This window comes from Leopardus geoffroyi, chromosome B3, assembly GCF_018350155.1.
Source record: "Leopardus geoffroyi isolate Oge1 chromosome B3, O.geoffroyi_Oge1_pat1.0, whole genome shotgun sequence".
NCBI classification, from domain to species: domain Eukaryota; kingdom Metazoa; phylum Chordata; class Mammalia; order Carnivora; family Felidae; genus Leopardus; species Leopardus geoffroyi.
This window is the reverse complement of record NC_059337.1, coordinates 112,346,061-112,490,239: the sequence shown is the minus strand read 5'-3', so window position 1 is coordinate 112,490,239 and position 144,179 is coordinate 112,346,061.

Sequence of the window (144,179 nt, the reverse complement as noted above, 5' to 3'; positions counted from 1 at the left end):
ATTGCTCCCACAATGGCCCCTCCCCCACTTCACTGGTCCCATCTCCTCTGGAGTTGCCACCCTTCCCAGGATCACACAGCACAGCAACAAACTTTAAACTTGGTATCAGGCATTGTAGTCCTAAAGGCCACTGATTGTCTTCATACAGAGGATTTCTCTTGGCCAATTTTCTCTGACTATGTCCCCACCACATGGACATTTTTGGGGGCTTCCTTCTCTCTTTAGGTGTTTTTTATATTTACTTTTTATACTTCTTCCATTTTCATATATCCCAAGCTTCCTATCTTCTTTCTTTGGGGTGCCCTTAAAATTTTCTTCACTTAGGGGTGCCTGGGTGGCTCAGTTGGTTAAACATCTGACTCTTGATATCCACTGAGGTCATGGTCTCTCAGTCTGTGAGATCAAGCCCCATGCCAGGCTCTGTGCTATTAGCTATTAGCACAGAGACCACTTGGGATCCTCCCTCCCTCTGTCTATCTCTTTCTTTCTCTCTCTTTCTCTCTCTCTCTCTCTCTCTCTCTCTCTCTCTCCCTCCCTCTCACTGCCCTTCCCTGGCTTGGGGTCTCTCTTCTCTCAAAATAAATAATAAATAAATAAGCTTAAACATTTTTTTCTCCACTTGATTATGTAAAGCAGTTCAACTCTCTTTGTTGTCACAAACTTCTCTCCATCTGTGCTCAGGGGCTTTTTACAATAACTGCAAAAATTAAAAAATAAACCCAAACCAAGTTCCAAATAAAAGTACACTATTAAGATAGAGCAAAATATTTTTCCTAAAGTAAAGAATTGTCTCCCCTGAAGAGGAATTTGCCTCTCCCTGGTAGTCAGAAATAGCTGCCTTCAGTTTTGCTATAAGATGATAGTTTCTCCCCTCCCATTACAGGGGAGTTAAAATCACCTTTTTTCTTTTTTGAAAGGCTCTAGTCTGATAAGATAATCATTATCTGAGAAATGGGGTGTCCCCAGATGGCTGGGAGTATGAATGTGCCAGCACCCACCTATCTCCCCACAGAGTGAAGCAGGTTGATTCTGGGGAGTGAGTATGTATCTGCACAGTGCAACTCAGATCCACTGCATGTTATGTGACAGGGAATTCAGGGATGTCCCATGTGCAAGCAGTGTCTTTTCTCAGGTCACAGAAAGGAAAGACAAAAGCTAGTATTGACAAATTGGTAAGAGTTTTGATTCTGGAGCCAAACTGCTTGGGTTCAAATCCCAGGTTTGCTAAATTGTTAAAAAATATTTATTTATTTTATTTTGAGAGAGAGAGAGAGAGAGAGAGAGAGAGAGAGAGAGAGAGAGAAAGTGCGCATGTGCAAGCGGGGGAGGGGCAGAGAGAGAGGGAGAGAGAGAATCCCAAGAAGGCTCCATGCTGTCAACACAGAGCCCGATGTGGGGCTCAATCCCACTAACCATGAGATCATGACCTGAGCCCCAATCAAGAGTCTGATGCTCAACCAACTGACCCACCCAGGAGCCCTCCAGCTTTGCTACTAAATGTGTAAATTTGCTAATAAATGTGTGACCTTAGTCACGAAACTTTTGCTATGATCCTAACTTATGTCTATTCCTTTATTCATGCCTGAGTTTTTTTTCTTAATCTTTAAAATGATAGTAATAGCATCTTCCTCATAGGATTATTGTGAAGATTAAATGAGTTAATATATGTAAAGCCCTTAACACAGTTCTTGGCATGTAAACTAAGAAAGTGTTAAAATAAACAACAATTCCAAGTGTAGTGTATGAGGGCTTTCCTGTATGAGGAAAGTGTATGAGGGCTTTCCTGCCAGACTGTGAGTTCCTAGGTAGGTCAAGGCTGTGTTTTATTTATGGAATCAGTGCCTTATTATCAGCATCAATGCCTGATGCATAGCAAGGACCTTCATCAAATGTCTACTACTTGCAAGAACGAATCATCTTTTTAGATCCACTTAGAGGGTGATTCCTTATCAGGCTACAGATCAAGAGGAGAAATTGTCATGCATCTTTGAGCAACAGTTCCTTGGGGGAACTGTTATCAAAATCACTGGGGAGTAGGTGGATGAAGTGTCACAGAGAGTTAAATTTTGGAAGTTGAAAAAGATGTTATCATTTAGAAGAATAATCCAGAAAAAAGAAAAGTGAAACATCAAGCAAGGTAAGAACAAAGATCACCATTTGTAAGGAAGGAGATTCTGTAACAGACAATGAAAAAACCCCAGTAGAACAGGGATTGGCAATTTTTCTGTAAAGTTTCAGATAGTAAATATTTTAGGTTTTGTGAGTCATGCAACCTCTGTTGCAACTATTCAACTCTGATGTCGAGTGAAAGGGACTGAGACAATATGTAAACAAACGGGCATGGTTATGTTTCAGTAAAACTTCATTTGCAAAAACAGAAGGTGGGCTGGATTCGCCTGCCACTGTAGTTTGATGACCTCTGCACCAGAACAATGTATGGAATGAATAAAGGGATGTCAGTGGGACTCTGACATCTGGAGAAGCACTTGGACAGAATCCTTTTTGGGAGAAGGCAGTGGCTTCCACAATATCTTGAAGAATCCTGCTATATGTAGCTCCAGGGAGCACTTAATGCGGCTACTGCAGTCTCAAATGTGGCAAATACAGAAAAGAGTGGACAAAAAGACATGCGACAGTAGAACTTATTTTTCTCGTAACTTTTTTGATAAGAAAGATTGACACTTGAACTGAGTTGAAGCTCAATTATTTATATTAAAAGTTAGGACAGATAATCCAAAATTGAGACTCCTTAAATGATTTCTATTTATCTGCAGAATGGATTTTTGTATCTGTTTATGATACAGGCTTATGATGTGGGAATTGACAGGATTGCAAGCACAATAATGTAACCAAACCCTGAAAACATAGTCTCGAGACTATCACTTGACCCCCCCGGCCTCCTTCTCTGTGCTGCAGAGATGCTTAAACGTCTCCTCAGACAAGATGAGACTTTCCAAGATGAAAAATCTTCCCTTGTGGCCTAGAAATGCAACCTGTCCTGAACCACATGCCCACTCAAGAGCACATGGCCTATAAACCAAACTGAAAAGCGCCTTCTTGTTCCTGAACAAGGTTTTCTTTCTCCTTGACTCATATTTTCCTTTGGGAAATAATGGAGAAAAAGGGAATAGACCATTTTACTGAGGCAAGCTCTTCCTTACCACACCATTCCATGGAATGAACAGCCCTATGGCACTTTGAAGGAAGTGACTGAGAAAGTTTGGTTTTACCTCTTACAGTCAGTTCTGGTATGTTAATTTCCTAACCTTTGGAGCCTTCAATATGGCAGCAGAGTTTGCTGAGTCAGAGAAGAAATATATCTTCAGCCTGTTGTATAATTATCTCAGGAATTATAAAGGCAGTAAATGAATGATTGCCTTTTTTATTAATACATTAAAGCAGAGATGCATAATTGACACTTTAATGATCTAGTGGCAGCAAATTAGATAATAATGTGATTACAAAATGACAATTACTTTTGGCAATTAACTGGTATCACCTTTCAGTAGCCCTTTTCAATATATTGTTGGGGACCCTCATTACCAATGAGAAACGGGATCATTCTAAGGCTGAATGGGAGCTATGGGGAAGAGTTAAGTTAATTACTTAACAAAACAAGTGGCTGATCTTTATATTCTTGATCAATGAGTCTTTGGGGTTTAATAATGGCAGTAACATACTATACCTTTTTCCCTGAATGATGCCCAAACGATGTATAAACTTTTTGTAATGTAATTACTACCCATAAATCACTTCATTTCTGAAATATGGTGGCTTCTGAGAGGTTTAGATTGCTTTTTCACAGTCTCATTAGTTTAAAAAGGAAAGAGAAGAAAAATCTTGCCTCTACCAGAAAGGCAGGTAAGGATGGAAAGTGACTTCATTACACATTACATGATAAGGGGCTGAGCAAGAAACAATGTCACCATACATACACCAAATATTTATAAAGCACTTCTACATACACAATTAAATTTAATCCTCACAGCTCTGTGTTATGGTAGCAGTAGGTTCCTATGAATTGTTTTAGAAAATGTCTCAAAACATAAATCTAGTGGTTCATATCAACCAGGTGAAATTTATGTAGCCTTTATATATTTGATGGGGGCATTTGACTCATTTTTAATAGAATAAGAAATGTTAATACGCAATATACCAAAAAATATTCTTATGTTTTGATTAAATAGGTGTAATTATTGACAGATAAACTTATGTTGAAATTGGTAATTGCAACATTACCTTATCTGTTGCTAACTTGAAGCTATATATTTTGTCTGTATTGAATTTCACTATATGCCTCCTGTTCTCTCCCGAAACTGAATAATGAGATTAAGCATCTCTCGGTAATAAGAGCAGACACTGTATTGACTGATTTCTAACTGCTCAGCTCTATCTTTGATTTTTTTGTGTGTGTACAACCTAGAGTCTCTAAACAGTTCTTTCTGAATTTTAATATCTAGCGCCAGAAATTGTAATATAAGGCAACTGAGAACACTGGCAGAGTGAGAGCTGAAATTGAGGCCACCCTGCAAGATCCTCGAATCTTTATTTGAAAAGGCCATTCTGCAGGGCCAGAGAGATGGTTAAGAAACAACTACTAGGTACAAACCTGGGGACACCTATATCTGGAATTCCATTTCCAAATACCTAGAGTCAATGCATAAAATCAGTCCTTTGTGTTTTCAAGTTCTTGGTTGCAGGATGAATGACTCCAGGGACATATGCAGCACTCATTCATTTATTCATTTGCACATTCTACAATTATTTATTAAATATCTATGATGTTCCAGGCACTGTGCTAGCTACTGGGTATATAGAAGTGAACAGAGTGGCTGTGGTCTTTGCCTTCATGAGGAATATAGCAGAGGGAAGAAGAGAGTCTCATATCCTTCTGCTAATAAGCAAACTTGAATCCGGATGGAGCTGGTTGGTTTCTTTCTGTCTTTCTTCTCTTTCTGTGTCTTCCCTTCCCTTTCCTTTTTCTCCCATTTTCTTCCTCTCCTCCCTTCCTTACTATCTCTCACCCACGGGATTCCAAAAATTATTCTCAATGTAATACAAATTTGGTGTCAGTTTATTAGAGAATGTTAATTTGGGGACATGAGATAACAAAGTCCTGGAGACCAATTATGTTTCTATCTAGTTCACATTCCTTTTTTGATGGGTTTTAGGTTTCCTTGCAATATTAAACATCCCCAGGAGGAATGTTAGTATTTAAGAAAATTTTTTTTGCTAGTTCCCATTCTCCTTTTCTTCATCTATTTTTAACAAAGGAGGAATAGAAAAAAAAAAAAAAGGCCAATGTCTATTCCACTAAATACCATTTATTGAACTCCTACTGTGTGCCAAGTACTTTCTGTGGATAATCTTTAATTTCTCACAGGAAACTTTTGAGGGGGCATTGTTATCCTCTTTCTATAATTGGATAAATAGAAGCTTTGTGATGTTTGGTAACTTGCCTAGGGTCACACAACTTGTATGTGAAAGAGCTGGAGTTTGAACTCACCACCAACAAAGCCCTTGTTGCCCTTACCAGTAGCCCTTAAATGATCTTGGGTCCACAGCTTGATAATTACTTAGACTCTTTTTAATTACTTAGACTCTTTCTTTAAGTAAGGGTTTAGACAGTGGGTGTTTCTCTTCCCCTTTGTGAGTTAACTACCTTTTGGTATCAGATTATCAGCTGGTGATTTTGATTTCAGTTTAATCCCAGAAAGAACTGGTTCTAATCATGGCACAAAGTCTGGCCATGTCTTTCAACTATGAATAAAAATGAAAATCTTATTTCTTCTCTTTCTGGGATATTAAGGGAGTTGATCCCATCATTAAAGTTTATTAGCAACGTAGGGCTTCTACAGATTCTATTTTCGCATAGCATAGCAACCACTTTTCGCAGGTAGAACAAATGAAATACAAAGGCATAACCAAATTAATCTTGCATCACTCTGGAGTTAGAGATGAGTTGCAACACTAATAAAGATTGTTTTGCTGGGGTTATCACCTTAAGGTGATAGTATTTTTAACAAAAAGATTGCGTTGGTTGTGCTGCTGCCTTTTGAAATTTTACCATCATTTAGCATTTCTAGAAGGTGGTCAAAGGGCATTTGTAAATAAATATTACTGGCTGGGCAATTTGTTTTATTTTAGGAACATTATTTGCTTACCACGAAAATGAAGGTTTTTAACTTGACTTTGAAGTCTGCTCAGCCAGAAAACTATTTGTAGCTGAATAAAAACGTTTAACTCTTAATATGTTGCCTTTAGTTGCTTTTATGCCCGTTTGCAATAACTTCCCATAAGATCCATGTGTAGCAAACCTTAGTGACAGGAGATAAGAGTTTTTAGGAGCTAGAATTAATTGCATGGGTCTAAGAGAAACACAGTGCTCATTTGCTTCAAGGTTTGTCTAAAAGCTCAAGGTTATATGCCTGAAACTGCTTATAGTCACACCTACTAACAATGGTGGCTCAAAATGTGCATGCTGGAAGGAATCTAAAACAGCTGTATACACTTTTAATATATTTGGAATATATGAAGTATTCATTCATTTGTTATCTCAACAATGATTTGTTGAATGTTTATTATTACTAGACATCAGGACAGATAAAGATGAAACAGAAGACAACAAAATAGTCATGACTCTTGCCTTTATGGAGTATACAGCGTAGTGAAGAAGACAGGAGTTTAAAAAGTAAAAGTATAAGATAATGTAGATTTCTGATGGGAATTCTGAAGGAAAAGTATAGAGTTCTGAGAAAGGGAAGGATAGGGCAGTGAGAAAGTGTGCAGAGGTATCATTTAAGTTAAATCCTGTAGATCGAGTAAGAGTTGGCCATTGCGAAGGGGGAAAAAGAAACTTGCACATACAGAAGCAGTGCTGGGGAGAGGACTAGCTTGGCAGATTCAAAGAACTGAAAGAGGCCACTATGATGTAGTGGGCGAAGGGAAAATAGCATTAGAATTTGGGACTTTTTCCCCCCCAAGGACATTGGGGAGTTGTTAAACAGGCAGTGATATTATATGATTAATGTCTTAAGATTATCACTTGGTCTGCTAAGTGGTTTTGGATAATGCTTTGAAGAGGGTAAGCATAGAAATTGGGAGATCTATTATAAGTCTATGGTAGTAATGCGGGTGAGAGATGGCGGTAGCCCAGAGTAGTAATGAAAGAGATGGAAGACAGTGGATGAACTCTGGAAATATTTGGAAGTAGAATGAAAACATTGCAAATGGATTGAGTGTGAGGCTGGTTGGAGACAGAGAGACTGAACTGTAATAACTTTCAGGTATTCAGCTTTAGCAAATGGATGGATAAAGGTGTCATTTTACTGAGGTGGGGAAGACCAGGAGAAGAGTAGATTTGGAGCAGATAATTAAGAACTTCAGTTTTATTTTAGGTGTTTTGTAAACACCCTTTATCAAACGAAGGATGTTACTTTCTATTTTCAGTGTGCTACAAGATTTTTTTTTAATGTATTTTGCATTTTATGAATTGCTTTTTCTGCATCTACTGAGATGATCATAGAATTCATCTCCTTTATTTTATTAATGAAGCAGATTGCATTGAATGATTTTTTTTTTTACTGTTAAGCCAATTGCATTTTTGAAGTAACTTTGGTTTGATTGTGCTGTATAATTTTTTTTTTCACACTGCTAAGTTGTATTTCCTAGAATTTGTTTAGAATTTAAAAAGATCAATGTCATAAGAGAGATGGGCCTCTAATGTTCCTTTCTTGTAATGTCCTTGTAATTCCAGTTTTTATATCAGGATTATGCTGGTCTTAAACAATGAGTTAAAGAGATCTTTCTTTTTGTCTCCTGTGGAAGAACATATGGGAAAATTGGCATTAGTTTTTCTTGAAATATTTTGTAGAATTCACAGTGAAGCCATTTAGGCCTATAATTTTCTGTGTTGGAAAGTTTTTAAGTATGAATTAATTTAAAAATTGGGGGCGCCTGGGTGGCGCAGTCGGTTAAGCGTCCGACTTCAGCCAGGTCACGATCTCGCGGTCCGTGAGTTCGAGCCCCGCGTCGGGCTCTGGGCTGATGATGGCTCAGAGCCTGGAGCCTGTTTCCGATTCTGTGTCTCCTCTCTCTGCCCCTCCCCCGTTCATGCTCTGTCTCTCTCTGTCCCAAAAATAAATAAACATTGAAAAAAAAATTTAAAAATTAAATTTGGTTTTGCTCAATTGTATGCACGTTTTATGGATTATGTCTAATTCATTTAAATTTTCAAATTTATTGGCATGTAGTTTTTAAAAAAATAATATTTTTTTATTATCTGTTCAATGTTTGTGGAATGTATAGTGATATCCCTTTCCTTTTTTTCATTTCTGACATTGATTATTTGTGCCTTTTTGGGGAGAGTTTATCACTATATTAATCTTTTAAACAAAACTACTATTTTCTTTGATTATCCTTTTATCATATATGTTTTCTTTTTCATTAATGTAAGCTCCTATCTTTATTATTTCCTTCCTTCTTGTTTCTTTGGGATGAACTTTCTATTCTTTTTCTAACTTCTTAAAGGGGACACTTAGTGCATTGATTTTCAGCTTCCTTCTTTTCTGCTTTTTTAAAGATCTTAATTTTAAGTAATCTCTGCATCCAACATGGGGCTTGAACTCACAACCCTGAGATCAAGAGTTGCGTGCTCTACCAACTGAGCCAGCCAGGTCCCCTAGCCTCTTTCTTTTCTGCTATATTCTTTTAAGGCTATAAATTTCATTTAATCATGGTTTAAATATGTATTTTTTAAATTATTGGGTTAATATTGGTTATATAATTTCCTTTGTGATTTTTTTCTTTGGGCCATAGGTATTTAGCAGTTTACTTCTTAGTTTTCTTGATATGGATTTTCCAATTATTCAGCTTAATCCCATTAAAAGTGAAGAACATACTCCGACGTGATTCTGATTTTTTGAAATATGTTCAGATTTGCCATAGGGCTCTGAATATGGCAGTTTTGGTAAATGTGCTGTGTGTTCTTGGAAAGAATATATATTCTGTAGTCACTAGGTGTATTGTTCTATATATATGTCCACCAGGAAACGTTTATTATATTTGTGTTGTTTAGATCATCTGTATCCTTACTGATTTTTTAAATGTCTATTTATTTATTTTGAGAGAGAGAGAGCACATTTGCACACAAGCAGGAGAGGGACAGAGAGAGAAAGAGAAAGAGAGAATCCCAAGCAGGTTCTATACTCAACACGGAGCCCCATGAGGGGCTGGATCTCATGACCATGAGATCATGACCTGAGCTAAAACCAAGAGGTGGATCCTTAACCTTAATCGACTGAGACAACCAGGCACCCCTTACTGATTTCTAGTTATGAGAAATCAGTTAAAATCTTCCACTAGAATAGTGGATTTGAACATTTCTCTTGGTATATTTTTTGCTGTATATGTTTTGAAGCTATGTTGTAAGGTATAAGCAAATGTGGGATTGTTGTATCTTCTTGGTATATTGACATTTTTATTATGCAATGGTCTTCTTTAAATCTGATAATGTTTCTTGTCCTGAAGTATTATTTAATTGATAGCAGTATAGCTACCATAGATTTTTTTTTTGGTTAGTGGTTTCATGGTATATATATATATATATATTTATCATCTGGCTTTTAGCCATTCTGTATTATATTCAAATGTATTTCTTTAAGCAGTGTATAGTTTTTTTTTTCAAATACATCCTTTAATTATTAATTGAAATATTAGTTCATTTACATAGGAGATAATTTCTGATATACCTGGGCCTATATCTATCATTTTACCATCTAATTTTTATTTGTTTATCTCTCCTTTTTTTTTTTTTTGGATTACTTTCTATTATCTCAAGTTAAACATTGTTTTATTCTTTTTTATATTGGTTATCTTAGAGATTATATTATACATCTTGGTTTTCCAAAGTCTAATATAAATTAGTACTTTGTCCTTATACCAAATAATGTGAAAATCTGAAGACTACTGTTAATCAATGTGTGGTTTTTGGATCAACAGTGGTATGTAATCTATGATGGTTAACTTTATGTGTCAAGTTGGCTAGGCCATAGTATGTGGTCGAACACCAGTCTAGAAGTCAATGTAAAGGCATTTTTTTTTAAGAGATTGGTTTTTATTTATTTATTTTTTTCAATATATGAAATTTATTGTCAAATTGGTTTCCATACAACACCCAGTGCTCATCCCAAAAGGTGCCCTCCTCAATACCTATCCCCCACCCTCCTCTCCCTCCCACCCCCCATCAACCCTCAGTTTGTTCTCAGTTTTTAAGAGGCTCTTATGCTTTGGCTCTCTCCCACTCTAACCTCTTTTTTTCCTTCCCCTCCCCCATGGGTTTCTGTTAAGTTTCTCAGGATCCACATAAGAGTGAAACCATATGGTATCTGTCTTTCTCTGTATGGCTTATTTCACTTAGCATCACACTCTCCAGTTCCATCCAAGTTGCTACAAAGGGCCATATTTCGTTCTTTCTCATTGCCATGTAGTACTCCATTGTGTATATAAACCACAATTTCTTTATCCATTCATCCGTTGATGGACATTTCGGCTCTTTCCACAATTTGGCTATTGTTGAGAGTGCTGCTATAAACATTGGGGTACAAGTGCCCCTATGCATCAGTACTCCTGTATCCCTTGGATAAACTCCTAGCAGTGCTATTGCTGGGTCATAGGGTAGGTCTATTTTTAATTTTCTGAGGAACCTCCACACTGCTTTCCAGAGTGGCTGCACCAGTTTGCATTCCCACCAACAGTGCAAGAGGGTTCCCGTTTCTCCACATCCTCTCCAGCATCTATAGTCTCCTGATTTGTTCATTTTGGCCACTCTGACTGGCGTGAGGTGATATCTGAGTGTGGTTTTGATTTGTATTTCCCTGATGAGGAGCGACGTTGAGCATCTTTTCATGTGCCTGTTGGCCATCTGGATGTCTTCTTTAGAGAAGTGTCTATTCATGTTTTCTGCCCATTTCTTCACTGGGTTATTTGTTTCTCGGGTGTGGAGTTTGGTGAGCTCTTTATAGATTTTGGATACTAGCCCTTTGTCCGATATGTCATTTGCAAATATCTTTTCCCATTCCGTTGGTTGCCTTTTAGTTTTGTTGGTTGTTTCCTTTGCTGTGCAGAAGCTTTTTATCTTCATAAGGTCCCAGTAATTCACTTTTGCTTTTAATTCCCTTGCCTTTGGGGATGTGTCGAGTAAGAGATTGCTACGGCTGAGGTCAGAGAGGTCTTTTCCTGCTTTCTCCTCTAAGGTTTTGATAGTTTCCTGTCTCACATTCAGGTCCTTTATCCATTTTGAGTTTATTTTTGTGAATGGTGTGAGAAAGCGGTCTAGTTTCAACCTTCTGCATGTTGCTGTCCAGTTCTCCCAGCACCATTTGTTAAAGAGACTGTCTTTTTTCCATTGGATGTTCTTTCCTGCTTTGTCAAAGATTAGTTGGCCATACGTTAGTGGGTCTAGTTCTGGGGTTTCTATTCTATTCCATTGGTCTATGTGTCTGTTTTTGTGCCAATACCATGCTGTCTTGATGATTACAGCTTTGTAGTAGAGGCTAAAGTCTGGGATTGTGATGCCTCCTGCTTTGGTCTTCTTCTTCAAAATTACTTTGGCTATTCGGGGCCTTTTGTAGTTCCATATGAATTTTAGAATTGCTTGTTCTAGTTTCGAGAAGAATGCTGGTGCAATTTTGATTGGGATTGCATTGAATGTGTAGATAGCTTTGGGTAGTATTGACATTTTGACAATATTTATTCTTCTGATCCATGAGCAGGGAATGTCTTTCCATTTCTTTATATCTTCTTCAATTAAAAGGTATTTTTGTTTTTTTTTTTTTTGTTTTTTTAGATGAGATCAACTGTAGACATTTATAAAGCCATTTTTTAAAAAATCAGTAGACTGGATAAAGCAGATTATCTTCCACAATGTGGGTGGTACTCACTCAATCAGTTGAAGGCCTTAAAAACAAAACAAAACAAAAGACTGGAGTCCTCTGAGGAAGAAGGAAGTCTGCCTCCAGATTGCCTTTGGACTCAAACTGCAACATCAACCGTTCCCTGAATCTCTAGCCAGCCAGCTCGCAGTGCAGATTTTGGACTTGCCAGCCTCCACAATCACATGAGCCAATTCCTTAAAATAAATTTCTCTCTCTCCCTCTCAAGCTATCTCTCACATGTACATATACACATATACACACACCCTATTTTCTGTTTCTCTGGAGAACCCTGGAACCCTGATGAATGCAGGGTCCCAAACCAAACCCTGGGGAGATTACAGGTGTTCTTTCCTTGAAAGGCCCCAAATTCTCTTTTTTCTCCTTGCCTTAGAAGTTTGTTGAAAGCTTTATTCAGTTTCTCTGCCTCTTTGCCACCTCTACATGCCTTGGAAGATCTCTCTAGGGGAAAAATGGTCCCTAAAGCTGTGCTTATTTCTCTGGCTTTCCACCTTTTCTCGGGTCTTGGCCTCATAATTTTCATTGCCATGTTCATTCTCTGGTGCCCTCAAACAGATGTGGAACTATGTTCCCAGATTTTCTAGTTGTTCTCAGTGGGAGAGCTGGACTGACTTAGCTGGCCTGTTATTACCAAAAGTGATTCTCCTGTCACTGGTGACTGTCCTTTTTGATCAAAATCTGTACGAGAAGTGTCAGACCTTTCTTTTTCTTTTTTTAAAAATATATTGTCAAATTGGCTAACATACAGTGTGTAAAGTGTGCTCTTGGTTTTTGGGGTCGATTCCCACTGTTCATTGCTTACATACAACACCCAGTGCTCATCCCAGCAATTGCCCTCCTCAATGCCCACCACCCATTTTCTCCTCTCCCCCAGTCCCCCATCAACCCTCAGATTATTCTCTGTATTTAAGAATCTCTCTCTCTCTCTCTCTCTCTCTTAAATTTACATCCAAGTTAGCATATAGTGCAACAATGATTTCAAGAGTAGATTCCTTAATGCCCCTTACCCATTTAGTCCATCCCCCCTTCCACAACCTCTCCAGTAATCCTCTGTTTGTTCTCCTTATTTAAGAGTCTCTTTTCTTTTGTCCCCCTCCCTGTTTTTATATTGTTTTTTCTTCCCTTCCCTTTGTTCATCTGTTCTGTGTCTTAAAGTCCTCATATGAGTGAAGTCATGATATTTGTCTTTCTCTGACTAATTTTGCTTAGCATAATACTCTTTAGTTCCATCCAGGTAGTTGCAAATGGCAAGATTTCATTCCTTTATAGCTGAGTATTACTCCATTGTACACATATATCACATCTTCTTTATCCATCCATCCATCAATGGACATTTGGGCTCTTTCCATACTTTGGCTATTGTTGACAGCCAAACAAACCAAAAACCAAGCCAACAAATGTTGGGGTGCCCTTTCAAAACAGTATACCTGTATCCCTTGGATAAATACCTAGTAGTACAATTGCTGGCTTATAGGGTAGTTCTATTTTTAATTTTTTGAGGAACCTCCATACTGTTTTCCAGAGTGGCTGCACCAGTTTGCATTCTCACCAGAAGTGCAAAAGAGATCCTCTCTCTCTCTCCACATCCTTGCCAACATCTATTGTTGCCTGAGTTGTTAATGTTAGCCATTCGGACAGGTGTGAGGTAGTATCTCATTGTGGTTTTGATTTGTATTTCCCTGATGATGAGTGATGTTGAGCATTTTTTCATGTGTCGGTTGGCCATCTGGATGTCTTCTTTGGAAAAGTGCCTGGTCATGTCTTTTGCCCATTTCATCACTGGATTATTTGTTTTTGGGTGTAGAGTTTGATAAGTTCTTTATAGATTTTGGATACTAACCCTTTATCTGATATATAATTTGCAAATATCTTCTCCTATTCTGTAGGTTGCCTTTTAGTTTTGTTGATTGTTTCCTTCTCTGTGCATAAGTTTGTTTTTTTGTTTTTTTTTTTGTTTTGTTTTTTTTTTTTGATGAGGTCCCAGTAGTTCATTTTTGCTTTTGTTTCCCTTGCCTCTGGAGACGTGTTGAGTAAGAAGTTGCTGTGGACAAGGTCAAAGAGGTTTTTGCCTGCTTTCTCCTTGAGGATTTTGGTGGCTTCCTGTCTTACATTTAGGTCTCATCCATTTAGAGTTTATATTTGTGTATGTTGTAAGAAAGTGGTCCAGGTTCATTCTTCTGCATATTGCTGTCCAGTTTTCCCAGCACCACTTGCTGAAGAGAGCCTTTATTCCATTGGATATTCTTTCCTGCTTTGTCAAAGATTAGTTGGCCATCCATTTCTGGGTTCTCTATTCTGTTAAATTAATCAAAGTGTCTGTTCTTGTACCAGTACCATACTGTCTTGATGATTACAGCTTTGTAGTATAGCTTGAAGTCCGGGATTGTGATGCCTCCTGCTTTGGTTTTCTTTTTCAAGATTGCTTTGGCTATTTGGGGTCTTTTCTGGTTCCATACAAATTTTAGGATTGTTTGTTCTAGTTCTGTGAAGAATGCTGGTGTTATTTTGATAGGGATTGCATTGAATATGTAGATTGCTTTGGGTAGTACCAACATTTTAACAATATTTGTTCTTCCTATCCAGAAGCATGGAATCTTTTTCCATTTTTTGGTGTCTTCTTCAATTTCTTTCATAAGCTTTCTATAGTTTTCAGTATATAGATTTTTCACCTTTTTGGTTAGATTTATTCCTCGGTATTTTATGGTTTTTGGTACAATTGTAAATGGGATCAATTCCTTGATTTCTCTTTCTGTTGCTTCATTGTTGGTGTATACGAATGCAACCGATTTCTGTGCATTGATTTTGTATCCTGCAATTTTGCTGAATTCATAAATCAGTTCTAGCAGTTTTTTGGTGGAATCTTTTGGGTCTCCCATATAAAGTATCATGTCATCTGTGAAGAGTGAAAGTTTGACCTCCTCCTGGCAGACTTGGATGCCTTTTATTTCTTTGTGTTGTCTGATTGCTGAGGCTAAGACTTCCAATACTATGTTGAATAACAGTGGCAAGAATGGACATCCCTGTCTTGTTCCTGACCTTAGGGGGAAAGCTCTCAGTTTTTCCCCATTGAGGATGATATTAACGTTGGGTCTTTCATATATGGCTTTTATGATCTTGAGGTATGCTCCTTCTATCCTTAGTTTCTTGAGGGTTTTTATCAAGAAAGGATGCTGTATTTTGTCAAATGCTTTCTCTGCATCTATTGAGAGGATCATATGGTTCTTGTCCTTGCTTTTATTGATGTGATGAATCATGTTAATTGTCTTGCAGATATTCAACCAGCCCTGCATCCCAGGTATAAATCCCACTTGGTCATGGTGAATAATTTTTTAAATGTATTGTTGGATCTGTTGCCCATTTTGTCACTGGATTATTTGTTTTTGGGTGTATCTTGAGGATATCTTTGAGGATATCTTGTTGAGGGTTTTTGCTAATATCTTGTTGAGGATTTTTGCATCCATGTTCATCAGGGAAATTGGTCTATAGTTCTCCTTTTTAGTCGGGTCTCTGTCTGGTTTTGGAATCAAGGTAATGCTGGCTTCATATAAAGAGTTTGGAAGTTTTCCTTCCATTTCTATTTTTTTGGAACAGCTTCAAGAGAATAGGTGTTAACTCTTCCTTAAATGTTGGCAGAATTCCCCTGGAAATCCATTTGGCCCTGGACTCTTGTTTTTTGGGAGATTTTTGATTACTAATTTGATTTCCTTACTGCTTATGGGTCTGTTCAAATTTTCTATTTCTTCCTGTTTCAGTTTTGGTAGTGTATATGTTTCTAGGAATTTGTCCATTTCTTCCAGATTACCTATTTTATTGGCATATAATTGCTCATAATATTCTCTTATTATTGTTTGTATTTCTGCTGTGTTGGTTGTGATCTCTCCTCTTTCATGATTGATTTTATTTATTTGGGTCCTTTCCTTTTTCTTTTTGATCAAACTGGCTTGTGGTTTATCAATTTTGTTAATTCTTTCAAAGAACCAGCTTCTGGTTTCATTGATCTGTTCTACTGTTTTTTTGGTTTTGATAGCATTAATTTCTGCTCTAATCTTTATTATGTCTTGTCTTCTGCTGGTTTTCTGCTGTATTTGCTGCTCTTTTTCCAGCTCTTTAAGGCGTAAGGTTAGGTTGTGTATCTGAGATCTTTCTTCCTTCTTTAGGAAGGCCTGGATTGCTATATACTTTCCTCTTATGACTGCTTTTGCTGGGTCCCAGAGGTTTTGGGTTGTGGTGTTATTATTTTCATTGACTTCCATGAACTCTTTAATTTCCTCTTTAACTTCTTGGTTAGCCCATTCATTCTTTAGTAGGATGTTCTTTAGTCTCCAAGTATTTGTTACCTTTCCAAATTTTTTCTTGTGGTTGATTTTGAGTTTCATAGCATTGTGGTCTGAAAATATGCATGGTATGATCTTGACTTTTTGTAGTTGCTGAGGGCTTATTTGTGTCCCAATATATGGTCTATTCTGGAGAATATTCCATGTGCATTGGAGAAGAATGTATATTTTTTGCTTTCGGATGAAATGTTATGAATATATCTGTTAAGTCCATCTGGTCCAGTGTGTCATTCAAAGCCATTGTTTCCTTGTTAATATTTTGATTAGATGATCTGTTCATTGCTGTGAGTGGGGTGTTGAAGTCTCCTATTATTATGGTATTACTATCAATGAGTTTCTTTGTGATTATTTGATTTATATATTTGGGTGCCTTCACATTTGGTGCATAAATGTTTACAATTGTTAGGTCTTCTTGGTGGTTAGACCCCTTGATTATGATATAATGCCCTTCTGCATCTCTTGATACAGTCTTTATTTTAAAGCCTAGATTGTCTGATATAAGTATGGCTATTCTGGCTTTCTTTTGTTGACTATTATCATGATAGATGGTTCTTCATCCCCTTACTTTCAATCTGAAGGTGTCTTTAGGTCTAAAGTGGGTCTCTTGTAAACAGCATATAGATTGATCTTGTTTTGTTACCCATTCTGTTACCCTATGTCTTTTAATTGGAGCATTGAGTCCATTGACATTTACAGTGAGTACTAAAAGATATGAATTTATTGCCATTATGATGCTTGTAGAGTTAGAGTTTCTGGTGGTGTTCTCTGGTCCTTTCTAATCTTTGTTGCTTTTGGTATGTATGTATTTATATTTTCATCTTTTCTCCCCTCAGAGAGTCCCCCTTAAAATTTCTTGCAGGGCTGGTTTAGTGGTCACAAACTCCTTTAATTTTTGTTTGTCTGGGAAACTTTTAATCTCTCCTTCTATTTTGAATGACAGACTTGCTGGATAAAGAATTCTTGGCTGCATATTTTTCTGATTCAGCACATTTAATATATTCTGCCACTCCTTTCTGGCCTGTCAAGTTTCTGTGGATAGGTCTGCTGCAAACCTGATTCAGCACATTGAATACATCCTGCCACTCCTTTTTGGCCTGCCAAGTTTCTGTGGATAGGTCTGCTGCAAACCTGATCTGTCTTCCCTTGTAGGTTAGGGACTTTTTTTCCCTTGCTGCTTTCATGATTCTCTCCTTGCCTGAGTATTTTCTGAATTTGACTATGTTGTGCCTTATTGATGGTTGGTTTTTGTTGAATCTAATGGGGGTCCTCTGTGCTTCCTGGATTTTGATGTCTGTGTCTTTCCCCAGGTTAGGAAAATTTTCTTCTATGATTTGCTCACATAACCCTTCTACCCCTATTTCTCTCTCTTCCTCTTCTGGGACCCCTATGATTCTGATGTCATTCCTTTTTAATGAGTCACTGATTTCTCTAATTCTTAAAAATGCTCTTTTGCCTTAATCTCCCCCTTTTTTTCTGCTCCAATATCTCCTTAAGTTTGTCTCTATATTGCTGATTCTGTGTTCTGCCTCATCCATCCTTGTCTCCATGGCATCCATCCATGATTGCAGCTCAGTTATAGCATTTTTTATTTCATCCTGACTAGTTTTTACTTCTTTTATCTCCACAGAAAGGGATTCTGTCTATTTTCGACTTCAGCTAGTGTTCTTATTATCGTTATTCTAAATTCTGGTTCAAACACTTGCTTGTATCTGTGTTGATTAAATCCCTGGCTGTCATTTCTCTGCGTTCTTTCTTTTGGGGTGAATCCCTTCATTTCATCATTTTGAAGGGAGAAAAGGAATTAATGAGGTTGAAAAATTAAAATTAAAAAAATTAAAATTAATAAAATGTTAAAATTAAAAAATTAAACACACACACACACACCCAAAACTGAATAAATGATGCTAGATCCTAGGTGTGTTTTCATCTGGGTATTGAAAGTGGTTTGATAGATTAGGGAAAAAAGGGGGGGGGGGAAGGAAATCATTTGAGAATTTGAAAAAAATGAATACACTGAAGTAGACTAAAATGAAATGATGGAAGTAAAATAGAACTTGAAAAAATTTACACAAAGGTAAAGAATATAGTAGAAAACAATTAAAGAAAAATATTTTTAATAAAAATTAAAAATAAAAATGAATTTTTCTCTTTCTGTATTCAAGAAAAAGAAAAGAAACAAAAGAGAGAAAAAAGAAGAAAAAAGAAAAAGAAATCACTTGAAAATTTGAAAAAGTGAATACACTGAAGTAGACTAAAATAAAATGATGAAAGTAAAATAGAATTTGAAAAAAATTACATAAAAGTAAAAAATATCGGAAAAAAATAAAAATTTTAATAGAAATTGAAAGTAAAAATGAAGTTTTTCTCTTTCTGTATTCAAGAAAAAGAAAAGAAATGAAAAAGAGAAAAAAGAAAAAGAAAAAAAGGAAATCGTTCAAAAATTTGAAAAAGTGCATACACTGAAGTAGACTAAAATAAAATGATATAAGTAAAATAGAATTTGAAAAAATTAACATAAAAGAAAAAAATAAAGTAAAAAAAATTAAAGAAAAATATTTTTAATAAAAAGTGAAAATAAAACTGATTTTTTTCTCTTTCTGTATTCAAGAAAAAGAAAAGAAGTGAAAAAGAAAAAAAAAAGAAAATTGAATAGGTGGACCAGCTAACAGATTGAAATACAACTGATATTACTTTGTTTTCCCCTAGAAGTCAGACTGTGAAGTGCTTTCTAGTCCAGAAACTAAGCAGGCGGTGAGACTTGTATTCTTGAAGAGCGAGGTTGGCCCAGTTGGGCGGGGCTTAATGTAACGACTTGGTTCTCCACTAGATAGCGCTGCTAGCCTACTGGGGTGGATTGTTGTGGTGCTGGTAGGTGCGTATGCGCATGCATGGGAGTGGTAAAAATGGCGTCACCCAGCTACCTAGTCTGTAGTACTGGAACTCTGTTCTCCCCGATCAGCAATCGCACACCTGTCCTTTGTCTTTGGCTTCTGTCCATTCCCCACTTTTACACTGTCTGTGACCAAGCTTCAGGCAGCACCTCCCTCCTGAGTTTTATCTCAGATACCGCTGTTTTTCCTGACCTCTTATTTCTGAGGGACTGCATCTTTGACCTGCTCTGCCCCTCTGCAGGATGGTCTCACCAAGCAGTGGCTGGGTGCCAGCTGCACCCAGGAACGTTAGTGTGACTGTGTTGCTGCCGATGCCCAGAGACTGCAGCTGGGTACCAGCCCACCCCAGAAAAAGTTCATGTGATCATGTAGCAGCAACATTTCAGGGATTATGGAAAATCACAACACACATCTGGCACCAGGCTTCACCCTCAACGACCTTGTTCCAGCACCAGTGAATGTGGTTGTTCTCCTGGGTCCACTGGGACCTTTGCCTGTGGGGGGAGCCACACAGCCTCTACCAGATGTCCTCCCAGCAGGGGAACCGCCTCTTCCTGTGTGGCTGAAGATGCCCAGATTTCACTCTGCTCCTGGGGATTCGCCCTTCTCACCAGAGCACCACCAGGTATCATGCTGTGGAGTTTCAGACTCTGTGTTCTCCCTGTTTATAGAGTCTTAATGGAATTTAAACCCTCTCCTTTCTCCTCTATCCCTTTTTAGTTCAGTTCCTGTGGCTGTTTCCACTTTTCTACTTTCTCTCCAGGTGTTTTTTTTTTGGGGGGGGGGTGCTTTTCCTGTACTTCCCTTCCAACCACCCCCCGCCCCGTCTCCGTCCTCTCTCCACAAGCAAAAACAGCTCTCTGCCCTCCACAGCTTCTCTCTTCCCAGTTCACCTCTCCACGCTGCGTACCTGCTGAATTCTGTGGTTCAGGTTGTACAGATTGTTGTGTTAATCCTCAAATCAGTTTTCTAGTGTGCAGGATGGTTTAGTATTGATCTGGCTGTATTTCATGGATGAGAGACACACAAAAAAATTCCATGCTCTTCTGCCATCTTGGCTGTTACTTCTGTATTTAAGAGTTTCTTATTGTCTGCCTCCCTCCCTCTGTTTGTAACTATTTTCCCCTTTCCCTTCCCCATGGTCTTCTGTTAAGTTTCTCAAGATCCACATGAGTGAAAATATATGATATCTGTCTTTCTCTGACTGACTTATTTCATTTAGAGTAATACCTTCCAGTTCCATCCATGTTACTGCAAATGGCATGATTTCATTCTTTCTCATTGCCAAGTAGTATTCCATTATATACATAAATCACATCTTCTTTATCCATTCATCAGTTGATGGACATTTAGGCTCTTTCCATAATTTGGCTATTTCCATAATTTGAAAGTGCTGCTATAAACTAGACCACTTTCTTTGTTTTTTTTTAAAATTTTTTAAATGTTTATTCTTTTTTTTTTTAATATATGAAATTTATTGTCAAATTGGTTTCCATACAACACCCAGTGCTCATCCCAAAAGGTGCCCTCCTCAATACCCATCCCCCACCCTCCTCTCGCTCCCACCCCCCATCAACCTTCAGTTTGTTCTCAGTTTTTAAGGGTCTCTTATGCTTTGGCTCTCTCCCACTCTAACCTCTTTTTTTCTTTTCCTTCCCCTCCCCCATGGGTTTCTGTTAAGTTTCTCAGGATCCACATAAGAGTGAAACCATATGGTATCTGTCTTTCTCTGTATGGCTTATTTCACTTAGCATCACACTCTCCAGTTCCATCCATGTTGCTACAAAAGGCCATATTTCATTTTTTCTCATTGCCACGTAGTATTCCATTGTGTATATAAACCACAATTTCTTTATCCATTCATCCGTTGATGGACATTTCGGCTCTTTCCATAATTTGGCTATTGTTGAGAGTGCTGCTATAAACATTGGGGTACAAGTGCCCCTATGCATCAGTACTCCTGTATCCCTTGGATAAATTCCTAGCAGTGCTATTGCTGGGTCATAGGGTAGGTCTATTTTTAATTTTCTGAGGAACCTCCACACTGCTTTCCAGAGCGGCTGCACCAATTTGCATTCCCACCAACAGTGCAAGAGGGTTCCCGTTTCTCCACATCCTCTCCAGCATCTATAGTCTCCTGATTTGTTCATTTTGGCCACTCTGACTGGCATGAGGTGATATCTGAGTGTGGTTTTGATTTGTATTTCCCTGATGAGGAGCGACGTTGAGCATCTTTTCATGTGCCTGTTGGCCATCTGGATGTCTTCTTTAGAGAAGTGTCTATTCATGTTTTCTGCCCATTTCTTCACTGGGTTATTTGTTTCTCGGGTGTGGAGTTTGGTGAGCTCTTTATAGATTTTGGATACTAGCCCTTTGTCTGATATGTCATTTGCAAATATCTTTTCCCATTCCGTTGGTTGCCTTTTAGTTTTGTTGGTTGTTTCCTTTGCTGTGCAGAAGCTTTTTATCTTCATAAGGTCCCAGTAATTCACTTTTGCTTTTAATTCCCTTGCCTTTGGGGATGTGTCGAGTAAGAGATTGCTACGGCTGAGGTCAGAGAGGTCTTTTCCTGCTTTCTCCTCTAAGGTTTTGATGGTTTCCTGTCTCACATTCAGGTCCTTTATCCATTTTGAGTTTATTTTTGTGAATGGTGTGAGAAAGTGGTCTAGTTTCAACCTTCTGCATGTTGCTGTCCAGTTCTCCCAGCACCATTTGTTAAAGAGACTGTCTTTTTTCCATTGGATGTTCTTTCCTGCTTTGTCAAAGATTAGTTGGCCATACATTAGTGGGTCTAGTTCTGGGGTTTCTATTCTATTCCATTGGTCTATGTGTCTGTTTTTGTGCCATAAACTAGACCACTTTCTTACACCATACACAAAAATAAACTCAAAATGGAGGAAAGACCTAAATGTGAGACAGGAAACCATCAAAACTAGAGGAGAAATCAGGTAACAACCTCTCTGACCTCAGCCGCAGCAATTTCTTGCTCAACACATCTCCAAAGGCAAGAGAATTAAAAGCAAAAATGAACTATTGGGGCTTCATCAAGATAAAAAGCTTCCGCACTGCAAAGGAGACAATCAACAAAACTAAAAGCCAACGAATGGAATGGGAGAAGATATTTGCAAATGACATATCAGATAAAGGGTTAGTATTTAAGATCTACAAAGAACTTACCAAACTCAACACCCAAAAAGCAAATAATCCAGTGAATAAATGGGCAGAAGACATGAATAGACACTTTTCCAAAGAAAACATCCAGATGGCCACATGAAAAGATATTCAACTTCACTCATCACCAGGGAAATACAAACAAAAACCACAATGAGATAGTACCTCATACCAGTCAGAGTGGCTAAAATTAACAACTTAGGAAACAGCAGATGCTGGTGAGGATGTGGAGAAAAGGGAACCCTCTTGCACTGTTGGTGGGAATGCAAACTGGTGCAGCCACTCTGGTAAACAGTGTGGAGGTTCCTCAAAAAATTAAAAATAGAACTACCCTATGACCCAGCTATAGTGCTACTAGGAATTTATCCAAAAGGTACAGGAGTGCTGATTCATAGGGGCACATGTGAGACCTTTTTTGAATCAAGGCTTCAGTTATGCTTTTGAAACATCCACAGAAAGATAACAGAAAAGCAGCTGGGTAAACAAATCCAGAAGTCTGGAAGAGGAATGTCTGGAGAAAAGTTTTGGTAACAGTCATATGCAGATACCACTAAATAGGGTGAAATGGATATGACACCTAAAAGGAAGTCTGGATAGAGAAAAGAATAAAGAATAGGGACTGGGAATGCACTTTGGGAACGCCAACATTTGGAAGTGAGAGCAGGAGATATGAGGGAAGCACTACGGGGAGGTTGCCAGAGGGATTGGAGAAAACCTATGACAGTGTAGTGTCAGAGAAGCAGGAAAAGGAAGATTTAAAGAGGTAGAGAATAATCACATATCTGTTGAAAAGTCTGATAAAATAAGGCCTAAAAATTACCTGAGTATTTGAACTTTGCAGATATACCAGAGATACTTGACAGATGACCATATTCCTGAAGCAGTGTGGGTCGACAGCCCTGGGAAGAGTGATTCAGGACTTTGGGAGGCCCACCCCACAGCCATCACCCTGGTGGCTTTCAATCTCTAATCTGGTAATGAGCTCCATGCTATCTCAACCTGAAAGACTTATTTGAAACCTGTGTTCTGTCCTTTTGGCAAATAACTTGGGTAATACCTGTGAAGAGTAAAGAAGGATAGTTGTGTTCCTACTTCTTTCCAATACTTACTAGCTCTTCAGGGAGCAAACCTTTAGTTCTTGCTCTAAACCTAGACACAGCTGCACCTCCTGAGGTGAGTTTTCATTGCTCGCCCCCACAGAACTCCTCTAACACTGGATGCCACACCAGTACCAGGAGGCAGAGGAGATGCTGATTTCTCCTCCTAGAGATATGTGCTTTTTCACAGCAAGCCTTTTCTTTTTTGAGCTCTCAGTATAACGTTCTTTAGACTCTGGTTCAGAGGAAAATTTAAGCTAAAGGGGAACCTGTTGCTTCTATTTGCCAGTATTTCAGGAAAGTCCAGGTTCAGGGATTGGAAAAAGTGGCAGTAATATAGAACATACGATACACTAGAATTTCCTCACTTTCCTAGAAAACATTAAAGCTTGGTTGCTTCTCTGTGGAAACATTTGGGCATGTGTTCGTATACTTATGGTGAGTCTGACTACTAGACACACTGATGGCATCTAGACTATAGTGAAAGGAGCGTTCATAGTAAGGAACGCAGTGACCCCAAAGCCCATTACTCTTGTGGGATAAATGTGGAGTAAAATACTGGCCCTCACTCTGAGCCTATTAACTTGGAACCATGTGCAAAATGAATTTAGATATTTCTTTAATTTATCTGATTCACACCTGATGAGGCAATCAGAGCTTTGAGTGAGGCATGAAATTATATAGCAAACTGGTTCATTCAAAAGGGAGAATACATCAGAGAGAAGCCATTCTGCTGCTTTGGGGAAAAGCTGTTTGGACATAGTTTAAAGCCTCATTAAATGTGGTTTTTAATCAGTGCAATCTCAGCCAAATTTAACCCTATTTATTTGGTGGATCTTGATGGTTATTAAAGAGGATCTACTCATATATGATAATATCCCTATGAGTGAGATTAAATAATTTGTTGCGTGATTGGTGAGATGACACAACCTGAAATGTTTTAATTCTATGCAATTAAGTCACTGAGTCTGATTTTGAGCCCTAAATGTAATGTGGGAATAACAGAGTTTTTGCCCTGCCTGCATCACAAGATTGTGAAGATCAAACAGGATGATGTATGGAAAGCTATAGGTAAAGATAAGGCTTCGTTTGCTGTAATGCAATAGCTTCCTCTTCAGAAATTGTGGCTGTGACTTTGTCTTGTCAATTATTGAGTGTTCGAAGGCTTTCTGTCATATCACAACACTGCTCCAGTTTATTAGCATCCAGCACTCATAACCTCCAGGACTACCATAAACCCTTAGGAGACTTAAAAAAAAAAGACTACTATAAGCATTGAGGTAAAATAGCCAAGAGCTTAAGTTGAAAATGTCATACACAATGTCTTGTCTTTGGTCTTGTGATTGGTCATTTTATCCAGCTAGAAGGAAATGTACATTTTCATTGGCTGGTAATGATTATAATAGATAATTCTGTCACCACCAATGCTGTAAAGCACAAGAGAAGAGAGCAGAAAAAGGTTGGTGTATCATAGGGTTCTCCAGAGAAACAAAATCAATTGGATATATACATATGTCCTCATATCTATCTATCCACCTACCTACCTATCTATCATCTATCTACCTATCTTCTATTTATTATAGAAAGTGACTTACATGATTACAGAAGTCAAGAGATCCCATGATCTGCCTTCTGCAAGCTGAAGAACCAAGAATTCTGGTGGTGTAATTCATTTAGAGCCAAAAGCCCTGAGAACCAGGAAAGCCAATGGTGTAAGTCCTGGTTGGAATCCAAAGGCCTGAGAACAATAAGCACCAATGTCCAAGGACAGGAGAAGATGGATGTCTTGGCTCAACCAGAGAGCAAATTTATTTTTCCTCTGTTTTTTGTTCTACTCATGCCCTCTATATGATGATGCCCACCTGCACTGATGAAGACAATCTACTTTATTCAGTTTACCTATTCAAATGGTACCCTCTTCCAGAAACACTCTCACAGACACACCCAGAAATAATGTTTTGCTAGCTATCTGGGCATTCCCTTAGAATCAGTCAAGTTGACACACAAAATTAACCATCACAATTGGCAAAGAGATATGAGAGAAAAAAGAGAAAAAACAGATGGTTCAAGAGAGTAGCATAAAATAGCAGCAACAACTAAAAGTGATGATGAGGGATAATAAGAAGCCCTAGATCAGTGGAGAAAGAAATTTTAAGGTTTTTAAATTTGGAAGGTCTCAGAGACCATGTAGTCCAAGAATGGCAAGTACATGAGGGAGGGGCAAGTTCCCCATCTCATGTTTGCAGCAGACATTGCTGATCATTCATTGTACTCTTTCTACTTAGGGCATCTGCATGGCAAGGCAAGGAGTGATTCCCAAAGCTGAAGTACTTGCTCTACAGGATTGTGAAGAGTCTTACCTAGAGCCATTGGAACAGTATATGAAAGGGGTGGCTATAACTTGCTAAATTACCTGATTCTCATCTGATGAGATGAGCAGAGCTGGTGGGTCAGGCTCAGGGATGCCGAGAATTGATCCACATCAAGTGGTCAAGACAATACTCTAGGTTGCTGCCACAAGTCACTTAGAATAGACACAGGAGATGAAATCTATTTGCCGCCAGAATTTTATTTAACCTCCTCATATGACAATCAGCTAATTGTGACATAGGGATTGAAAATAACTTGTTCAGTGTCATGCAAATAGTGAACCAAGACTAAAACCAGTTCCCCACCTACCTCCACCCCCATACCCAATTGGAAACTCAAGACCCATCTCAGTTTAGAGCTATTTTACTGAAGACTGATTCCTGGATATTAGGCAAAGTAGAGAAAGGGACATTTTTAGCTATTAGCATTAAGCCAAGGGATCTTGAGCCATGGCTTTGAAGTTTACTGTAATTACTGAAGTTTGCTTGGGCTGCTATAACAAAGTACAACAGAGTGGGTAGTTTAAACAGTTCTGGTGGTTAGAAGTCTGACATTAAGATGTTGGCAGAGTTGGCTTCTTCTGAGAGCTCTGAGGGATAATCTGTTCCATGTCTCTCCCTGAGCTTCTGATGGCTTGCTGGTAATTTTTGTTGTTTCTTGGCTTGCAGACATATCACCCTGATCTCTACCTTCATGTTCATGTGGCATTCTTCCTGTGTGCATGTGTGTGTGTTTATGTCCAAATTTGTCCTTTTTATAAGGAGACTGTCATATTGGCTTAGGGCCCACCCTAATGACTTTATTTTAACTTGATCATCTGCAAATAGTGTTTCTAAATGCAGCCACATTCTAGTACTAGGGTTAAGACTTCAATATGTGAATTGTGGGGGACACAATTTAACCCCCAACAGTGAGGTTCAGTTTTCCCTATGTGTTAGGTCTCTGGCTATGGGAACCACCTAGAATCTAGTCAAATAACTTTCTTAATAAAGCCATGTTTAAAATTTCTCAAGTTTTCAATACTAGACCACACAGATGAATTCATAAACCATTATGAGTTCTATGTTTATTGTACAATGATGGTATTCAAGGTGCATAAGGCTGTGGTTAAGAAGGAGATGGAATGGCTAGGCAGAGGTGATACCCTCTAAGCAGAGAATGGTTCCTATGAAACTTCAGAATAAGGTTTTGCTATTCTGCTGCTTGTTACAGGAATGGTCCAAGAACAACCATAGCTCGGGCAGCTGACAGATACCCTTGGATGAGGCTCCTCTATACAAAACATATGAATCAGGAGATTTCAGGAAACCACCATGTTCTCTGCCACTGGACACATCATGGAGGCACTTGAGGTGACAAAGCTCTCTTGTGCTTGAGCTCTGCTCCTTAAGAAAAGTACTGAAATTTGTCTTTGGTGCTGATTCTGTCCTCCCCATCTTTTTCTTCCAGTTACTCCATTTGATACTGGTATCCTTTCCAACTCCTTCAAACACTTGGGACCATGTTCTGTTCCTCTTCCTCCTGTTGAAAATTATTCTTAAGGGGAGATATAAAATAGATTAATTCACATTTAGGTGTGAATGACTGATAAGGGTTTAAAATCGGCTCTGTCTTCAGTGATTTGTAAGTGGTTGTCAAGGCCTTAAATTAGACAAGTGAAACTCTAAGGCTAGAAATATGGATCATCCAGTTCTAAATGGCTCTTCTTTTATTAGCTAATCAGCCCCTAAATTAAAATGCCACTATGTTCATTTATCCTCTACAATTGTCAGTGATCTAGGAATTTGCTGATCACATTAGCAATTTTTCTTTAATTCCAGGAAAATGCAAAACAGAAAGTTATGAATATATGAACCTAGGGTTCTTTGCTATGCTTATATCATCTTCATTTGCACTGGAAATATCATCTGACTTACCCAGGATTTGATAGTGCGGGGCTTGCTCTTCAACCCTTGCCACAGCCCCTCTCTTTAGCTGACTTGAAAGTATAAAATCCAATCCTGTTTGTTCCTTGATAATCAAAAAGGAACTGCTCTTTCTACCATGATCTCCTTGATGGTACCAAAAAGTACAGAATCACTAAGAGAAGGGTTTCCCCTTCTTCTTTCAAGAATGAAATTCACCAGCTTTCCCTTTCCTTATCTATGCTCGGTCTCACTCAGTCTTTGTCTAACTCAGCCAAAGAGAAAGGGTATAGATATCTTGGTACAGGTGAGGTATATGTATAAGCATGGGTATAGGTGTTGGTACTGGCATAAACATAGACATAGGATTGGAAGAATCCATGGGAGGTGAAGATCGCCTAGACTAAATGTTTCTTAGATCCTGACTTAAGTCCCTACTGTCTCTCAGTGGCTCTGGAGCATGGTTTGTTCAGCCACTAAATGTGGTCATGAACTGCCATGGGTTCTCCCTGGCAAAGAGCTGATACCCTCACCCCTTAAGAGAGTTTACAGTACCCTCCAAAGGGCAGGTAGGATTTCTCTCATGGGGTTCACACACACACACAAAAAAAACCCAGAAAATCCTTGCTCTTGTTTTCTCTCTTACTCCAACAATTGAACTATATAGGACATATTAGACCTATATAGGACAATTGACCTGTATAGGACATATTAGCAAGTGGTGGATACAGACAAAAAGACCAGCAGATAATAAATAATTCAGTGAGGAATACATTCCAGAAAGCCAAGCTGAGGTGATTGGAAAGTTTGTTTTTTTTTTTTTTTTTTATAAATACAACATGTTTCTAAACACTCATATGTTCTATTGTTATCACAAAGCTAATTTATTCTGATTTAAAAAATTATTTTCCATGGAAAGAATGGCTGAGGGAGCTAAAAGTTCTGGGTAGACCAATCCCATAGTTATACTTAAATAGCATCTCTGAAGCAAATGCATATAAGTTGTCAGTTCAATGAGTTTCTTTGGCCTTGGGATCCAACAGGTGCATTATGTACGTTAAGACTTCATTCTTGCAGAGAATGGAAGAGTGAAGATTCAAGTCTATGTTCTCAGCAGACATCCCCAGAGCATGATATTCCTATTTGGTTGGGCGAATTCTTTCAGGGGCATGATGAAATTGATTGATGGTCTCTTTGGCCACATAACCAAGTAACAGTGGCTTAAAAAAATGGCATAGACTTAAAAAATTTTTCTAAACAAATTTTAGCAAACTAAATCCAGGAATGTATAAAGAAGACAACATATTATAACCAAGCTGAAAGGTTTTTTCTTTGTATCCCCTGAATATAGTTCATTTCAATAATCAAGAGTGTACTCTTTCTTTCCTTTAGTTTATAATTATGTTTATTTGATGTACATAAAAAATTAAAACACTCCAAAAGAAAAAACACAAAAAGCAATACTCCAAAAACTAAAACTTAAAACAGTACCAAAAAAACCCTTAAAAAAGTCTCCTTCCACATAATTTCTTAGTTCTGTTCCAGACTAAAACCATTGGCTTTTTTTGTCTTTCCAAAGATCTATTAAGTCAATATTAATATATATGTATTTCTCTCTCTCTTTCACATATATAATCGTACTATACATGTGGCCCAATGTCTTGCTTTTTTCATTAAATAATATTTCTTAGTTATTATTTGTTCTATTTATCTATCTATCTGTCTGTCTATCATTGGCCAAACTCTTTGTAATGGCTGCATAGTATCCTGTTTTATGAATGTACCATAATTTATTTAGTCAGTTCTCTCTTGATGGTTGGATTATTTTGTCTTTAGATGAACTGATTTCTGAGATGGAGGTGGGGAGCATGCATACAAACTCTGGGCTTTGTTTTGATGGCAGGTATCTCCTAGATTGTTGGGACAGTTGAGGGGCATTTGTGGAGGCTGGGTAGGTAAAGTTAATCAGAAGAAAGATGTCCAGTAGGCAACTGGGTAAAGTCTTGCTACATGGGATGGGGTTTCATTCTTTCCTCTGCCTCCCCAGGAAATCTTCAGTAAAATTGACATTACTGGCAAATGCTTCTGGTACTCATTCATCCATTTAGCTAATATTATTGCATTTCTCCTATGTTCTCGGCACTGTTCTAGGCTCCATCTCCCCAAAACAAAGTCTCTACTATCATGGTGTTTACATTCAGTGGAGAGAAATAAAATTAAAAGCAACTAAACATAGAACTTTTTAAAAGACAGATAACATAGGTGCTGGAGAATGACACAGGCTGTTGCAATTGTCTTCCTTGGACAGGCAAGATGGGTTCAGGATGGGCAGAACAGAGACTTCTGGGTAGTACCACCCCATCTGGGTTGCCAGGAATGCCTGGTAGCCCCCCATACCCTCCCATCCACATTCCCACACAGGAGGCCTGGCAGGTGCTGCCTCAGCAGCCATCTTCTCTCAAGGTCTGGGATAGGATTTGTCGGGGAGGGAGAGGGGAAAAGCGAGAGACAGAATAAGGGGATGGTGGCCTAGGGAAAGATGTGGATATTCTACCATCAGATTTATTCAATATCATTGAATTACCAAAGCGCTTCTCATCGTTCACTGTCTAGCAGGGGGCAGGGAAAATTATTCATTATTCAACATGAGCTGAAATGAAAACGCCACACTTTGTAAAACATGCAAGGTTACCTACTATGGTAACTGCTCCCAGAGTTTTAATGTGTCTGCAGCACGGCTAATTAACTTGCTCTGAGCTTCATTGGAATTCCTATTTGAGATGATTGTCTTGGTAACTGAATGTACCACAGAGGGCAAGAACACAGAAATGCCATTTGGGGCTGCTTTAGCAATCAGCTTTTCTCAGAGCTCTCTCAGCCTCCACCCGGAAGGACTATCCCATGACCCTGTTTGGTCCCTCTCAGACTCCTTCCTAGGTTGGGCAGCTTCTCTAGAAGTCACGTAGCCCATTGTGATACATGTGTTGTGGTTTAGCATCTGGGCTCTGACGTCAACCCAATCTGGGATTTCACATTCATTAGCAGCCACTTACTGCACAACCTCAGAGGTTTAATGCCACTGTTTCCTCACCTGTCGAGTTAGAATACTTTTAGTCACTACCTTGGAGAGACGCTGTAAAGGTTACAATAGATGTGTTTGTAAAGCACGTAGTCCATCTTAAGCTCTCACTAAATTGCTGTCTTATCCTCATCTCCTTCCTCTCATTCATCATCACCACTGCTTTTACCACTACCATCAAGCAACACTATCACCATATTTCTTTCCTTTCTGCCTGTGTGTCTAATTTGTGTGCTGAGATTTGAGATGATATGTCCAAACTGGGCAAACTGTGAAGGGCAGAACTGGCACAGCTGAGACCATTTTTTAAGGCCTCAGGGAATGAGCAATTGGGTGACCTGAGTCCTGGTTGGTCCAGGCTTTGCTGCCACCACATTATCTGGGCCAATCCCTTCATCTCTTTGGGCTCTGCCCTCCTCTTTGGTAGGATAGAGAGATCAAAATTAATTATCTCTCAGTTTCTTTCCTGCTTAGAGGAGAGTGGAATCTAAGCAGCACACATAGGTAAGTTAGGATGTGTTTGGCAGTGAGTAGCAAAGTAACCAGATAACAGTGGCTTAAACAAATGGCACAGACTTAAAAATTTTTATAAACAAATTTTAGCACACCAAAATCCGGCAATGTATAAAAAGATTATATATTATAGACAAGCTGAACTAGTTTTCTCTTTGTATACTCTGACTATAGCTCATTTGAATAATGGACTTATCATGTGTATAGTTTCTTCCTCGACCACATCAAACATTTCTTGAGAACATTGGTGGTTTCTTATATTTCTTTGTACCTCCCAGAGTTTGCAGCTCAGTATTTTGCTAGATAAATATTTGTTGATTTAAACAAAAATTTAGAATAAATGAAAAATCCTGGGTGATCGTGATAATACCCAGTACTTTACCACCAGGTATGTCTCAAGTCTATCAACAACTTGAAAATTAGTAGATTGTTAAGACTTCTTTTTTTAGCTAAGTGGTTTACATACATAATTCTTTGGGAGCTCTTAACACATCACGGGAATATTATTAAACAACAATTAACCTTGTGAACAAAGGAGAAGTCACAAACATTATTTATTACTTTGCCAGTCTTAATAAAGACCTAATGTGCTAATAGCTTCTCATGGAGACAGCTGCCATCAGTTAAGTAAAAACATCATTAAGTTGCAATCACAAGTATCAATAGAGGCAGAAACTACTAGTCATCTGATTGCTGGCAGGCATTTACTGGTTTATGGGTATCCATTCCAATAACTGTTGTATTGTGTTATTTTATGACTGCCTATTAAGCACATCCACATCTACACACATTTATTGAATGTTATAGCTGAGAGACACTTTAAGAGCATCTCACCCAACATTTTTCAAACTGTGGCACAAAGACCTCTTAGCAGTTTCTGGAAATCTCTTACAGGACTTTCTGGGTGTTGTAAGGACAGGGAGAATATATAGTTCAATGCGAGAAGCAGGGCACTTTGATAAGGCTGTCTTGATACAAGATTCATCTTGGCTCAATCATTTTGATGTAGATATTATGGCATGGCATGGCTGCACAAAATGACCCTATAAACCATAAAATCATGGGTTGTTATCATCAATAATGTGTGCAATTGCTACTCTTGGTTTTTGTTCTACCCTAACCCCTATTCCTGTTATAGTGATTTTCATTTTCTATTTTATTCACTGACCTATTGTTTGAGTTTTTATGCATATTTATTATTTTTACTCAGAAAAATATTGAAGATATTTCTTAGAAGTCTGATTAAACTGGGATAGGTTCTAAGGACCATGAGGCTTATCTCCACAAACCAGCATTACATAGAAATACTATGAAATGAAAACGTATATTATCAAAAGTTCTGAGAGAACTGCTAGAAATATAATTGGCAATTTCCTGTGCTGTCTGCAGCTGAGAATAAAGGGCTAAATAGCTGAACACAAAGTGTCTTTAACTCTGATGGAAGAATGAATTCAAGACACAGGCCAGCCAAGGTGTAAGAAATACTCAGAGAATTCTTGAGCCTCACTCTGTCTCTGAACCTCATCCGCCCTCACTATATCCTTCAACTTGATCTCATCTCTACTTTTCCACCATGGAATGGTGTTGGCAGTATGGTAAAGCTCAGGTATAGTATGGACTTACTAGTTTTCCACATTACTTGATGTATTAGTTTCCTGGCCTGCTGTAACAAATTCCCACATACTTGGCAGCTTAAAATAACAGAAATTTATTCTCTCATGGTTCTGGAGGCCATAAATCCAAAATCAAGTGTCAGCAGGGCTGTGCTTCTTCTGAAGTCTCTAGGGGAGAATCTTTCCCTGAATCTTTCCTTTCCGGAAGATGGGTCTGGGTATTTCTTGGTGTGTGACTGCAGAACTCCAATCTCTGCCTATGTTTTCATATGGTCTTTTCTTCTGTGTCTGTGTCTGTGTCTTCTGTTTCTTATAAAGATACTTGTCATGGGATTTAGGGTCCACCCAGATAATCCAGAATCACATCCTCATCTCAAGCTCCATAATTTAAGTAACTTAATTATATCTGCAAAGATCCTTTTTCCAAATAAGGCAACATTCAGTCTTTTACCATATAAGGTAATATTCATAAGTTCTGGGATTAGGATGTGGATATATCTTTTTGATGTGGATATATCTACTACATTTGGTAATTAAAAGAGAAAACTGGCAATTATTTTTTTAAAGTCAGAAGTTTAATTGATTGTATTTTCTCCTGAGTTAAAATGTTTCTTGGTCAAAACATATGCTGGTCTCAACATGTCACTTATCTGACTTGGGAGTTCACCTCTAGGTCAGCCAGAGCCACTTACCTACTTGTGGCTGCTCCATGTCGAGCTTTGACTAGAATAAAACTTCTACAACTAAACTTAAATTTGGAAACTCCTACTTCTTGTCTAATAACTTCACTTTTCTGTGAGGAAATGGAGACCCAGAGGTTCGAAAGAACACAGCTTTTCAGTCTTAGGGACTGCAAATTCTGTCTTCACCGATCTCCCATTCTGGGACAGTGGGTATATCACCTAATTTGTTACTCTTAAGTTTCTTCATTGATAAACAGATGATAATATGCCTCTACATTAAAAGTGAACAGGCAAATAGGTAATTATGAACTCTGAGCTAGAAGGGACTTACTCCACCAATATAGCCTGTAGCTATCTATGGAGCTACTGAGAACACACACACAAATTATAATTTAAAAGTTCAGAAAGGGAAATAAGGAGACAGCCATGAACAAGAGGACCAGTGCGGAGTAGACTTGGTGGATTCACAAGCTTAAAGAGGCTAGGCAGGTAATATAATCATATAAAGCATGGAGATTAAGGAAAACAAGAACACACATGGAAGGGAAAGTGGCTGAGGGGTGATGATAGGGAGGAGTGGGGGTTGTAGTGAACTGAGGCCTGGGAAGCAGTATTTGGTTCAATCTGAGGGAAACTGCTACTCTTCAGTTGCCTGCTGGTGGTTGCCACTGAGGTATAAATCTAGAAGGCTAGATCTTCCAGGGAAGAAACCTGGATTTTTACATGAAATATTCCTGCATCATTAGGTGGTTAGGCTAGCCTATGCTGTGATAGCAAACAACCCCCAAATTCCAGTGGCTTAACAAAAATTTATTTCTTCCTCGTGTGAAGTCCTCTCAGAGTCTGGGAGCCAGCAATCCAGGCTCTGCTATGTCAACACCAGGTCTCCATGTTCCTAGTGGGTTGAATTGTGTTGTATTATGGGCTGAACCTAATCCCCTTAAAAAGATATGTTGGAGGTTTAACCTGAGAATGTTACCTTATTTAGAGACAGGGTCTTTACAGAAGTAATCATGTTGAAGTGAGGTCATCAGGTAGGCCCCAATCCGTTATGGCTGTTGTGTTTCTAAAAATGGGAAATTTTGGACACAGAGACACAGACACAGGGAGAATGCCATGTAAGGATGTGGAGTTGTGTGGTCTCAAGCCAAGGCACTGGCAGAGGCAAAGATGGAGTCCTGGAACAGATCCTTCCCTAGGGCCTTTGGAGAGAGTATGGCCTGGCCAATCCCTTGATCTCAAGCTTCTAGACCTCCAGAACTCTGAGACAGTAATTTCTGTTGTTTAACCCACTTGGTTTTTGGTATGTTGTTATAGCAGCCCTAGGAAACTAACACACAGAGAAACAGAAAGACTGAGACACACACAGGAGCTTTTCCCTGCCTCAGCCTCAAAGACGCATGCACTTTTTGCTTATAGTCCGTTGGCCTGAGGCAGTCATGTGGCCCTGCCAACTACAAAGGGGCTGGGAAGTGTGCTCAGAAGAAGATAAGTGGATATTGGTGAGTGTTAGTTGTATCTGTTCTCTACTCTTGATTTTAGAATATTAGTACTTAATGTAGTTTGAAAAAAAAAAGAAAACAAGACTCAGCAAGCCTATACTGAATGAGCCAAACAAACCTTCCTTTGGTCTTGGTATCACCAGTGGGTTCCTGAGGACAAGTGCTTGGGCAGGGCTGATCTGTTCATGGGGTAAGATTTGTGCTTCTGAGGGAATACAGATTTTGGTGATGGGCAGGGATAAGCACAGTTGGTACATGGAGACTTAGACATCAAGTGAAGGTCTGAGCTTGGGAAAAGGATTCCAGAACATAAGACTTAGTGCAGCATGCAGGGGTGGGGGGGGGGGGCACTTGGAGAGGGGAGAATGCAAAATTTTAGCTGGAGCTGATTTTCTTTTCCTATCCAATGGTCCCCTGACCTCTTTTTTCTTCCCTATTGAACACATAGGCACTTCACTGTTCCCAAGAATCAGACCAGTCCTACCTAGTTCATCTAATTATAAGTAAAGTTGGTTTTTAGAGATAACCCTGGGAAGCTGCCCAGCATTCATGGCATTTTCTGTGGAAATGTACAATCTAAATTTCAAACAACCAGCTTAGAAAATAATTTTTACAAAACAGCTCAGGGGTGAGTTTGAGACTGTGTGTGTGTGCGTGCACATGCGTACCCCTGAATGTACACATTTACAACCTTAATTTATATTCAACCTAGCAACAGCATTTTAAAATTATTTGTGTGAAATATACTTTACTCATGTGCATATAATTTAAAAATAATATATCTAGATGCTTTCAACTGAATTTCTCTCAGAATATATATCATATTAACTTGGCTTATGGATCGTGCTCAAAATTATTCTTAAAGAACATGCTTGGTTGGGTTCAGTGAGCCAAATTTTCCTGAATATTCTAAAAAGTGGGAGAAAGAAATAAGACAAATTGTACTGTTAATATACTGTGGCACAAGCTAGAGAAATATAATTGGGCTTCAGGCCAAATTCTGAAGGCAATTGGGAGTTGCTTATGTCAATTGGACATAATTATTCCTCAGCTCCTGTTGACAGAAAGAAAAATTGATAGTGATCTGCTTCTCAACGCCGGGGATTCAGAGAGAATATTTAGGCTCCAGTTTGTGGCAGATGGGTGCGTGTAGACGCCACTGAGTTGTCATTTGTGGGGAGAAGGGAATCCTCCAGTTTGGAGGAGTCCTTATGAATCAGCTGCCTTGGGCCATCTGTTCGGTGGCTAAAGGCAGTACCATGCGCTCAGTTAATGTTTGTAGAATGAATAATGAATCTTTCCCAGAGACCTTCCCTGAAAGTAGGTCTGCCTTTTCTTTATGGTCCATTCTCTGGTGACCATGGGAAGGTACAAGGTCTGCATTGAACAAGCTAAGGCCCCACCCCTAGGTTTTTATTCAACAAATATTTATTGAAACTACTAGGCCCCTGGGACTGTGTTAAGTCCCAGATGGCTAGCTTATGATAGCCCAACTGGAAAAATGTGTTTGTCCTGAAAAATAAGGAGATGTCTGAACAGGGCAAAGGCTCTAGTAAAGCAGAAGTGGTAACATGAAGATGGGAGAGGGAGAAGTAAGAGCCTTGGCATGTTGAGTTTTTTGACTTCAGGGCTATAATCTATCCATTCAAAAGGTTCTTATGCCCGATGTGTTCCTTCCATCTGGACCCTGAATTGCACTCCCTGCTTCCTTGGAATCCTTATGCCCTCAGTGTTCTACGCTTGGTTGTATTTCCAATCTACTGTTTACTGGCACATCCCCTTCAGCACATAAATGTGTTTAAGCCTCTTATGTGAACAACAGGTCCTTAATTTGCTTCTACATTCCCCTTTGTTTGCATTCTTCCCTTGTCATTTCCTTCACACGGTAATTTGACAGGATTAGTTTACTCAATGTCACCCCTTCCTTGTGCCCCCATTCCAACCCCCAAGTGTGGCTCCTGCCTCTTGTGCAGTGCTAGATCTCTTCCCATGGGGGGCCCTCCTATCTGCCTGCTGCATCCATTTTTAAGTCACACTGTTCATGTTTGGGTGGCATTTGGCCCTGCTGACCAGGCCTTTCCTGAACTCTCCTCCCTGGCTTCAGTGACCTCAAATGCTCTTGATTTTTCAATTACTTTCCTAGTTCTTTTTTCTCCGGCACCTTCACAAGCAACGTTTATTCCACCCACTCTTTAAATGGTTTCTTTCTGAGGTTTGGATTTTGGCCACCTTTTCTTTTCACTCTACTTACTTTTCTTAGGTGATTTCATCCATTCTCATGTTCTCAGCCAGCCTCTACCCATGCCGGCAATTCCCAAATCTTATTTTTCAGCCTAGATTTCTTTCCTGATCCAGGCCTGATTAGGCTGGATCCTAATCCAGGTAGGATTAAACATCCTACCACATGTTTAATCTTTCCATTGGTATATCCCCCAGAAACCTCAGCACCAAGAGTGAAGAAGTGAGCTCTTCATTTTTTCCCCACATTCTGCTTTTCCTCCACCTCAGCACATGATTATCTCATACTCAGTTACTGAAGTCATTCCACAATTAACCAGTTACTATGTCTCATAGACCAGTTACTATGTCTACTGATGAGATACTTCCCCTTTTCTTCATCCCTATGCCCACTAACTCAGTGCAGGCCTCATCATTTTCTTCTTGGATTTCTGCTGTACCTTTCACCTCTCTGACTGTCCTGCCACCAAACTTGCCCACTGTTATAGACTGAATCGTGTGCCTCCTCATTCACACATTGAAGCCCTGACCCCCAATGTGACTGTGTTTGGAGATGGGGCCTTTAAGGAAGTAATTAAAGTTAAATGAAATCATAAGGGTGGGGCCCTGATCTGACATAACTGGTGTCCTCATGAAAGGAGGGTGACAGCAGTGATGTATTTTTGTCACTATAACGTGTTCACTCCTATCTTGAATATTAAAGATCCTTGTCTGCCTCTACACAGGGCAGCCCTGGGTTCCACTGCAGTGGTCCCTTACCTAGAGAGAATATGCAAAGCAAAAGGGAAACCTGGTACTTTTCAACAATCTAATCTTCTCTTCCAACACAGGACAAGGTTGCTGGATGCCAGCCGCTCAGGTCTTGCTGTGTTACTACGTGCACCAAGTATATTAAAGTATCATCTATTTCGAGGCCCGAAACATCTAAGTTGGAGAGACAAGAAGGAGGAGAGTGCCATCAACAAAAATACATACAAATATAGCTAGTAATTATGTGAATGCATTGTGGAGGTGGTTAGCCACTGAATGATATTAATTATAGCAAATTAATGATATTAGTCTGGGATAGGGGGTATAGACCTTGAATTGTCACTTCAAAGTTGGAGAAGTTTATTGTAGGGTTTTTCAATCTCAGTATTATTAACATTTTGGGCCAAATAATTCTTTGTTGTGGGGGTTGTTCTGTGCATTGGAGGATGTTCAGGATGTTAGCAGCATCCTCAGCTTCTAGCTGCTGGTACCATCACCTGCCAACTACAGCGTGACAACCAACAATGTCTTCAGACATTGCTGTAAATCTCCTGGGAGCCAAAATAATCCCCACCCCCAGTTGAGAACCACGGGTTTATTGAACACAGCTGTGAATGACCTTCTCTCATATATTTCTTCTAGAAGCTAGATATGTACAATTTGGGAAAAATAGTGGTTGCTTATGTGCAGGTTAAAGGAGTCCCAGCAATGTGGTGCCCACAGTGTCTTCCCACCATGAAAGATCTGGAAACCGTGATTGGAATTCCTTGTTGTTGGTTAAAGCAGAGAGGCCTTGCTTTCTCTTTTAATGTCTAATATCTTTGTGAAGGACTATAGAGTGGGCTCTAGCCAGGTATTTATACAGCAACAAAGTGGAGAGGATATGAGCATAAATCTGAGCTAAAATAGAGAAAAAGAAACAAGACACTCACACTGAAAAAGCAGCAGGGCAATTCAGGCAGCGCTAATAGCAGGAAGGGACAGGATCTCTACAATTGTGTTATTGCAGGCTGGCCCAGGGTGAAAGCCTGGGTGTTTTCATGGGGAAGAAAACAGGTGAGAGAGGATATTGAAATGCATGAAGAGAGTGTGCAAAGCAGAGTCAGATCCCAGCTTGAGAAAACTCTGAGGACACAGGGCTCTGGGGTGAGGGGATTAGAAAAAGTCTAAGGAGAGAAAATCTTCAGAGCTGTGGCATGTGTGAGGGCCTGCTGGTCTGGCTGTGGCCTCCTTCTGTGGTCTCATCTCACTGCAGTAGGGGCTTGGGGCTCAGCCATTATAGCCCTCTTCTAGTTCTTGAAATGCTCTGTGTTTCTTCCTGCTTTTCCACTTGCCTGGAGATATTCCTTCTACCCGGTCTACTCCTCTCTTCTGAGTCAACGCTTCCTCATGTTTCACAACTTACTCCCTCTGTTACTTTCTCTGCGATTAAGTGTAGCACACTTAATAGTTTAAAATTAGGTATTGATTTGTGGAGTTACTTTATTACTGGCCATATCCCTCCCAAACTTAAAGCCCTAATGATGGCAGAAAGTATGCTGATTTTTTTCGTCATGGTCTTCTCAGAATATAACTTTAGGACTGAAATACAGTATGTTCTCAATAAGTAATTTTTTTTTTAATTTTTTTTTTTTAACATTTATTTTTGAGACAGAGAGAGACACAGCACGAACGGGGGAGGGGCAGAGAGAGAGGGAGACACAGAATCGGAAGCAGGCTCCAGGCTCTGAGCCATCAGCCCAGAGCCCGACGCGGGGCTTGAACTCACGGACCGCGAGATCATGACCTGAGCCGAAGTCGGACGCTCAACCGACTGAGCCACCCAGGCGCCCCAATAAGTAATTTTTTAATGAATTCATGAGGGTCAAAATTTTCCTACTTCATAGTTGTGCCTGGTTGGCTAAGGGTAGAATCCAGAGTGGTAGGAAAAACGGTGGGAGAGACAAAAAAAAAAAAAATCACAACAAAAGAAACAAACTCATCATATCAAGGTTTATCTTTGTTCTTCAAAAATATTTGTTCTTTTTCAAAATCTAGGCCACTGAAAAATGGTATTCTCAGCCTATAGATCATCAAGGTTATGTTGGAAAGGTATTAATAATTAGGTCATGGGATCATTTTGGCCAGACTCCAAGTTCTTGTTTCATTTAGAGTTGAACCCTATTGGCCAAGGGAACCCTGGGTATGTAAACTCAATGAATCTGAATGTCAGTTGGGTAGCAAGCAATTTCTGCTTCCAGGTTTATCTTCTGGAGCCAAAACAATGGTGCAGGAGCAATCCCAGAACCTCTCAGACTGCTCAGAGAGTGTTGGGTATCCTTGAACATTTCACATTTTAATGATCTCCAAGGGTGGTTGCAAAGGACTTTGAATCACTGTATTTGGATGGACTTTACTTGGGGTTAACCAGTAACTAACTGAAGTTCTCATGTGGGCATTTGACAATCCCTTTCCATACTTCACATGATCTGGATTGTGCCAGTCAGCTTTAAATTCAGTCCTTCTAGATATGCCTTGTTTAAGGGGTTAGCAAATGCTGGGAAAGAAATGCAAAGAGAATCTTTTGGGAGTTGTCTGTATGAAATCAGCCTTCATGAGGATCAAGGTTAAGACTTTATCAACAAAACTTTTTCAAGTGCTGTCTATATGCTCAGCATTATGAGAGGGTCTAATGTTACAGTCTTGAATTATACTGATGTGAAGATTACAGACTAGATTTCTAAAATTGCGAGGTCTATCTATCTATCTATACATCTACCTATCATCTATTATCTATTCTAACAAAGAGTACACTAGAAATGAAATAATCAAGGAAAACTTTGATTCAATTACAGTTTAAACAAAAGAACTGAACTCTTAAGAATAAAAACTCATCAAAAGGAAAGAAAATTTTGCCTGAATACAGGCAGGAGAAGAAAGCTTTAAAACATTTTAATTATTTTATCTATTCAAGAATGGAGATTGGTTTTTTTTTACAAAGATGAACAATGCAAAATGTCCTTCTTTAAATGTTGCTGCTCCTAAATAAACACACACACACGTACACACACACGTGTATATATGTATACATGATATTTAGGAACTGGGGTGAATTCTATTCTTCCGTTTCTGATGTGAACATGTTTTACATGCTCAAAGACAGGGTCTGGTGGTGGTCCAGAATATTTGAATTAGAACACTCTTGCGAACTTAAAATCTAGAGTAGTCATGTATATCTCTTAGTCCTTCCTGGTTCTTCTGGGACTTCCTCCTCTCTCATGACTGCAATCTCATTAGACTGTGTACATATATATGTATATATATATATGTATATGTGTGTGTGTGTGTGTATATATATATATATATATATATATATATATATGATATGGTTCCATTGCTTATGTAAGAAGACTGCTCTGGATGGTCTTGTAATGATCCTCTTGTCCCTACCTCTTTCGTGTCTCCCTCCCTGTTCATTGACATGCTTAGGATGACTCATGTGACAGTTCAGGTCCTCCAGAAAGGAGATGCCAAGACAGGATTTTATTAAGGGAATGTCTAGGAAAATGTCAGAGAAAGTGAGAGGGAGGCAAGAGTCTGCCAGAGCCATCAGATCAGGGTGCAAGTCTGGCCTTGAGTGAAGGAGAGAGGAAATAAATGTTGGGTGGAAGCACCCCAGACTGCTGAGAGGGTTAAGGTAAGTTCTAAAGGGAAGTCCTTGGGCCAAAGTCACTCATGTCTCCCAGGAGAGACAGCCTTAGACTCCTTGCTGTGCTGAGTCATTGCCTGGGAGCAGCCAGTGGGAAGAGTGGCCTTGGCACCATAGCATGACAAATTTTAATGGGTGTCAGAGCCAGCAGAAGCTTGGGGCCCTTGGTCAGTTACATTTCTTGCAGTTGGAAGTTTGGGAGGCCCATTCTCACAGCTGCTGCAGCTTATGATTCATTCAGAAGTCGGTTTGGAAAACATGCCTCCTCTATGCAACAGATGGGAATGTTTTCAAGATTCTAAGGAAACATTTGCCAGTCTCAATTACTATAATTTCTTTCCAGAATGCTGGCTGTCTTCTAGATGGATGAAATCATAGAAGAAATGATATTTGGGGAATTGGGTGAATTCTGTTTTTCTGTATATGATGTGAGATAGTTTTATAAACCCAAAAATGTTCATGAAGTCTGATTATGGACCCATATATTTCAACTGGAACAATGCTAGAACATCAATGCCATAGAATAGTTATGTTTATCTCTTATCCCTGCCTGTTTCTTCTCTTGCTTCTATTGGATTTGTGCCAATACTGTGAAAGATGCTGAGGTTTCTCTGGTGAACCAGACACAGGTTCTGCCCTTAAAGAATTTAAACAGTCAAATGCCAGATCCACAGGGTGGGGTGGGGAGGCAGTGCATTATTAATGATAAAAATAGACTAGTATAGAATGCCTAATATGGGGAAAGAGGGAAAACTAACACTCATTAGGCATCCATTATGAATCATATATTGTGGTGGGATTTTATATACTTTATTTAATCTTCATAACAATCCAGTGAAGCAGGTTATTACCCCCGTTGTGCAGATGCACAAACTAAAACTCAAAAAGTTAAGTGTCAGGTTCAAAGATCTGGATCAAGACTGGCCTGACCCCCATGTCAGTGCTCTTGGAGAGCAAACATTAATCACTGTGGACTATGCTTTGCAATTGTTAAGTCCCCCAAAGAAATGCATAAAGAACACAGCTTCAGTGTCTTATCCAGTTCTCAGGGTCTCTGCAGCCCACCCTGCATTCATTACTCTGCTTCCCTTTCCCTTTCATTTTGATTCCCATTATTTCTTGCCCATCGAATGCCTTTTCTCTAACTTTCATCCTGCTATTGATTTCATTTCCTTTTGCCACTTTTCTTTCCCCCTCAGTTGGGGCCTCCTGCATTTCTCTCTCCCCCTCACTTTTTCTCCTTCGCCTTCCTTGAATCATATCTTCTTTGTCTCATTTCTCCATATCTGCTCCCTCAGCCTGTCTCTCTGTATCATTCATTCTTTGCCTGCCTGTTATATCTCCTAAAGAGAGATCCTGGCCTAGAGTACTTGGACCTCTGCATTTCTGGTTCCACGTACAGGTCGAGGGGACAGATGATTTTACTTTCTTTCTTGGTTTGATCTCTTCATGCAAGAGTTAAGGAACTCTTGTTTTCCTCTTACTTGTCAGTGAAAATGCCCCTTTGTTAGTGTATGAGAGTTTTGACTTCCCATCCTTGTCATCATAAGGCTCTGTTTCTGCCACAGGTTACTATTGTTCTCAGCCTGGTGAACTACAAAACTCAACCTGGTGAAGCCACTCTTCCTTCTTTTTTCTCTGCCTGGCTCTGGAGGGAAGTAATGGCTTTGCAGATGTGCCAGATACATTTGGATGGCATGGGACATGGAATCCCTGCCAGATTAAAAAAAAAAAAAAATCATTATTGACCTGGCTACAAATTGAATGAGGAAAAAAAAAATTCTAAATGGATCTTGCTTCCAGTTAATTTCTTGTGCTTTGATCACATGATAATTGCAGGCCTTCTTGCTGGAATGTCCCTTCTCTGCTGATGGGCAATGTGCCCTGGCTGGCCATCTTCTGGGAGGAGGAGTGCTGGTTTCAAGGGTAAAAGGGCCGTGTTTAAAAATATTGGCTTAAAAAAAGAAAGAAGTCTATCATACTTGGTTTTTAAAGGTAGTTTTAGCTTTTGAAAAGGCCTACATTTTCTTTTGAACTGGATAGGAGAAACTGTGAAATTGTGGATCAATTTTACTCTTTATCTTCATTTTCCTTGATTGTCAGACTCCATCCCAAATATCCTTTTTGTCTCCCAAGACTCTAGTGGAATGTTTGCCTTCCAAAATTTCCAAATCTCCTTCTTGAAATATCAGCAGTAAAGATGCAGATTACTGTTTTATATTTTGTGGTAAGCACCTTAACCTTTTCAAAGAATGTAATAATCACAAATGAATTATATAACTCAAGATCTCATTTCTTCTCCATTTAATAAGGACTTAAATGGGTGGAGTTAGGTGGTTCCCTCCAAGTAAATCACCTTTTCTTGGCCCTTGGGCTACAAAGGCCCTTTCCCATCCTCGTGTGGAAAGGCTGCCAAAAAGTTAATGGGACTTAAGACTGAATTAGCAAGCAAGTTACCCAGTTCAAGGGAAATAAAAGTTCCATTCCATTGTACTTTGTAATAGTGAGCTTGGGGTTCAGACTTGAGAACCATACTTTTTTTTTGTTTATTCATTTTTGAAAGATAGAGACAGAGCACAAACAGGGGTGGGGCGGAGAGAGAGGGGGACACAGAATCTGAAGCAGGCTCCAGGCTCCGAGCTGCCAGCTCAGAGACCGTCTTGGGGCTCCAACTCACGAACCGTGAGATCATGACCTGAGTGGAAGTCGGACGCTCAACCGACTGAGCCACCCAGGCACCCCGAGAGCCATTCTTTTTGAAAATTACCTACAAACTGGATTTATAGAGGAGGCCAATGCAGGTGTTGAGGTGGCTGAAACCTACATTATATAAGGACTGGTGAAGTGACTGGGTTGGAAAAGAGAAGGGTCTGGAGTGGAAATAGTGGAGAGGAACATAGAGACAATGCAGTGTAGAGTTCATCTTTTTTTTTTTTTTAAACGTTTATTTATTATTGAGAGACAGAGAGAGATAGACCATGAGCAGGGGAGGGGCAGAGAGAGAGGGAGACACAGAATCTGAAGCAGACCTCTGGCTCTGAGCTGTCAGCACAGAGCCCGACGCGGGGCTCTAACCCACAAACCGAGAGATCATGACCTGAGCTGAAGTCGGACACTTAACCGACTGAGCCACCCAGGCACCCCGAGTTCATCTTTTAATTTAGAACACAGGGCACTGAGATGTACCAGTAAGAAGAAGTATCTTTGATTAAATATTTAGTTCTTGTGCTTAGTGGTTTATATTCATTTTTGTTTGTTTGTTTGTTTTAATCATTATAACAACTTCAGAGTTGTTAATAGCATAATTATTCCCATTTGACAGTTAGGAAAACTGAGCCTCAGGGAAATGAAGAATCTAGCCCAAGGTCAGGTGGTTCATAAAGTCCAGAGCAGAAATCAAAACTCAGGTCCCAGTGACTCTAAAGGCAATATCCTTAAAGACAGCACACACATGTCTCCTAAAGAAGAGATGTTGAGCAAACAACTCAGGGCAAAAAAACAGACGTTCTCTGTTTTGTGAATGGCTGTGTCTTTGTACCTTCCCACATGATCTGGTGAGAAGCTGCATTGCCTCTTATTTCTATGCATCCGCAAGGTGAATGCATCCCACTCGTCTCAATTTACAGAGCAAATGCTGTGGCACGGGTTCAATGGAAATGTTCTCCCTTGTGTTCCAATCTATTGCTGATGTGACAAGGACGGAATTGTCAGAGCAGCTCCTAATTAAATAGCTCATAGCTTCGCTCGGAAGATGTGGCTGGATGTGGGACTCACCAGGCAAGTGTTGACATCACAGTTGGCACTAATTTGTCCTTTGGCTGGCAGCCTTGGCACAACAGAGGGACTGGACACTGAGGGGAGGGCAGGGATACCAGGCTTGCTGAAAACACTTTTGAGGCTGACTCAAAGACCATCATTATTGGTCAGGAATGGAATCGTCTTAGGCACTAGGAGTGAGCTTGTCACTTTGGCTTTTCTCCTTCAGAGAGTCAGTATCCTTCTAGACCCAAGGTACTTCTACTGCGGTTGACTTGCATGCATACATACACACTGGCTCATGCGTGTGTGAACTCAGCGACTGTGGCAGAACATAACATAGTACCCTTCTGAGGGTGTTTCTGTTACAGAAGCAGGATTAAGCTATTGAGTTAATCTTCCTCCTTTTGGAATGTGAAAAACATTCAGAGGACCAGGCCATGGAGTTTTCTGTATAAGAATAAAAATGAATTCTTGCACATGTACCTTACTAGCCAAAGACATGAGTACCCATGTATTCAGCCCCAGTTTCCATGGCAGAAGTTCTATGTTGGTTTTTCACTGTACTGTGGGTCCTTCCTGGCTCAGCAGGGATTCAAGGTACTGGCCCAGTACCATGCGGGCCACCTTGAGACCACAAAATACTGACACAAACGACAAGTCTTCAAAACAGATTCATAAATCTGTTCAATGTCAGGATTATGGGTCTGTCACTGATTTGTCTTCATACTTTGCTCCTTGAGGTCCTGAAAGAAAAAAAAAACTAAATATTTTGATTTCACAAGGGTCATTTACTGTTTTCTCAATTTTTTAGATGATGAAACTGAGGCTGACAGAACATGAAGGACTTATGTGAGATCTTACAGCTGGTAAGAGGAAGGGCAATGACATGTTTCCATTATTTTGGCCCTAATTTTAATCCTTTTATGCTATGGGACTTCCCTTACAACATTTTTTTCTCCTTCTCACTTGTTTTCCTGCAGACTTCACCTTGATAGGCTGCATATACTTCCAGCATTATCTTCCTTGTCACTACATAATTTTGGTCAAATTCCCAAATGTTCTTTATATGTTTGATATCATACACATACCCTACAATAACACATGGTAATTAAAAAAACCCCAGTTGAACAGTGGTTAACCTGATCCCCAGGTACCATACCATCTGATTTCTGGCAGAGACTGCAAGAATCTTGTGTCTGTTCCTCCTTCCCTGTGAGCCAGAGTAAATGAAGGAAGGCATTGTGGCTGCCATTTCAACCATCCACCTACAGAAGGTCTGAAACGGATTAGACTTCAGGATTGATGTGTGTCCTATGGAATGAGGGGGTACATACTGAGCATTTGTAAGATTATAGAAATAGTGTGACAGTTCATTTACGTATTGGTTTTGACTAGTTGTTCATCTATAATCTGGTTACTAAGTAATGCATTTTTGAAAATGTTCATTTCTTTTTCAATCTCCCTGTACATCTTACATTCAAACCTGCCTTCTGGCCCCAGTGAAATTCCATCAAAGGAAAGGAAGCATATTAGTTTTTTCTTTTTTCTTTTTCTTTTCTTTCTTTCTTTCTTTCTTTCTTTCTTTCTTTCTTTTTTTTTTTTTTTTTTTGTAGCCCTTGAAGCAATACTTTAAAATTTGGAAACTTAGGCAGTTGTAAAAATGTTTTTATTGTGTGAAGCTCTTTTATCTATGGACTTAATAAGTTGTTATATTTCCTAGAAGGGCGTTATCACACTCTTTAAATATTGTCTGGATTGCTTGAATTCTGGAATGCGTGTATTCTGGCTTCCTAATCTGCTCCAGGCAGCCTAACTCCATTTCCCTGAGTATTTTATGGCAGAACTATCTTGCCTTTTAGTCACTGGGGGCTCTGGCGTTGTCATGGTTCTTCCTGAGACCCTCCAATTGGCTGAGCTGAGACTCTCCCTCCCAGGTGGCTAGCTCAGGGTGTGATCATTCATTCTCAGGGGTCTGTCTGAGACCTCTGCTTTGGATTTGTCTGTCTGAGCACCACGTGGGTGAGATTTCTCTACCTTCTGACTCAGAGAGAAACATCATCAAGTGGATCTGCTCTGAGAATGAACAAGATTCATTCAATGAGCTCACTGACCTTTAACACTCTATCAGCCAGGGACTAAGGGCTTCTGAATTGCAGCCTCTCCTCATTTTATTCTCGAGGACTATCATCTTCATGTCTCAGGTTAGAGTGACTGTAGCTTCTCTAAAAGGAACATTTGGTCCACCTGCTTCCTTTCTATTCAGGAGGGGCAGGCTCTTTGTCTTTCAGGAGTGCCATTGTGGGTAGGCAAGGACATTTCCATGGCCTACCTGGGACACACTGTGTAGCACAGTGGGCTGCAGAAACAGCTTTGAGCTTCTGATTTCTACACAAATGCAGAAGGGCAGTTATACACGGGATTTCTAGCTCAGGGAAAGGAAAGGAAAATACTTTCTGTTTTAAAAGGAAAGATAACATGCTTTATTATTTGAAGAGCATTAAATGTTATGTGTGTGTGTGTGTGTGTGTGTGTGAGTGTGTGTGTGTGTGTGTGTGTGCCTCAAACAATAGTTGTTCTTTTTAAAAGGTTCTTTTTATTCGTCTATTCAACAGATATTTAATGTGCTCCTTGTATTTCTTTAATAATAATAACAAAATATATAAAACCCTTCTTGGTGCAGGTATCTTACTTGATCCCCTCAAAGATTCTGTGAAGAAGGTATTATCAATCCCATTTAACAAATGAGGCAAGAGAATCTTAAGAGGTTAAAGAAAATGAAAAGCAAAGAGCTAATAAGTGTTATGGTGGATATCAAAAAAGAGATAATCCATGCCTTAGAATTCTAGAATGTTAGAATGAGGAGACTTAGACATCTCCCATACAACCATCTCATGTTATAGAAAAGCTGGAGAGGTTTGATCACTTGCCCAAGGCCCTTCATGACTAGAGGCACCAACCCCCAGCTCTCATCCCACTGTGCCTTCCACTCTTTGCTGCCTTCCTCCAGGAGTTAGAATATTGTAGGGATGACACAGCTCACCCCCAACCCCCAGCATTGTAACAGTGAAAGCAGGCATGTGCTTAATGTAGAAATGAGGGCACATCTTCAGATGGAAAGTTCCATGGGTGCTGAGTGAAGGAGGAGATCTTTGGGAGCTGCTGGTGTTCCAGGAAGGCCTGATAGAGCCAGAGACACTGTCTCAACCCAAAGTGGGTGGAAGATCTGAATATTTAGGGAGAGAAGAGAACAGGTCTTCTCAAGACCAGTCTGAACAAAAGCTTCGAGTTTCAGGGAGGGATAAAGAGGAAACATGCTTGGTTGGCACAGGATTCATATAAGGGAAAAATAGGAGACAGGTTATTTTGAGGTTTGCATGCCAGGTGTACCAGGGACAGGATGAAGGCAGCGGGAGCAGGTTCTGGAAATAATCTGGATGTGAAATGTTGAGGTCCGAGGCAAGAGTGATGGACATGGGAGGATGGAGAAAGGGCCTTTTCATGTGGTGACAAAATTTAGGGCATTTCAGGGAGAAATATACATTTGGATAAATAGGCAGATGCTGGGAGGAGGAGGTTGAGGCAGGAGTAAAGAGCTGTCTTAGGGAAGCAGAAATGATTTGGTTCAACTTTGGGGTCGGAGCCAGGTGCAAGGCCACAGGGCTGAATGCAGCTGATTTGCACCTTATTGATTTTCCTGAGCAGACCATTTTCACCTCATCGATTTTCTCCATTTTTTGGTCTGTGTTTTCTTGTTGGTTAGAGGTCACTTTGTTCCCTTTAGATTTCATTTTTGGCCTCTTGTGACTTCCTCTTGTTAGTGTGTACAGCTCCAATCATGACAGCCAACTATTGACCAAATGTGACATTTCCACTTTTGACAGTTTCAATGTGGGGAGAAAAGTTGAGGGTGTAATCAAGAAGTTGAACTTACAGAAGAGCTTGGGCTTAGCTCAGCCCTCCTGATAGAGGTGTCACCATGGGTAGTAGCATAGAGACACGGATTACAGGAAGACAATGCTGTCCACATGTTGAATGCTTGGGTGGACCGTTATGGGCAGGCAGGACAGTGACTAGCATTGTCTGCTCACATTGCTTTCTCATTCCCAAAGTTAGAACTGAGCCAAGCTTATTGAAGACAGCTATGAAATGACCCTGGACAAGCTTACTGCATTATCCTAGGTTCAAGTTTCATCCTCTGTAAAGTAAAAAGTTGGTATTGATGCATGATTCCTATATCTGGCTCTTCCCACTTGTTAAAATCCTATCATCCTGCCCCAACCGGTTCAGATTCAGTAGGTCTAGGGTGGAGCTTAGGAGTCAGTATGTCTAACAAATGCTTTAAGTGATTCTAACAAATGGATCTAAGGCCTGATGTTTGTAGATTTCTGGTCTCTGTGTCCCCTGAGATCCTTCTGGTTTTATTTGTTTGCCTTTTTTCTTTGGGTTCAGGAGGGTCTTTAGAATGCACCATCTTCCCTTTCAGTGAGGACCTCCTAATTCCCCATTCTTCATGTAAACAAAGGCTTCTTTCCTCTTATATAAAACATGCTTTTCTACCCTAATAAGAATATAATACAATGTATCACCCATCCTGGCGCTATATATATTTGAGTCATATTTCTGTGAAACGACAGTGTTTGGTTCCAGTTAAAGGAATTCCAAGCACCAACAATCAGGTAGGGAAAACAACTTACAGAGTTTGGGATGAGACAGGGTCTTCCTAAGAGAGACTCTATATAAGGGCAGCCCAAAATTTTGGCTCCATTTTATCTCCCTGACCTTCCCAGGAAGAAGACAGGAGAGCACAGCCGATTTAATTTCTTCATACCTATAGATTTTATGCCTCTTGCCAGTTCCTAAGTTTAAATAATCTCTAAACAGTACAAATGCTTTGGCCCTATGGAAAGCTTCCCTGGAGAATTTCTTCCCTAGGAATAATGATAATGGATGATAATGGCATTAGCTATCCTTATTGAGAGCTTACTATGGTCTATATACCCTGTGCTAAGTACTTTCATATATCATCTCCATTTAATTTTCACAAAAACTGAGATAGACACAGTTGCTATTCTCCACTTGACAGATGAGCAGATGAAGTTCAGAGAGATTAAGTAATATACCCACAATTACATAGCTAGTGAGCAGTGGAGTAAGTATTGAGTCTTGCTCTCTAGGTCCTTACGCCTGAGGGCTAAATTGTCACACTGTGTTGCTTACACCTTGTGATCTGATAGAGAAAGGGAAAGAGCAGGGCATGAGGAGCAGTAGGCCCTAGATTTGGATTCCCAGATATCAGCCTATATTTCGCGGCCTTTCTTTGTATATACATCTCAAGTCAAAGCAAATATAGGTATTTCCCATTAGGTGGGAAGGAATGTGACAACCAAAAATAGTTTTCCTACTATGTGTGTTAACTTCAGGTGAATTGTAAAGCTTTTGCCTGTATTTGCATGTGCAATGGATGCATAGAAGCTCACTGACTCTCCTCCCAACCTGGTGTCCCAAGTTTCTAGTTAAACTCTGTTGGGGACCCTTATTTCACAAATTTTAGTCTAATACCACTATGGTTACAGAACATATTTTGTATGACTTATCTTCCTTAAAATTTGTTAAGGTTTGTTTTGGGGTCCAGAACATGGTCCGTCTTAGTGAATAGTCTATGTTAATTTGAAAAGAATGTTTTCTACTTTTGTTAAGTGAAGCATTCTAGAAATGCCAATTAACTTAAGCTGGTTGACAGTGCTGCTTCTTACTGATTTTTCTATCTTCTTATTTTATTAATCACTGATAGAGGAGTGTTGAAGCCTCCAATTATAATTGTGAGTTTATCTATTTCTTCCTTCAGTTTGACTATTTTTTGCTTAGAGTTGGTCTTGCTTTTTTGTACAATTGGCCAATGTCTGCATTTTAATTGGCGAATTTAGACCATTTCTAATTAGTGTGGCTACTGATACGGTTGCTTTAAAATCTACCATCTAGTGCTTGCTTCGGCAGCACATATACTACAATCTACCATCTAGATAGTTAGTTGTTTTCAATTTTTTCCATCTGTTTAAAAAACTTGTCCTCTCTGGGGCATCTGGGTAGCTCAGTCAGTTGAGCATCTGACTCTTGATTTTGGCTCAGGTCACTATCCCAAGGTCATGGGATCAAGCCCTATATCGGGTTCTGCACTGAGCATGGAGTCTGCTTAAGAGTCTCTCTCTCTCTCTCTCTCTCTCTCTCTCTCTCTCTCTCTGCCCTTCTCCCCTGCTGGTGCTCTCTCTCTCTCTCTCTCTCTCTAAAATGAAAAAAAAATTCCTCTTTTTTTACCTTGGGAATTAAATATATTCTATGATTCCATTTTATCACTACCATTGGCTTATTCTCTATACATTTCCTTTTTAATTTTTTTAGTGACTGCCAATATATTTGCAACGTATAGCTTAATACACCTGTATTTACTTAGAGCCCTTCTTCAAATAACATTATAACTTAAACAGTATATTCCCAATATACTATTTTCTTTCATTCTCTAGGTGCTATTTTTGTTGTATATTTTGTTTTGCACATGATATAAACACAATGCATTGGTACTCTTTTTATGTTAGACAATCCACTGCTTTTAGAGCCATTAAAAATAAGAAAAAATGAATTTTATCTTTACCTTCATTTATTCCATTTCAAGTACTTGTCATTTCTTTGTGTGGATCTGTGTTTCTGTCTAGTACCATATTGCCTGAAAATTTTCCATTGATGTTTCTGATAGTGCAGTCCTACTGGCAATGAATTCTCGTAGTTTTTATTTGTTTGCGAAAGTATTTCTTCTTCATTTTTGAAAGATGTTTTTGCTGTTATTTTGCTGTTTTTTTTTCCTTTTAGCACTTTAAATATGTCACTCCATTGTCTTCTAGTTTGCTTGGTTTCTGACAAGAAGTCTCCTGTAAACCTTATCTTTGTTCCCTTGTATATAATGTATCTTTTTCCCCTGGCTCTCTTAAAGATTTTAAAAATTTGTCTTGTGTTTTAAGCATTTTTAATATGATATATCTAGTTGTTCTCTCTCTCTCTTTTTTTTTAGAAGGTGACCATCTTAGATAGCAGACAACATAGTATGATCTGTAAATTTTTTTTGTGCCTGGAATGAGCACATCTTTCCTTCTGCTAATTAATTGGGTTGGGTTTTGTTGTTGCCATGGTTAGCCGCAGTGCACTATGGGTTTAAAATGCCTGTGGCATTGCCTGGTGTTTAGAATGGGGGCTAGTTTGTCAGAAGGTTTTTCTTAACGTTTTCTCCATCCTCAGGTTTTAATATTCTCTTTGAGATGTGCCCCTCTCCACATTTGTATAAGTCTCTCATCAATATTCGGTTGTTATTTGTCATTTGCTGCTTGTTAGCCTAGTCATGGGAAGTGGTGGGGAGTGGAGAGGTGTTCCTTGTCCACTTAATTGGACAGTCTCACACAGGTCTTATATTCCTGGGCCCCAGGACCAGGGTGCTTTCAGTGCTTCTGCCCCTCCCAGAGGTAGTTCTGGCTCAGCAGGTATTCCCACCTCACCCTGGAATAGAGGGTTCTTTTCTGTTTTCCTCCTTCAGCTGTAGTTGGTTTTCTTCCATGCCCTAAGGGTGACAGTGTGTGTAGCTCACCCACTAACCCACTAATGGTTTAAAGCTTTTGTTCTGTTGGGGAGAGAGAGAGCAGTAGGATCTGGGTTAGGTTTCTTGTATTTCCTGAGAAGCTGCCATTTCCTTCCTATATGCCTGTAGCACAAGGGTCCCTTTCTTAGGACGCATGCTGGACTTTTCTGTGAATGCCCAGTGAGATCTATGAAGAAGAAACTGCAAGTGGGCATGGATTTCCTGTAGATCCACTTCCTTCAATGGGTTCTAAATACTTTTGCTAGCTCATCCTCGGCCTCTGCCAGCTTGCTGACAGTTTTACTAAGTTCTTCAATCTCCAGCAGCCCGAAGTAAGCAAGAGCTCATGACTCATCTCTCCTTGCAGGTGCCTGTTCCTCAAGTTTTAGGTTAGTTGGTAGTCCTATCACCTGAACTCCCTAATGGTCTCAAGAAAAGTGTTGCATGTGCTATTTGTCTGGCCTTGTAAAATGATTTTTTGTAAGTGTAGGAGGGTTTCTCTTTCTGGCTTTCCCCATCTGAGGCAGAGACTGGAAGTCTCACCCAGCCCTCTCTGCTTTTGCACATGTTGCCACTCTGTCTGAGGTCCCCTCCCTTTGCCTGCACGACCTCCTGCCTGTCTCTGTGACCTCATGTCCTCATCTTCTCAGGAGACAGGAGAAGGTTTACATAGAGATTAAACCATTAAATTACTTCGTGGATTCATAAACAAAAATCAGGATTTATTGTCAAAAGACCTAGAATTTGATTCTCACCTTCATCCTCAGCAAATCCCTTGTATTTGAGCCTCAGTTTCCTTATTTGTAAAGTAGGGATGCCAATATCTGCCTAATCTCCTTTGCCAGGTGAGATAGGGTGTGTGGCAATACCCAAAACAATTTTATTTATTTTTTTAAAGTTTATTTTGAAAGAGAGAAAGAGAGAGAAAGTGGGGGACAGGCAGAGAGAGAGAAAGGGAGAGAGAGAGAGAGAGAGTCCCAAGCATGGATCATGTGAAATCATGACCTGACCTAAAATCAAGAGTCAGACACTCAGCTGACTGAGCCACCCAGGCACCGCTGACACACTTTTAAAGGTCACTTCCTGCCCATCAACCCAGCAGTGGGCCTGTCCTGAAGAAGTGCTCACTCTTCCAGGCAACTGAAGAGGTTTGTGGCTCCAGGGGAGTGGGCTTGGTCTTGGGTCAGAGCGATATCTCTAGGGGGAAAAACTCTGCCCTCAACCAGCAGCCACAAAATAGAAAAGGTTGAAACAAAATGCTGGCCTGGTCCCAGAAACCCCCTTATTTTCTTATTTTATTTACAAAACTTGTTGTCAAATACTAAGGAAAATAAATTGATTTCCATCTTTACTGATGTGTTAAAATTGCTGCAACACCTCATATTACCAAATAGATTTACTGTATAAATTGGAACATAGTTGGTACTTCAGGCAGATCACAAATCTACTTTGGCAAGAGAATATCACTCACAGTCCATTGGTTACAAAAATTAGTTAATTCAAGACAAACATTACATTCTCTGATTCCTGGCACAAATCCCTCCAAATCCTCCATGCATTTCTGCTATTGAGCTAAAAGATATATATCCATCAGGTCACTTGATTCTCTGCAGAACTGATTTAGATGGTACTTATGCTAGTGCATCCACCAAGAAGAGATAGATCTCATTTATTAAATCTGCCAGGCGGGAACTTAAATGATGGGATTTAGTAATATTGCACTAATCTGTTGCCTTTATTTACTGCTCCCTGTCTTACTGATGTAAATCTTCTCATGGAGAATGTCTTCTAATTCATTCAGTTTGACTCTCCTCCTGAGGAGCAGGGGTGGCTCCTCATGAGGAGCAGGCATATCCTCATGAGAACTAGTACTTTTGAATACTTATGTGCAGTGGACAATGTAAGCGTTCCACCTGACCCCCTAGAATAACTTTGTAACAATGGTGTGTGTGTGTGTGTGTGTGTGTGTGTGTGTGCGTGCTTGTGCATGCACTGGGGAGGGAGGAACGTGATATATTGAACCAGATACTGTTAAATGTTTTATAGGTGTATTTCATTTCATCTTCACACCAATATGAGGTAGATCCTATTATCATTTCTTTTTAAAAATTTTTTTCTTAGCATTTATTCATTTTTGAGAGACAGAGACAGAGCATGAAGGGGAGAGAGGCAGAGAGAGAAAGAGACACAGAATCCTAAGCAGGCTCCGGGTTCTGAACTGTCAGCACAGAGCCCAAGGCAGGGCTTGAACCCACAAACCATGAGATCATGACCTGAGCTGAGGTTGGACACTTAACCAACTGAGCCACCCAGGTGCCCCAGTACTATTATCAGTTCTGAGGAAGCTTGCTTAAGGAACTTGCCAAAGATCATGGCGTGGCTCCAGAGCCCCTGCTTTTGACACTTCTGCCATTGTCTCTTCTGCGTTTCTGTGGCTGGGAGGATATTGACCACAGCAGATGGCCGGTGGCTGGTGGATAGTCAGCCTTGGTACATGTGGTCTTCTCACTCTTCTTTGCCATTGTTTTTGAGTCCTGTCTGACCTGAAGCATTACCTTCCAACCCTCTTTAAAAAATTATCACATGATAGTCTTTGTTGCAACTTATCTGAAGATCCTGTTCAAGTTCCATTTTAGATCTGCCAGGATCTGATCTTTACTATTTGGCATACACCAACACAGGTTTTCTTTTATTCCGCAGAGTTATTACAGCTAAAGTTTTTGCTATTGGTCAGGACATACCATACCTCCCAATAAAGAGGAAAGTTAAAAGACAACTGGGAGCTGCCAGTACAAGTTTTTCCTCTGGATAGTATGTTCAGAGAAAATAGCATGTAGTATCTCTAGTGAGCTAAAAGGGTGACTTCCTGAACAAGTAAAAGGAGACTGTGCTAGGTGCAAAAGAGAAGGAAAAAAATGAACTTGGTAATGATTGAAACAGGAAAAGAGGACAGCCAAGCACAAAAATGAAAGCCAGATACCAAATTTCCCAGCACTGCTTATAGCTGGAGGTGATCACGTGAACTATTCCTGGCCAGTAAGATGCAAGGGAAAGTCTGCTTTGGTATCTGAAAATGCTCTGCTTTCCTGATAAGAGGTACAGGCAGGAGAGGAGAGCTTACCTATGGCTTTCTTCTCTCCTTGAACTTGCCTACGATGCCTGGAGTATGGCTGTCACCTTGTGACCAGGAGGCACATGAGGAGGAAAAGCTAACAATGCTACCATTGGTGGAACAGAAACAGAGGAATCCAGATCCTCAATAGCACTGTTGAGCCACTGAAATAAGATCAGCAACAGCCCATCTCAAACCTTCTTGTCCGATGAGAAAAATAAAACCCCATTTGTTTACCAAAAAAGTACTGTGATATTTCTTATGTCAAAAAGTGAAGAAATTAGCAAAAAAATCACTTACAGAAACTAATAACTGATTCAAAGGGCTGTGGTTAGCTAGTGGGAGAATCTGAAGAATCCTGTCAGTTAGTTATACAACTAGGTTTCTTTCTTTTCCTTCCCTTCTTCCTTCCCTCCTTCCTCCTTCCCTCCTTTCTTCCTTCCTTGCTTCCTTCTTTCCTTCCTTCTTTCCTTTATTCCTTCCTCTTTCTTTCTCTCTTTCTTTCTTTCTTTTTTTCTTTCTTTCTTTCTTTCTCATTATTTTTTCATTTGAGTACTGTTGGCACACAACATCACATTAGTTTTGGGTGTACAACATAGTTATTTAATTTCTCTATACCTTATGCTATGCTCACAAATGTAGCTACCATCTGTCACCATACAACGCTTTTACAATATCATTGACTATATTCCCTGTGTTGTGCTTTTAACTCCCATGACTTATTCATTCCATAACTGGAAGTCTTTTCACCTATTCTGCCCATCCCCCCACTGGCAGCCATCAATTTGTTCTCTGTATTTATAGATTTGATTGAATAGCAAGATTCCATGTTAAACTTTGCTTTTGTTTCTGCAACTACAAATTGAAAGTCTCAAACAAGTCATTCCTTACTCTTCCAGGGATCAGTAAAAAACCGACAAGATGAGCTCTTGGAAGCATTATCTCTGGATTTTCTGCAGTACACAGTGGGAGCTCTCCACTGCTTTGCTGAGAGGCAGATCTCAGCTTAATTTTCAGAAATTGGCTTGGAAAGCACTACCCTGTGCATAGCTCCCTCATTGCACACTGGAGTCTGCATTAGAATTTGCTGTTATGCGTCTGTTGCCTACTGCATCACTAACTCCTGGAGGAGCTGTGTCTAATCCATACTTGTATCCCAGGAGATTCGCACAGTGCCTGGCACATAGGTGGCGCTTGTATCAGTCAGGGAACTGGCAGAAAGCAATTGTTGCTCCCAGATAGAAATAACTCCAAGTTTACTAAAATGATTATTTACAAAGGTGTGAGTAGGAGGTAGGAAACCAGAAGATATAGTGTAGCACCCTGAGTTAAGAAGCTGTGGGGAGTCATTACTACCCCAAGTCTGAAGGTGAGAGAGGGACAGTTGACACCGGGGACACCAAAACCTGTGTGAACAGCCAGTTTAATCTAGGGCTGCAGCCTGCCCATGGCAACCCCTTAGAGAGGGAGCCAGGAAATCAGTTCTCTGATCTTACTCTCCTCCCTCCTTCATCTCCTGTAGGTGCTCCCCAGTGACTGAAACCACCTGCACGCAAGGGCGCACTGTTGGTGCAGCCTATATACATTTGGCCTCCTGGAGTTCACAGCAGGTGGACAAAGGTAGAGAGTCCATCTGTGGAGGTTAAAGGAAGATTTCCAGCATAGCACTCAATAAATGTGTGTTGACTGAGTGACTGTCATGTTCATACAGCATGTTCCCTGAGGGAGTGAGCCTTAGGGTACGCATGTTTCTCCTTCTCCCCTGCCCCCTCTCCTTTGCTCACTCCCATTCTCTTTCTATTTGCCTCTTTTTCACTCACTCACTCACTCACTCACTCACTCACTCAATAAATGTGTGTTACTTGCTGTATGCTAAACACCAGGTCTCGAGAGCAACAGACACCATTGTTAGAAATAACACATTGGGGTAAGGTTGTGATAGTATTTTGATGATACTTGGTCAGGGAACCCAGGAGTGTCCATACTCTGCTGACTGAGCTACCCTTCCCTGAAAAGTTTCTGAAGGAAATAAACATTTGGGGAATGGATGCAAAGCAAGATGCCATTGTTGGCCAAGACCAGGAAACTGTGCTGGACCATGTGGAGGGCACTCTCTTGCCTCACTGGGAAGCCCTAAGTAGCTTAAGCCAGAGCAGGTAAAGGCCTTTGCTCTCTTCTCACATCTCCAACTTCAAATCTTAGACCTAATCATCCTGATTAGAACAAAAGCTGCTTTTGCCTTAATTCTCCCTATTCTCATATTCAGTTTGTTTTCTGCTTAGGGATTTTTCTTTCTTTATCTCTCAGAAGTTTTAGTGCTGCTTCTAGGTTATCGTGCTTCTTCCTATACAAGATCATCTGCTGGAAGAATAGAGGATTTTCTGTGTTTACAGTGTGGAGATAGCAAGACCTTCTGATTCTAGTTATCACAACCTCCCTCATCTCTTGGCTGATACCTGAAATTCCATCATCATTGCTCATTTCTTTGACTTGACTTTGCTATGAAGGCAGTGCCAGCCAGAAGAAAGACAAGGAGGTATTGAGGGATAAAAACATAAGGCTAAGAGCATGGGGACAGCCTATGCCAAGACAATTTTACTGAGAGTTGGCTCGCCTTCTGATCTGGCTGAGTTTCTGTTTAGTGACTGAGTTTCTGTTAGTTTACTCAAGAGACACCCTCCCTTTCTGCCTGCCTGCCTTCGTTCGTTCGTTCGTTCGTTCGTTCCTTCCTTCTTTCCTTCTTTCCTTCTATCTTCATTCATTTCTTCCTTTTTCCTTTTCTTTTTATAGTTCTCTGTTTTAAAACTCAAGTATAGATTTGTGTAGTCACTGCCACAATTAGAATATGGACCAGCTTTGTCAGCCCCAAAACTCCTTTATGCTATCCCTTTATAGTCACACTCTCCCCTCCCACTGCCCCTGGGAACCACTGACCTGTTCTCCATCACTACCATTTTGTCTTGTCAGGAGTGACATCTAAATGGAGTCATATAGTGTGTGACCTTTTGCGACTGGCTTTTTTTCACCCAGCGTAATGCCTTTGGAATCATCCAAGTTTCTGTGTGTTATACCACCTGCTCTTGATCTCCTATGTATTGGATCAACACCACTGTGCCTGCAATCTAGAGACTGGAATGTTATACTGTCTGTGGTTCAGCTCTTACTATAAGCCTGTGTTCTTTTTAGGCTCACTTATTTTCTCTCACTTATTTGCAAGGAACAAAGACCCATTCAACCTCACCCAAGAAAAATAGAGTTTATTATAAGAATTGAGGGCTCTCCCAGGAATTCAAAAATAAGATTCTCATCATGGCCAGGTCTGGAAATGGGAGGTGGTTTTGGATCCAGGGCAGCCTTTGGGGAAAGTCCATGATCACAGTCCCTCTTTCAGGAGCTGCATGGTCTCTCTGTGTAGATGTGCTTTGTCCTTACTCTTTACCAGCTAGCTTTCCCTGAATACATATGCTATCTACTTCCTTCCTGCTTAGCCTTAGTACTTAGCCATCACGTTCTCTCCCACTCCTGCCCTCAGAACATTCCTGATTCCAAATGGGACTTTGGATCCAAATTCCTGGGGAACAATCTGCTTGGTTCTGCTTATCTTTTAAGCCAGGTCTCACAAGTGTCTAGCCATCTGATGAAATGCCTGCCCTGTTCTAACCACCTGTGTTTAGTGCAGTGAGGTGCAGCAGATTCTTTAGAAGAGGGAGAGTTGGAGAGTGAGACAGATCATGAGTGAGCCCTCTAGTATTTCCCATTAAGAAAGTAGTCTTTATGAAGGAATGTTGACAAGTCCATTAATTTCTTCAGATGTTCTGTTCGTCATTCTTTGATCAGAACAGACCATAGGAAAGATGCAGTCAGACCATCTTGCTTGACGTTCAGCAGGCTGCTTTCCCTGAGGTGTGCTTTGTTACCCTGCTGGCTTTGACTAAGAGAAATTACAAGAGCCACCATGAAGTTGTGCCTGCATTTTAGGTTGGTGAGGACATTATCCATGCGGTGCTTCTAATATGATGCTTCATGTGAGAAATAGATTTTAGTGAAAAACTTAAGGACACACTTTATTTCCTCTAAGGAATTGGCATACTTCCTTCCTCCTGAACAAAAAAACAGGGGTAACTCATCACATCTCCCTCTGCGTTGGTGCCCAGAAAACTCAGTTCTCAGTAAATCAAGGTTTGGCTACAGTGGCTGCCCAGCTCCTGATGGTCTCCATCTTTGTGTTCCTGGCCTGGGTCCTATTCTTATTTTTCTTGATCCTGAATGTTAAATATGCATCTGTTTCCTGTGAGCCACTTCATAATATTTCAAAGATTAGTATAAACAAACAGACAAAAAAAAAAAAAAAACATGCTGGAGAGAGCAATGGGGCTTAGTTCCGAGACCCAGGCTCCTGTCTTGACTGTTCCATTAGGTCTCTGGGTCTCTGGGGCTTAGTTTCAAGACCCAGGCTCTGTCTTGACCATCCCATTAGGTCTCTTCCTAAGAGCTAATGATAATAGTCACAGACTTCTCAAGCTATGAAAAACCTAGGCACTCACAAAATAGCATATACTGAGCATTATATCAAGAGTTATAAGAACATACCTGCATAATCTCATTTAATCTTCACATACCAAAGGAAATTGATATTGAAGAAAGTTACTTAAAACTCACTAATACCAGACACAAAAAGAAAATGGTAACTATGTGAGGTGATGGGTATGCTAATTAGTTGGATTGTGGTATTTCACAATGCATACATATAACAAATCGTCAAGTTGTACACATTGAATGTATACAGTTTTTAATTGTCAATTATACCTTAATAAAGCTGGGAAAACAAAAACCAAAAAAAAGCCAAACCAGACCAAAACTAAAGCTCACTAAGCATCAATTCTCTCATTTGTTAAAAGGAGAAATAATACCTTCCCTCTAAGGGTCTGATAAAGGTTAAATGGGATGAAAGATATATAATACCTAACACATGTGTGATACATAGTAGGCACTTAAAAATATTAGCAACCTTTCCTACCTTGTCCAAATGTACACCAGCAGGGACCTCTCCTATCATCTTTGATGAACTTCCTATCCTACATGTGATGTTAGATGTTGATTTAATCCAATCTAAGTGTCTCTTTAGAGCTTTGGTTCTCTTGTCTACAAGTGCTTAACTTATTTGACTATGTCCAGGGCAGCAGTGATGCTTAACCTCCCTTGCCCAGTTGCAAGCATAGAATGATTAAAAAAAAAAAAAAAAAAAGAATGATAATTCCTGGCAAGTCATTTTGGATGATAAAAATGAGGTTTTACCTGTGGAAATTTGTAACAGCCACCTTTGGGTCTGGGAATTAATTAAGGAAAGCTTTGTTTTCTGAAAAAATGTAGAGTTGGCCCTGATGGACCATTTGTTTTTCTTTGGAGGGCTAGGAGTTGGGAAGGGGTTGTCATGGAGCAACTTTGGAGTCATTGTTGCTGACCTGGTCTCCCTGAAGGAGCTCACCCACGCTCCTCTAACAGGAACTGCTCCTTGTACTGTGGGCCAGTTGGGAGCCATTAAGCTTGGCTGTGCCTTTATAATCTTTATTATAATCTATCATGGGGCCCATAAGTATTTAACCAAAGAGACTGCTCTTGAGCTCCAGTGACACAGAACAGGTCAATAGCAGGTCAACTGTTTTATAAAGCCACAGGGGCTGCTTAACACAGTGGCACTTGACAAGGCATCATTGCCAGACAGATGTGAAATGGACACTGTGATCCTCTGCTCAGAGCTCAGCACAGGGAGCCAATTAGATACTAGGGCCACCCTCATCTCACCTCCGTCTGCAACCCCTTGAAGGAAACACTGATGTTGTCATTAAAAGACCAAAAGAGAATATTTGTGCAGAACCTATGAGATCTCACTTACCTTTTGCATCCCTTTAATAGACTGTGGCTTCTAGGAATGATGTTTTCTCATTATTAATAATTTCCTGGACATTATTGCAAACCAAATTGTCCTTGAGACAAGACTGATAGGAAGAATTAGGATATCACATCTTGAGTTTCCAACCAGATGATTTAGAATTAAAGGTCTCTTTCAAATGTTTTTTCTGACCTTCATCTCAGACATTGGATGAGTAAGAATCTGCTAGCACAGGGGGTTTTATTCTCTAGCTCCTGACCTTGACTTCAAATTTCGAATTACACAGGAAACCAGAATTTTTATACCTGAGAGGCTCCAGGAAAGGATAATGATTGGAAATATCCTGTGGAAGGCTCCAGGGTCATAGAACTCCAATCCAGCCCCATGGAGCTCCTGTCTCACCTGCTTAAACTTGAACTAGAGGGGGAAATCCTTTTTGGGGGAGAATGTTTTTGAGCAATAGACTAGAAGCCCTTGTCTTCAATTCCCTCCCCAAATTTTCATTTCTTATATAAATTTAGACAATTTCTCTTGGGCAGCCAGCCTTGGGAAAGCAGATACAACTTCTGCCTCCCTTCACATAAGCCCTTTCTGAAACACCTTTATGTGAAGACTTGGGACACATTTGTATTAATTGCCTCCCTGCAAAGAAAGGGCAGAGGAGCCAGAGATGTAGTTAATTGTAGCCTCGTCCCTCCCAGACAATGACACTATTGTCCAGAATCTCCAGGGCCTTCAGTATCTTCCCAACGAGACTGTCTTCATCCTTTGTGTTTCCCCCTTTCAGGAAACCAGATGTCCTGAGATTAGCAGAACCTGCAATTCTATCTGACACCTTGATGCCTTCCTTTCCTTTGGAACTTTCCTTTCCAGCAGCAGCTAGAAGCCTCCCCAAGGAGGGTGGGTGCTGAGCAAGTGAGAAAGGGAGAGAGGGGATGAGAAGTCCTGGTCCAGGGGAAAAGATGCCAAAGGGGAAAGAGAAAGTCAAACCAGAGCCAAAATGAACCACAAAAAAACAAGTGTGTACATATTTGGGGAATATAGTAAAGCTGTTTTTATAATTATGTGAATTTATAATTTAAATCTAAGTTTTAATCATTTTTGACTGTGTCATATAGTAAGAAATAAATTTTGTTGTGACTTAGTTTACATACCCAGTTTTACAAACAACATTCACCATCGGTTCAATGCCTGCTGACATTTTTTTCTGTCCTGTCCCACTCCATTTTTTCCTACCAAACCCCACCTTACTCCATTCAAACCTTTTCCATTCCATTTCATTTTTTTAGAAAAAGAGGGAATGTTGGCTACCCACTAAATTAATTTCATGATCCATTAATAAGTCATAACTGGCAATTAAAAAATAGTGATTTGTTAAAATTCATGGATGTACAGACTTCTGTGTTCCTAGACTTTCAGAACTGTAGATCATCCATTTCTAGTGTAACTTCATTTTCCAAGTGAAGACACTGAGCCATAAAGAAGTTGTAATTCATCCTTGATTACACAGCTGGTTGATTGTAGAACCTGTATTCTTTCAGAATTCACATTGTGATGCAAGAGGGAGCACAGGGTGGGACAAAGAGGCCAGGGCTGGAATTTGTAGACATGTTTTGTTCAGAACTCTGTGACCTTGAGAAAATTACTTAAAACAAATTGGCCACAGTTCTCATAAAATGTGCTGCTGTGAGGACCAAATAGGTAAAACATGGGAGAGGGTTTGTAAGTGGATGACATCCAAAGGTATGGAATAACTATTTTCCAGCCTTTTTGCATCTGAAAGGGCAGGTATATCTGAATTTCGAGAGCGCTGGCTTTGGGACTGGAAAGAAAAAGTCTATGTGGGAATAGGCCTCTCTCTTTTCATCATCTACAGACTCCCAGCCCCCCCTTCTCTTTTTTAATGATTTTTTTGCCTTCTCTTTTTTAATGATTTTTCTTCTTGGTTTTATCTTCTCATTTCCTGATGTTTCTCCTTGGTTTTATCATGTCATGTGATGATGCTCACAACTAAGATCTTTGTCAATGTGTCTTGGTTTTGGGGTCTTCCTAAATAATTCAAGGTCAATGCATGGTTAGAAATAAACAGTCCATATGGGGTGATAAACATACTCACAAGTGTGTTTGCAGTTCTGTAGCAGCCACCAGACTGGTGTCTCTCTAAGTGTGGGAAATGGAAAGGGGCAGATTAGCCATCTGGAAATTCATCTAAGATGTTCCATCTGTGTCTTAAGAGAATGTGACATTCCATAAAGAGAATTAGTAGGAATGAGTAAGACATGTGGATCAGCTGGTCCCAAGGTAGATGCATATTGCCCCTGGGGCTTTCAGATATTTGAGATTTTCTCTGATATGGAGGTAAGCAGGTGTGAATGGTCTCACACCAGGAGAAGCCCTTCTTTCTTCTGGAGACTTCAGATGGCATCTTGTTCACAGGTGACTTTGTCCGGAAAGAGTTTCAGTTGGCATCAACCCCTGTGAGGCATTTGGCTTGGATGTTCAGGTTCTTCAGGGGTGAGCTATCTCAGGAGACCCAAGGAGGGTTGTGATGTGTTGTGGGCTATCCTGGCAGCTCCCCAGATTTGGACTACCCTACGTGCTCTCAGAAGCACAGTTGAGCTTGGTCTGGCCTCATGGTCACCTTGGGGCCATTTCTCTGCACTGCTTTGGAAGAGGTTCAAGGGATTGGGGTTCACTCCTCTAGGGACCTTGATATGTCTTAGAACCATAAGAGAACTTTGTCTGCAGAACATTTGCATAAATCCATCTGCTTATTCTTCCTGTTCCATATTTGAAAGATATGGCAAGGATAAGGCTCATTTTGTTTTTTTCTCCTATCAACATAAATTCTACTCAAATATCTGGTTCAGTTTCTTTAGTAATTTATGCATTCTCAGCTCAGTGATTTTCTGCAGAAGCAGCCTTTTATGAGAAACTAGAATTTTCCTGGGGAGAAAATTGCCTTCTCTGTCACAGTAGTCTATATTTGGTGCATAACCACCTGTGTGACATGACCTGAGTTTTCACACTTAAAATGAAGAAGCTGTACCTAGAGAGGACATCTTGTGGTGGTTAAGAGCACAGATTTTGAGAGCCAGGCTGCTTGAGTTTTGATCTCTACTTAACCACTTACCGGGGGTATGACCATGGGAAAATTACTTAACCTGTCTGTGTTTCAAATTTTTTCATCTATAAATTGGTGATGGTAATAACAGTATCTATGTCATGAAAATGGTGTAAGTTAATGCAGTGCCCAGTTATAGTAACCGCTATCTGAGATTTAGTGGTTTTCTCAGACAATCTCTAAGGTTCTTTGTACTTTTAAAAGGGGGTGATAAGAGTATAATAGTGCCATTTTACATGGCATTAACTCTTGTCTATAAGACCTCTCTCCATATATTAGACTCTGCATGAGGAAATTGAGGCAGAAAAGAGGACTTAAGGACATACTTAAAAAAATTTTTTTTAATTTTATATTTTTCTTAAAGTTTATTTATTTATTTTGGGGGAGAGAGAGAGAGAGAGAGAGAGAGAGGGAGAGAGAGAGAGAGAATGCACACACACACACACACACACAAGCAAGGGAGGAGCAGAAAGAGAAAGAGAATCCCAAGCACTGACAGTGCAGAGCCCAATGCAGGGCTCGATCTCATGAACCTTGAGATCATGACCTGAGCTGAAACCAAGAGTCAGACAGATGCTTAACCAACTGAGCCTCCCAGGGCATACTTTTTAAGGGAAACAGATGAGTCTAAAGCTGAGCCTTCTGACTTTGCTTTGGCACTTTCCTTACATGACGTCATTCAACTGGGTGTTGATGTTTCCCTCTTAAATGGTTCTCCTCTTGATACCTCTTATTGTATTAAGACAGTGCCACCATTTTCCAAAGTACTGGATACCACCAGAGATCTCAAAGCATCCAAAACTTTTCCTGCCCCTTTCTATTTTAATTAAGATAACACTAGCTGCTATAAGAGATAAACTAAAAACTCAGTGGCTTAACACAATAGCAATTTATGTCTCACTCATGTAAAGTACACTATCAGTGTTTTCAGTTCTCAGTTGGTAGATGATGTCCCATGTGGTTATTCAAGGACACAGGCTTCTTCAAGAATATCTCCTTCCTCTTCCAGGACCTTGGAATTCTCCTTCTGGGTGGTAGATGAGGCAAAAGATCATGAAGGTTTTTCACCTGCTTTGAGACCTAAGCAACATGCCATCATTTCCTTTTACATTTGAATGGCAAAAACTACTTGTGTGGCCCCATCTAGGCATAAGGTGTGTAGAGAAATATAGTACCTGGCTGGGCAGTTGCTTCTTGACAATACCTTAGGGAAACATAAATTTTTGGCCCTCAGCTAATCATTTGGCCACACTTATTCATCCCACTTTCAATCACTTGTCAGATAATGCCTATTCTCTAAGTTTTCTCTTGTATTGGTTCTCTACTTCCATTTCCATTGCCACCACCCTAATTCAGGCCCTTCTAATCTCATCCTAAGATACTATCACCCTTAAGTGATTTCCTTGCTTCTATTTTCCACATTTCCCCATGTCTCCCACATGCCACAGCCAGATTAGTTGTCCTGAACTACTTTTTCAGAATGTCATTTTCTTTTTCTAAAAAATTTCTTAATGTTTGTTTATTTTTGAGAGAGAGACAGAGTGTGAGTGGGGGAGGGGAAGAGAGAGAGGGAGACACAGAATCCAAAGCAGGCTCCAGGCTCTGAGCTGTCAGCACAGAGCCCGATGCAGGGCTCAAACTCACAAAATGTTAAATCATGACCTGAGCTGAAGTCGGACGCTCAACCAACTGAGCGACCCATGTGCCCCCAGAATGTCATTTTCATAGGCTCCATTCAGCAACAACTCAACACTGATGGGGCTCCTATTCATACTGTGATAGGCACTGAAGGGACCCAGAAATGAATAATATCTTGTCCCTGCATTTAAGCTGCTTATAATGAGCTATGGACTAGGACAGGGAATAAGTTCTGGGATGGAAGTACCAATAAACTGTTCTATGTGTATAGAGGAGGGAAATATTAATTTCTTAGAAAGGAAAAACAATTCTAGTTGGGAATTATTAAGGAAAGTGATGAAGCACAAGACTTGGGAGAATATAACGAGAGTATATGTAGTTTCTGAAAGAGCTCAAATCTTTGGGCCACGGTGAATTTCATTCCAGGAAGCTGAGAAGATGTAGCTATAACTGCTGAGTAATTGGCTGACTTTTTAAGGCATGGTAGTGATTTGGAAAGGTGCTGAGGGATTAAAGATAGGTAGACTTCTGAATTAAAAAAAAAGAAGGTAGGAAGTTCTATATTCTGTAGTCTAGTGAGTTTGATATCTATATCTTAAAAAATTTTTAAACTTATTAGTAAGTAGATGAGATGAACCTGGGTTTGCTCTGAACAAATCATCTTAGATTGGTCTTGTTTTTTCCTCTTTTAACAGTCATTAGATGGGGCATCTGGGTGGCTCAGTCGGCTGAGCGACCGACTTCAGCTCACGTCATGATCTCATAGTTTGTGAGTTTGAGCCCTGCGTCGGGCTCTGTGCTGACAGCTCAGAGCCTGGAGTCTGCTTCAGATTCTGTGTCTCCCTCTCTCTCTGCCCCTCCCACGCTCATGCTCTGTCTCTCTCTGTCTCAGAAATAAATAAACGTTAAAAAAATTAAAAAAAAAAAAACCCAGTCATTAGAGATGAAGATCAATGGTAGATAGAGGTTCAGTTTATCTGTATTTCAGCTAGCATTTTGATCAGTTTGAACAAAATTCTTACGGAGAAGTTGGAACAGTGTGGTCTGGATGATGGTATGGTTTAATGTATTAAGTTATTAAATGAATTCACTTAAACTTGAAAAAAGGCTTATAAAGATGTTCCAGGAACCTGTTACTGCTCTCACCTCTCCTTTAAAAAATCACTGATTTTGGTGGAAGACTTGACGCTCAAATTTGTGGTTGATATGAATTTGGGCACTAAGCTGGTATCTTTGAAGTAGTGAATTTTTTTAAATTCCCTGGCTACTTTTCTAAACTTGAGTGTGGAATGAAAAAAGACAAATGTGGGGCGCCTGGGTGGCGCAGTCGGTTAAGCGTCCGACTTCAGCCAGGTCACGATCTCGCGGTCCGTGAGTTCGAGCCCCGCGTCGGGCTCTGGGCTGATGGCTCAGAGCCTGGAGCCTGTTTCCGATTCTGTGTCTCCCTCTCTCTCTGCCCCTCCCCCGTTCATGCTCTGTCTCTCTCTCTGTCCCAAAAATAAATAAACGTTGAAAAAAAAAAAATTAAAAAAAAAAAAAAAAAAAGACAAATGAGACATGGTCCTCCGTATGATAAATTTCCTCTGTATATGTTTATCCCCTCGAGAAAAGATAGAAGCTAAGAGTTTCTAATTATATTTCGGCTCAGAATTGTTCATGTATTAAAAGTTAACTTTGTACCAGTCAGTACCACTCAGCCAGAAGGATGTTCTTACTTATTACATTTAAAAAAGAAGTGACCAAATAGAAACTAGATCCTAAATCCTCTGCCTGAATTTTAGAGGAAATAAGTTAATGAATTATACTGTCCTGCATACTTCCCCAGTCCCTACTCTGCTCCTACTTCTGAAGAAATAGTCTTGGGGAAAAGGATCAGTGAGAGGTTGGCTGTGCTCTGATGAACAGAAGTTTGGAAATTCTGCATAAACGTGTGAGCCCTGAGCTGTAACTGGAAGTGTTGTGGTTGTGTCTGAAGGCCCAACTCTACTCCCATGGGTACTCCAGAATGAAAGTCAAGGGGCCTGCTAAGTTGAACCATGGTTTAGATGGAATGATTAAAGTCATAACACCATAGCCCACTGCATAGCAAGGAGAAGGGCACTGGAGCATCTTCTACTCTTGGGACACAGGTGAAGGAATATGTGGGGTGGGTCCATGCTCCTAATAAGTGGGCTTTTTTTTTTTTTTTTTATAAATGTCCAGTGCTAAAGAGTGCTTACTTCTGTTGAGTCATGAAAGGGGCTATCTTCTGAGTCAGCAAGACCTGTATCTGAAAATGTTGAAACAGAAGCTACATGGCCCCTTGCTAGTCATGTTGTAGAGGGCATTCCTAAGCAGGGCAGAGAGCAGGGAGGCTTTAGGAGGAGAATCCTTTGAACATTTCTTTGAGTACTGAAAATATCCAAACTCCCAAGTTACCAGTTATAGCCTCCACTGTCTGGTTAGGAGCTAACTTCAGCATCAGAAATATCTGTGTTTTACTCCAGCTCTGCCACTTAATTTTGAAACACTGAACAAGTTAGTTCACCTTTCTGTGCCTCAGCTTTTTACCTATAAAATGGGGGATATAACATTAGTCTATCAATAGTTAACTCCTCAAAAGACAGCTAAAAACTCCATTGATCAAGCACAGCTCAGTTTACTAACTTCAGTAAAGGTGGGATCACCATTTTCCAAAGTCTGTAGTGTCTCAGATGGAATAAGTCAGAAGAAGATATGTACAGGGTTTTAGAGCCTGGACTGTAGGACTGTAAGTGGGTCTTGAAGAGCAGAAGAGGTTGGAATTTCACAGTTTACAACAACAGCTCTGGATTAGTGGGCACTGTGAGGCAGAGGTCCCAAAGTGAGCTCTTTTAGGGACTTCACAGTCTTATCTTCCAGGAGTAAGTATTTCAGGAACAAGTAGCTCAACTATTTTTGCCTGGTCCTACTATTGTTTCTAGGGATAGGAAAGTTTCCATTAATATTTACCTCATAAGGTTGTTATGAAGATTCAATAAAATAATGGACAAAAGTACATAAAGTGCAAAAATAAAATCCAGCAACGGCTCAGCAAATTTGGTCAATATTAATGATTGTTGTCCATTCCTTTATACTTCCGATGTTACTGTGGCCAAAGGAAACCCCGCCTTTATATGTCAATATCTTTATAAATATCATCTTGTCATCCTGGAATTTCCTCTCTCAACTTCCGCTGTTCTAGAGAAATACAAAACTTCAAAACTTCTCAACATCCTTTTCTCCACGCTGCCTTCCCAGACCTCGCCTAATAGGAAGGATTTTGTCTTCTGAACTGCATGTGTTCATTTGGAGCTCTTTCTGATACTCACTGCATTCTGCTTTCTACCTGTGATAGTTATGTGCATTTAGATATAATGTCTCCTGTTAGACCCTAAAATCATGCTTTTGCCCCCAGATAGGCACCTCTTCCACCCCGAGTGCTCAGCCCGGAGTCTTGTCTGTTCTCCAGATGCTTGCTGAGTTAATAAACGTAATTTAGGGGTGCCTCAGTGGCTCAGTTAAGTGTCTGACTTCAGCTCAGGCCATGATCTCACTTTGAGCCATGTGTTGGACTCTGTGCTGCCAGCTCAGAGCCGGGAGCCGGCTTTGGATTCTGTCTCCCTCTCTCCCTACCCTTCCCATGCTTGCACTCTTCCTCTATCTCAAAAATAAATAAACATTGGGGTGCCTGGGTGGCTCAGTCGGTTGGGCTGTTGACTACAGATCATGTCATGATCTCGTGGTCTGTGAGTTTGAGCCCCGCGTCAGGCTCTATGCTGACAGCTCAGAGCCTGGAGCCTGCTTCAGATTCTGTGTCTCCATCTCTCTCTTCCCCTTCCCTGCTTGCTGTCTCTCTTTCTCAAAAATAATAAACATTTAAATAAATAAATAAATAAATAAATAAATAAATAAATATTAAAAATTTTAAAAAAGTAAATAAACATAACTTATTATTGACCAAGCCTAAAATAGGAGAACTTAGATAAGCACTGCAGCTTAAGCAAAGCCTGGGTCTTTTTTGCCTACTTTGCACACAGTAGGTGAATTCATTGCCTTGAGCAATCTGCAAGTGTGACTGGATGATGCCAGGAAGATAATAGAGAAGAGGAATGTGTGCAGAAATAGCAAATAGGCAGTGGCAGGTCATGCAGAAAATGATGGTAAGGGAATACAAAGAACTAGTAGTTAAGGTCAGAGATATGGGCAAAAAAGAGTCTTTCAAACATGGAATGTTGGCTATAATTCAGAGCTACAAATCTAACTAGGAAAGACCAACTAGCGAATTCATTAAATGATTCTGTTTCCCTTAGGACATGGTTACTGCTTGCTAGGTTACCACATTGATCAACGTCTCTCCTCTTGGCATGTATCTGGCAGGTTCCACAGTATTTTTGAAGTTAACCTTGGAAATAGAGACCTAATTTTAAAGTTAAAAACTGATTATGTTAATTTAATATTCATTAAAGCTCCCATACATAATTTATTAAACATTTTAATGAAAAAACATGTCACATTGTTTTATAAGACTAGCTAACATTTTATACATGTGGCGCTTTATTATGCATTAACTCATAGAATCCTCATATAACCCTATGAGGCATTTATTTCCTCCATTTTCCTTGTAGGTTAAGTTACTTGCCCAACACATCTTAGCCACCAAATGGTGGAGCCCAAATTCAAACTTAGGGTGGCTTTACTCCAAAGTCATATTATTAACCACAGAAGTAATTGAATATACACATATTGATATATATTAATTATTAAATAAGGCTCTCATCTAAAAGCAAGATTGTTTTGCTAAATGCAACTAATTTTTTGGGATGGGGGAGACATTGTGGAAGAGATAGTATATAAATATTATATGTTAAATTATATAAATTTTTCCAGAACACTTACATAGGTTAAATTATATATATATATATATATATATATATATATATATATATATAATGCATATATAAAAATTCAACTAATTGTTAATATGAATAAAAATGCTATTTCCATGAAATTTGCTTAGTAGTCCTTAGCTATATCAGTTTTACACACTGTATGTACATGTTAGGGTTGCAAGAGATATATATTTATTCATAAATGTAGGGGGAATAGACCAGAGTAGTCAAGGAATATCGAAGACTCAAAGTTTATTGCTTTATTTACTTACATAAACTAACAAGTATGAAATGAACACAGGGCTCTTAGACCCTTGAGTGAGCTCTGGAGTTTAGTGTAATTTTTTTTTTAGTTGTTTTATTTTTCCTACCAAAAGCTAGTATGTTCATATAGAAACATAGGAAAGTGGTCAAGGGTGACAAAGCCTGACAATTGACTTTGCCTTTAAAACAGGGTAATGCATATCTTTTCAAATAGTTCTCTTGTCCTTGGAATCCCAAAATAGAATATCTTTCCTTAGTCACTTGTGGCTGTCCCTTCAAAAATTGACTGGACTCGGGGCGCCTGGGTGGCGCAGTCGGTTAAGCGTCCGACTTCAGCCAGGTCACGATCTCGTGGTCCGTGAGTTGAAAACGTTGAAATAAACGTTGAAAAAAAAATTTTTTTAAAAATTGACTGGACTCTTACTAAAGTTGCATCATTTTAATGAGGTATTTCTGGTGTTTCTTGTGCTACTCACTTTTTCCATTTTCTAGCAGGTGGGGAGAAAGCATTTGCTGCTGCAGCCTCGGGATGCGTAGCTCCCAGCCCTGCCCTGTTGGAGGGTCTACAGTCAATCAGTGTCTGCGGTCAGTCAGCTTCTGTGTGGTTCCTCGGGCAGCACATCTGTGTGTCCTATCCCGGGAGTCCACACCAGCGCGTAAGCCGTTCTCAGTTGTGTAGAGTAATTCTCTTACCACCACCCTGCCTTCTCATGTTGTTCATCTCACAAATTTTAGACCAGGCCTTAGAGATCACCTGGTTTCCTGTTTCATTTTATTGACTGGGAAACTGAGGTCCAGGTAGGCCTAGTGGGTCTGGAAGTGTGACCCTCAGACCAGCAGCATCAGCCTCCCCAGGAACTTTCTGGAAATGCAGGTTCTCAGTCAGGTCTCACCTGACCCCTAGGGACTATGAAACTCTGGGGGTGGGGCCCAGCAATCTGCACATTAAGCAGCCATTCGGAGGATTCTGATTCATGCTCTTGAGCCATTTGTGCAAGGTCAGGCAGCAGCCAGAGGGACACAGACCCGGGTTTCCTGACCCCCAGTGTAGACCTGGAACACTCTGCATCTGCCTCTTCCTGAGCTTCACTCCCTACATGGGGGTTTTTTTCCCCCCTTGGCTTTTTTTTTTTTTTTTTTTTTTGGAAGCTGGCGTTTGTTCATTTAGTTTTTAATGAGGTCGGGTCTAGCTGCCTTTCCCCTCTCGCAGCTTGCTGAAAGATCTAAGTTCAGGAGCTATTACCTAATTATATTAATTTCATGTCTGGGGATTTTAACAATTTCTTCAAATTGAAGTTTTAATATTACCACAAATCCTTGCCCTGAGCAGAGGCATTGTTAGTTCCCCTCGTTCATACAGGTTTTTCTGTGCCTTTCAAGCCAAGTTCAGCAGCTGAGCAGATGCATTTTCTTTCAGTCTTCTGAGTAGACAAGAAAGGCTCCTGTCCTTTCATGAGCAATATTCTTTCTCTAGTGACGGTTTTGATCCTATTCTGACAAAACCGCACACCGGGATTGCCCCTTTCAAGTCCGCCTCTCAAAGCACCAGCTGCAGCACCACTCCTCGACCTCCCATGTTGAGAGAACGGGGCTCTCCGGAACTTCTGAGGTTCACCCTCTGCCTCAGTGGGCCACAGGCAGGACAGACACCCTTGTATGACCCTCTTCCACTGTTCTTCAGGGACATCCTCCCTGTGGCTGAGCTTCCAAGGGGCTACACTCCCTTTAATCTCCCTTGTCTCAGCCTGTATTTCCTCTGGGCTTCCATCCTGAGGCTGGAAACCTGTTGTGGTCACAAGGCCCTGGCAGGAAGCTGTGTGTTTTATGGCTTTTTTTCTTCCAGGACAGAAGTTTGCAGGGCTGCTGAAAGGCACTTTTAAGCTCCACTAGGCTTCTGCTTGGTGCAAGGTTTACTAATCTGGGCCTGGGAAACTCTGAGGGCCATGGAATATTTTCTTTTTTTCATCTGCCTCTTCCTCCACCCCAGGGGAGCTCTTTCATTCTGGACCTTCTCCAAGTGGCTAGTCTAGGCCACACCCAAACTGGAGAGCTCTTGGGAGCCTGGAGGGCTTCTGGGACTGAACTCTGGAACGAAGTATACTCCAGGGGGACCCCTGAACCAACACTCTGAGTGGGCCTTCTGGTCCAGAGGGCCTGGACTTGACCTGGCTGCCCAAGGACTCCTCAGGCTGAGACCAGCCCTGGGGACTGATCAGAGCCCAAAGAGCCACAGGGAGAGAAAGGATATTTCAGGAAATTTCTGCTAGGTATTTAGATCTATGACATTTGTTTACTTGAGGTCAGATTTTCAATACCGAAAACTGTTCAGTGTCTCTGGGCTTGGGTTTAATGAGTACACTTTTACATGATGATTCTGTTTACATAAGGAACTATTGTGGAGTCCCTGCTGATGTATCAAGAATGACAAAGATGGGGCGCCTGGGTGGCGCAGTCGGTTGGGCGTCCGACTTCAGCCAGGTCGCGATCTCGCGGTCCGTGAGTTCGAGCCCCGCGTCAGGGTCTGGGCTGATGGCTCAGGGCCTGGAGCCTGTTTCCGATTCTGTGTCTCCCTCTCTCTGCCCCTCCCCCGTTCATGCTCTGTCTCTCTCTGTCCCAAAAAAATAAATAAACGTTGAGAAAAAAAAAAAAATTAAAAAAAAAAAAAAAAAAAAAGAATGACAAAGATAATAGCTACTGTTATGGAGTACACACTGTGGCTTTCTGTCATAGGAGCTTTATAGCCATTGCCATGAATCCTGTCCAACTGGCAAGGTGGATAGATACTATTAGCCTCATAAAACACTAAGTGAGGAAATTTAGTGACAGTTTTCTTTTTTCTGTGAAGTTTTGGTATGGAGTTTAGGGCATATTGACTCTGAAGTCAAACAACCAAGTTCAAATCCTAGCTCTGCCATTTAGTATTGTAAGACCTGGCTACACTCAAGATCCCACTGCCTCAGTTTCCCCATCTGTAAAATGGACATAATAATGGCATCTACTTTAGGACGCTTATGTAAAGATTTAAGAATTAGTATACATTAACTACTTAAAAAACACCTGGCATAAAGTCATCACTATAGCTGGCTAAGAGAATGGAAACCTGAACAAAGTACTGTTTCATATTATTTGCCAAATGAACTAATCCTTTAAAGTAGGTTTTTCTACATGTCTAGTACTTATTTCATGGCTCTTTTCAGTGCTAGGTAATAAAACAATTCAGGGCATAGTAGGAAAGTCCAGGAGGGGATATGCAATTTTTACTTAGAACAAATAGCCCATTTATCACTCCCCTCACCCCCTCCCCTGCTCTCCCACCTCTTCCAGAGTGCTCTCTGGGCACCCTGCACCTTTGTAACTCTTGTGGCTGCAAATCACACAGCAGCCAGTGCTGAATCCCATTTGCAGTACAAAGAGACTGCCAGGAAGGAATGGGCTTAATTAGTAAGAGATGTTCAAGGTAAAGCCTTTACAAAAGAGCTAACTGTGCTGTGTTAAAGGAGAGAAATATGATGAAAGCCACCATTACCGGAGCCAGGATGATGCATATATTTCCTTAGCCTTTGCCTGCCATATCACATCTGCTTCGATGTCCCAGCTCCAATTTCAGGGTAGTTCAAAGCTTAGATTTCTGACTAGAAACCATGGAACAGTGTAAGATACCATCAGATCTGTAACAATTTTGGCCAATTAACATGCCAGCTTGGGGAAAGTGTAAGTGAAAGAAACAGGGACCTATCTCCCAGAGCTATAGGTGAGAAACAGACATAGAAGTAGCCTTTCCCAAATGCAAGTAGAAATTTCTAAGCCTGAGTCTGAATATAAGCACTGTGGGGGCAAAACATTAACTGAGTGATGAATTTGGATGATGAGACAGAAACAACTGACATGAGGTGGCAACAGCTTTGCAGAGCTGGGACTTGACCAGATTACTGGGGGTGGGGGAAGGGTGGGAGGGTGTTGGTAAAAGGGAAGGAGAGGGAAGGTTAGCATAAACAATAGAATCAGAAATCTCAGTTCTAATGTTGGCCTTGTCACTTGCCAGTTTTGTGATATTGAATGAGTACCCCTGTGGGCTGTAGGTTTTTAAGGTCTTACATACTATTCTTAGTGACCTCCATATATGCATTAAGTTTTGTCCAAGGTCTTTAAGGAAGAGACAGAGAATCTTCTCTAACAACTTGCTAAAGGCGTCAGAGAGATCTCATTTGGAGATGGGGCCAACACTTATATGACTTAAATGGAATATTTGCTTCTCTTTAATTTATATATCCTCTCCAGCAGGAGGTGCTGTATCTTAGAATTTGTGGCTATTGAAGAAACAATTTCTAAATCACAATTAAGTAGCTATTAACTACTTCCTGGCTTTATTTATGATCACTAGTAAGGCTTGTATTTTGTTTCTAGAACTGACCTGGGAATTTAGGGAAAATTCTTTGACCACACTCAATGTGTAGATTCTATTCTGAGCTTTCTAAAGTTGTTATGGTTCTTGAGGGTGAATGAAATTTGTGTTGTTTTTTTTAAAATATGAAATTTATTGTCAAATTGGCTTCCATACAACACCCAACAGGTGCTCGTCCCAACAGGTGCCTCCTCAATGCCCAGAGGGTGATTGAAATTTGAAACGATATGTAAACTGAGCAAAGGTGGGCATTCATTCATTCAACACATATTTAACAAGCCCTGACTATGTTCCAGGCATTAACTAGGTACTGGGGAGATGGCAGTGACAAAGGCAAACTCTGCTATGACATAGTCAAAAATCTGTGTGTGATAACTAGTTCCATGTGCATTTACAATGGGACAGGATAAGTTTCATGATAGCAGAAGTGTAGGAAGCCTGGCAGAGACTGTTAGCCCTCACTCATCTATCTACATTTCTACATTTCTCAGCCCCTTGCATTTGATAGCATTGTGTGATTGTCACCAAAGCCATGTGAGTGGAAGTGATGTGTCACTTTCATCCAGGGTACACTCTCTCCATGCTCACTCTTACCTTGATAACTTTGGAGGCCTCATATTCCAGAGAACATAGCTATAAGATGGAGGAGTGTAGGCCAGTCTGCTTCAGACATGTGATGTGAATGAGAAATAGACTTTTAATGTCAGTGTCATAAAACACAAAGAAAGACTCTGGAAATATTCTAAATTAAAGGAGGCAACTAACAAATGCAGCATCTACCTCTAGAATGAATGGGGAAAGGGGAAAATGCTACAAAGAATATTATTAGATCAACTGACAAAATTAAAATGCAAATATTAGATTAGATTTTTAAAAGTTTTGTATTAGTCTAAACCTGTGAAGATGGCGGTTGTACTATAGTTATGTAAGAGACCTCTCTATTGTTAGGAAATACACACTGAAGTATTTCGGGACAAGAGCCATATGTTATGTAACCTACCCTTAACTACAGATGTAAATGGGGGTAAAATGTTAACAACAGGCAAATTTGGGTAAAAGGTATATGGATGTCCCTTGTACTGTTTTTAGTTTTGCAACTTTTTGTAAGTTTGAAATTACTTCCAAATTAAGTGCTACAAAATAAAATGTTACTAAGTCACTAAGCTGTTAGAGTCTATTGTTGCCAAAGTGTAGCCCATATTTTCTTGTCTAGTACAGATGGAATTGGGAATATTATTGCAGGGCTAACCAGTTAATTTAGAGGTCGAGGAAAGAGTTCCTGGAGGAAGATTGTTTGAAAAATAAGTAGGAATTAGCCAAGTAAAGAAGGAGGAGTATTCCAAGCAGAGGAACTATATATGAAAGCTGGTAGTGAGAAAGGGCACAGTACATTTACAGAACAGAAAGAATTCAGCATGCCTGGGACATAGAGAGTGAACAGAGAGAAGGTGAGAAACGAAGCTGGAGATATAGGCAGAGCCAGGTTCCAAAGCACCATATAAACCATGGTAAGGTGTTTGGATTGTATACTAAAGGCAGTAGAAAACCATGAAAGATTTTAAGGAAGAGAATGCCATGATAATGTTTCATTTTAAAATGGATTGGAAGGGAAGAACACTATTTCAGGAAAGCTCAGTGGGGTAGTGGCCATAGGGATGGAGAGATGTGGGAGATTTGAGGTTTGAGAGCTGGTTAGCAGATGAAGTCTATTGTCCTGGGTGATTGATGGATGAGAAATGGGAAGTGTGAATAACTCCCTAATTCTGGCTGAGGGAATCTGGTAGATAGTCTAAGAAACCCAAGAAGAGGGTCAGGTTTATCAAGGGAAAATAATATGTTCAGATTGGACATTTCAGTTGGGACATCCAATGGCGCAATGGTCAGGAGGCAGTTGTATACATAGGCAGGGAGCTCATAAAGGAGGTCAAGGTTACAGGTAGAGATATGGGAGCTCTCAGAACCTTCATGGGAGTGGTGAGGTCACCAGGAAGAGGGTAGAGTAGAGAAGAGGGCCTAAGGCAGAACCCATGGGGCAGTAGCAGTATGGATGGGTAGAGGACTTGATACTAAGACAGGCTTCAGCAGTTCCAAAGGAGGTAGATAGGCTCTTGCCACTCTGGTGTCTCAGTTTCTGCACTTGAAAATTAGTCCTAGCTCACTGGAGTAGTTAAAACTCTGCTAATTGATACTTAGACAAGGAATGAGATTAGATCTGGAAGCTTCACAATAGCATGTTTTTACATTTACAAGGGATTTCTGCATGTTTAATGATTAAAGTATTTTCTACAGTTAGTAAGTGATCTGTTGCCACTTCATTTTATAGATGGGATCATGGAGTTCAAGAAGCTGTAAATGCTCTGCTTTCTGTTCCTCAGGGATTTGGCTGGCAAGGTAGGAATGGGATGCCAAGCTTTTGGCTTTTAGATTTAGTGTAATTCCAAATTAATTATTCATAGGTCAAGACATGTTACAAATGCCTTTTTGTATTCTTTTTAGGTTTTAATCCTCATTTTTTCTGGTTCCATTAACCAGTGCTCCCCTTTACCCTATGTGTTTTTTGGAAGGCTACATGGAAACAAATTTGTAGTCATTCAATTGATCACCGTCCTTGAATCCCTGATTCCTCCTCATGCTTCACGACCAGGTTTAGGTGTGCTCCTGGAGGCATTGCTCTCTCTTCGTTGCTAGGCTGCGCTAAGTGCCCAAGGGCAAACTTCCAACATTTTGCTGACACGGTCTGTTTCTTGTGGTTTTCTCCCACTAGCCTGTGAGCACTGTGAGTGCCAGGATTGGGTCTGGCTGGTTCATCCTTGAATGAACACTCCTTACTGAAGGGGCTGAAGGCTCAGATGGTTAGAACATATCTGAATTTACGTGTGTGTAATTACATTTGCATTTATATATGTTGGGGCTTCATGTTCAAAATTTGAATTTTGAATGTAAAGATAGGTGGTGGGTGTGATTCTTTTGTGGGTCTGTCACTGACTATTTCAAGGCAGCAGAATGATCCAGCCATCCCACTTTTGGGTACATATCCAAAGGAAATGAAATCGCCATCTTTTTTTTTAAAGATTTTTTTTTTTCAACGTTTATTTATTTTTGGGACAGAGAGAGACAGAGCATGAACGGGGGAGGGGCAGAGAGAGAGGGAGACACAGAATCGGAAACAGGCTCCAGGCTCTGAGCCATCAGCCCAGAGCCTGACGTGGGGCTCGAACTCCCGGACTGCGAGATCGTGACCTGGCTGAAGTCGGACGCTTAACCGACTGCGCCACCCAGGGGCCCCTGAAATCGCCATCTTGAAGAGATACTTGTGTTCCCATGTTTATTGCAGCATTATTTACAATAGTGAAGGCATGGAAACTGACTATGTGCCCACTGATGGATGAATGAACAAAGAAATTTATATATATATATATATATATATATATATATATATATATATATAATATAAGAAAATTATATATACATTTTATATAATATAATATAAATATAATATAATATATAATATATAATATATTGAATATATATTCAATATATATTCAATATATAATATATATAATATATAATTTATAATATATACATATAATCTCCTTCTTGTAGAATCTAAAAAGAACTAAACTCATAGAGTAGATTCATGGTTTCCAGGTTGTGGTCATGGAGGGTGGAGGAAATGAGTCAAAGGATACAAACTTTGAGTTATAAGATGAAGCAGTTCTGGGGATCTAATGAACAGCATAGTGATAATGGTTAACAATACTGTATTGTGTACTTGAAAGTTGCTGAGAGAGTAGGTCTTAATTCTCACTACTCACCCCACCTCCCACAAAAGTGAGATGATAGATGTGTTAACTAACCTTATTGTAGTAATCATTTTCACATTCAATATATGTGTGTATCACACCATCACCTTGTACACCTTAAACTTACACAATGTTATATGTCAGTTACATCTCAAAAAAAAAGGAAAACTCTGCAGGCTTAACCACGTATTCTGGGTTAGCTTCCTTTCATACAATTGTCAACTTTCAGAGTTGGCCCTTGAGCCGAAATCCCTCTCCTCTGTGGGTTTCTCCCTTGTACATTCTCCCTACCCTGTGTATTATTTGGCTTTTGACATAGAGTAATTTGGCCTTGCCAGCAATTTATTGGTCTTATCCTATAGGACACAGGTGGCTAGTCATCTTTTATAAAACTAGCACACAGCAGACTCCTAATTAATGATGATGATGGTAATAATATAGTGATGATTGAACTAGACACCTTCTGTTAGTATTGTATCCTGTAGGGACTGCTGTCTTCATTTGTTTGGATCAATGTCCTTGTACTACAACTTGAAAGATGATTGTGTGTGTCATAGAGGTGAGTATCCAGGTAAGCCAGCAGCAGACCTGAGCCCAGAAAGGTTAAGTAACTTGCCCTATATCACATACTTAATAAAGTGACAGAGATAATGATTCAAACCCCGGCCTGAGTGACTGAAACCCATGCTTGGAGTCCCCCAATCCCACCCCGCAGGATGCTGCAATTCTGAAGAGTTGGCTTGATCACATAGTCAGGAAGTCCTGGAGACATACCCGAGGGCCTTTCCTCCCACCTGAAATCAGAAAAACTAGAACATGGTGTCCCATGTGACTATGTTGTGACCACTGAGGAGTTAAAGGCAGATCTTGGGATCTGCCTGGAGCAGGCAGAGCCTTTGGTAATAATCACTTCACAGCTGTTCTCAAGACAGTGTGAGCCTGGGCATTTCTCTCTTCCGTCTCCTTTCAGAACATTCTTTCTGGCTCGGAAATATTTAGTGTGGCTGTATTGGAATTGTTGAAGTTACAGCATCTGGTATTTTGTGTGCATTTTCTCTGAAATTAAAAAAAAGGTGGGGAGTCTTATTGTCCTCCCTGGGGTAAAATCTCTGTCTCTCTCCGTGCCCACCCTCCCCACCCGCTTTTTAATTTTAAAGCATTTCTTTGGCACATTCTCCTCTCTTCAGGCTATATCTGCCTTGATGAAATTCAGGTTTCAAGAGTGTCTGCTCTGGTTCCAGCAGGATTTTGAGGACTTTTAAATTTGTCAGCCAGTTCCTTTAAGCAATGGGCTACCCTTTCAATAATTAAAGGAGAAACCCCAAAGCTATTAACAACCTGCCCTTCCTCTCTTTTTTTTCTCCCACACTCGTTCCAGCATTTTTGGTTAATACCACTGCAGTTAAATTAGAAAACAAAATCTCTGTGGGTGACCAGGCAAAATTTATTAATCATACAACCCTAGCAGACGGCATAGCCCTAATACAAATATTTGTGCTTCTGTCACTGGTACTCATCTGATCACTGCCAAGCAGTGACAGATTTTAAAGACAATCACATTAAGTATTAATCAAGCTTGAAAGATGCAGCCACGCAGAGGCATACTAACGAGTAGGCATTTCCTGCCTGCTTTCTGCACTAACAGCATCCCATGCCAGTGTATTATTGAAAATGTTCTTCTCCTTAATAAAACATCACTTTCAGCATGCCTAAAAATCTAAAGTGGCCATTGGCTCGTAGGTGGCCTCAAATGACACAGCTCCTACTAGATTATGTCCTGGGCTCTAGGCTTCCCTGACTGTGCTCACTTTCTTTATTCTAGCTTCTTTCTTGATGCTGGGGTGTCAGCAGGTGCTAGATGTTTGGTTTGATGATTAGAGAACTCTTGGAGGTTAGAAAAGTGAACCAGTGGGGCGCCTGGGTGGCGCAGTCCGTTAAGCGTCCGACTTCAGCCAGGTCACGATCTCGCGGTCCGTGAGTTCGAGCCCCGCGTCAGGCTCTGGGCTGATGGCTCAGAGCCTGGAGCCTGTTTCTGATTCTGTGTCTCCCTCTCTCTCTGCCCCTCCCCTGTTCATGCTCTGTCTCTCTCTGTCCCAAAAATAAATAAACGTTGAAAAAAAAAATTAAAAAAAAAAAAAGAAAAGTGAACCAGTTTATGAAAAAGGCTGGGTCTGGAAGGAAGGGAGAAAATACTGTAGGAGAAGGACCTGAGTACTGGTGAGAACAGGGGGTGGCCACATCTGCCTGGCTGGGGTTGGAGAATAGCTAAGTCAGGTGGGTTGGCAAAGACAAGAAATTAAGAAAGAAGTTCATACTGCTTTGATGAAAACTTCTATTGGCCTGAGGAGGCTCTTCAAGGATAGAAAGCATCCTGGAGGGTAGAGTTGCTGGTCTGTATACTCTGGGAAGTTGGTCCCAAAGAGAATGGAGCTAAGAGACAACTTAGATGAACAGTCCAGGATGAGTCCACTGATACTCCAGGGATGCAGAGAGGAAGAATCAGAGCTCCGGTCCCATCACAGAGCCTCCTTGAGTTATTCAGTCATTACCCACAGCAGAGGGACCCCAGAGGCTTCATAGCTGTTCCAAGTTCCTAGGTATTAATGTCGAAGAAAGAATAGACAGAGGTATCCAAAAGAGAAGTGGGCTGGCAGCTCAGTTGGGACCTCATGGGACCTTGCCCAGCTGGGGTCACCTATTTAGCTTTTTGGTTTCAGAAACATGAGTGTGTTCTGAGAAAGCCAGGCTAAGGAAATTGACTCACACTCACCAAACTCCCATGAGCTTGATGTATAAGTAGAAAACCCCAGTTACTTACTTCTAATGAGAATATATAACTATTGGGGTGGTGTGGAGTAAATATGTATTTATGTGTATGTTAATCTGAATTGACTGCTTGGCTCCTTCCCTCTGTGTAGGTAAATCCACAAGTTATAATTTAAAAGTTTTTTGTTAAGTACAAGCTCATAAAAAGGACACATCATCCTCTTGGCAGTACTAAAGATGTACCAGTAAATTCTTATTGTTTGGTTTCTATTTGTCTTGACTCCTTGAAAGTTGACCACTTTCCACTTCCATGAAAGAAAGACCACTTTCTCTCACTAAATTTTCACACAACCTTCTGTACAATTATTGGGTTCCAAGTCATTTCTCAGAGATTAAAATGCCTTCATTTAGGGTGTTTGGGTTTTTGCCCCCAAGGGGGTAGGCAGGAGTTAGAAGCCTGCAGATGAGATACGAGGTAGAGGAAATCAGAAGATAATTATCTCTTGGTAACTCTGTCAAACAAGCAACCCATTTAAGCCCCCAATATTCCCCTCATCCCTTATTGGTTGGGTGGGGGGGGGGGGGATCATAGAATCATAGAGCTTAGGAAGAGGCCTTAGAAATAATGTAACCTAGCTCCTTGGGTTCATATAATTATCTGTTCTTTTGGTCACTTGTATTAACTTCTCATTTGTAAATCTCCATCTCTTCCTTCTTCTTTTGTCTGAGGAGTAGATGTTTTTCTATCAAAACACACTACTCTCCCTTCTAGGTGCTTGATCCCATTTCCTTTATTGTGACTGTATAACGTATTGTCCAAACAGGGACAATACTGAGAGTCACGGGGCTATGATTAAGAATGAAGTCAGGACCACAGGCAAAACCAGCACAGCCCTGAGAAATCTTGGACGCATTGTCACCACCATTTCTGCTGCCCCCTCCCCACCTTTACACCTTGATTCTTGACTTGAAATAGTTCTTGTTTCAGTTGCTCTTTCAGTCTCTCCTTTTCATCTGCTTCCACGTTTATCGTGAGCCATCTTTGTGATCATCCTTAGGGGCTTGGGGTGTGGTTTGCCTCTTGGGTGAGACTCTTCTCCTGCCTTGTGGGGGAGTGAGGAGGGGAGGGAATGAAGCTCAGAAGCTCTTTTCCCAAGTGCTCCCCCAAAGGCAGATATCTCTCCAGTAAGAATGCTGAGTAAGAGGTTCGAGGTAAGAATGCTGAGAGAAATCGTTTCGCTCTAAGAATTTTTGCTGCTGCTGCTGCTGCTGCTGCTGCTGCTGCTGCTGCTGCTTCATGGGTCACTCGTCCATGCGTGCTGGCTTCTAACCCTGCTCAGAATCCCTCTGATTTTCTCCATCCTTGCTCTCCTCCTCAGCTCTGGGATTCCTCCCTCAGGCCGCCCCTCCTTGAAACACATTGCATCCAAAGACAGTAAGCTCTCCAGGGAGGGAGGGACCAGTGCAGTGCAGGTCTCCCTAGTGAACTTAGTGCAGGACCCACCTCAACCAGCTTTGTTTTGCCCCCTGGCATGTAGTAGGGAGCCCAGGGTACAGTGGCAACTCCATAAATACCTGTTAACCAGAATAATAATATGGGGCTGTAAGTGGAGCTTCAGGGTTCTGCTTCAGCCTTCTCTCTTTGTTCTTCTCCAGGAAGACTGAATAGTTTTGGCATTGTCACCTCTGCCTGGAGAAAGAAACAACTAACATGCTTGGAAAGTCATTCATTCAGGCAGGAGGGGTCACATTTTCATCAGCTCACTAAATCTCCGAATTTAGTGCCTCATGAGAGAGAAAATGCCAGGATCCCTGGGGTTTGGGGGGTATTCTGATTTCAGAGATTGATGAAATCAAAAGTAGTATCTAAGCTTCTTTCAGTTTTGCAGTTTTGGTTCTTCCTGTCCCTTAAAGATTAAATGCCCCACAGGGACTGCTGACAATGGGGGGGATGCCTGATGAGCCTTTCCTAGGTGTTGTTTGAAGCTGATTTGGCCTCAGGAGTGTGGCTGGAAGAGGTCTTTACTAAGGATTTGTGAAATTTGTCCCAAGAGTCAACTCTGGGGGTTTGTCTATTAACAAGGTTGGAATCATTTCCTGACCCCTTTCCATCTTCTGCCAAAAATCTCCAAAAGTTCAAGAAGAATTGAGTTCATTTCCCCTGAATTGCTTCCTGTTCATTATTGTAATGTCAACCTCATCTTGGTTTCTCACTTACAGCCTGGCTGGCAATGAGGAAGAAATATTGAACGTTTCCCAAGAAGCCGTTTTGAGGCTCTCTAGAGCTTTGGATGTGCAGCTTTTGGGCAGGGCCAAGAGTTCAGAAAATCCTTCAGGCTTCTAGATATTTAGTTGCATAGAATATTCCATCTTGTGAGCTGAAATAGATAACGCACCTTTTGCCACTGGTAGGTTGAGATCCAGCCACACTGTGTGCCAGGCAGGGGTCTGCTCTTGACTCCTTTTTGCTATCAGTACATATAAACTTCTCTCCCAGCTTTGGTGCAAGTTTGTTCCCATCAGGCCGCCCCTGCTTCCCTTCTCTGAAGACTGCTCCCAGCCCCTGGAGTGCCTCTCCTCCCACACACAGAGTTTAAGGTCTAGTTGGGACAAACGCATGCATACTTTATGCTCCTGAGTTTGCTCGTGGGATCAGACAGAGGTAACTGTCGATGGAACTTTGCCTGAAATTGCACCCCAGCTTGGTTTCTTCCTCTTCCTGTTCGACTTTCCACTGCCTTGCCTGTTTCTCCTGGGAGCATTTTGTGCTGACTCACTTGCCTAGGAATCCTGTCTTGGGTTCTACTTCTGGAAGACCTGACCTAAGATAACATTATCTCATTGAATTCTCACAGCTTCTCTTGGAGAGTTAAATTTTTGAAAGATGACTTTTATTGTTCTCATGATAAGTGAAGAAACTGACAGCTCTAGAATTTAAGTGATTTCCTGATGACCACACAACTAATAAGTAAGATACAGAGCTGGGATTTAAATCCTGAACTTCTGACTCCAAATCTTGGATCTGGTTAGTTTATTTAGAAGAATTTTGGCTTGGGGGAAGAGAGGTTTGCATGAACAAACAGGTTTTGTTGTTGTTGTTGTTGTTTTCCTGAAATGCAATAGCATGCAGCTGAATGAAATTAACTTTAATTTTGTATTGTCTATCCAGATAAGTTTAATTTTTGCAAACTTTGTGTGGCCTGGAACTGTGTTTGTGTAGCTTGCGCCCACTGGCTGTCAACGACATGTAAAAAGTCTCTGCACAGAGCTCCCGCTCCCTTTCACATGCCCCAAGACCTTGGCAAGCCTCCGTGGTGTCAATCAGCAGCCCCTAGTAATGTAACAAGCAGCAACAGCTATGGTGTCCCATTGCAGAGTCCCTCATTAAAATCTGTGCTTGGTGGAACTGCTCGTCCTAGATCCCAGATTCCTGCACAACAGTGGGGAGCTCCATGGATGGAGACAAGGAGTGCACACAGCTTGTTAATGACACTGTCAGAAGGAGAGTGGGGGGGGGGTCTCTTCCAGGTATGTCTAGAGAAATTTGGGTCACTGATAACACACACACTTATTCACTCACAGCTAAGCTCTCATATATTTTTTTCCGTGAGAGTATTATTAATAAACGAAACTTTTCAAAGTTTTTTTTTTCTAGTTGTTCACTACGAAGAAAGAAGTGCTAGAGTGTGAGCTATTTTAAAATAAACTCAGTTTAGGTGGTAGGGGGGATTCCAAGAAGTAGAAGACCAACTCTTGCCCATAAGAGAATTCCTGTGATTTAAGTATTATCGGGAGGTGATAACAATGGTGATGACAATTGTAATACTCATCCATAGGCTACTGTTTTACAGTGGACAAAGTATTTTCACTTTTATTAATTTATTTTTCCTGTGGCCCTTTCCCTGGAGTGGAAACCCAGCAGTTTTGCTTCATACTGATTTATCGTCAATAAACAGGAGCCAGCTCTGCTGTTACTGATACACCCAAAGGTTCCAGGACTGTCACCTGTGAATGACTGAAACCTCTCTCTCTATATATCTACATCAATATATTTATATTGAGAGAGAGAGAGAGAGAGAGAGAGAGAGAGAGATGTGAAGGTGGAAGAAGTGGTGCTAAGACATACTTCTATGGATACCAATTCTCTCAAGGTCTACTTACGTGAACTGCTCATGGAATCATAATTCTAACTTAGGAAATGTATGCCCATACCCAGAAACTCAAAAATCTGGGATAGAAGATTTTTGCTTGATACCTACTTGATAGCGTCAGATAGTGATTTTTAAAAAAAGTTGTAGCCTCACTGCATTGTAGTGGTTAATGATAATGGTTAAGATTTATTTGGTTCCTACTATGTGCTGGAATCTTTGCTAAGCACTGTGGATCCAAGAGGTATAGGGTGAGCTCGCTCTATGCCCGCAAGCGGTTTGTACTCAAGTTGGGAAGACACACTTAGGCTAAGTGGTGGATGCTTGTTGTGGAGAAAAAGCTTAGCGGATGGGGAAATTGCTCTGGTCTGGTACAGTCAGAGATGACTTAGGAGATAGGGTGATGTAAAGACCTTCAATGAGGGATACTATTTAGATGAGTAGCAATGCATGGGAAGAATACTCTGGGAGGGGTAACAGAGGGAACTAGTATTTAGAGCTGGGAATGCATGAATTATATTTAGAAGACAACAAACAGAATATGACTGGAGAGAAGTGTTGATGTAAGAGAGGGCAGAAACATAAGCCTAGGAATCCAGGTAAAGCTTAAATGCCAAGCCAAGAAATTAGATCCCTGTGACAGTCACCATATATGGTATGGTGATTACGGATGGTAAATACAATATGAATGATGACTGGTGCCAGTGTTGAATGTCTAATAGTTACCTGGTCCTGCCATTGATGTTTAATATGCCATCTCACCTACTGTCTTTAAATCAGTAAGTATTCATTGCCCATTATACACTTTAACACAATCCAGTGAGCTACTTATTATTACTTACATTTTAAAGACAAAAAAAAAAAAAATGAGGCTGAATAGAGTTAAGTAACTTCTGCAAAGTCACAGAGCTAGTTAACAGCACAACCAAGATTTGGCCCCATGTCTGTCTGACAAAGCCTTCATTTTTTTGTACAATGCTACATGGCAGGTTTCTGAGCCTTTTTAGAGGCCGGAATAATGGGAGTTGTTTGGGGAGGTGAGGAGGTCAGAGAGGAAAGTCTGGAGGTAGAGGAGCTATCACAATAGGCCAACGGTGAAGTGGCTGCTGTGTGAGGAGAAAAATGAGAAAGGGGATTGTGGTGAAAGTAGAGGTGAGTGGAAAGGAAAAGATGAATTCCCAAGATGCATTGATGGAATGAGACTGTTCTGGACTTCATGTGTGAGTAAAGGTAGAGAGAAAGGGAGGATTCAGATGTTTCCAGAGATTCAAGCCTAGCCCTTGAATGTGAGGGAGATAGGATTATGATAATGATAATGATTTCTCCATGATTTCTTAAACATACCAGAATATGTGCATCTAAACAAGCAAGTCCTTCAAAGTAGCCATCTTGGGAGATTTTTGTCTTCTCACGACAATACTACCATTACTAAAAAGTACTGGAAAGTCTTCCTTCAGGACTGTTTTCAACCACACAGGAAAGGTCCCCTAACTTTACTCAAGATGCTCATCCTTGAGCATCTTTGACCGCTCATCTGACTTTCCAAGCTTGGCTCCAAGTAAATCATTTACCTATTTAAAAATAATAACTGTGAGAAATTATGTTAGTCAGGGTTATCCAGAGAAACAGAATTAACAGGACATATACATCCTAGGGATATATCCTAGGAAAGCCAGTAGTATAGTTCAGTTCAAATCTGAAAGCCTGAGAACCAGTGGAGCTGATGGTGTAAATCCCAGTCTGAGGGTAGAAGACAACAGACAGGCAGAAAGGGACAAATTCTCACATCATCAGTTTTTTGTTCTGTTCAGTCCCTCATTGGATTGAATGATGCCCACCCACAGTGGGCAGGGCAATCTGCTTTACTGAGCCCACAAATTCACATGCTGATCTCATCTGGAACATCCTCACAGACACTCAGAAATGAAGTTTAGCCAAGTATCTGGGCACCCCTTGACCAGTCAGGTTGACAGGTAAAATCAACCATCACAGGGAAGTGCCACTCCTGAGGGTATTCTCGGGCTCTTCTTACTCCTAGGGAGATGATTTGGACAACCCAGATACCAGGCAGTCCTGAGTTTGAACCCTGATTCAACCAATTCTTCAGCCAAGTTACTTAACCCCAATGCACTTAGGTCCTTCAGCTGTAAAATGGATATTGCAATTCCTTCCCCAGAGTGCTGGAGTTTTAATTAGGATGCTTTCAGCAGCAAATAACAGAAAAGTCAGCTCAAATGTGCTTAAACAATGAAGGAATTTATTGGCTCACATAAGGAGAAGTCCAGAGGTAAAGAGGACTCCAGATAGAATGTAATTGGGACCAAGTTCAACTTTCCTCCAGTTCTCTGGTCTCTGTCCTCTTCTGACTGTCAGCTTTGTTGTCAGACTGGCTCCTTTTGTGTTGACAAGAGGGTCATCAACAGCAACTAGGGCAACATACTTTCTTGCTCACATCCAGTGCCAGGAGAGACAAAGCTCTTCCCCAGAGTTGAATACATGCACTTCCATCCCATCTGTCTGGACCCTCTTAGGACACACTCCCACCCATGGACCAATAGCCAGCAGCCAAATGCCATGCAAGGTTGTCTTAGCATGGGGTGGACTGGGTGTTGGGAAGCATTAAGTAGTAAACCCATGGGCTTATGTCTGGCTTATGTCTAGCACTCCATAAAAGTTACTTTTCCTAATAATGAAGAGAACAGTTTTTGGGTCAATCACACGTACACACCTGACTATATGTGGAACATCCTTTCTCTTTAAGGTTTGTCTTCACTCCCTCCTTCAGTCAGGGATACAAATTCACTGCCCAGTACAGACTGGGATGTAGCCCTGGGCTTGTTTGGTACATGGGAGCAGCTCCACTGTTAAGTACAGAAGTTAGGACACATGACCAGGAAAGGAATTCTGAGTGGGGGCTGGGAAAGAGGAGGCACTGGGAATCAGAGGCAGAGACAACAAAGTGTTACTGACTTTATTTTTGCTCTATTCTGCTTCTGGTCTTGTCTCTGCCTTCACAAAGGTTCACTGGGGGAAGGGATGATGATAGGGTGGCTCTTACCAGCAATTAGAGGGAAGTTTTAGACAACTCATCCATCCAGGCATACTTAGAACCCCATTTCATCTTTATGTATTTGGCAACTAGCTGGGAAAGACCAGAACTGAGGCTTTCACACCTATTTAGCACCTGCTTAAATATCACTTGGCACCTGCCAAATGGGTCTCTACCATTTAGGGGGAATTTGCACTGATTACTGTACTAATTAAGCAAAAGTCATTGCTACTCACAATCATTAGGCTAAATCGGTTTCTGGGGAAAAGTCTTGATAAGCAGCTGCCCAATTGAAATGGATTTGAAGGCACCCCACGCACACAGACTCATACACTGGCAGTTGCTCACGTGCTGTCCGCCAGCACGAGCTGGATTCTTATGATCAGACTCTTGATGGTGACTGAACTCAGGGGTAGTTGGCCGTCTCAAAGTTAGGTGACATGGGTTATAGGGTCTTAAAAGGTGAGATGCTCAAACTTAATTGAGGTAAATTATACTAAATGCCAAGCTTCAGGAGCAAATTGAGTACACATTTTATACATGCTTTGGCCCATCATTCTCTTTCCTTTTATTTCCTTTGCATAAATGCTTTTGGGGTAGGCAATTCCTTGCCCCAGTGACTTTCTGCATTGCCCTGTAGATTACTTAAAGAGTTTTATAGACTCATTTTATGACTTCAGTGTACTAGATTGTCTGTCTGAACTATGATTCTTAGGATTTGTGTGAACTTGGCGTTTGTTGGACAATTTACTGGAGTGTGTGTGTGTGTGTGTGTGTGTGTGTGTGTGTGTGTGTGGTGGGAAGGACATATAATGATAACCTTGGTATCCAGCACGTTGGTAATGCTTGTGAACATTTTGAGGACCTTTCCTGTGGGCAACAGATACTCATAAGAGACCAAGAACTTTTCAATAACAACATCAGATACTATGCCTGAAGACAAGCACTCCTGAATAAAGTACAAACTGCATCTGAAGCCTTGTCCTTCTATCTTTTTTAATAACACAGCTACTGCTTTTTATAGAATGTTGTTTTGGAAGTTGGGGAAATGTGGAACGAGGTGGGAATTACCAAAAATATGATGTGGGGAAGAACCTGACCCATATATATTTGGGGACAAAATTTACTACTGTGAGGTAGGCTTGAGATGTTATATTGGCTATTTCTGAGATGCCAATGTGCATCATGAGGCCAGTACATTTTCCTAATATTGCACATGCCAGATAAATTTCTGTCTTCACCAGATTTTCCTGGAACCCTACGACAGGTTGTTTTTTTTGGAGGAGGAGGTGTATAGCTCCACATCATTAAAAATTGTGATGATGTTTTGTGGCAATTGCGTTTCACTCTCTGTAAGGTCAGGGGAAAGAAATTCAATTTGAAGCCAACGGAAAATTTTAAACATGGGTGCAGTCCCATATAGCAAATGCCACTGCAATGCAAGTCTCTACATGCCAGTGATTCCCAATGGCCTATTTGTATCAATGAGCAGTATTCAATGAGGGGAAAATTTGTCCTAAAGAAAATTGTGGACTATCTCTTGGACTTTGTTCTAATGGGAAAGTACTGCCAAACAATCTTGTGAGAATGGGACTGGGAGCACTGAGGGAGCAGTGGCTTGGAGAGGGAAGCTCTCAGAGGAGACCGAGACTTTAGTGGTGAAGGGAAGTCAGATAGAGGGATGATCATGAGCACACGAGCCCTTTCAGAAACACATAGAAACCCTACAGTGTAATGGAGTGAGGGAAGGACAGTCAATTCATTTCATTTTTCAAATTGAAGGGAAGGGTGACCTAGATAATTTGGGACACACAGGGAATGGACACTTGGGCGACATTTAAGTTCTATTCTTCTAGGGACTCCTACCTTTCGTGTAGTGCTTGGTACCTGCCAGGCATATATTAAATAATTACTGTGCATGGAAAATGAGAATGGACACTAAGGTGCTATGCAAAAGATACATATCACAGCTAATTGTAAGATTTTAATGAGTTATTGAGTTCCTTTCCAGGGAGGAGGTGGGACACAGATGGGAGATGGGCTAAAAACAGGGATGGAGCAGAGAGGTGGGCCATGAGGGAAGCTGAAGACTTTGCTCCCCAGTTGCAGCTGAGGGGGACTCTGCTGCCCCTTGATTTTGAAAGAGAAGAGCATTTTCATCTTTTAGTGACCCTTTGTTGGGAGACTGGTACTGCCTGGACCCTGTGTCCAGTCGAAGATTTCAGAGACAAATATAGATGGCCCAGAAGCTCATTCTCTCCTCTTCCTGGCAATTTGGCAGGTGCTGGTTCAGCGGTTGTGAATAAACTCAACAGATGGACAGGCCACTGGGCATCAAGGTCCCATCCCTTACAAGGCCACCAGGGAGCTTTGCTTGTGCTACAGTCACAAAGCTATTCCCTGCCCCCTCCAAATGCACAGGGCATTCTAGGGATGGGCCCCTTTGATGGGAATTTTGTGTGGAGCATGTGGACTGTCTATACTTGGCATGAGCTGTGGGATGATGAGAAGTCCAGGGGTTACATGTGCTCAGCTGCTTTTCTGCTTGTAAGCTTTCCCCCTATAAGTCCTATTTTATATCTGTATTGCATGATTGCTTTGTTCCTTGGGAATTTTTCCCCCTCAAAGTTAGGGTCAGGCTTTCCAGGCATCTGAAATAGCAGAAGAACAATCCTGTGCTTTAACGGATTAATGATAAAGAGACCTTTCCCTGGAGCAATTAGACATGGCCTGCCAGCAGGAGAAAGAGTAGGAAGGAAAGGGACAAGAGAGGTAGACGAATCTTTTCTGATGCTGAAGAGAAGGCGATTTCCAGCCTTTCTTTTGAAAGGATGTTACTGACTAATGCTCTTCTCCCCACTTCCAGAGGTTTCCAAGAGTTGCTTGGGTTGCTTGGGGCTGGCTGCTGTTGTTCGTTGTCAGGGAAAGTAGAGATGGGTTGCTGAGGGAAGGAAGGTCCTCTCTGGCTCCCAAGTGAGGACAGAATGAGAGATGTCCCTCACGGGGGCATCATGTCGGGTGGTTTGTTGATCGTGACAGGAAGACATCCGGTAGAATTGCAGGCACATAGAGGCTGGAGTGGGCACAGCTCATGTCTGGAGGGGTTTTCCATCCTTCAGTGGCTTCCAGTTTCTGTTTCTTCCAGAAAGTGCCCTGGAGGCCCCACCTGAGGCCTCCAGGCAGATGCCCTCCCTGTCTTCTGCTGGATGAAGTACCTGAATCTGGGCAGGGGCTGCCACCTTATCCTCTCCAGGGACCGGGTAAGGTAACTACAGAAGGGATTGATTTCTTTTACTGTTGGAAGGCAGACTTCCTGAAGATGGAAGGTGGCAGTCTTTGATCCAAGAGTATCGATTCATCGCCGTCAGTCTGCTCAAATTGTAGAAAAACTCTTCACAATTGGCTAGCTAAGGAAGCAGTGGGGAGGCTCATCCAGGTAGACTCAAGTTGGGATTGGGTCAGATATGGGTGGAGTGTGGGAGTCAGACAGCCCTGGCTTCCAGTTCCCCTCAGGTACCAGCTGGGTGCACTTGGTCGGGTACTTAATCTCTTCTTATTCACTGTCCTATTTAAAAAAATTTTTATTGAGCTTGTACTATGCACACCAGACACTGTGGTGTGTCTGTGGGGAAGAAGAGGTGAGCACAGGAGTTCACTCCTGCTGTCAGTTCCAGCCAACACTCGTCTCACTGTCTGGGTTTGCTGCCCACTATATGCCAGCCCCAGTTCCTGGCAGATCTCTGTGCCTTCACACACCTGTGAGGCAGGTTTGGCTCCATTTCCAGATCTGTGAAAACTGCCAAAGATCCAGATGGGAGGGAGGCTGCCGGCTTTCTCTCTAGCAGTTTAATTGGGAAGGAAATTTGGACCCAAGGTGGCCCCTCATGTTCTGTGAAAAACGCTGTTTTGTCTTTCCTCAGAAGGAGTCTGGAAGCAGCCAGAAGCTCTGCCCAGGTGAACAGAGAGGAAGCTGTCACCTGAGAGAGGGCCTGGCATAAATCACGCAGACGCCAGGAAAGGAGGGCAGGTTCAGCTAGAACATTAGGACACTCTCGGCTTTAATCCATCGACAACCTGCCAGGAAAATGGGTTATGTTTCCTTTTCCTTTGCCTACAAATCAGACACTTTAGAGCTGAAAACCCGAGCCCCTGCTGCTACCTCCTTCAAACAGATATAAAGGACAGCTCTGGACCCCTGAAGGTGGTTCTTTAAATCTCCCTCTGTCTGTGCCTGCCTTTCCAGGGCAGCCATTGCTGGGCTGGTCAGACTCTCGTCACGTTCTGTCCTGGGCCACCTGATGCCGGGATGGTAGGTGCTGGGTGCTCAGCATATTCCCAAATGCTAGTTCCTCTGGACTAAACATGACAGATGGACCCAAGCTGGCAGCTTTTCTTCCTCCTGAGAGCTCCCTAAAGTGACTCCCATAGAATAAAATGCTATGAAGCACAGGACAGAGGAAACGTGGGAAACTAGGAAAGATATCAGTGCATTCTTGAAGCAGAGAAAGCACATGAAAGAATGGTGACTGGCCCCCCAGAGAGGGGACAACTATGGCTTCGGTGCCTATAGAGGAGAAGCAACCCCATAGCCCCAGACAGGTGCAAGGAGCCTGATACATGGGCTGAGCCAAAGGGTTGATTAAAAATCTGCCTAAGTTGCATTGGAGCCCAAGGTCCCTCCCCGGTTTCTGCAGAGAGGTGATAACCAAACCTTCCTCTCCAAGGCTCACACCTTCTTCCTTTAGAAACTGATGCTGGAGAGGCTCAGGTCTCAAGAGCATCATGCACCATGGGTGATGGAGGTAACACACAGGATGAATATGGGAGTCAATGACATGCCCGCATTCCGAATGAGGGGGCCCTCCAGCCACCCTCCCCTGTCCTGCCCTTCAAATGCTGACCACCAGGCCCTCATGGGACAGGCTGCTTCTTCTCTGGGGAAACTGAACAAGAAATGCTTACAGATCCTCATGTTTGAGGACCCCCTTAAACCTTAGAAGTTCATAAGCCTGGCCTACACATTCCGAACTTCGTATCACTTCTATCTGTATTTGTTTCTTCTAATTACTTATTTGTTTATTTGAAAAGATTATCCCGAAGTGAACTTACGCGAACTCAGACTGAAGACTCGATCTTTCCCATGGTGGGCAGCAGCTGAATTCACAGTCCTGTGTTTCAGCCTCAGCTGAGCTGCTTAGGGTCTGCCTGCACATGGGTGGCAGCCAGAGACAGGTGGGAGTTTGTACACAAAGTTTGGGGCTTCTGCTGTCTGAATCTCTCCTTTCCAGATTGTCCCTTACTTTATCATTGCCTGGGACTCTGATTCTTTAAGCCAGTAAGCCCAGGGGTCTCTATTAGAATTTTTACCATTTTGCCCGCCACTCAATGGAACTTGTTCTCAGGCTAGAAGCTGTAACAGAGTGAGAAATGACCCGGTGTTAACTCTTCTCCAACATCTGGCTACTTTGGGTCACTCTTCAATGCCTTCTGATAGTTGTTTTTTTAATATTTTGTTCAGGATTTATAGTGAACAAAATCTGCCGTCCTGGTCTGATGAGAGCTAATGGAAACTATGTTTTGGTAGCTATTACTTTTTGGTAACTTTTATTCTCCCATTACTTTATTCCATCTTACTTTTTTAAAAGTTCATTTATTTTGTGGGGGGGAGGGACAGAGAGAAAGGGGGAGAGAAAATCCCAAGCAGGTTCCACACTCAGCGCAGAGCCCAGCATGGAGCTCAACCCCATGACTGCTAAATCACAACTTGAACCAATATGAAAAATCAAATGCTCAACTGAGTGGGTCACCCAGGAGCCCCTCCACCTTATTTTAAATATGAATGAATGGGGGGGGGGCGCCTAGGTGGCTCAGTTGGTTGAGCTTCAGACTTCGGCTCAGGTCATGATTTTGCGGGCTGTGAGTTCAAGCCCCGTGTCGGGCTCTGTGTTGACAGTTCAGAGCCTGGAGCCTGCTTCAGATTCTGTGTCTCCCTCGCTCTCTGCCCCTCCCCCACTCATGCTCTGTCTCTCTCTGTCTCTCTGTCAAAAATAAATAAACATTAAAAATTAAAAAAAAAATGAATGGATAGGTAAGAATCAGCAGAAGTGTGAGGAGAGCATCCAACAATAAAAGAGAAACAGAATTAGTTCTCCCTCCCCCAAAATGGGGGGAATGTTGGAGAGGGGCATGCTCAGAGGAGACAAAGAAATTGCCCAGAGCAGAAAAAAATTAAAAAATAAACTCTTCGTTCTTAGAAAGACAAAGATATTTCACCTACAAAATAAAAGTAAGCTACTGTTTTTTAAGAAAGAATGAAAGAAAAACAATCAGAACAACAATGACAAAAAAGAATCAGAGAACAAGGAACAAGAAAGATCTTAGAAAACAAAAAGACAGATGTGGGCAATAAGAAAGAAAAAATAAGAATATTAGAGACTCAGTTTAAAAAGACCAACACCTAACTAATAGAAGATCTAAAAAAGGGAGGATAGAGAAAATGGAGGGGATGATATTATTAAAGAAATAACACAAAAACATGTCCCCCAAACTGAAGGCCATGAGTATGTAGAATATAGAGCAGGGGTTGGCAAACAATGGTCCACGGATCAAATCTGGCCTGTTGCCATGTTTTATATATAAAGTTTTATTGTAACACAGCTATGCTTCTTTGTTTACATGTTGTCCATGGCTGCTTTGCTACAATGAAAGAGTTGAGAAGTTGTGACAGAGACCATATGTTCCACAAAACTTAAAATATTTAGTATCTTGTTCTTTACAGAAAAAGTTAGCTGATTTCTGGTCTGGAATCAAAAGATCCTTGGATTAACCAATACAATGAATGAATACAAAAGACTCCAACCAAGGACATTTCTGTGTGGTCATAGAACATTAGAGATAAAGAGAAAATTCTAAGACATCCGAGAGAGAAACAGAGGTCAGAAACCAGAATGGGACTGAACTCAAAAGCAACTGTGAAGATTACAAGAAAGTAGAGTGATGCCTTTAAAATACTATGGGAGAAACAACTTTCAACTTAGAATTTAATCTGGTGTCAGGATAGGGTAAATGTGTTTTCAGATAGCCATGACTCAAAAGTGGTACTTTTTGTCTTCTGTAGAGGATATGTTTTACACAGTAAGAGAGTAAGCCAAGATAGAGGAAGCTATGGAGTCCTCTGTGCAGGACAGTGATGGGAGATACTGGGGTGACAGCTGTGTTCCAGGCCCAGGCAGGAGCAGGGGGATGGGAGGGAGATTCTTCAGGGAAAGTACATGGAACTGTTGGCTTGTCTACGCAGAGGAGGCAGACCTCCTCCTGCCTCCTTAGGTTCTGTGGCTGGCCAAAGACTGAAACTAACATAAGACAGAGTAACAGGAAAAAAAAAAAACATACAAATTTATTTAATATTTTTATGTGATCTGAGAGATTTCAAAAGGTAAATGAAGACCCAGAGGAGCCATTAGGCCCAAAAGCTTTATTTACCTTTTTACATAAATAATGATAAATTATGGAGATGTGGCAAGACAAGGGGGCTTGGGCTAAGGGCAGTAAATTGTGGGACAGTGACTAGGGAATATATGGGGGGGGGGGGCGGAATCATGGGTTACTTTAGTAGGTTTGTTCGTGCAGGTGCATTCTGGCATCAACTCCCAGACTCTCATGATAGGATTGTTCTTCTCTTCCTGGTATAGGAAGGGCACCTTTGTTATGGGGAATTTTATGATCTGCTGTTAGGTAGATAAAGGGAGCTGGGAGAGCCTTTCCTTCATCTGCTGTTTCTCAAGTACCTTTGGCTCAAAATTATCAATATGCCAAAGTAGCATATTTTGGGGTGACATGTTCCAAACCCCTTCAACTGTGTTGGACCAAGTGGAGGAGAGCATTGAGAGGTTTCGTAGGCTGTTAAGTGTTTGGGAACACCTAGCACTGGTTATATAGTAAACTAAGCAAATCACAACAAATGAAATTATTTCAAGAAAAACAAAAAAATTGTATGAGAAGGAAAATGTGATTATAGTACTGACTCAACAGTGAATAATATTTACATAATCTGCCGGGTAGCCACAGCGGTTCCCCCTTCTGTTGGGCACCCAAGAACACCTCCTTCTCCTTGCCCCTCTAGTCCTGTGGGAGGCAGGAGCTAGAATTATTGATCTCTGCTTTTTCAGCAATTCTAACACTTTCTAACTAATATTCTATGTTAAATTTCCTTCTATTGGATTATCCGGCATAGGTTTATGGAGTCTGGTATAGAAGTCAATTAATAATGTCTACAATTAACAAATCAAGAAATAACCATGTAAGCATTATGTTAAAAAATATGGAAGTAAATACCAGAAAAAAAAATTAATAGAGTTGAAAGTGTTTGCCCCTCAACTTGGGGTTGGGGTGGGGTAAGAATATATTAGGGGAGACAAAAAAAGAGAGGAATGATTATTTTCAGAAACTGGCAGACAGCCTTTTTGATTCTGAAAGACAAGATTTTGGTGTAGTTTAAAAGAAAGAGATTATGACAAAAGGGGTCTAGCTGCTTTGTCAGGCAGAATTATTAAGCACCCCCACCCACCTCTGCCACCCCAATCTGTCAGTGTGGAGCCAACACTGGGAGAGCAGAGATGGGAGAACCAGTCCAAGCTCCCAATGGGATGTCAGAGCTTGGGAAAGCCTGGTCCAAAATGTGTCTGCTGTGGCAGGAATGGTACACAGGGTGGAGGAGCGGTGATGTCCACCTGACTCCCAAGGGAGCGTGTTCCTAACAGTGCTACGATCTTTGTCTGCTATTGAGAAAAACTGGACTTCACACACTAACCTATACCAGCAATGTTAGGGGGACTAAAAGAGAAAGGGGGCCAGTGTCCACATGTCCACACATGGCAAGCAAGACTCAGGAGAGAGTTTGTGCCAGAGTGGACTGGAGCTCAGAGGGCAGGAGTGACAACACAGAGAGACCAGAATCCTTGTCTCCCTGGAGTGCTCAGAAGCCCTGGGAGGGAGCTGGACCTGTTGGATCTTTCATGGAGTTAACAAATATCTGCTGACCTCTTTCTATGTGCCTGGCCCTCTCTGGGCACTGGAGACACAGGGTATATAAGGCAAAGTTCTTGCACTCCTTTTATTTCTAATTGATTCCAGTGCCTTTTGTCTTCGTAGCCTCTCTTGTCTTTCATATGATTAACTTCACTGGCTAAATCCAGGCCACAGGCCCTCAAAGGTGAGGTCAGGTAAGCCAGGTACACTTCCGCTGGCCTCATCGATGGTGACCACCTACTGCTGCCATGTGCCAGGCGTCTTGTCAAGCTCCTTATGTATCTGATTCAATGTGACAACAATCCAGGTCTGTTTGACTCCAAAGCCCTGTCCCTGACCATTTAAATCACTCAAATACTAGCATCATGAATGCCTAGTTTACTTTCCAAGGAAAATACTTCAGACCCAGTCAGTTGAGGGTTATTTTAGAATCCACATCTTTGGGGAAGGACAGCTTTTAAGCATTCTTTATCCCAAGGGAGTTTTTTGATTGTCCTTTAGATCAAGTATGCCTAGGTTTAAACTGCATCATTGTTAGAATATGATCTTTCAAATGTTAAGATATTCTGTTTCAAACTCTGGTCCCTTGTTTACTCAAGTCTCTAGAATGTGCTTTCTGGCCCGCCACCAACTTTAACATGCTAATACACAAGAGAGTACATCTTTAAACACAGACAGTAGAATTCAATTTCCCACAGAGCCTCCTGAAGGTCAGATGGAATATGACATGGTCTAATAATCTCATGCAAAATGTCCCCACGCTTATTAGGATGTAACTTAGAGCATCTCCAGGGACTGTTGCAGAGGAATCCCTGGGAGAAAGAAAAATGTTAATTTCTTATTCCAATTACCAGTATGCTCTTTATTCAAATGAAATGCCCCCAGTGTGCTGGATGCTTTATGAGATCCATCATGAAGACATGCCCCAGCCCTCAAGGAATTTCCATCAAGGAAAGATATGACACATTCTGAGGCCATAGAGGACCAGACAAATAATACAGAGGAGAAGGAGAAGAGCACTTTAACATTTTTTTGTATGTCAGAGACCAGAAAGACTGAACCCTGATTAACCTTTCTTCTCCCTTACGGGCTCTTTGGCTGTGGGTAGAGGAAGGATGGACGGAACAGGAGTAATTGTTCCTTTCCTAGTATGTACACACTCACCTGGAAATCAAACTTTCAATTGCCAGGGCCTACAAGATTAGTAAAAACCACACAGGCTCTTCCAGACCTTCTTACAGCCAATTTCCTCTCCTGCCAAAATACCTCAGGAATTTGCAGGGAAAGTCAACTCTTCTTGAGCAACTGCCCCTGCTCATTCTCTGCTGTGGGCAGTGACGAATAGGATAATTACCATGTGTGGTGAGTCCAGATGACACGGGTTTGATCAGAGTCTGCGAGAATGAGTTATTTCTCTGGCTCTGCTTTTCTGTGGTGGTGGTGGTGGCTTCAGCTCTCACCTAGGTACTAGCTTACTTGGGTATGGTCATGCTAAGCATATGCATCAGTTTAGAGTGGTTTAGTAAGGCTGCAAGTAATATAAAACACCTGGTAAAGCATATATCTTTTTTAAAAAGGTAAAAGTATGACTTTCATACAAATAAACACATGCCAATGATTGTATTGAACTCTAATTACTTAAACAGGACCTTAGTAAGATATTACAATCAATTCAAAGTAAAGTCCAAAAAGTGGAGACATATGCAGGCAATCGGGAATACCAAAATGAATTTGCTTAGGAGAGCAAAACTGTGGGAGATCAGTCACACCTCTGCCAGACAAGATTCATTTGCATGTTTATGGACAAAAATCATTTGCATTTCTGGCAGTTCCATGTAATTTACAGAGTTGTAAAATAGCTCAACGATACTGAAATGTGCAGAGACCCCATAGAATCAGATAACCTGGAAGAGAGCATTAGACAATGCCTAGTTTTCCTTTGAAGACAATTGGTCCATTTTAAAGTCTTTCAATTTTTTTTCACTTTACCCTACTGTGGCTTAAACCAGCAAGGTATTTATTTTTCTCATGTACTAAGAGACGTGTAGATAAGAAGTCCTAAGCTGGTGCAGTGGTTTATAGAGGCATTAAACCCAGTCTCCTATCTCCTGCTTTCCACCCTTAGTTTCATCTCCATGGGTTCGAGATGGCTGCTGTGTTTCCAGGCAGTTCTTTCTGAATTTCAGGTAGAAAGAAAATCTCCTTTTGAGATTTTCTCTTCATATTTGGGAAGGAAAAACTCCCTCAGAGATTATATGGCTACCCCCAGCTGTAAGGAAGACTGGGAAGAGGAGTATTCTGGCTTTTTGCACTCTTTATCAGAGGAGAACAAGGGCGGAGGGATCACCCAGTGGTTTGGGGACAGCCAGTCTATATCTGCCATACTATACTTTATCCCTTAGTGAGTTTCAAATGGGAATCCTAACAAGAATTTCTTCACTTAGTACCATAGATAAACTTTTATTTAAGATTTTAAAGACAATTAGATTAGGTATATGCAGCTAATTACAAGTGTAATGGCAAGGCTGCAAAATATTGACCTTAAATATAAAAACCCAATCTGCTACTGGGATGATTAGGAACCAGAGTTCCAAGTTCATAAAATCCCCCAGGCTTGCAAAATTGTTTGGAAAGAAAAATCCAGGAAGTTGAGTTTATACATGGAAGGAACTTTATTTATCTATTTATTTATTTATTTATTTAAGGAGTGAAATTGAATCTGAAAATATGACAGCTAGAGGCATTTGTGATGTAGGTGGAATTTGTACCAATGAAATATTTGAAGTGTTGTGTTTGATCCAGGAGGGTTATGCTTTTGTGCTTTTTCTCTTAGATTGTCTATTCTTTTTGATAGGGAAACAAACCCAGATGTGTGAGCCATACATTCCTAGGTAATGCTCTGGAAAGCCTTACCTGTTATGTGGAGTACTTTGCCCTTTACTTTGGGAACATAACAACTCAATCCCATTGATGTGTGTCACTGAAGTCCTCTACATCCAAATTTCTATTCTGTGATCCTTGCTGCTGCTTTCTATGAATGGATCAGGGATACATATAGTTGGCTTTTCTTTGAGAACAGGTTCAATAGCATTAGCCTAGCATCCCCCCACATGTCTCAAATGACATTTGATATTTGGGTGGGAGTTTAATGATGATTCACTGAATGTTATTATTTAGTTATCTAGAACCAAACCTACATGTCTTGCACTATCCATCCCTCCTCATCTGGGGAAGTGGTATGAACTGTCGAACCATGAAAGTCTAGATGAACAACTCCTCTCTGTCTTGAAGGCTGGACCATCATCTCTTGCTAATGTGACCCATAGGAAGAGAAAAACTCTTTCTCTCTTTACCCATCTGTCCTAGTCCATTCAGGCTGCTATAAGAGAATACCATAGTCTGGGTGGCTTATGAGAACAAAAATATTTCCTACAGTTCTGGAGGCTGGGAAGTTTAAGATCAACGCAATAGGAGATTCAGTGTCTGGTGATGGCTGCCTTTTGCTGTGTCCTCACATGGCAGAAGGGTGAGAGATCTCTCTACACGGTCTCTTTATAAAGGCACTAATCCCATTCATGAGGCTCCACCCTCATATGCTAATCACCACACAAAGGCCTCCACTTCCTAATACCAATGCACTCCGGGCTAGGTTTCAACATATGAATTTTGTGGGGAACATGAACTTTCAGTCTGTAGCACCATGTTAGCTTCATTGGCTGGGGCCTTGTAAATTTAGACTGACAAAGGACTGATTAACAAGAGAAAAACAAGCAGAAGATTATTGGCATTTGCATCGATCCCAATAAACATGGGAACACTTAGTAATGAGTAACTCAAAGGAGTGGTTAGAACTTGGGCTTATAAAGCATCTTAACCAAAGAACAACATATTTTTAGAGAAGGGACAAGGAAAAGAAAGGACCTTGAGTTTTTAGGGTGACAAATTGTGTGAAGGTAAATATATAAGGAAACTAATGGAAGATAATGGCTAGTTAGCAAAGTTTGTTATGTAGATTCCTCTGGTGCCATGTGTGGGCTGATAAAGGCATAGAGTTCTCTCTGGTGACTAACGTCCATCCTTCTGGGTAGAGAGGGGAGGGCTGACCCTTTTACAAAATGTGTCCTGCTTTTAGACAAATAGTGGGAGGAGAGAGAACTTTTCTTATATCTGTTTCTTCTCAGTTGCCTTCATTCAGTATAATCCTTATGCTGAAGTTCCATGTTTTGAGGTGATCTATTTTGCTATACTTCACATCCATGATGTTACTGATGGGTGATTGTATGGAACAGCTGTCATCTTTGTCCCTGATGTTCTTTCTTCCACATGAGCCTCACTGGCTCCCAATTCTCCTTTTCAGCTTTCTCATTTCTTTCTGTTTTTATGTGGCTGTTTTCTTCCTCTCTTTTCTCTTGTGCCTCTTAGTATCAATTTCTCAAGTTTTTTGTTTGTTTGTTTTGTTTTTTTGGTTATTGTCCCTCTCCATTTTTTTTGTTCTTCTCTCAGTGAGAGAACTTCTCTATTTCCTGTCAAAGACAATCAGGAGCACAGTCTCCTCAGGAAAAAAGCTCCCTATTTCTGGGGATTCCTGCTTTTTAGATGAAAAATCAGGTAGTTTTCTTTACTTCAAAGCATCTATAGCCACAGCTGGTGGCAGAGGCCTGTGGGGATCCAAGCCGTTGCAGTTCAAAGGCTGTTTGCTGATTAGCACCCTGAAGAGACCAGGGAAAATAGGCCATCAGGTCTTTTAACCTTCCTTGTGGGGGTCACAATACAAATTGTCCATTTACATTTTGAGGAATAATGTGGGACTGGAGAACTGTTGACTCTCTGGAAATACCATTGCCAGTGTAACAAAGGGAAAAGAGTAGTTGCTGCCTGGAGAAGTCACTGGACTCCTCTTACCACCACAGAGCTTTGGCGGTTATGGCCAAGGATTGCCTCCAAGGAACTTGTGAGCAAACTGGGAGTAAATGGGTGTTTGGTGAGAATGGGAAATTGTGATCATCCTCTATCTGGATGTGTATACCGGAAAGAGCCTTGAGCCCCAAATGAGGAAATTTGGTTCTAGGCTTTGCCCTTGATAAGATATGTGGATCTTACTTTCCATGACCTCACTGGGTCTTACTTTTAAAAATTATTAAATCTGTAGTCTCTAGGATCATTTCCAGCTCCAAGTAAGTGATTCTGTTCTCAGTGAACTATGCTAACAGAACCCCACTGAAGAGCAAGGATATTCTTTTTAAGACTGGTGCTCATACGGTATGTTTAACAGGACAGACATTAAAAATGCAGTGCAAGCATTACATTAAGAGTAACAGTGCTTTATAGCTGACCTCAAAAAAGTTCTTTATTCTGAAGCCAGACCAGAACGTCCTATACTATTTCTCAGAAGTCCTTAGAGAGATAGATTCAAAGAGCTTAAACAACTTCAAAAAAGAAACTTCAAAAGACCTTTTTTTTTTTTTTTTTGACAAAGCAAAGGTGTTTAATATAGGAACATTCTCAAACCACATTGGAAAAGATGCTCACACAGGCAGATGCAATGGAGATCCACCTTGGAGTGGGTGTCCTCCATACACTTTAGGGCCACTCCTTCCCATTCCTAAAAACCCCAAACATTTAGGGTCTTTATCTCCCACCTTTTATTTTCTAAATAGATAGATAGCAGAAGCTCAGCAGACACATGGCTGAAACAACGATCTTGGACCATCAATAGTAAACAGATCTACGTAACAGGTCAGTTGAGGGAAAGGTCAGTGTACAAATAGAGAGACCCTGATGTTATGATTGTGAACTTGTTGATGCAGAGAATAGATGAAAATGTAGCTTTAAATTGTAAGATAAGAAAAAAGCAACTCCTTTTGATCCAAACAGTGCTGCAGTTCCTGATAACACTAGCAATAATAATTATAATTACTAGCCAATATTTATTGAGTGCAAACGGCTAGATACAGTGTGTAAGACCTTCACAACTGCCCTATTAGGTGGTAATATCATAAATGAAGAAATCAAGGCTTAGAGAAGTCATATTCAAATTCTCAAAATGAGTACGTCAGAGCCTCAGGATTTGCATCCATAACTGTATGTGGAATTTGTAGCAATGGGATATTTGAAGTGCTGTGTCTGATCCAGAAGGGTGATTCTAGAGGTCATGTTCTCAGATGCTTTGCTCTGGTGTCTTGTGAAGTCACTGGTTTCCCCCAACTCCCATTTTAAGTTTGTGAATAGTTTATTTCCCCCTTGAGTTCAAATTTTTTTTTTTTTTTTTTTTTTTTACTATCTTCCAAATTACATCCTCATCTTTCTTTCTAATGCAATTAGACTCTGTTCCAGAAAGCTTAATCTGCACGTGTTTCTGGCTAAAGCACAAAATTCATTACATTTGTTTAATTGTAACCCAGATAGGAGACAACATGAAGATGAGATTTTTATTACAATTCCCCTACAACCTACATCTCTAATCCCATTGTCCTATTTTTCCACTTAATACTGTGTGGTTGTGAGATCCCTGAAGAGGGGCTGGACAGGGCAAGGAAGGGTTTAGGATGATCACCTGGGCAGGGCTTGAGTATTTCTGGGTTCTTTTTTATGGCTCTGTCAAAACATTACCCCCAGTTCCTAGAACTTAAAAGTTTCAACAGTGTCCTTGCAGTTTTCTCCATTTTGAATGCAACGTTTTTAGCAACAAAGGAAGAAGAAACATGTTCTTCTCACATATGTAACACTCCCAGGATTACGGTTTAGATTGAATGTGTAAGTAGATGTGGTGTATACTAGCCAGACTCTCAAGATCAGGGATTTCTTTCTTTTTTCTTTCCTTCCTTCCTTCCTTCCTTCCTTCCTTCCTTCCTTCCTTCCTTCCTTTTAATTGTAGTATAGTTGACATACAATGTTACATAAGTTTCAGGTGTACAACATAGTGATTCAACAATTCTATGCATTACATATCACTCACCATAATACGTGTAGTTAACATCTGCCACCATACAAAGTTACTCAATGTTATTGACTATATTCCCTATTCAGTACTTTTTGTCCCTGTGATTTATTTATTTTATAACTGGAAGTTTGTACCTTTTAATTGCCTTCACCTATTTCACCCATCACCCAACCCCTTCCCTTCTGTTAACCAAAGTAATCCACAGATTTAATACAATCCCTATCAAAATATCAATGGTACTTTTTACAGAACTAGAATGGATAATCCTAAAATTCATGTGAAACCACAAAAGACTCCAAATAGCCAAAGCAATTTTGAGAAAGAACAAAGCTGGATTTATCATAATTCCAGATTTCTACCTACACTTCAAAGTAATCAGATAGTAATGTATATAGTAATAGCATCTAGTAATCAAAACAGTGTGGTGCTAGGCGCAAAAAATACACATAGATCAATGAAACAGAATAGAAAGCCCAGAAAACCCCCACACTTTTATGATCAATTAATCTATGACAAAGGTGGCAAGAATATATAATGACGAAAAGACAGTCTTTTCAATAAATGATGCTGGGAAAATTGTACAGCTAATGCAGAAGAGTTGCAAACTCAGATTTCCATAGGAAACATGCAGGTAACCTGAAGTGCCCTAGGTCAGGCAAGAACTGTGAAGGGCATATGACCCTTCTTAGAGGCAGCTCCTATTTAGCCCCAGGTGATTATTGCTTCTTGGAATTGCAGGTTCAACATGACCAAATCTTTCAATTTTTAGAAAAGGAGCCAGAAATCCAGAGGTTTATATAAAATCTTTCTGGTTTTAAATACTGGCAATTAATGTTACAAATACTATGAAGTATAAAGAAGAAAATCTCTACATAGGATAAATGAAACATAGATTTGGCACCATAAGCTGACATTTTGCAACCTGTACTCTAGAACTGTATGAGTGAAGGTAGAACCAAGATCTGGGAAAAGAGAAGAGCAAAGCACTAGACCTCCTGAAGTTTCCGAAGGGATTGGGTGATGTTCTGGAGAGCCAGACTTCCTCCATAGTCAGAGCTACAAAAGGCCAGACTCAAATGCCTGAAGTTCTTTTTTTTTTTTTCTTTTTTTAAAATTCACTTTTGAGAGACAGAGAGAGACAGAACACAATCAGGGGAGAGGCAGACAGGGAGGGAGACACAGAATCTGAAGAAGGCTCCAGGCTGTGAGCTATCAGCACAGAACCTGACGCAGGGCTCAAACCCATGAACCAGGAGATCATGACCTGAGCTGAAGTTGGATGCTTAACTGACTGAACCACTCAAGCACCCCATCAAATGCCTGAACTTCTTGAGCTGCGAGGCTGGAAGGCCACATGTTGGGAATGTTGTAGACCGAGCTTCTACCTGACATGTGTTGACACTTGGCTTTCTTCCAGCTTTAAAGGTCTTTGCTTTTATACAACTAAGAACTGGATGCTACCAGAGTGAAATGGAGGGACAGGTTACTTTGGTTGTGGGAATGAAGGTTCATCCTTGTTGGTGCAATTGCTTCTTAAGATATCCTTAAAAGGAAGGTGGATTGGATTGCTGGAGACTCACCTGTTTGGTGCTCAGGTTTCTTAGAATAAACTATTCAGAGCAAGAGGAGCACAACCCAACTGATATAAAAGATATGGCATTTAAAGCAGGACTTAAAGAATAGGAAATATTTGGACAAAAAAAAAAGCATGGATGAGAAAAAATAGTCATCTTGCAGGAAGCAGAAGTTGAGATAAAGTCACGGAGATGGAATATGGATACCAAATCCAGGCAGCCTCCTGTAGTTAGATTTGACCACTTCTTTCCTTTATCTGACAAGTACTGGTTAAACCTCTACTCACAAGTACGATAAAACCTCCTAGGGCTTTACAAATAATAAATCCTTTGATTCTCATAACATTACCATAAGGTAATTATAACCAAAAATACTAGTTATATTCATTTTATAGATGAGGAAACTGAGTGTTTCAGTAACAAATGTTTAACCCAATATTTGTTAGACTCTGATAAAGGCAGAACACAAGACAATGATCCCTAGAAAGATAAAAGGCAGAACTCCTTATTATTTACAGCTCCCAAAGAAAGAATGCTGCCACACAGAGCCACATGGCGGGGGGGGGGGGGGGGGGTGTATTACCTGGGGGAAGGGAACAGCAAACCGAACCGTAGTAGGTGGCTTGTATATGGCAGGTCAGGTAAAGTCAGCTACGTTTCACAGGACTTTGGTGGATTGGGTACTTTTAATGATTCTCCAAGTGCAAGGAAGAAGGGGCTGTCTTTCAACATTTGATATCACTGCCTCATGAGAGTTGGGTATGTATGTTTAATCCCCAGAGTCTTAGAGCCTCGTAAGGAAAACAGTGGGGGTGTGGGTTTAGCAAACTGTCTGCAAAGGGGAATTGAAAGTTTTTAGCAATGATCTCAAAACTGGATCAGGATAGCACTTGTGAAATATATTATCCTGAGGCACAGAGACACTGAGGGAGTTGCCCAAGGTCACCCACTAGTAAATGACAGAGGTAGGATTCAGCACCAGGTGGTTTGGTTCCAGAGTCCATGTGAGAAGAGGCTAGAAAAATAGGTACAAGACTGAGCCCAGGAGGCACTTGAAAGCCAAGCAAAAGTCCTTGGGCTTTCTTTGAGTTATGACAACATTGGTGATGGAGGTTCAGCTGCAGGACAAGGACAAGTGTGTAGAAGGATAAGCAGTGTGAGGAAGGAGCCTGGGCCGTCACAAAGCTGTCATCCTTGCCAGCCTGCTATCTTTCATCTCCACACATATCTTTTTAACTTCTGTTTTTGTTTTTGTTTTTTATTTTTTTTTTTACGTTTATTTATTTTTGAGACAGAGACAGAGCATGAACAGGGGAGGGTCAGAGAGAGGGAGACACAGAATCCGAAACAGGCTCCAGGCTCTGAGCTGTCAGCACAGAGCCTGACGCGGGGCTCGAACTCACAGACTGTGAGATCATGACCTGACCTGAAGTCGGCCGCTTAACCGACTGAGCCACCCAGGCGCCCTTAACTTCTGTTTTTGGGTGGTTCCTTCTTCCACTAAAATACGTCTGGTCTGTTCTTGTCCTTCGGAGAGAGGCTTATGGCAACAGGGATGCAGTTTTTGCAGACAAGGGGAAAAGGACCTTTACAAAATTTTCAATGTACAGAATTTGAAATTCTTGTTTAGAATCCCCTGAATATGTGTCTCCAAGCAAAGACTGATTATTTAGAAGGTTGGACCTCTCATTCTGTTTGCCCTCATGGTCCTTATCCCCCAACTGTTTTTGAACTCAAATTGGGATTCAGTCCATCAAATGGATGAATACCAATGCAAGCCTCTTTGTTGAATTCCTTCAAACTACGCTAAACCCCTATATTCATGTTGAACAAGTAAAGCATTGGATATTAAGGAATCATCTGTTTTGGTTTTGTCCTAAAATTTAGCTAAGAGTTTTAAGAGAGGGAGACTGTGAGGCTGAGAGGAGAATTCCCAGAGCAAGTCTGCTGAAGGGGCGGGTTTTGTGCCTGAAGTGTCCCCCCTACTCTGGTGTGCTTGCTCAGCATTTCAAAGTGGAGCTGTCCTTGGGCCCTTCTGAAGGGCTGACTGCTGGAGTATTGCTTCTTAAGATGTGTTTAAAAGGAAGGAGAAGGGCAAGAGGTTGTGGGGGTGGATTCCTGGGGATTCAGCTGCTTGGTGCTCAGGTTTCTGAGAGGAAACTCCCCAGGGTGAAGGAAACACAACCCAACTGACTCAATATCCTTCCCTGAAAGTACTTGTGGAATTTATCAGAGTCATGCCCCATGATGTAATTTACACAAGAAGTCTATTTCTGTCCGTTGCTAACCAGGAACATGGCAGCCTGGATCAGCAAAGTCTGAGGCTTCTCAAACACACCCTTCTTTCCCTCTACCCATAGCTGAACAGGGTCAGCCCCAGCCTGAATCCTGAACGAGCTGATAGTCTTGCCTGCAGTTCACAAACATTTTCTGTATGCAATAATAATAACCCCCAAGATTTGCTTACGGCTTTTTAATTCATCAAGACTTTTGTGTATTTTGTGTAACTTGAAACTCAAACAACTTTCTAGACAGATGCAGGCCCTCCAGGTTGAGACCACTCCCTCCTGCCTGTTACTCTACCTGAATCTGCCTTTAGGCTTTAACTGGCTGATTTCTGCTTTCTCCCACTGCCCAGAAAACAGTCTCAAGCACTTGTTTGGACTGTCGTGAATTGAATTCAGGTTCATAATTCTCACTCAGTTGTCTGTCTAATTAGCTTAAGTCATTAACGGTAAAGCAGCCATGAATGAAAACAAATTGATTTGTTGCTCCGATCAGGGCTACTGGACTTCTTGCATTTTGTTTTTTTTTTTTTTTTAATTTTTTTTTTAATGTTTTATTCATTTTTGAGACAGAGAGAGACAGAGCATGAACGGGGGAGGGGCAGAGAGAGAGGGAGACACAGAATTGGAAGCAGGCTCCAGGCTCTGAGCCATCAGCCCAGAGCCCGACGCGGGGCTCGAACTCACGGACCGCGAGATCGTGACCTGGCTGAAGTCGGACGCTTAACCGACTGCGCCACCCAGGCGCCCCTGCATTTTGTTTTTAATAAAGTTCTAAACAACAGGAATTTTTAAAAAAGCAGGTTCCTACTCAAAATGGATAAAGGACCTGAATGTGAGACAGGAGACCATCAAAACCCTAGTGGAGAAAGCAGGGAAAAACCTCTTTGACCTCAGCCTCAGCAATTTCTTCCTCGACACATCTCCAAAGGCAAGGGAATTAAAAGCAAAAATGAACTATTGGGACCTCATCAAGATAAAAAGCTTCTGCACTGCAAAGGAAACAATCAAAACTAAAAGGCAACTGATGGAATGGGAGAAGATATTTGCAAATGACATATCAGATAAAGGGCTAGTATCTGAAACCTATAAAGAACTCACCAAACAACACACCCGAAAAACAAATAATCCAGTGAAGAAATGGGCAAAAGACATGAATAGATACTCTTCTAAAGAAGACATCCAGATGGCCAACAGACACTTGAGATGATGCTCAATGTCACTCTTCATCAGGGAAATACAAATCAAAACCACACTGAGATACCACCTCACACCAGTCAGAGTAGCTAAAATGAACAATTCAGGAAACAACAGATGCTGGCGAGGATGTGGAGAAATGGGAACCTTCTTGCACTGTTGGTGGGAATGCAAACTGGTGCAGCCACTCTGGAAAACAGTGTGGAGGTTCCTCAAAAAAAAAAAAAATTAAAAATAGATCTACCCTATGACCCAGCAATAGCACTGCTAGGAATTTACCCAAGGGATAGAGGACTGCTGATGCATAGGAGCACATGTACTCCAATGTTTATAGCAGCATTTTCAACAATAGCCAAATTATGGAAAGAGCCTAGATGTCCATCAACTGATGAATGGATAAAGAAGATGTGGTTTATATATATACAATGGAATACTACTTGGCAATGAGAAAGAATGAAATATGGCTTTTTGTAGCAACATGGATGGAACTTGAAGGTATTATGCTAAGTGAAATAAGTCAGTCAGAGAAAGACAGATACCATATATTTTCACTCATAGGGGGATCTTGAGAAACTTAACAGAAGACCATGGGGGAAGGAAAGGGGGAAAAAAAAGTTACAAATGAAGAGGGAGGGAGAGAAACCATAAGAGACTCTTGGATACTGAGAACAAACTGAGGGTTGATGGGGGGTGAGGGAGAGGGGAAAATGAGTGGTGGGCATTGAGGAGGGCACTTGTTGGGATGAGCACTGGGTGTTGTATGGAAACCAATTTGTCAATAAATTATATTTAAAAAAATAAAAATAAAAAAATAATAATAAATTAAAAAAAATTAAAAAGCAAGTTCCTGTAATGATTGAGTGTGAGTCTTTATGCCTAGCTTCACTGGGGAATTTTTGTGTATGTATATGAAGGGGAAACAGTCTTCCATTTGTACCACCAAAGGCCATTGTTCATATAACCATGGGATGGCCCTTCTACCCTCCACCAGGCATTTATTGAAGGTCTTCTATGGCTCAGGCACTGTGTTAGGCCCTACACATTTAATATGAAGATAAAGACCCCCTGAACTGAGTGGCAGGTCTAAGGAACAGACCAAAGGGAACCAGCCAATGACAGGTAATAGTAGGGGAGCAAGTGAGGAGGGAGTCAGGTGAGCAGAAAGAAAGATAGATAGTAGGTAAATATATATAAATCAGACCCTTTCAATGTTCAGAAATATATAAGTACATGGCGAATTGCTCAGGAAAAATCATAAAGTTCTAGCTAGCCCTATGTCAATATGGAGCAACATGGGGTATGCTTTTTCCCCTAGCTTTATTGAGATATAATTGTAATGTAACATCGAGTAAGTTTAAGGTATACAATGTGATGTTAGAATATATTTCCACATGATTACCACAATAAGGTTAATTAACACATCTGTCACCTCACATAGTTAGCATCTATGTGTGTGTATGTGTGGAGGAAGGGGATGAAAACTCTTTAGATTTACTCTCTTGGCAATTTTCAAGTATACAATACAGTAGTGTGATATCATCATGCTATCATTAGATCCCCAGAACTTATCTTATAATTGGAAGTTTGTACCCTTTGGCCACCTTCAACTATGCCCCACCCCCAACTCTCCATCCCTGGCAACCACAAATATGTTCCTTTTTTTTTTTTAATCTGCTTCTATGAGGTTTTTTACAATTATTATTTTATTTTTATTTATTTAAAAAAATTTTTTTTCAACGTTTATTTATTTTTGGGACAGAGAGAGACAGAGCATGAACGGGGCAGGGGCAGAGAGAGAGGGAGACACAGAATCGGAAACAGGCTCCAGGCTCTGAGCCATCAGCCCAGAGCCTGACGCGGGGCTTGAACTCACGGACTGCGAGATCGTGACCTGGCTGAAGTCGGACGCTTAATCGACTGTGCCACCCAGGCACCCCTACAATTATTATTTTAGATTCCATATCTAAGTGAGATCATTTGCATTTGCCTTTCTATGTCTGACCTATTTAGCATAATGACGTTAAAATTTATCCACGTTGTTGCAAATGGCAGGATTTCTTCCTTTTTTTTACTGCTAAATAACATTCCACTGTGTGTGTATGTATATACACATATGCATGCATGCACACACACACAGAGTTTCTTTATCCACTCATCTGTCAGTGGACACTTAGGTTATTTCCATGTCTTGACCACTATAAATAATGCTGCAGTTAACATGGGAGTGCAGCTCTCTTCAAGATAGTGATTTCACTTCCTCTGGATCTATACACAGAAATGGGATTGCTGGATCACATGGTAGTTCTTTTAATTTTTAAGTTTTGAGGAACCTTCATATTGTTTTCCATAATGGCTATACCAAACTACATTCTCACCAACAATGCACAGAGTTCTCTGTTCACCAGCACTTCTCATCTGTTGTATTTTGATAACAGCCGTTCTAACAGTTGTAAAGTAATATCTGCTTGTGGCTTTGACTTCTATTTCCCCGATGATCAGTAATGATGAGCACCTTTGCCTGTGCCTGTTGGCCATTTGAATATTATCTTTGGAAAAATGTGTATTGTAGTCCTTTGCTCATTTTTAAATTGTATTCTTTCTTCTCTTACTTTTTTTCTTTTCTTTTGCTATTCAGTTATATGAGTTCCTTATCAATTTTGGATATTAACCATTTATCAGGTATGAGTTATAAATATTTTCTTACATTCTGTAGGTTGTCTTTTCATTTTGTTAATCATTTCTTTTGCTGTGCAGAAGCATTTTAGTGAGGTGTAGTCCCACATGTTGATTTTTGCTTTTATACCTTGTGCTTCTTGTGGTGTCAATCCAAAAACTCATTGCTATGACTGATGTCAAGGAATTTACACCCTATGTTTTCTTCTAGAAGTTTCATGATTTCAGGTGTTACACTTAAGCCTTTAATCCATTTCAAGTTAATTTTTTGTGAATGGTGTAAGATAGGGATCAAGTTTCATTCTTTTGCATGTAAATATCCAGTTTTACCAATATTGTATATTGAAGAGACTATGTTTTTCCCATTGAGTATTCTTGACTCCCTTGTCAAATATTGGTTGACCATATGTGTATGGGTTTATCTCTGGGCTTTTGATTCTTTTTTTAATTTTAAGTTTACGTATTTATGTATTGAGAGAGAGCGCGCACGAGAGAGAATGCACGTGTGAGCATTGGGGGTGGCGGACAGTGAGAAAGGGAGACAGGGAGAATCCCAGGCAGGTTCTGTGCTGACAGCCCCCGATGCGGGGCTCGAACTCATAAACCATGAGATCATGACCTAAGCCGAAATGAAGACTCAGACACTTAACCAACTGAGCCACCCAGGCACCACTATCTCTGGGCTTTTGATTCTAAGCCACTGGTCAATCTGTTTTTTTTTTTTTTTTTTTATGCCAGTATAATACTAATTTGATTATATAATAAACTTTAAAGTATAAAGTAAAATTTATATAGTTTGAAATCAGGAAGTGTAATGCCAATAGCTTTGTTCTTTCTCAAGATTGCTTTGGCTTTTGGTCTTTTGTGGTTTTATACAAATTTTAGGACTGTTTTTTCTATTTATGAAAAAATATTGTTGGAATTTTGATAGAGATTGCATTGAATCAATGCATGGCTTTGAGTAGTATGCACATTTTAACAATATTAATTCTTTTGATACATGAATATAGCACATCTTTCCATTTATTTGTATCTCCTTCAATTTCTTTCATCAATGTCTTATAATTTTCAGTGTATAGATTTGTTCCTAAGTATTTTATTGTTTTTAATGCTACTATAAATGAGATTGCTTTCTTTATTTCTTTTTCAGTTAGTATTTTATTAGTGTATGGAGACACAACTGGTTTTTGTATGTTGATTTCAGATACTGCAACTTTATAAAATTTGTTTATTAGTGCTAGCAGTTTCTAGTAGAGTTTTTAGGGATTTCCAGATATAGTATCATGTAAGTTTCTTTAAAAATTTTTTCAATGTTTACTTATTTTTGAGAGAGAGAGAGACAGAGACAGAGTGCAAGGAGGGGAGGGGCAGAGAGAGAGGGAGACACAGAATCTGAAACAGGCTCCAGGCTCGGAGCTGTCAGCACAGAGCCCGACGCAGGGCTTGAACTCATGAGCTGTGAGATCATGACCTGAGCTGAAGTTGGTCACTTAACCAACTGAGCCACCCAGGCACCCAATATCATGTAATTTTCAAAGAGAGAATTTTGCTTCTTCCTTTCCAGTTTGGATGCCTTTTATTTCTTTTTCTTACCTCACTTATCTAGGTGGAAAGAAATACAGTACTACGTTGAACAGGAATGGTGAGAATAGCTACCCTTGTCTTGTCCTGAGTATGATGTTAGTTGTGTGCTTGTTTTATATGGACTTTATTATGTTTAGATATGTTCCTTCTATATGCAATTTGTTGAGAGATTTTTTTTATCATGAATGGATATTGAATTTTGTCAAATGTTTTTTCTGCATCTATTGAGATGATCATATGATTTTTTTTCATTCTATTAGTGGATTATATCACATTTATTGATTTGCATATTTTGAACCATCCTTAAATCTTAGGGATGAATAATCTCACTTGCATGATTTTTTAATGTCCTAATAGATTTTGTTTGCTAGAATTTTTCCATCTATATTTATCAGGGATATTGGTTGGTACTTCTCATTTCTTGTAGTGACCTTATCTGTAGTGACCTTAAGGTAATACTTGCCCGACAAATATAATGATGAAAATTAGAAAATAAATGTATTGGTTAAATAGCAGGCTTACACAGTTGAGTTGAGGTTTAGTAAGCTGAAAGATCCAAATAAATTTTCTAGAATTCATTGCAGGGAGACATGAAGATGGCAAATATAAAAGAGAAGTTAAGGGAAATGGATAATAGAAAGAGAAGTTCCAATATAAGTCTACTAAGAGTCTCAGAAGGAGAGAGTTGAAAGCATGGAGGAGACAGGTGCCTGGGTGGCTCAGTCGGATGAGTGTCTGACTCTTGATTTTGACTCAGGTCATGATCCCAGGGTCATGGGATCAAGCCCCACCTTGGGTTCCATACTGAGCATGGAGCCTGCTAAGATTCTTTCTCTTTCTCCTTCTTCCCCTCTCCTCTGCTTGCACTCTCTCTCTCTCTCAAATAAAAAAAGAAAGAAAGGAAAGAATGGAGGAGAGACAATATTAGAATGTATAAAAGCTGAGAATATTTCAGAATTAATAGAGGGCATCAATCCTAGAGACATTACACTCAGAGGATCACAGGCATAATAATGAAAAGAAAACCCACACTTACACATATCACTGTGTCTGCACTGACGTGCATCTGATGTTATAATAGGGCAGAACACAATAGTCAAAGAAAAGATCTTAAAAACAGTGAGAGAAGAGATAGATTGCCTACAGAGAAGGCACAACTGACTTTCAAGAGCAACAGTAGAATCCAGACGGAAGTGGAAAATCTTTGAAGAGCCAAGAGAAAATAATAAGAAATCTCATATTGTACACTGAATGGAACTATCTTCCAAAAAGAAGGTAAATAAGGTCATTTTCTGGCTAACTGAAACTGAAATGATTTACTGCCCACAGATTCTCACTAAAAGAATTCCTAAACATGTGCTTCAAATAAAAATAAAATTGTTCTGGAAGGAAGGTTTGAGATTCAAGAAGGAATAAAGAGGAAATAAAATGGTAATTTATATTTATAAATAGAAGCAAACATTTGTAAAGTCGTGACAATAATTTCTTTAAAATTTTTTTAAATGTTTATTTATTTTTGAGAGAGAGAGAGAGAGAGAGAGTGTGTGTGAGTAGTGGAGGGGCAAAGAGAGAGAGGGAGACACAGAATCTGAAGCAGGCTCCAAGCTCTGAGCTGTCAGCACAGAGCCTGATGAGGGGCTTGAACTCACAAGCTGTGAGATCATGACCTGAGCTAAAGTTGGACGCTCAAACCAACTGAGCCACCCAGGCACCCCAACAATAATTTTGCTTTAAGTTTATTTATTTTGAGAGAGAGAGAGAGAGAGAGAGAGAGAGCGCACACGAGTGAGTGGGGAGGGAGCTAGGGAGAGAGAAAGAGAATCCTAAGCAGGCTCCAGGCTCTGAGCTGTCAGCACAGAGCCTGATAAGGGGCTTGAACTCACAAGCTGTGAGATCATGACCTGGGCTGAAGTTGGATGCTTAACCGACTGAGCCACCCAGGCGCCCCAACAATAATTTCTAATTTGAGAAGCTGAAATATCAAAAGAAAACTAGAATTCTATGTAAGAATTGCATACAATTCATTAATTCATGATGAGTGCATATGAGAGAGGGAGGGAGGGTAGGAGGGAGGAATTAATGTTTTAATATTTGAGTATTGTTAAGAAAAAGGATTCAAAATAAACTAATTTAAGATTTTATGTTAAAACACATATTTAATTTGTCTAGTGTGAGCACTAAAGGAATAGAATAAAAGGTACAATTTACAAACTAGTAGAGGGGAAAAATGAAATGGAAATGTGGTAAAATTCAATCAAAGAGAAGAAGACTAGAATAAGAAGAACGAATAGAAAGCACAAAGATGTTGGAAATGAATCTAAATTTTTTGGTACTCATAAACAAAAAAAGTTCAACTCCTTGGTTAAAAGACAAAGCTTTTCACACTGAATTAAAAATATCCATCCAATGACTTTTTCTGAAATGCACCAAAACAGAAGAGCATACCAGTGTCTCCCACTTCGGGCTCTGCACTGACAGCATGGAGCCTGCTTGGGATTCTCTCTCTCCTTCTCTTTCTACCCACCCCCCCCCCCCCCGGTTTATGCTCTCTCTCTCCCTCAAAAGAAATAAATAAACTTAAAAAAAAAAAAAAAGAACATACAAGGGTTGAGAGTAAAGGCATGAGAAAAAATATATGCAGACAAATAGTCACCAAAAGAAAACCAGCATTATATTATTATTATTATTATTATTATTATTATTATTATTATTATATATGATATATTATTATGTTATTATGTTATTGTCAGACAAATAGACTTTAAGGCAAAATGCTTTACTAGAGATAAAGAAGGTGTCTAAATACTAAAGTTTCAATTCACCAGGAAGATACAACAGTTTTAATCTTGGATGCACCTAATTACATAGTTTTTAATTGCTGAAACTCCAAGGAGGAATAGACAAATCTGCAATCAAAGTGGGAGATTTTAATACACACTTCTCAATAATTGCTAGATCAAGCAGATAAAAGAAGAGATCAATATGAGCATAGAGGGTTTGAACAATACAAATAACAAGACTGTTTTAATGGGCATACAGAGCTCTTCATCCAACAGCTTGGAAAGATACATTTCTATTAAGTTTTCATGAGCATTTATAAAAATTTATTCTAGGTAATTAAGCAAGTCTTTACAAATTTTAAAGACTTGGTATTACTCAGATCATATTCAATGACTGCAATGCTAACAAATTAGCATTCTAGAAATTAGAAACCAAAAAAATAAATAAATAAATAAATAACTTAAAACCACATTTGTCACCTTTGACACTTACTTCTAAATAATCCATATGTCAGAAGTAACGGGAATTGAAAAATATTGAAAAAACAAGCAAAAAGCAGGAACTGAATTGAGTACTAGCTAAATTGTTATTAAGGACTTGTACACGTAAACAGATGTATAGATGTTTACATGATCTACAGTCAGGAAAATGACTTCCCAAGGATACTTGGGGAAGAATTTTAATTCAGGATGAGAGAAAATAAGATCAGGTTGTTTACCAAGTTAATGGATTGACACCCTCATGGGGAAAAAAACTACTATGTGGTCTTGGCCTGTTTGGCCAGTCTTTGTATTCAGACCTTAAAGACAGAGTTTATGCTCAGATTAGTACTTATTCATAATGCTCTCAATGCTAATTAGTACTCCATGGCCTCTTGTTTGGGAATTATGGGAAAATTTAGATCAGGTATAGACTGTGACAGGTTGTAGCCGTTGCAAACTGCTAGCATCGTACGGATTGTAGGTATTACTTACAGGATTCTTTTGCATTTAGAACTGAACAACAAAGAATGACTACATATTAAAATGTGCGCTAGTTAGCGGTTCTCAGAGGGAAATTTATAATCAAATATATGTGGTACTTACAGGGAGATGTATAGCTGATTATGCTCACATTAGAAGAGAAGCCTGGAGGGGCGCCTGGGTAGCGCAGTCGGTTAAGCGTCCGACTTCGGCCAGGTCACGATCTCGCGGTCCGTGGGTTCGAGCCCCACGTCAGGCTCTGGGCTGATGGCTCAGAGCCTGGAGCCTGTTTCCGATTCTGTGTCTCCCTCTCTCTCTGCCCCTCCCCCGTTCATGCTCTGTTTCTCTCTGTCCCAAAAATAAATAAAGGTTGAAAAAAAATTTTTTTAAATAAAAAAAAAAAAAGAAGAGAAGCCTGGAAATAAATAAGCTTAGCATCAAAATTATGAAGTTAAAAAGAATAGAATAAACTTCTTAAAACACAGAAGAAAGAAAATTATCAACAAAAGACAAATTACTGATCTAGGAAAAAGAGTTACACTAGCGTGATCAACAAAACTGAAAGTTTTTCTTTGAAAAGCTTTAAAAAATTGACAAATCTCTGGCAGGAATACTTAAGGAAAAAAAAGGCAAGAAGCCACAAAGTAATAATATCAAGAATGAAACAAGAACAAAACTGAAGAAGACAGGTTTAAGAATATTACAAAGGAATATTACATATAGCTTAATGGTAATGAACCTAAAAGTATGATAAATGTTCAAACTTGTAGAAAGTATAAGTTATTATAAAGTAAAAATTATAGATAAGATACATAAAATTTGACAAATCTTTGTTTGTTTTGTCCATTGTTCCATCCTGTGTACCTGTCATACAGTATGGCCTCAAGGAATATTTACTTAAATGAATAATTAAATTCAGATATAATGGTTGTTAACATTTTGGTGTATTTATTTTTATATGTATTTTACAACATAGTTCATTTGTATATCTACTCTTAAGCACCAATAACATAGATACCTTTGTAGATACTGGATGAAAATGATAAAAAAAGAAAGTGCAATAACATAGAGCATCTGGCTTGTTATTCTTTACCACTTAAAAAAAACTGTATGAGTTTTAAAGTAGCTAATCTTATCTCAATTTCCTTGGCAATAAAATGAACAATATGTTCTTCCTACAGCTATGCTTTTGTGGAGAAATGAAAAAAGATATTTTTTTCTAGCAATTCTCCTGGGACAGCATCCTATCCACATGGAGTTTGATCATAATTAGCAAGGACTAGAACAGCATTATTATTGTTTTCTGATGTTATCAAACAGAATTAGCAATCACTGGGGAATGAGAGATATGGCTCAAGACCCAGTTTCCTGGCATACTGGAAAGTATGGAAACAAAAAGAGAAAAATAATTTGAAACATTGTTTTTTAAAAATAATTTGAAACATTGTAAGGAAAGCTTGCCTCTGACCACAGACCTTATCTGAAAACATACAATACAACTCTCAGTCTAAACTATGTAGAGATGATCCATGAATCTTTTGTTGTCATAATTTTTATTTTTCCTTGGGTAAAACAATTTTCTAAAAGCTTTTTTTCGAGGATATATGAGTGATAATATTTTTAGTGCTTGTATATCTGGAAATGTTTTGTCTTCCCTAGTGAATGACAACCTATCCACGTTTAAAATCTCTGCTAAGTAAGGAATGGGTATTTTGACTGTGTGTGTGTGTGTGTGTGTGTGTGGTTAGTGGTCAAAGACCCTGTTAGTGTTAACTGTAAGATTTTAATTTTTTAAAGCAAGTAAAATTAAAACTTAAAGCAAGGAAAAAAGTCATAACATTTTTCCTTCAAGATTCTTTAGACGTTATTTTACTGCCTCCTGGCACTTAATTTAATAAATTTCTTCAATGATTTTTGAATAACAACTATGCATCATTGTATAGGAGACTCCTAATGAGCAGAAATGGACTTCACAGAGCTTACAGCAAGCTGGAAGAGAGAGACATTAATCAACTAATCATACAAACAAACCATAAGAGACTCTTAAGGACTGGGAACAAACTGAGGATTGATGGTGTGGGGGAGAGGGGAAGGTGGGTGATGGGCAAGGAGGAGGGCACTTGGTGGGATGAGCACTGGGTGTTGTATGGAAACCAATTTGACAATAAATTGTATTTAAAAGAAAAAAAAACCGTACAAACAAAAACAACAACAACAACAACAACAAATAACTGTGGTAAGGCTTTGAAAGGAAGGTACATGAGACTCATGACAGCATGTAACAGGAGAACTGCCCTGGTCAGGAGGTCAGAGAGGAGTCCCTCAAGAAGTGGCCATGAAGCAGAAGGAGAAGAGCACTTCAGGGAGAGTGAGCTCTAAGTGTAAAGTTCTTGCGGTAGGGTACTTATGGCACCCGTGAGGAACTGAAGAAAAGTTGATGTGTTTAGAGAGCAGAAAGAGGTGCTGGAAAGGGAGGTAGGAGCCAGGCTATGGAAAGTCTTACAAGCCATGCTAGGGATTTTACTTTTGTCCTGAGAACCATGGGAAGCAAGTGGATGATATAAATATGGTAATGTCATATCAGATTTGTATTATGATGAGTTCATTCTGGATACTGTGTGGAGAATTGCATGCAGAGGGGCAAGCGTGAAAGTAGGAAGACCAACGAGGAGTCATTGGCAGAAGGCTGGGAGAGAGAGATTCTTGGGCTAGAGAGAGAGTGGCTGGAGACATGGAGAGGGGGGCATATTTGAGAGTCATTTGGGAAATAACTAGACAGGACTCCATGATCAATTGGATATGAAGGCTGGTGATGGAGAGGAATATGCCAAAGACAAGTGCTCATTTCTGTCTAAATTTACTCTGAGGCTGATGGGGATACCCATGGAGATGTCACAGGAAGAGAGCCTGGTTTGGAGAAAATATCACAAATTTCACTGAGGCTGGGTTAAATTCGATGATCATTTGAAATGTTTAAGTGGACATGTTGGATAGGCAGTGGTTCTGCAGACCCAGACCCAAGGAGATGTCCAAACAAGAGATTTGAATCTGTGAGTCAAGCTACAAAATCCCGAGATCAATGAAAAGCAAAACTCCAGGTCTTCCTGGAGCATATAGCTCTGAACTTGGACTAGACTGAACACAGGTGGGAACAGAAATCAGAGAAGCCTCCTAGATTTAACATTTATATCCTGGTATTTCTACCAAGAATATCCCTCTGTCTGTTTTAGCATATCCTCAGATAGGAAACCCTTCTTCATGTTCTATTAGGGAAACACAACCCAGGCCAATCTAGAACAATTCCCTTGTGGGCCAGTTAACTTCTCTTTGTTCCTTTGCTGACACAATTTTGGAAATGCCTTGCTTTTCTTACCGATCGGGCTGACCAAGAGGATAGGGAGGATCACTTGAGTTACTGAGTCTGGCAGCCCAGGGAAGGTGATCTGAGTAAGGCCTGTGCTGGGACAGTTGCTTTCCAAGACCAAGCTGACTAGAGTAACACCTAAGTTTTTCCCCAGATCCTTCATTCCACAAGGCTCTAGCAGCATTGGATACATTAGGAAGGAAACACATCCCTGGGAAGGGAATGAAATGTGAGTTCACGACGTATCATCTAGGTTGAAGACTGTCGTGATCAGGAGACAGCCAGTTTGGAGTGTAACACTGGACAGACCCCCTCTGTATTTGGTGACCAGCTTTTCCAAGCAGCTATGGGACTAGATCTGTGGACGGGGGACTGAGGGGCCCATTACTGCCTCTGTCTCCAGTGCCATCTTGATTAGCACCGAGAAGTGCTCTCCCTTAGGGAGCTGGAGAATTCCTGCTGAATGAGCTGTTAAAAACAGAAGATGTGGGGTCTGGACATTAACGAATGCTGACATGAGTCATGCTTATATTTCTTATCTCAATTAGATTCTCCCTCTTCTTTGGAATCCAGCTACCCCAGCTGCTGGTGGTGGTGTCATTAGCTGGAGGCTGACAGCGCCCCTGGAACTGAGCTTATTAAGAATAAATGAACCTTGGGTTCAGAACCCTTAGGGGTTTGGCTTTCTGAAGCTAGGCACAAATAAAAACTCAGCTGCCTAGGCTTTGCATTATTACATTTTCTGGGTTATATTGGTCTCTAGGGAATCTGCTTGATGCATTTCTAAGTTGTTTGTTTTGTTTTAACAGAGGAGATCAGATTTTAAACAACCCTCAATTATCAGAGAAGCCTCCTTTAAAGTAGGAGTTCGGGGCAACATAATGACTATTTTAAAATGCCCCTTTCTCAGTCAATGTGCCCGCTCCTCAAGCCTTGGTCCTGGCTGCTAACTTAAGTGTGCAGCCACAACTTTTTGCTCCAGTTAGCATTTGTTGGGTCCAACACAGCTATAGGCTGGGAAATGGTTTCTAATTTTCCTGCTGCCTCATCAGCAAAATTGACAGCTAACTTCCAACTGCTGAGGCTTTATTACTTCTGAAGATGTGAGAGGCAGAAAAGAGCACAGCTGGGCCCCTCATCCCAGGTGGAGCCGCAGGACCGGCAGATAGAGGAGTCAGCTTTTGACTGTTCGCTGAGGACCATTTAATCTGGAGGTGATTGCGGGGAGGTGAAAAGTGAAAGCCCCAGTGGTGGTGTCTGTGACTTACTGCCCTTTCAGGAGTGTGCAGCCGGGCTCAGAACTTCCTCAGCTAAGTATGATCTAAAGGTCTAAGGGGAAACATGCTTCAAGAGGATCAGCTGTTGGGGTGAGGCAGAAGGACAGGTCGGGCCATGGGGTTGTGGTTTGACAGGCTGTCCATCGGCGTATGCCCATGCCTCCCTTTTCTTGTCAGCGCCGCTTCCAAGAGACATTAGAGCTCAGCCTGAGGAAACGGTGGCCGGGACATGGAACCATGGTGCTTTCTTGTTATGTGTGGTTGTGTGGGCGGAGGAGGCCAGCGGAAGACTTTCTAGGTTGGGGTCTTTGTTGAATTGTTGGATAATTATGTCACGGCCAGCTGTTCGCATGTTTCTATTTCCCAAAATGAATGTTTACTTTAGAAAAGATCCCCTTTACTGTAACACCACTTGCCCCGGAAGTACGCGCCCAACAGTTCTGTTCCTTCCGCGCAGGCCCTTGCTCAAAATTTACCAAAACGGTATTTACCAAAAGAGTGTAATTATGCAACTGAAAAAGTCTTTAAATTGGATCATTCAGGGAAATGCTGGGAAGCTACTCAAAACAAGGCAGGTGTGAGTGGAAAGGAATAAGACTGATGCTAACATTTTTATATACTGCACAAAACAAAAGCAACGGTTCTGAACTCTGACTTCCTTCTTCCCCAGCTTAACGTAGTGTAATTGAGGCAGAGCCCTGGACGCTTTTCACTGGAGCAGGGCTCTATTTTGTGATGCAAACTCTCCTCGAAGGTCCCTGTTACTTCTTGGTTGTTTGTTTATCATCCCTAAGGAGGAAAGTTCTCTCTGATCTGGGGCTCATTGATGGAGAGGGCAACAGTTTCCTTCTTACATCTTCCCTGGGCATGTGACTGCTTTTAGAATCCTCTCAGCTCCTGAACTGGAGGGTTGACTGGAGTGCATAGTCAACTTGCTAGCATTTTGCAGTCTTTTGTTTTTATATTTTTCTGAGTATTTCCCATGACAAGAGTGGATCAGGTTACCAACTTCTGTTTTATCTAGAAATCATTTCCCTCATTCTAATTTATTTTTTTTTTAAGTTTATTTATTTACTTAGAGAGAGAGAGAATCTCAAGCAGGGTCTGCACCACCAGTGCTGAGCCTGACATAGGACTCAAACCCATGAACCACTAGATCATGACCTGAGCCAAAAATCAAGAGTCAGATGCCTAACAGACTGAGCCACCCAGATGCCCATCCCCATTCTTCTATCAATCCTTTCTCCTCACATCTTGTGGCAGATTTCTGAATAAGGATCTAGGATGGACCTAAAAATTATCTAAGTTTCCTAGTAGAATATTAAAGGTGCTAGAAGAGTTAACATGGGCATTTGGCAACACAGGTATTTCTGACATGGGGGGGCGTGTCACACAAATTAGAATGTACATTTCAGGCCACTGTTCTATTCACACTCATCGCCTTAGGACTCCATGCACTTCTTTCAACAATGATGCCATTGCTCAAAATGCCCACACATCTCCTCTCCTGCAGTTCTCTCCAAGCTCGTTGGCAAATCATACAGGAGAGCCTGTCACAAAATGGCACACAGTCTTTTACCATTTTTGGGGTCAAGACCTGTATTTATTTTCCAGTATCACATGACCAGATCACCTCTACTTACCTTTATCTATAAAAATGGGCTCCAAACAACTTGGGTCTCTCAAAATAAAATGTATCCTTAAAGGATGAATATTTATCAGCTACTATTAATGGAATTCTAAAGAAAATGTCATAGGCTATGAAAGTAATTCCTACAAAGAAGCTCCATAAATTTTTCAAATGGCAATAGTATTTGACTGGTATATAAACTCCCAAGGAGAGTTCTTAGGGGCAAATAATACTTGTTTAGATGTGTAAGTTCTGATAAGTCGGTTAAAAAGAGAGTCTCATTTGGTCTGGGAAACAAGATAAGTTGGTTTAAAAGATTGTCTCATTTGATCTGGGATGTGAGATAAATGGGTCCCGGCCCTGCCAGTGAACATGGGCAAAGTGCTTAGCATCTCTAGATTTCTGATTCGTCACATTTAAAATGAAGGGTTTAGATTAGAAAATCTCCATGGACTCTTAGCTTCAATACACTATGATTCATTCATCAAACATTTATTGGGCAACTACTGTGTTAGATACTGCTGCAGAAAAAGTGATATAAACTCTTTATCCTAAAAGATATCAAAATCTAGCCAGGAATATAGATGATATACAATTTTTATATCATTGATATCATTATATGATATCCTCTCTCATATATTCTACTATACAACATAGTATAATATTTGTTGTTGTATAAACTGGCTACTTGTTTACCAAATATTTTTCTTTCCCTCCTGGGGACTCTTTTCCCAGACTCTCTTGCAATTAATTATGTGTGGCCAAATGACTAGAGTCTGACTAGTCAGATGTGGGGCAGAAGTGACATATGCCACTTCTAGAACTGGTCCATGAAACCCTTCCATGTGTGAACCTTCTCTCTCTTTCTCCAACTATTATCTCCACAGAATCAGAGGAGCATAAGTCCTCAAGGTGGAAGGAGCCTGGGTGCCTGAATAACTGTGTAAAACATAGGGCTCCCCCATACATCCTACCAACCTGCATTGGAATGTGATATGAGGGAGATATAGCATTTATTGAATTAATCCACTCTGATTTTGTGACAGATGGTTACAACGGTTAGTTTACCTGTCCAGTGCACTTATATTATAAAGGAAGAGGCTATAAGTCCTTGGATAATGATGGTAAAGGAAGATAGCTGTTACAATGGTGTTTCAAGTGGGCAAAGGGCTAATGGGACCCCTGGGGAAGAGGATGCATGTATAGAAGGAAGAGGGTAGCATAGAAAGGGGGATAGACTAGCAAGGAAAAGATAATAGCATAATTACCAGAGTGGTTGATTGCTTGACCCCAAGATGTCTGTCCGAGAAAAAAAAATTACCTGGAAAAAAATGAGCTATCCAGCACTTTTAGAAAAAGTAGGGAGGTAATGGCCAAATGATTCTTATTTTATCATCTCTCCAACACTTGCAGGACAATAGGAATTCTTTCGAAACCATTCAGTCAAGAGCAAAGCCTGGGTAACTGACAGGAATGATATCTGAAATGATGGCTCTAAGACATGATTGCCTCTTGCAATTCAGAATCTGATGTGTAGCTACCTCGAAGTTTAAAAAGCCATTTTTAAAGGATTTTAGACCATATTAACAATGATAAAGATGAAACTTAAGTAGATGCTCAAAGTCATCTAAAAGCCAGTGTGTCTGATTACTCTTAGCTCAGTTGTAAGAAGAATGGCATTAAATTCATAGCAGTGGTACATTGTAGTATATTGTGGAATAATGTTCCCCTCCCCAAATTTCCACATGCTAGTCCCCCAAATTTGTGAGTATGTTTCCTTACATGATAATAGGAATTTTGCAGGTGTCCTTAAATTAAGGATCTCGAGATGAGAAGATTATCCTGGTGGGGCGCCTGGGTGGTTTCGTCGGTTGAGCATCCGACTTCAGCTCAGGTCATGATCTCACATCTCATGAGTTCAAGCCCCGTGTCAGGCTCTGTGCTAATAGCTTGGAGCCTGGAGCCTGCTTTGGATTCTGTGTCTCCCTCTCTCTCTGTCCCAACCCACTCTCATTCTGTCTCTGTCTCTCTCAAAAATAAATAAACATTAAAAAAAAAAATAAAAAAACATTCTCTTCTAAAAAAAAAAAAAAAAAAGAAGATTATCCTGGAGTATATGGGTGGGTCCAGTGTAATCACACAGGCCCTTAGAAGAGGGAAGAAAGTGTGTCACAGTCAGAGAAGGAGCTGCAACAACAGAAGTGGAGGCCAACATCCAGAAGTGGGTGTGGGACCCCATGTCAGAGAATACAGGTAGCCTCCAGAATCTAAAAAAGGCAAAGCAGGGGTTTTCTCCCAGAGCTTTTAGAAGGAACACAGTTCTGTCAACCTATTTTGGACTTCTGACTTGCAGAACTGTAAGATAATAAATTTGCATTTTTTTAAGCCATTGAGTTTGTGGTAATGCATTATAACAGCAATAGGAAAATAATACATACATAATATACTGTGGCTTTTGCATTCTCTTCTTTTTCATCCATATAATTTTGTATTGTATGCATTACTGTTCTATCTATCTATCTATCCACTATCTATCTAAGTATCTATGTATTCTTGTGTGTGTGTGTGTGTGTGTGTGTGTGTGTGTGTGTGTGTGTATGGATATATATAGTGTATCTATACCTCATGGATATTTATACTAAGGGTTTTATAAATAGTAATTCATTTCGTTCTCTCATAATTACTATTAAGGTACTACTATTAGGAGGAGGTAAGAACTATTATCTGCCTTTTATAGGTGAAAAACCTGAACTTAAGTAATTTGCCAGTTATTTGTCTAGGAGCCAGCAGAGTAGGATTTGAGTGGAGATCTGGCTACTGCAAAGCAAATGCTCTTATCCACTATGCTTCATGGAGTTCACTGACTTGAATTACACCTTTAAAACTCTGACTTTTACGACTACTTTTGCCTTATATAAATATTTTACCCAAATTGCCTTCTTGTTGCCATATGCTTACGTGAATCATGTAGGTTAATTTTAAAAACTTGGATGCTCATGTTCCATTTCCATTCCTGGCAAGCTAGCACATAGAAGACCAAACCTACTGTTGTGAGTAACTAGAAAACATGAATAATAACAAAACAAAATTCCATGTTTGAGACTTGGGGGGGGGGGTGGCTACTAAAGCAGCCAGGACAGGATGGCCAGGAGAGAAGGGAAACTCATCAAGGTAAGCTGGACAATCTGTGCTAATTTTTAACTGGGGCATTTGCCAATTTCTGAGTGGTCTGGGAAGAGGGACTGAGGGTAAGAGAAAAGGCACCTGTGAAGAGATAGAGGTTGAGCAGTTTTCAGCTGTGTTATGGTGCTTGAGAAATGACAGTTGAAGTTCAAGCGTACTCAGTAAGCAAGGGCTTGAAGATGTTGTTGCAAAGGGAAGTGCAGAGAAATCAGCCCAAGAGTCTGAGTTGCTTCTCTTTGATGCATTTGCTAAGTAGTAAGTGGCACTGGCCTAGAGAGACAAGAATCAATCAGGAAGCAGCAACCAAGAGCATGCCTGATTAGGCTCCTACTGGATCCCACCATCCCACAGAAAATAACTACAATCTTCTAGGAGGGGGCAAGGCAAAGTCTGAGGGGAGGTAAAACCTTCAAGAAGGGGCAAATAAGGAGGAAATCCCCATTTAAATAACTTTTAGCCTGATGGCAGACTGAAGTTAGTGTGTATGAGATGACAAAACTCTGATACAAGATCTGTCCTTCTGTCTTTCTGTCCCAAAGAATCAGAGGACACAGATCCACAATAACTGGAGAGTGAGAAAGGAGAGCATAGGAGCCCCAAATTCTGTGTATAAACTCTGCCCAAGTTTATGGTTGGTCTATGAACCATGCATGTCAGGGATGCACTCCAAGCACCACAGAGAAAGCCAGTGCCTCAGATGTGAGATTTGAGTCCAAGAGACAGAGTTCACAGTTTAAGTCCACTCAATTTCACTGACCACTAAAACAAAACATCAACATTCTTTGAAGGAATAAAAAATGAATCCAATATCCCTACAATATAGCACTAACAAGGTTAATTCAATTCAAAATTACTGGACATGTGAAGAACCAAGAAATGTTCCCCAGTCTTAAAAGAGAGAAAACAGAATAAAACCCAGAGAAATTTAGGATCAATCCTTGGAGTTAGCATACAAAGATTTAAAGATAAATGGCCATTATAAATATTGTCAATGAAGGAAAATATTTTTGCAATAAGTTAAAAGAAAGAAATCTCACTGTGAAATCTATATAAACGCAGTCCCAGAAAGAAGAGGGACACCAAGGTTAAATACAAAAAGGTTATGCCGAGGTGCATCAAAGACAAATTCCTAACACTAAAAATAAAGAGAAAATATTGAAAACAGCCAGAGAAATGACGTATCATAAAAGTGACATAACAGAAGAAAAATGATGTGAATTGTCACTCTCCTTTCATCAGAAATGATAGAAACCAGAATATAGTGGAATGCCATCTTTAAAAAAAAACTTTTTATTTTGAAATAATTTTAGACATACGGAAAAGTGACAAAAATGGTACATAGAGTTTCTGTCTACCTTTCACCCAGCTTCCCCTTATGTTAACAGCATATATGAACACTGGATTTATCTGCTTGTCGAAGAAATACACTGCTCCTTCAGAAGATAACTGTGAGTTTAGGCAAGATGTCCTGGACCTCGGGTCAGAACTACACTAAAGTATGGATATGCAGGCACTTGCTGTTGGTAAAGCACAGTGAAAGATCAAATAAATGTGGGCATGTTCTTATGAAGGTTAAAAACTGTCTAAAAACCCAGGTGGGCTTCTGACTTATCTCAGTGCCTCATATCATTGTGCTTCTTATCTTTAGTCCGTCACTCTAAACACTTCTGTTCACTGGGTTCTAGGGCTGGTCTCTCACATTCCACCATCCCATCCTAGGGATTCACTGGCAGCCAACCTCATAAATCAGGAGTTATCATAGACTTCCTCATGAGATGTCCAAAGGACAGTTGTGAGTTTGCTTTGCTTCACTGAGAAAAGGTCAATGGAATCCTAGACATGAAATTTCTGGGTAACACACGAAATCTCTAAATAATGCGTGAAATTCCTCACTCCAACTATACAGCTGTGGCCTGAGATGAGGAAGTAGAGGAAGAAGTAGGATTACTGCAGGTTTATGTTGGGTCCTAGCTAAGCTGGCTGCTTCTGGCTCCAATTCTCTCCATTTCTTACATGTTGACAAGAGACAAATGTTAAAGTTCAGGGAGGAAGCATCTCAGTGAAGCCTAGCCACCGAAATGTGTGCCCAAAGCTGGGATAGATTTTTCTTACTCTTTACACCAAAGGATTCACTTAAAATAAAAAGAACATCTTTCCAATGTGCTTCTGAAGGTAAACTTGAAGCAAACTTTGAAACCTGTTCGAGAAATCCTGGCTTTTTATTTTTCCTAAGTGGTGAAAAAAACAAACAAACAAAACAAAGCAAAACAAACAAACAAAAAACAACAACCTTGTTAACTGGACATCCAGACACAGGAGGGTATGGAAATCTCTTCTTCCGTGTCGCCTCTTTCTTAGCACATTTTGATTTCTTCAGGCTGATTTTACATAAAATTGGAAAAAGATCAAAAGCAAGGCTACATCTTGCACTTTTTTGAGAACTTACTGGGGAAGGCACAGGTTGGAAGTCAGACTCCACTTCAGTCCCTCTTCTGTCACTTGCCAGTTGTAAGACTTATTTGTCACCTATGGAAGAGGGAAAGAACACAGACAGATACACCAGACAGAGGTGTTCAGGGCGCCCCCCACCCCCCCGCCCCGGCCCTGCTCGCTCTCCTGTCTGTACCTGCTCCCTGCTCTCTCAGGGAGCTCAGCCTCATCCTTACCCTCCATTCCAAACCCGTGCAGGTGCAGCTGCCTGCCTGACAGCTGTACCTAGGTGTCCCAGAGGGAACTGAACCTCAACACATCCACAACTAAACTCCTGACTTCCCCGAACCCGGTCTTCTTCCCATCTTCCCCATCCGAGAGAAGGTCTCTGTCACCGATCCAATTGTGTAAACCAGAAACTGGGGAGTTCATTTCAGTTCCTCCCACCCTCTCTGCTCACCCTGCTCTCCTGCTTCCAACCCATCCCACCCACTGTCAGTGTCAACCACCAAGTAGCTCTTTAATCCATCCCCCTGTGTTCCAGCCCACTGCCACCACTCTGTTGCACTTTACCATGACATTCCCATCTAACTGACCTCCCTATAATGAATTATTCTGGTCCTCTACAGTCTCCTCCTCTGCCCTGAAACCAGATTGATCTTTACAAAATGCTGATGTGATCATATCATTTACCTGCCTAGGCCTTTCAGTGGCTTCCCATCACTTTCAGGATAAAGACCAACATCTTAACACGATTATCAAGGACTGCATGTGGTCTCACATTCTTTGTTCATTGAGCTCCACTTGTCAGGGTCTCCTGTCACATATTTTTGTTGTTTTAACTTTTTTTTTTAAGTAAGCTCTAGGCCTAACATGGGGCTTGAACTCACAACCCCAAGATCAAGAGTTGCCTGCTCTACTAAGCCAGCCAGGTGTCCCTGTTGTTTTAATCTTTTATGCTGACATAATTTCAGACTTAAAGTAAGACTGCAAAAATAGTACAAAGAATTCTTGTTTACCCTTCATGCATATTCCTCTAATGTTACATTTTACTATATTTATCATTCTTTCTATATTCTTCTGTACTTTTTAGGGCATCAAAAAAAATTAAATATCATCCTGTTTTGTAATTTACAAACCTCTTTCAAATTTCACTAGTTATCCCATTAATGTCATTTATAGCTAAAGAAAATAATGTTTTCTTCTCCAGTATTCAGGATCACACATTCTACATAAATTCCATTTCTCTTCCAACTCCTTAATCTGGCATACTTCCTCAGTCTCTCTTTGTCTTTTATGACACTGACATTTTTAGAGTCCTGCTTTAGAATGTCTCTCATTTTGGGTTACCTGATGGTTCCTCATAATTAGATACAGGTTATACATTTGGGGGAGGAATATCATAGAAGTCACTTAGTGTTCTTAGTGCGTTATGTCAGGAGGCATGTGATATCAGTGTATTCTGTTACTGCTGATGTGATATTAACTTTGGTCATTTAGTTAAAGTGATGTCTATCAAGTTCCTCCATTGAAATGTTACTATTTTTGCCTTTGTAATAAAAAAATCTTATGAGAGATACTTTGAGACTATGTAGACCTGTTCCTTATCAAACATTTCATCTGATATTAGAATCCAATGATGATTACTGCATGAAATAATTATTACTAGAGTGCTTGCCAAATGGTTCTTCTTTCATACACCTAAAAATGCCATGTTCTCTCCATCCCAGCGCCTTTGCACGATATGTATTCTACTCAGAATAGCCTCTTCCTCCTTTTCAACTGGCTAACTCTATTTGTTTGTTTGTTTGTTTGTTTTCAGATCAAGTGTCATTTTCTTAGAGATGCCTTGCTTGGTCCTCCCTCATTAAAGGTCAGGTTTCTCATTTGTGCATTCTGATAGATATCACATAGTACTTTATAGAACTTGTAGTTATAATTTTACATTTATAACTAGGTAATTATTTAATTAAGTATGCATCCTCCACTAGACTGGAAACACAGTAAGCCAGTGCTGGTGGCCAATGATACAATGGTTTTCATACACCATTGTACTCCCCATCCAAGCACAGGACGTAGGCTTCTCATTAAATTTACTTGATTGAAGGAATGAGTGAATCTCACGGAGTTCTTGTGAGTATTGAATGAAATAAGATATGTAACATTCATAACATGTATTAGAATCTTAATAAATATTAAGATTCTAGCCTCACTTTGGGTCAAACATTATATAACAGGCAAATTACTTGTACCAAACAAAAATTTGTCCCTGGAGGTGAACTTCTATATTCTAAAAATTGATCTTCACTTGAACTTTACTAACACTTCTGTGGAAGCAAATTTATAAAGAGCAACTCAGGCTATAATATAAGGTTACACTTCCTTTCTTATCCCCAACGTATGTTGAAATGAACTTCTGCTTGCCCAGTTTTAGAAATTAACCCCTTCTTTTCTACCCTCTTAAAGTGACCCCTAATTATTTATCAGATTCTGCAGACAATTGACTCACAGACTCACAGTTGTCTGATTCAGACAATTGACTCACCATTGTCTCTCAAGGGCTTCTAGTCTGTCCTCTTTGCCCTGCTGACACATAGCCTCTGTGGCTCATGACTCTTGTGAGAAAACCATTCTGTTTGGTACAACTGTCCTCCATGGGCAATGTCCACTGATGCCCCTGCTCTGGCTCCGGGGGAGGGGAAATACTGCTCCCCTCTCCCCTTGTCTAAACACCCAAAGGAAGGGTTGGGGGCTTCTGATTTAGGGTGTGAAAACTACTCACTCATGGACTCCCCTTATTCCCTGAGTCCCAGATGAAATTCAGGATTTAGAGAAACACAAAAAGGAATAGATTTATGATGGTAAAGAGTGTGGAAGGAGAAATCACTGGTGAATAAATAAATGATTTCAAGAAATTCTCAGAATAGGGAAGATTGGAATGTGTTGATTGGTGAGTGAAGCAGAGGAAGCTACCACGGGGCTTGAGGAGAGGTGGAAGCTGATTCCATAAAACCTTGAAGAGGTTCTGAACTCTGAGTTAATACATATGGAGGGCAGTGGTGAGTGGGAGCTGCAGAGAGGACTGATTGAAGCTAAGAGAAGTCCACCCCCTACTCCCCTTCTCTTTGGCCTCCCTTTATAGAACAACTAGTAGCTTGAATTTGCACCAAGACTAAAAAGCAAATAAACAAAAACTTAAACAAAAAGCAAAACAAACCCAAACTGAGAACTCTGCTCTTTCTCTAAATAAAGAGAACAAGCAATCTACAGAGAGTGAGGACTCTTGGGGATTATTGCTGCCCCAGAACCAAGCATTTTTTCTTCTGTAATTTAGGTAGCTTATTCCTCACTGATCACCCTAAAGAAAAGCCTTCTATTAAATATATCCTATTCAGATACACAACAGTTACCATCAGCCCTACAATTCAGGACAGAGGTCTGTTGGGAAAATAATTATATAGTCCTATAAAGTAGCAGAAAGAAATCATACCAATATCAATGCAAAATGAAGAAGACTTTTTAAAAATTTTTAAGGAAAGGGGCGCGTGGGTGCCTCAGTTGGTTAAGCATCCGACTTCGGCTCAGGTCATGATCCCACAGTTCGTGAGTTTGAGCCCTGTGTCGGGCTCTGTGCTGACAGCTCAGAGCCTGGAGCCTGCTTTGGATTCTGTCTCCCTCTCTCTCTCTCTCTGCCCCTATCCCACTCATGCTCTGACTCTTTCTATCTCTCACAAATAAATAAATGTTTAATTTTTTTTTTTTAATTTTGAAGGAAAAAGAAAAGAGTTTACTTGAGCCCAAGTTAGGACAGCTGCCTGGGATACACAATCTTCATAAGGAAGACAGTGCTTGAGGGAAAGAACATTTGGTACAGAGTTTTTTTTTTGTTTGTTTGTTTTCCTTTCACATAAAGAGTTAAAAATCACCAGGGCACCTGGGTGACTCCATTGGTTAAACATCTGACTCTTGATTTTGGCTCAGATCATGATTTCATGGTTTTTGAGTTTGAGTCCCATGTTGGGCTCTGTGCTGACAGCGTGGATCCTCTTTGGGATTCTTTCTATCTCTGCCCCTTCCCTGCCCAAGCTCACTCTCAAAATAAATAAATAAACTTAAAAAATACTTAAAAGTTACCAATCACCATGATGAAGGACATTCCAGAAAGTTGCAGACTTTATCTTGTGTTTTTAATATGTTCGAGGTTGTATGACTTTAATATCATGGGAATCAAGCAGTTTTTAAAAATTTTTCTTATCTTTATGTTTGGAATGCTTCTTTCTGGTTACTATTGTTTTTTTTTTAAACAAAAGAAGATGTATAATGTGTTCTGGGGGGCATAAATAGACCCCATGCTTTGAATTTTTGCCAAGTAACTTTGACCTTAGTAAATGCTAGAGTGTAGCTTCCTTAGGAACCTGAGAGTAGGGCCCACAAACATGAAAATCTGAAATTTTCCTTCATTTTATCACCAACTACTTAGAATAATCAGCCTTGTTTCTTATTGTAGAATATGAATGAGTAGTAAACAAGAGGAAGAAGAGCAGTATGTAAAAGAAGGACCAAAATAATTATAATGGACTCTGGAGGAGCTATTTCAGGAAACGATAACTTTAAAAAATCCGATTATGCCTTCATAGACAACTGAGAAGACATTGTATCCAAGACAAGAATAGGGTGAATAATATAATAAATGGTCAAAGAATGAACTCTTGTAGTAAAAAAATCATGCTAAAAACTTTAAAAATTAGTAGCAAGTGTTCACAATAAAAACAAAGCAATATTCCAAACTATAGAGCTAAAAGGTAGGCAGAAAACATGAGGGGAAAAAAATGAAAAGGAAAAATCAATCCAGAATTCAACATATGACCAGTAATAGTTCCAGAATTTAAACTATTAAAATACAGGGTAGTATTTTTTTTTTAATCGTGAGGAAAATTTCTAAGAGTTGAAGGCAAGTACAAGTCTTCAGTCCGACAGGGCTCATCAACTGCTGAGCAGCATAAAAGGAAAAAGATCCACACATAAATAATTTGACCAAACTCAGAAAGGTCAGAATAAAGAGAAGACCCTCAAAGTTTTCAGGGTGAAGCAAACTAGCAAATCAATTAGCCTGCATTGAAACAAAAATCAGTGGCATCAACAATACTGGATGGTAAGTTCATGCCACGAAGTTCTAAGGGAAAATTATTTTGAACTGTGTTTAATTTGATCTAGAATTTTGCATCCTGCCAAACTGTCAATCAAGTGTGTGTGTGTGGGGGGGGGGGGGGTTAGGGCAGTGAAATACCTTTTTAGATACACAGGGACTCAGAAAATATCTACTTGGCAAAATAAGGGAGTAAGTCTAGCAAAAGCAGGGAGAAAGAAAGCCATGAGTAAGGAAGAGTGTTGTAACTGGACAGTGTGGTAAAGGAAAGTCCTAGCATGGCAACTGCATCAGGCCTGGAGAACAACTGATCTGCAGGGAGAGAAGACCCTTGGAGGTTGTCTTTGGATAAAATAGGGATTCCATGAAACACTATCACTGAGAGGCAGAAAAAAATTGAGGATATTTTAACAGTTTATTATCTTCTTTCAACAAGAAAAACAAAAGGCAATTAGATATCTTGGAAAAAATAGTTTTATGACAAAGTCATGGGTGACATGTAAATGTTTATTATATTGTGACCTAATTGGAGCATTGGCTGAGTGTCAGGACAAATCATCTATTTGACCTTGACACTAACAACATTCTTTTCCAAATGTCCCAAGGGTCATGACATTTTACTTATAGAGAAAGAAAAGTAATTATATGATACCATTTGGCTCTGTAGTGATTAATATTTAGGTAGTAATTACAACAAAAAAGGTACTTATTGGCTTGTTAACTTTAGACTCACCCTGTAAACACAATTTACATGGTTTGATGTAAAAGCAAATATGGATAACAACAGAAGTATGGGTAAGAAAACAAGAGAAGGTTAGGAACAGTAAGATCCTCAGAGTGGTAGGTGGTGGTCAAGAAATACTGCCAAAAGTTGATGGTACCACAAAAAAGTAGATGTATATGTATATTATTTAAAACTATACTGACTGCCAGCAGATATTATGAATAGTTGAATGTTGCTACTCATTCCTGATGGAAAACAGAAGGAGGTAGAAGAAAGACTGTAATATCTTCAGCACATCACTAAGTAGTAAATAATCATGTTAATTGTTAGAATATTGACTGGGGAATTGGAAACAATTAATAAGTGCCTTTCAATTACTAAACATTTTCTCTGAAGGGGAGGGGCCCTCCAGGGCATGGACTTAATATGTTTGGTGCTTGAGGCCCAAACAGAATAAAGGGTACAAATATTCCAGGTTTCCAACCGCCCTGATTGTCTTTGGTAATCATAACACTGCTGGAGAAACGACCTGTTAAAAGCAAAGAAGGCCAATTTCCTGATGCACCACCGAGCACAAGTGCGCTCATTTTGCTGGCTTGTTTGATTGCAGCAGCGTCTTTACGCTCCACTCAAGTGGCCCTTGCTGGGGACATGGGGTTGGAGGCAGCAGTTCCCATCCACAGGCCCCTAGAGGCCACAGAGGCAACCTCTCAGCTGCCAGTGACCAAGATGACCTGCTCTGCTGAGCCAGCACCTGAGAGTGGGGTGCCAGAGGATGCCTGTTGGGGCACGTATCTTGTGTTAAGGCAGGTGACAGCTTCAGACCCAGGTCCTTGCTCTGTTTGCCGGTGGATGAGACAGTGGAATGAAATGAGTGGCAAAGACAGTCCTTCTTGGGTGGGTTTTTTTCAGAACAGTCCTAGAAACATGAGCCTTTGTTATGAGGGAGGAGCCATGTCCCCATTGAGGGACACTGAGAAGCTCCTGACATGCTGAATAGGAGGCCCTTGAACTGGGACTCTTGTCAGGCATCTAAGCCCCCTTTTCTGCCTGCCTGTATCTTCTATTTTAAAGTAGAAGGTGGGTTGGGTACCTGGGTGGCTCAGTCAGTTAAGTGTCCAACTTCAGCTCAGCTCATAATCTCGCCATTCCTGAGTTCAAGCCCCACATCGGGCTTACTGCTGTCTGCACAGAGCCCACTTCAGATCCCATGTTCCCCTCTCTCTGCCTCCGCCCTGTCCCCCACCCCTGCTCATGCTCTCTCTCTCTCTCTCAAAAATAAATAAACATTAAAAAAAGTAAAATGGAAAGTTGGTCAAATGTCTATGGTGAACTTGCTTAAAATGGAGAGGACGAGCTTCTGTAAATTAGGGTTTAAAAAACTGTTTATTTAATACAACCCAAGAGATAACACAAAACTACACTCAGCTAATTGACAATGGCTCTCTGACATCCTAATTGTTCCAAATAGGCTAAGTTTCGAAAAGCCTGCCATGACCGCAGCCTCATAGTAAGAAATTCTCATGTACTGCTTTGTGATTATGCAAGTAGTGGCTGAGGTCTCTGTAGTGGAACCTCACTGCTGTGGCTTAAACCAATCAGGCCAGTAGAAGGTGTCTGACGTGGGGATTAGGAAATCCATAGCCTGGCTGATGGTGGCCTCTGACATCACATGACATGGAAGCTCTGCCAAACAGGGATATCATGAGTCTTCCTTAGAAATCCGGACTGGAATTAGGGACAGAATTGGTTAGTTTGTAGGAGAAGCAGAGATAGACCAGTGCCTTGAGAGAAGGCAGGACACAGGTATGATATAGAAGAGTCCAGGAGGACGTACTGACCATGAGCATACAAGTTAGGAGGTAGAGGGGAGTTGCTAGAGCAGAGGCTGACATGGCTCCTGGGAACACAGAAGCAGAGTTAGAAGGGACCTTTGTCAATGTTAGCGGTGGAGTTCACAGTAGGGATTGATGAAATTCCTTGGCTGAGGATGTCTGAAGTAGGTTCCTGTATTTGCTCGAGGCCTGGTATGCAGATGTTTCTAGATTTCATGACACCCCTCTGCTCTCATGCATGTCCTTATGATTCCCAAAATGCAAACTAACATGAATGGGCCTCTGTTCTTCACAGCCCAAAGACCCTGACTAAATATGCATCCTGCTTACCCTGTCTTTCTAGTCGGGCACACCCTTTTTAGATTGCTTTCCTGGGCAGGTGATGAAGTACTGACATGATGAAAAGCTGATCTGGAGCAGAGCAAGTCAGCTCTGCCCCCAAAAGCCTGAGAGCAGTATGCCCAGGCAGGTTCTCTCATGGGTGTCCAGGAAACAGCAGGGAAGGCCAGGGAGGAGAGAGTGCTGTGTGCCCGTGGATTATGGCACAAACTCAATTTCCAATGTCTTTGCTGCCAAGGACTCTCTCCTTTCCAAAAAACCACTTTGATTTTTCTCCATAGACACTGTTTTGCAAAGATTGAATCTAGCAAACCAACTGTGTTCATTTAGGTAATAAATCATTTTCCCATCAGAATTGATAATGGATCTTATCCATAAACTCAGAGTGCACGATTCTTACTTTTATAATCTCTGATTTACCTAATTTGACCCTAAGTCCCTGTTTCACTGAGCCAGGAGGAAATTTAATGTCAGCCATTCTTGAAGCTCTATGTCCCAAGTGGGACAGAGGGTAGGGGACGACCTTGGTCATCAATACACACGTCCATCCTCCACGCCTCCCACATGACATTTGGGACATCAGAATCTTCACTGTGGCTGGAAACCCAGGCCTAGGACACCTTTCCCTGAGTGTTGATGTAGGTGTTCTCTCTGAGGTCTGGCTTTTGCTTGGGGACATCGTCTTGAAAAAGAACAGTTGTTCAAGATCTTTCTCTTTCTCTCCTGAGCCAGTTGGAGAAATTCTGACTTCAGTTGGGGAGAGACTTCCTCTGTAAAATTCATCTGGATTCTAGGTTTAACAGGAAGCCCAGTACCTGGGGGAAATTTACAACTGTAACTTGAGCATTCAGACAGGCAGACAGACAGACAGACAAACACATGCACACACATACACACACACACGTGAGTGTATATGTGGGCATGTGTGTGTATACGTATGTGAATTAAAATCATCTCCAAAATGATGTTTTCTCTCTTAGGATGGAATAATAATTCTGTTGATTGAATGCACACTGCGTCTGAGGCCTCATGGTAAGTATAAATAAGCCAGTGGGATTTCTCAAGTTTCCCTTGGTTGAGTCCCAAAGCGAAGAGGAAAAGTGTGGATTAGAGAGACTCATAAAATAAATTCTGTGAAGCAAGTCAATGAACTGTGAGCTCAGTCTCATTAACTTGGGGGAGACCCCAAATGAGGCTTTATTTCCAACATATCTGGTTGCAGGAAAAGTAGAAACTGCCAATGTCTCCTTAAAGTCTCTTGTTGCCACTCATTTGCTGCCCAGTTAGCCCTGACTCTGGGTCACTGCAGAGGAACTGAGTGACCCTGGACTTGGGGATGAGTTTTCTGTCTGGGTTCCTGAGCTTCTCTACTAAGCGCCCCTTGTCTGTCTTCCAGAGTGCATAGAAGTGGCTTCCTCTTTCTGTGTTTTTCTTTGTTGTTTTGCTAACAGCCTTGAAACTGTAGACGTGTCCCCTCTACGCGGAAGGGTCTGGCTCATCGATTTCAAGGGTTTCTACAATGTGCTTATGTGCCTTGTGGTAGGAGAGAGGGAAGAGCAGTGTAAGAATGCCTTCTCTCTGTCCAGTACTTCAAGTCTAGTGTAGTCAGGAATTCCGCGTGCACTATTTCATCTCACGGAGTCCTGTGACATGCCAGTGGTGTTCTTTATTCAGAAAGATGAAAAATGGGGGTCAAGGAGGTGGAGGGATTTGCTCAGGGTCATAGAGCAGAGCCAGAACCGGAAGCCAGCTCTTCTGTTTCCCATGCCTGCACTCTTGGCCTGATACTTGAATTGCTTCTCAATGACCAGTAGTCAGTAGGCATATGATGAGCATTTATTTTATTTATTTATTTATTTATTTATTTATTTATTTATTTATTTATTAAAGTTTATTTTAAGAGAGACAGAGTGTGAGTGGGGGAGAGGCAGAGAGAGAGGGAGAGAGAGAATCCCAAGCAGGCTCTGGGCTGTCAGTGTGCAGAGTCTGATGTAGGGCTCGAACCCACAAAACTGTGAGGTTGTGACCTGAGCTGAAGTCAAGAATTGGACACTTAACCAACTGAGCCACCTTGGTTCATCACCCCATGTGATGAGCTTTTAATAGGAGACTAATACTCCTGGGGCTCTGTGGGAGTAACAAAAGTATCAGGCACATTTGTTGCCCTCAAGTTGTGTGCAGTTTACTTGAGTGTTTCTGTCTGTCTGTCTGTCTGTCTGTCTGTCTGTCTGAAGCATTCTGCCAGGTTGAACAAAACATAATCCTTGCCCTTACACCCTACAGCCTAAAAGGAAGTCAGTATCAGCACTCTGCTCCCTAGTAAGGTACAGAGAGCCCAGTGGAACCTGTTTTTCTTTGTTCACTGGTTCTGCATAAACAGACCTAGGGAAATCTTTGGCCCCCTCACAGAAGAGGCTTGAAGAGGATGGTGAGATATTCTCCACCAATCACTAGGCTCTCCCTTCTTCCCCTCCTGTTCCCTCATTCTGATCAGGCACCTGCAGCCGGTCAGCCCTTGGTTAGCAAGGGAGAGGACAGAGGAAGCAGATTGGGGCTGATGTGGGGTTCAGAGTTGTTGGCATGCAGAGTGCCTCCACTTCTTCCCCAGATGTTGATAATCTTGGTTCAAATGGTAAGAAAGGAGGGGTTTGGGTTGGGGGCTGGTGATGAGAAGGAAAGAAGAACAGGTGGTGAAAAGGTGTAGCATCCATTCCGTGTTCATTCCTTTGACCTGGGCTTGACTCAAAAATGGAAAATGAGGTCAAAAATGGAAAAACTGTCTCTGTGGAAGACAGAGTTAGGGGTGAAGCCAGGGACTCACAGAAGGTTATGAAACACCGAAGCTCTGGGCCCCACACCACCACAAGGAATGTGGCCCAGGTTGGGCAGTAAGATGTTCTCCCTGAGTCTGCACAGGAACCTACACCAATCACCTACCCAAAGGCCATGAAGAGAAGCCAGTCCCTGGCCCAGCTAGGGCATCCTGCAGTGGACACAAGCGGTAGAAGCCATGGGGAGGGACACAGCATTGTTGTGGCTATGCACAAGTAGGGACAGGAGCCCGAAAAGAGCAAGGCAGAAGCAGGAATTCCAAAGCTGACAGACTGTTCTGTGGGCATATGTGAGCATCGCATATAAAATGGCGATGGTAGCCAAGTTTCAGCATGGGTGGGGGGCCTTGGAACCATTGTGACGTGATCGAGGTAACATTTGGAGCCCAAGCACCAGAGACTTTGTTAGAGTGGGTGAGATCTCTGGAAACAAACCCTATACAAATAGATAATGTTCAGGTATAAAATCTTGTCCTTATTAGAATTTTCTAGCTTTTTCTTCCTCGTTTTATCTGTCTTTTCTACAAACCTCTAGCCTGGCTAATATATGTTGTCTTACCTCTTCAGTTCACAAGACAACAAGATATCTTTCACCTTGATTTTTCACAGCTCTACCTGCCATGCAGGCCTGACTTACTTCAGGTAATCTCCAGTTGTCCTAAGCAGGAATCACCCCCATGGACTGAGAAAACCAACTGACCAAAAGTTCCATGATTGGTTCTCTCTCTGAAGCTGGTCCCCAAAACCTGCCATCTGACTCTGACCCTACCAATGGGCGACCAGACACAAGTTACTTACCTTCTTTGAGATACAGTTGTCTTTGTGCGTGAAATAAAACTATCTCCGTGAGGCGATGAAGGGGCACCTCTCTGTAAAGTGTCCAATGCCATGTATGTGTTCCTCGTGGTTACTGTTATTTCCATAGGACACATCCACATCCCCCCAGTGTATGTTCCAACCTGCTGACCTCTGTACTCATCCTTGCTGTCTCCTTTCCCAGGGCCTGGATCCCTATTATGGCATTTTACTCTTGCAGGAATCCCTGTTCTCCACCAGGTCATTCCCATTAACATCAAACACATGCTATAATAACTCCCAGCTTAGAGAAAAGTTCTCCTCTCTTGACCCTGTATTTCTCTCCTGCTAAAGCCTCATTTCTCTGTTCCTCTCTGCAGTAAAAGGTTTAAAAAAAAAAGGTGTCTGTACTCACTCTCTCCATTTCTTCCATTTCCCCTTGAGATGGCCCCAAATAGTCTTTTATCCTCACTACTCTACAAAACCAGCCTGATTAAGGTCACCAGCAACCTTACTGTGCAAATCCACTGGTTCAGTCCTGTCCTTCTCTCCTCTCCTCCTGGCATTGTGTGACACCAGTCACCCCTCGCTTCTCACATCCTTCTGCTCCTGGGACACCACCCTTCTGATTTTCCTCACACCTCTGTTGCTTGCCAGGCCTCTTCCAGATTTCTAAAGATGGCCTGACTCAAGAGAAGTCCCCTTTTCTAATTATGTTCGCTCTCTAAGAAATCTCCAGTCTCCCGGCTTTAAATCACCTCTATCTGCTGTCAGTTCCTTGTACGTGTCTCTGGACCTGTGCATCCAACTACCTCCTCGCATCCCCACATCTCACCCTCTCTTACTCCACCTCCACCCCACCAGCTAATCATGGTGGCTGTATCTTCAAATATATTTGGTATTTAACTTCATCTCACCTCCCAGACATAATGATCTCTCATCTACTAGGACAATAGATTCCTGATGGTTCCTACATCTATACTTTCCTTCCTGTAGTGAATTACTACATGACAGCAAGAGTTATCCTTTTAAAATCCTTTTAAACTGTAAATCTTATTACATCATTCTCCTGCCCAAACCTCTCCAATAGCTTCCTGTAAAAATGTAAAAGCCATCAGGTCCCTCGTGGTCCAGCTCTCACTGTATCTTTGACCTCATCTCGCACCACTCTGCATCACCCTGCTCCAACCACACTGGCTGAGCTGTTCTTAGCACACGCCAAGTGTGTTCCCAGCTCAGGGCCAGTACCTTGTCGTTCCCTGAGAGTAGATGACCCGTTGTAATCATTCTCTATTGCTGCAGGAGTAACAGATCACCACAAATTTAGCATCTTAAAATAACCCCCCACCCGTTATC